The sequence below is a fragment of the Natrix helvetica genome, assembly GCF_964273705.1.
Source record: "Natrix helvetica genome assembly, chromosome: 7".
Taxonomy (NCBI): domain Eukaryota; kingdom Metazoa; phylum Chordata; class Lepidosauria; order Squamata; family Natricidae; genus Natrix; species Natrix helvetica.
The window spans coordinates 23470264-23614442 of record NC_138558.1 but is presented as its reverse complement, the minus strand read 5'-3'; the positions used below and the strand labels follow the sequence as shown (position 1 = coordinate 23614442).

Sequence of the window (144179 nt, the reverse complement as noted above, 5' to 3'; positions counted from 1 at the left end):
ACGACCATTGGAAGGGAGAGTGACTCAGAAACTGAGCATGTAGCATTCTTTCCTTATTTTATTTGTTTATGTTAGAAAATTTAGATGGCTGCCCATCTTACATATTGAACTCTGAGAGGCTAACACCAATCAAAGGCAACAACAATACATTAAAATCAAGCACCCACACAAATTAAAATAAGCATAATACAAATTAAAACACTGTAGATCAAGGCCAACTATACAAACCATGGGGCTAATCCAGAGGTGGGTTCCTACCTATTCGGTCTGGTTCGGCTGAATAAGTAGTAACTCTGGTAGACACTTGACCATACCGGTTCTATGATTGGTGGCACCATCTTGATTTTCTGTTCTGCATATGCACAGAACAATGTTCATTTAAAAATGTAATTTTTATTCATTTTTTGTTTGCATGCGCCGATCTTTTTAAATGAAAATGTGCATGTGAAAACAGAGTGTGTGCCTGGCTCGCATGCAAAACAATTTAACTACTGAATTGGTAGTAATGGTGGCTGGAACCCAGTGGTGGGTTTCAAAATTTTTTAGAACCTCTTCTGTAGGTGTGGCCTGCTTTGTGGGAGTGGCTTGCCAGCCATGTGACTGAGTAGGAGTGGCTTGCCAGCCATGTGATCGAGTGGGAGTGGCTTGGCAGTCATGTGACTGGGTGGGCGTGGCCAACTTGTAAAATGTGGTGAAACTCACTTAACAACGCTCTTGCTTAGCAATCAAAATGTTGGTTCAGAAACTCTGGCATTTAAAACATGCAAGTCTTAAAGCTGTCAAGTTACAAGACGCTTGCGCCCCTAACCCTTTAGAAAAAAACCCCCAGGGGTGTTCAAACTTGACAGCTTTAAGACTTGTGGACTTCAACTTCCAGAATTCCTCCTCTCACTCTTCATCTTGATGATGTGCAGACGGGCGGGAGGGAGATGGAACCGGTTCTAAACGGCACTGTAGATTTGTGGAACTTCTTCCATAGAAGAGGTTAGAACTGGCAGGAAGCCACCCCTGCTGGAACCCACCCCTGGACTAATCTAACATTTTGAGCCAGTACTTGGAGAAAAGCTAGATCTTCCCCCCCTTCTGGAGGCCTGAGAGGATCTAGAAAACCAGGACAATCTTTGTCAATTTTTATCTTAATCTACTCTGACTAAAATTACAGAAGCATATGGAAGAAAAAAGCATTTACAACATCAACTCCCAAATTGTTCAGTATAAGAATCCAAAAATAGAAAATGTCTATTCAGTTTCTGGTGTAAAACAATCAGCAAAAATGAAACCACTATTAGAAAGGTAATTTGTTCCAGTCTCGAATTGCTCTTATTCTTCAAGGTCATGCTTCCAAACATTCAACAGGAACCTGCCTTCCTGAAACTAAAACCCATTATTCCCTGCCCTGCACTTTTGGATGATATAAAACAGGTCTTGATCTTCTTTTGACAACCCTTCAAAATGTTTAAACCATTATCATATCCCCTCCCAGTCATAGTCGTTTCTTCAGCTAAGCATATACACCTTCTTCTTGAAGGACTTAATTCCCAGTCCTGTACTTATCTTTTTTTGCTCTTCCTTGGAGTTCTTCCAGTTTGTCTGAGAAGGAATTTAAATTTATCATTTATCTAAAATGTGCATTAAGGTTTACTTGATTTTCAATTACAATAATGGAGGGGACCATTATGCAACTTTTTTGATCTGAGGGCTGCATTTGGCACTTGAGTGACATGCCAATCTATGCTAAAAAGAACCAAACTAACTTTCATGTACCTTAACTCAATTCACTATTAAATCACTAAGCTTAAGAGATTGATATAGTAAATCACAAATTAAGACTTTACCTTTCTATCACAGTAAAAAATAGAAGGGCAGCTAGCATGAATGTGGGCAAGAAGAAGAATGCTAACTGGTTGAGTACCAGAAAAGCTAGAATTAAAAAAAATCAAATGGAGAAAAGACAAAAAAGATTCCCCGAAAATAAGACAGGGTCTTATTTTCTTTTGACCCCCGAAATAAGCACTTGGTCTTATTTTTGGGGAGGTCTTATTATTTTTGATGTGCATGAGGTGGCAAGTGTGGTGTTGTGTTGTAATATTTTCAGGGAGGGCTTATTTTCAGGAGAGGGCTTATTTTAGCGCATGCGCTCAAAAGCCAGATTGGGTTTATTATCCGGGGAGGTCTTATTTTCGGGGAAACAGGATATTTTACCAAGAACTGTCTGATAACAAGATTTAGAGAAGATGTAATGGTATGTTGATAACTTTGGGAGACCAGGAGAGAGGTGCTGCCTAGGAAATGGCCAAATAAGATGGTGCATAGGCCACAGCTACCTAGTGGGCAGAGCAAGAATCTCAGGAAGGGCTGTGCCTCATATAAGTCATTGTAAAAATGATGATGGGAGAATTGTATTTTCAGATTTGTAAAATTCTGTTAATGTAGTTTTACAGTAAAGTAGAACTATATTATCTGGTCATCTTTCCTGTCTCATTACCTAGTAAGGCTGGCAGAAGCTCAAGGGAATTTCTATTGGGAATCTCCTAGTTTCTTATTCTGATATTCAACAATTCTTTCAAATATACTAGGCACAAGGTATCAGTTTTCCTATGTTGGTGCTAGTGCTAACATAGCAAAAATGAATATAATTTATGGGCAGCACTGACGTGATCAGAATTGAAATCTGGTGAAATAGAAGGAAGCAGTGCGAGACAGATTTATCTGAAATTAAACACAAAAACAAGACTAAGGGAGGGCATATTAGAAGAGCACAAATATACTAACTTGAAAACAAATATTTTCTTCAGAGTGTTATGGCGATAGTACTATTTAAAAGTGTTATGCACTAGAATTTCTTTGTTCCTCTGGACAATTGACTGTTGTGGTAACAACTTTTGACTCTTTTGAATATACAAGATGACTTTATGTTGCTGGTTACGGAAAAGTGTATGCAGCAAAAAAAGTGAATATATGATTTAGCAGAAGTATGCACAGTTACAGCTTTATCTAATAAAGACATTGTCTGGATATAATTTGAATGATACAATTTGTGCATTTGTGATTTTAGCCTCCCGATATTCTGACCCACAAAGGCACATTTGAACCCAAACTTGGAGTGTCAGCCACCTTGACTTAGTATATTGTGCAAACACAACAATCTAATTATCATATGAGGATGATAATTATGTGCTGAGAGTCAGTTTGGTCTAGTGGTTAAGACACCCGGATAGAAACCAGGAAACGGTGAGTTCTAGCTCTGCCTTAGACATGAAAGCCAGCTGGGTAACTTTAGAAAGGTTGCAGTTTGGCGGTTTGAATCCCTAGTGCCGCATAATGGAGTGAGTTCCTGTTACTTGTCCCAGCTTCTGCCAACCTAGCAGTTTGAAAGCATGTAAAAATGCAAGTAGAAAAATAGGAACCACCTTTGGTGGGAAGGTAACAGGCATTTAGTCATGCTGGCCACATGACAACAGAGACGTCTTCGGACAGCTGGCTCTTTGGCTTTGAAATGAAAGTGAGCACCGCCCTCTAGAGTCGGGAACGATTAGCACACATGTGTGAGGGGAACCTTTACCTTAATAGAGGCAGGATAAAAAATTAATAAGTAATAATGATCATGATAATAGTTTGGGTTGTATAGATTCATACTGTATTGCCCTAGTGGTATTTGTCGAAAAATAGTGAACAAAACCCTGTTTCTATCAAGGCAAAGCGGGCACATTTCTGTGACAGGGGAATAGCAGTACTGAAGCATGAATAAAACAAAACAGATTCAGCTTTATTTTCTGGAGCTTGTCCTCATTGTAAATGTCAATGGCTTTTTGCCCAGTTTAACTTCTGAACTACTTCTCAGAGTTCTTCCTGAGACAGTTACTGACGTCAATAATATATTTAATTAGAAGTAGAAAAGAGGAAAGAATTAAAAATGACTGTTAATGCTTTTTCTGTCAATCAGTAGTAAAAGTCTGGCCTGAAACCCTATAGTTAAGCAAGTGAATGCATTATCATTAATAATTGACATTTATTTATTGCTGGTTATGTGCTTTAGTTGTGACCTAACAGTTAGTGTTATTTATAAACACATCTAGTCTTACCATTTTATTACTGATCAGTTCCAGTTGGATCTAAATCCCAGGTTAGTCAATTTGGTGCCTGAGGAAAGCAAAATGGACAAATCTAAATGTTTGGACCAACTGGAATTCCACACTCTAGCCAGCCCCTCCCCCCCACCCCACCCCCAAAAGCTTAGAGAGTTGTTAAGCAACAAAGCATGCATACCTGCCTAGCAAAAAAATAAAACAATCTGGGTTATAAACATTTTAGACGATTAAACAGGCATCAGGAAATAATTTCTTGAGGTTTTTCCTGAGTAAATGACTAGCTATATCCATCATGGCAGGAATGTAACAATATGATCTCAAAGTTATAAAAATGGTAACTGGTCCATAATAATATTGCTCACTATTGTGCATTTCCTGTATGATACTTTGATTAATACAAATGGTCAATCATGAATTAAATCTAGGGTTTTCATAGTTGGCCAAAGCTAAGTAGGCTTTAGTTCAGCGCCTTGGTAATGTCAGCAGGTGAAACTTAACATTTGACAACATTTGACAATCAACGTCAGCAGGAAATTAAAATTTGTGTGTGTGTCTGTGCTGTAGCTTCTATGATGTTCAGTTACTAAGGACTTGCAGCAATCTACTTATACATAGGATTAAAAACATCTTGTCCATTAGGGGACTGGAGACTAAAACATATGAAGAACGGTTGCAGGAACTGGGTATGTCTAGCTTAAGAGAAAGAAGGACTAGGGGAGACATGATAGCAGTGTTCCAATATCTCAGGGGTTGCCACAAAGAAGAGGGAGTCAAACTATTCTCCAAGGCACCTGAGGGTAGAACAAGAAGCAATGGGTGGAAACTAATCAAGGAGAGAAGCAACTTAGAACTGAGGAGAAACTTCCTGACAGTTAGAACAATTAAACAGTGGAACAGCTTGCCTCCAGAAGTTGTGAATGCCCCAACACTGGAAGTCTTTAAGAAGATGTTGGATAGCCATCTGTCTGAAACAGTATAGGGTTTCCTGCCTAGGCAGGGGGTTGGACTAGAAGACCTCCAAGGTCCCTTCCAACTCTACTATTGTATTGTATTATTGTATTAGAAACTGATTGTAATTAACATCCACTAAATGTACTACAAAATGGTGGTAGATCAATCTTTAGTGCCCCAATTTCTGTCTATCAGAACCATGATTGCATGGTTCTTTGTAAAATGATAGGAATGGAGTGGGCCATGATATATCTGTCATGATAAGATATTTTTTTTCTCACAAAAAATTACTTAACTGTGTCCTATGAGTATATAGCATAGTAATTCATTTCGGTTATCTAGTTAATAGAAGCCTACCAATTCTAGACATACTGGACTAGACTGGATTCCTATTGGATGTGGCTATTATATTCATGCATGAGCACATGGATGGACAATTTGTAAGAGAATGAAGAGTTACTACAGGACAGCCAGAACACAAGTGAACAGCCAACTAGTTTTTCTGAAGTCTTTTGTTTTAATGCACATTGAAACACATTAACACACATACATTTTGCTACAGATAACTTCCTTAATAAAGTCAAAATTGAAAGAAGATAATCTTTGCTGGATAGATTACCCACATCTGGTTTAATGTTTAAAGATAATAATTTCATAAGGGACTTTGAGGCTCTTGAAACAGCCCAAGAAGAATTAGTACTTGGATTTGCAGATACACACATCCTCATTTCCCCCACATAATCATAAGCTATATAGGACATCCATTAAAATAGCAACAGCAATAGCATTTAGAGTTATATATCTTCTCATAGAGCTTTATGGCATTCTCTGGGCAGCTTACAATGCACAGCATTACTTACATATTGCCCCTAATAATAATCTTGGTCCTCATTTTACTGACCTTGGAAAGTTGGAAAGTTGGCTGAGTCAACTTTGAGCTCCATCAAGATTAAACTCCAGGCTGTAGGTGACATTCACCATTGCCCTGTCAGGGCTCCTGAAAATAATTTTTATTTTCAGTCCTGTATCAGTTGTTGGCCGTCTGAATTTGGTTTCTTTCTGAAGCTACGGAAGTTCTTTCAAAGTTCTACAAGTTAGGGATGTTTCTTTAGTTTTATTTCAGTGTTTAGCTATCTGTCATCCAGAAGTGCAATGTTTACTTAAACACTACAAGTTCAGTGTAGCAAATTAGCAAGCCCTGTTGTAAATTAGAAGCTTTGGCCTTAACTGGTTGTGTTGAATGTTATAATTGAAAACAGCTCCACAAATGTTTTGCTCTTTGGGACCAGATTTGCAGAAATATATGTTTTAAAAACATCACTGTCCCCAAAGAAATAGTCAATGTGAACTACATGAAACCATAAGATGTATTTCCAAAAAGAATATTATTATTAGACAAAGGCAAGAAATGATGTAAAGCTTGGTATGCTTAAAACAAAATTCTGAGATTTGTTATTTTGAATTCTCCTTGGATTTTTAAGAAATAGGGCAACTTGATTGTGTGATTAAGCAATTATTGGAAATGCTAAGCATGTGCTATAGTATTGAACTGTACTGTACTGTTCAGTACTGTATAGTACCGTTCTAAGTAGCTGAATTCCATACTTGAACACATATTCTGGTCTAGGTAGTTGGCATCTGTAGAGTAGCATAGAATACACTTTACTAGATTGTTTAAATGGGAATCCTTGTGAAGTATCAGATTTCCTAAAAACATAAGTCAAAATTCTCCTATCTTCTGGTTCAAGAGAATTTCTCAACTAGTTACAGAAAGTTCTTATGACATTTTAAAAGAGAAACAGAGATGGCTTACATTTGTAGAGGTAAAGGTAAAGGTTTCCTTCACACATATATGCTAGCTGTTCCTGATTCTAGGGGACTCAGCTCAGTTTCAAAGCTGAAGAGCCAGCACTGTCCGAACACTTCCCAGTGGTCATGTGGCCAGCATGACTAAATGCCAAAGGCACATGGAACTCTGTTACCTTCCCACCAAAGATTGCTCTTATTTTTCTACTTGCATTTTTACATGCTTTCAAACTGCTAGATTGGCAGAAGCTGGGACAAGTAATAGAAACTCACTCTGTTACGTGGTGCTAGGGATTTGAACCTTTCTGATCGACAAGCTCAGTGTTTTAGCCACAGAGCCACCACGTTCCTTTTACATTTATACTTACCCCTAATCATTCTGAGGAAAAATGAAAGTTTACTATTCTTTGTCACTTCATCAGCTAACTATAATCAGTGGTGGGATTCAGCCAGTTCGGACCTGTTTTGGTGAACCGTTAGTGGCGACCACCCGCCCTGGCACTATACTGTCCTATTTAGCCACGTTTTCTAAGCCACATGCATGAGCAAAGTGCATGTGCTCACATTTTTGGTGCACGGCAACCCACCTCTGACCATAATCTTCAATTGCTAAATTTTTAGTGCTGCTTCTCATCCCTGGTGACGGAGTCCCAATCTTTTAGGACATTCCACAAAATAGTTTCTCTCTGTGTTGAATTACTGTTAATAAAATAACTATTCCCATGAAGTGCGTTTGTTTGTTTGATTGATTAAGTGATTCTGGGTACCTTACAATAAAATAGATAAAACCAATAGCAGCTATGCTTCATCAATAACCATTCACAAACTTGGAAGTCCAAGCCTGGACGCCATGTGATGAGACTGATGAGTATCTAGATGTTTTTTTTCTTTTGCTATCACATAATACATTTCTAATAAATAATTTAATTTGAAGTTGATGTTTTGAGATTCAGTTTCTGAAATTCTTTGGCATAAAGAGTCTTCTTTTCTCCCCTGATGGATGCATGGGTTCAACTTACACACACATACTCCAGAGAAATGAACAGAAAGTTTTTCTTCAAGTCATGAGGATCCTGCCCGATCTCTGTGTCTCCCATGTAGATTCCTTGGAGATCCATACAAGCTCCCTTTCTCAAGGCCAGAGTAGGAGAAATTGTTGGCAAAAGCCTCCTAAGCAGATGAAAAGAAACGAAGTACCAAGTGCTCTGCCTTCCAAAAAAAGTTGTGGCACAGTTACTGAAATGTTTACTTGTGATCAATGAACCACATCGATGAGGTCTGTTGAAAGCACTCCATAATAGCCCGATAGTCTTCTTTAAGACTGTCATTAGAATTCTTTATTGGCCAAGTGTGATTGGATACACAAGGAATTTGTCTTTGGTGCATATGCTCTCAGTGTACATAAGGAGAATAAAATACATTGATCAAGAAAAAACGATACAACATTTAGTGATAGTCAAGGTTACTAATAAGCTATCAAATCATACTAGGAAACAAATAAACTATATAAATTGAAAGATACAAGCAACATGGTTATAGTCATAAGTGGGGAGAGATAGATACTAGGAAGGAAGAGAAGAATAATAGTAATACAGTCTTAATAAATTATTGACAGTTTTGTGGGAATTAGTTGTTAAGCAGAGTGATGGCATTTGGGGGAAAAACTGTCCTTATGTCTAGTTGCTCTGGTGTGCAATGCCCTATTGCGTCATTTTGAGGGTAGAAGTTGAAACAATTTATGTCCAGGATGTGAAGGGTCTGTAGATATTTTCACATCCCTCTTTTTGACTCATCCTCAATGGAAGGCAGGTTGGTAGCAATTGTTTTTTCTGCAGTTCTAATTATCGTTGAAGTCTGTGTCTGTCTTGTTTGGTTGCAGAGCCAAACCAGACAGTTATGGAGGTGCAGATGACAGACTCAATAATTCCACTGTTGGGCAGTTTGAGCTTTTGGTCACCACGGAGTGGTACACAAGATGGCTCATGTTCATACACAATGAATATTAGCTTTGGTGGGTTATATAGCCATTCCATTGAAACATCTGTATTTGCAATGCAATGGCTTTGAGGGCTGCTCTAGGTTTGGAAGAGATCGCCCTATAGAGCTATATTTTCTCAAAATATAATGAAAATCTCTGCAGTTTGTGCACATGGTTGCCTTTTGATCGTGTCCATTCTTACCATGTACATAAAGTACTATTAGGGTTGGTTATCTGGTGAGCTGTGCGGAAACTGAAATCCTGCCTCTACGATCACTGCAAGTAAAGTAATTAAGAGAGCAAACTGGGAACTTATAGCAAACTGTAATGACTTTCAGTGACTACACTAGATTGGCACATGCTTGACTGTACGCAGGCCTTGTATCCATTTATGAGTTCTGCTTCTACATAATGATTAAGACAGCTTTCTTCAACTTGGATGCCCTCCAAATGAACTCTGAGAATTCTCCAGCCAGTATGATCCTTGTTGAGAGTTCTGGAAGTTGAGGTCCACACATCTGGAAGATGCCCAGGTTCGGGAAGACTGGATTAAAATTTCATAACTATTTAATTCAGGGGCAGTAAGCTTGGTGCCCTCCAGATGTTTTGGATTTCAACTAATCAACCCTATAGCAGCGTGGCCAATGGCAAGACTTTATTGATGTTGTAGTTTGAAACATCTGGAGGGCACTAGATTGCCTGCCCTTCATCCAATTAACATGATTAAATCATCAAATGTGGCTCACTGTAGGACAACGTGGAGTGATTTACAGTTGCTTCCACACATGGCAAATATCAGCTGTAGGCAGATCAGTATCACTACAAGCTAATATATAATGTCAGCTTTAAATATTGTGCATATTTCATTTAAAACTCCCTTCCACAGGGTGAGATCAGGCATTTGCCAGGATAGATCAAAGCCATGTTTTCAGTATTTTAGTCTAGTGTTTTAGGTGGCAGCTCTTACATTTAAATGAAAGAGGTATGACATAACTTTACCTTTAAGGCATAATTCTGACTAATATCTCAATTGGGAGGAAAGGAGGATTAGCAGTGACGTTTCGCCAACATTTACAGTACAACCAAGAATCAATTGCATATGATAGCCTTTTGCCAATGGTATTTTGTCTAACTAGTTGAAAAGTTGACCCTAAGGCACAAGAAGCAACTGGTATTAACGTAGAAGAATAGATATTGAAGAATAATGATATAAAATCACCTGTAAAATCTGATGAATGTCTTAAATACAAATTTACAGATTATGTGAACAATTGTGAACAAAGTGCATTTATGGAGCTTATATAAAATCATACAACTGTCCTTTATGATTGAGTATTTTTTAACTAAATTTCCCTGAGGGTATATCTGCTCATTCTATTTGATCAGAGAGATGAGCATGCTCTCACTTCCCTCTCACTTAAATGCTGCCATCTAGTGCAGTGTTTCTCAAACTTGGTGACTTTAAGTCCTGTGGACTTCAACTCCCAGAATCCCCCAGCCAGCATAGTTGGCTGGGGAATTCTGGGAGTTGAAGTCCATAGGACTTAAAGTCGCCAAGTTTGAGAAACACTGATCTAGTGGGATCAAGGCAGCATATTTCTTGGTAGTGATTCCTTTCCTTTGGAATATTACTTGCTCTGAGATTTGGCAGGGGGCCCTACATCCTAGCCCGGTGATGGCAAGCCGTTTGCGCCTCGGGTGCCAAAAGCACCCGCATCCCCATAATTTAATGCCCCCCCACACCATGTCCCCTGTGCGTGCATGCATGCGTGACCCCCCCGCTCTCCACACACGTGAGCACAGTTTTCTTGGAACCTGGGGAGGGTGAAAACGGCTCCCCTGCCTCCCCAGGTGCCCTCTGGGGGCTGGAAACGGCCCATTTTATGACTTCTGGTGGGCCCGGTAGGTCCACTTCCCCCCGTCCCCAGGCTCCAAAGGCTTTCCAGGAGCCTGGGGAGGGCAAAAATGGCATCCCCCCCCAAAGGCCCTCCAGAGACCAGAAATGGCCCATTTTCTGACTTACGGTGGGCCTGGTAGGTCTGTTTTTCATCCTCTCCAGGCTCCAGAGGCAGTTTGGCGGTTCGAATCCCCGGTGACACATAACGGAGTGAGCGCCCGTTACTTGTCCCAGCTTCTGCCAACCTAGCAGTTCGAAAGCATGTCAAGATGCAGATAGAAAAATAGGGAGCACCTTTGATGGAAAGGTTTAGTCACGCTGGCCACATGACCATGAAGACGTCTTCAGACAACGCTGGCTCTTCGGCTTTGAAATGGAGATGAGCATCACTCCCTAGAGTCGGGAACGACTAGCACATATGTGCGAGGGGAACCTTTACCTTTATTACCATATTAATGTGCCCATATTAATATTAGTTATGCTTGGTGGTGAGGGAAAACTTTATTGTACAATATGAACTTATTCCATGATATTTTTTTTAAAAATAATATCAATAAATCTATTAATATGTTGTTGCAAAGTTCAATAGTGTTTAATGATATGAAGGTAGTTTTAAATTATATACTAAAATTTGAAATGTATTTCTCTATATAAACAATTTTAGATTTCTCAAGTATGGGGGACAACAATAAAAAAAAATAATCCTTGTATGTTGGATAGATACTACAATCCCAATTTTACAGTTTGGATGATGATATATGTTCAATTTCTGTTTAAGAACTTTCTATTGTTCTAATGGAAGGATTGATTGATATTATTCTGCTTAATGAAATCTTTAAAATTAATGTGAATTATATTATTATATTTAATCTATTAACCTTGTATTGTTTCCTTTTCTGTATTGTTTCCTTCCTACTTTTTTCTATTTCTCCCTCTCTTTTGTACATTACAATAATGTACAATTAACTCTGACGTCCACCAGACAATGTTTTGCTCTGAGCTAGGGCCACTGTAAGTACCTCTGAATTCAAAAGTTAAACTTGGTTGAAAAAAATAGTGGACTAATTATTTTGCTTATGTTTCTTTTCTATCTTGGCATGAGCCTGCACAAAATATTTTATGTATATATTGATTAAATTTATATGCTACCTATCTCCCTGATAATGTAACTCTCGGCACTTCAAGTATTGATATTTAATATCAATAGCAAATGAAATATTAGCCATTGTTTAACAGTCAACATAACTACTTTATTTTTTTAGTTGTTTTTAATGTATTATTTTTATTTACTGTTCCCATGTTTTTTTTAAAATACATTTTCCAACACTCTATTCATTTGTTTTTTTTAGTTTGTTTCCTTCCTTTCTTCCTTCTTTCCTCCCTCCCTCTCTACTTACTTACTTACAGTACTTATTTCAGATCAGTGGTGGGATTCAATATTTTTTACTACCAGTTCTGTGACCTGGCTTGGTGAGCATGGGAGGGGAAGCATACTGCAAAATCCCCATTTCCTCCCAATCAGCTGGGACTCGGGAGGCAGGGAATAGATCGGGATGGGGCCAGTCAGAGGTGGTATTTACTGGTTCTCCGAACTACTCAAAATTTCCACTATCGGTTCTCCAGAACTGGTCAGAACCTGCTGAATACAACCTCTGTTTCAGATACTCATCATATCTTTGGTCAACTGGGGTTCGCATATAATTTTTTTAAATAAGATAAAGTCTAACTTTGGTAACACATACCACAATCTCTGCTAATAATGTTAGTCAGTTTAGGCACATTTTGGACAACATGCTCCAAGTGCAATGAAATTTTAGTTTTAGTCCAAACAGGAACATGGGGGAAGAGGAGTAAAAACGAGAACAGGCCAAAGACATCATCGATAATGGTTCAGGAAGGCAAGGAACGGAACAGAAGGCTTTGGGAAGATTATAGAGGCAGTTGATTTTATATGCCTTGCTGGAGATGCTGAGGAAGGAAAGAATGAAGAAGGGAAGGCTACTATACATTCCAGGATTATCCTATTTGTCTTATTAAAATCATTCCAGGATCCATCCAAATCCCAGAGTAATCAGTGTTCTGGGTTTTGTTTCTGTTGATCTGTAACTGATCTGAAAATGTTTAGCAAAATTTCTGGAATACAATGGGTTGATCTGGATTTGAAATAAAACATATTTTCTGTTTTGTGAACATCCCTAGTCAGTACTTTAGAATTACAATTGTAATTGTATTACAACATTGTATTACAACCGTAAGCCACACAGAAACGCGATATAGGTTTCTGTTGATTCCATTTTCCTTACCTCTGGGAACAGTTCCTGTCAAAGCACATTATTCTCCTTAATGGCTATAAGGGAATCTTCTGTTGTCCCAGTCTGGTGTTTGATACGCCTTATCGTTTTTTCTAAACTTTCCTATTGTCTGCCACTCAATGGTTTATGCATCAAAGAGAATGTTTCAAAATTTGCTATAGGTGAATTAATGCAGAGGAAAAAACATATAGATGCTCTGAATTTTTGAGAAGCACATTTATCCTACAAATTCTGTTGTATCATCGTTGTCAGTACATTCTAGAAAATGTTATCTAACAATCAGCTTTGCAGAATTTTTTCTCCTAAGTTATTTTGTTCTTACAAAATGTACCAATGTAATAATTTGTTCCATAAGGTCGATGCCAAATCTGCAGCTTTGAATATCTGACTTTATTTTCCCACAGTTTTGCTGCCAACAACTTCATCTTCTCATTTGAACTATTTTCCAAGATGGCACTTAAGTATAACTTTCTTGGGTGGTAACTATTGTTAGATGCTTCTGGATAGCGCATTAAGCTATTAGTGCTAACTTTTAAAGGAAATTTTTAATGTTGGCACATAAAGCTGGTCTGAAGTGCCATGTACTAGTTTTGGGGGTATCAAACATTTTCAAAATAGCAGAAAACTCTTTTTCAGAATCTTTTCCCACCATCTTTTGATCCTGATTTTCTATGGTTTTCTTTTCACTCAGTCTTATCTCAAGCTCTTTCAACTGAGAGATCTGATTTTCTCTCTTATGGAATTCCATAAGAGCCCGAATTTTCCAGGTCTTTGTTGTTCTACAGCGAATGTGATTAGTTCATTAGATTGGAAGAATAGAAGCTATTGCAGCAAAAACAATATACAGCAGTCTTGGGTTTGGGGCTTATAAACCACACACCCTCTCTCCTTCATAAACCTTTTGGATTTTATATTCATAACCCTTTTGGGTTTTATATCAAACTAGCTGTTACCCGGGGCATTGCCCAGGTATTTGTTTATCCCAGTCCTGTATTAGACATTCACAAATGTCTGGACCAAATGAAATTTCTAATATTGGATTTTCCCCCTTACTAGAGTGAGCTGCCTTGTGGACTACTGTGAAGCCGTTAACAAGGCAACTCCACTGCACTGTACAGTGGAAGCTATTTTAATGCAGTACAGTAGAAGCCATTTTAAGGCAGTACAGAAGAAGTCATTTTAAGGCACAACAGGCTGTATCTTAACAGAACATCCCCTCCCCCAAGAGGTGTTAGGGGTGTCTTACCCCTCACAGTATTTGTTTCCAGAGAGTAAGTCATCTGTGTACCAAGTTTGGTTGAAATTGTTTGAGGCATTCCAGAGTTATGCTGGAACATACACACACATAAACACACACACACACACACACACACAGACACAGCCATAGAAAATATGTTTTCACTTTCTTTTGGGAACATGGAAAATCCTTCGGCTTACCATTCAAGTCAATGGTATTGAAAGACTCGTTTGAGATTATGTATCTGATGGATAGGACTATGCACATAAGGATTCTTGCTTGGTCAGGGGTGTGGACTAGAAGACCTCCAAGGTCCCTTCCAGCCCTATGATTCTACAAGTCTGTGATGATTTTATGATGCCTAGACAGAAAAACTTTATTTTCCCCCAAAATGCTGCCTCAGAGGAGCATTTTCTTCTTTCACTGAAGATGGCTGCTTTGCACATTTACAGTGACCCTTAAGACTCAGTTGAATGGTACAATGAATGCTGCCTGATAAGGCGGAACTGAAAAAAGATATAAGCATATTAAAAGTCTAACTGTATACTATTAGCATCAAGTCCTCTCTCTCAGATAATTTGATTTCCTATTTTCCTTCAGGGAGGGGGGATTAAGGGAAGCTGCAAAAAACAGAAACTTTCCAAGTTGGCATTAATATGTCCAGGCTCTAGAGCAGAAATGGGGAACTATGGGCCCTTTATGACTTGTGGACTTCAACTCCCAGAATGGGTGGCTCAGGAATTCTGGGAGTTGAAGTCCACAAGTGATTAAAAAAATGTCATAGTTCCCCATCCCTGCTCTAGAAGATTCCAAATATGTGTGTGCGACGATCAAGTGGCATTCGTTTGTGTGGCAGTACTGGAAACTGAAGAGCTGATCTTCCTTTTTCCAGCATGAGCATGCGCGCTGGCCAGCTGATCGTCATGGGTGCATACATGACAGTATCCAGAAGACTAGCTGGGCAGCTCACATGCGTACGCCGGAAAACTGGAATTCATTTGCATGCCCCCTCTTCCGGGTTGCGGCCCAGACGCATGTGCTCACTTTTCAGCACTCGATGCTAAAAAGGTTCACTATCACTGGTCTACACCCATAGTCTCGCACTGGAGGTACCTCCTTCAGTTTACTTCGTAGTAAAACTAGTTCAGATGTAGTTCCTGAATGCAGATCATACAATTGCAATCTCGAAACAGTCACAGCTACACGGAGGCTATTTTATTCACAGACACAACTTTGTATCTTTGAAACTAAAGCACAGTAGAGGCCTAATAAGCTCTTTACTATTATTTATGCTATTCCTACTCTGAAGAAACTGTAGCAAGGCAGTGAATGACCCAGCTATAGAACTTCAAAAAATGTGCCAGACAACTTAACAAGGGCCAAGCAGATAAACTATTCATGTAAAAATGACCGCATCACTGATTTTGCTTGTGCAGTGGAGGGAGGGGGGAATCCTATTTTTTCCCTCATGTTTTCGGTCATTTTCACGAAAGAGGCTGGGTTTTCACATATTTCTTTTAAATTCGGTAAAATTGGCAGAGCATGGCATGATATCCTTCCACATTTAATGACAAGATGGTCAAATGGCATTTTTGTTCACAGTACATTTATGGAGAGCAGCTATACAAACCTGGGAAAAATGTAGCTGCTATAAAGAACCAAAGACCAATTAAATATCCTTTTGCCTTTGAATCCAAAGCACTGTTCAGGCCTACTAATCCTTTTGATATAACTCATCATGAAGACTCTCTCGCTAGAGAAAAACTGATTAAAGAAGACTGACAGAAAAATTAATTGTGTCTATTATAAAGCATGTCCCTTAAGCTTATCAATACCAGGCTGATTGGAGACACTCAACAAACGAGAAACATGCTTGCTATGTTGTGATGCAAATTAAAATGTCATCCTTTGTGACTTCAAAGATAACAATCTATTTCCACCCCACAAAAGGCTTCTTAGAAAGCAGAAGTGATATATTAGGCAGCCATTTTCTTGCTTCAGAGGCCAAAACCCTGGCATATAACATGGCTGCTATAAAAAAGGGGGCTTTTCTGCTTCTGATCTTTTGTTCACAAGTCAGTTTCAAACGACTTGTGATCCTTTTGCCATTCAGGGTGGGGATTCAAAAACCTGAATGAAATTTTCACCCTAATAGCCACACACAGATTTCTTGGGCGTCCCTTGGTGCTATGAATAAATTGGAAGTCTTCAATTAAACATAATTTTTGAATCAATAAACTATCAAAGCCGATTTTTGAAGCAGTTGAAGATATAAAAACCTAATTTGAAATGTTTGTTATATATCTGCTAACTATTAAAACTGTAAAAAGCTTGAAAGATTGATTCAGTTTAAAGGAGATTTGATTGAATCCCTCCTTTATTGAACTAAATCTTTGAATATAATCACCAGTGTGATCTTGATTCACATTAGTTGCTTTCAGTTTGCTTTAGATTAATATGGCATTTTATTTATGGAAGGAGGAGGGAGGATGAGAGAGTCCTGAGAAACGTTATGGGCTCTTTGATAACCAGTGTGATCATCATTTCCCAAATTCCACCTCCTGAAGGAGAGTTGCTCGGTCCTTGCTTTTTCATTCTTCTGCTAGAATTTGTTTAGGCAGATTATTTTGTAAACTGAGAGAGAAAGAACAACATTAAGATTGATTCTGATGCCCTTTTAAAATCCAGTTTGCCATTTCATTTATGAACTTATACTTTTGCAATCAACTCATACTTCTTCTATCTCTATTTCTATAATCTCTTGTGCAATTCTTAAGCTATCTCAACCTCTTTTTAATTTCTCTTTTTATCATCATTCCTTTAAAATTATTTATTTCTGTTACTTGTTTGTCTTGGATTTATTTTCCTTGATACTGCCTGTTTCTTTGTAAATATGCAAGGTGAGGTATAAATATAAATGAACAGTAAATATAACAATATGTACAATTTGTTATAGTCTGTTAAATGCAAAATAAGAATAACATATACAATTCATAGGTATTTCATATATAGGTCTATTGAATTCTTTAAACTGGAGACCACTATACTTCACTGAACACAAATTTGTTTATTAATAGGTATTCAAGACTAACATAACCCTCCAGAGAAGAGGGTAATGGTATCTTTTTATACATTGATATAAATGTATATATATGCATTTAATTTTTTAATTTATTCAGTGGAGAAGAGGATATGAATGTTAATGTTCAATAATAAAGTCAGGTAAATGGTCCAAATATAATGGCACCATTGACCTATAGAAACCACACCTGAGACTATTATAGTCCACCGGCCACTCTTGAAAAGTTTGGAGTTAGTGCTTTGTGTTATTCCCCAAATGCCCTATTGCTTTTTACATGCTTGCAAGTTCTTTGTACATGAGTGTTCCTTTATCTTACTGATTAGAGTGGATCTTACTTTTGTTTCTCCAGATGTATCTGTAGACTAGATGCTTTTTAGCCCTGTATTCCAAGGATGTTTATTGTATTCCAAGGCCATTTGTTTGGAGACTTTTTTAGAGCTAGGCTTCCACTGTATCTTGTTTATCTCTGAAGAACATGTAGATCGGGGTGTCAAACTCAAGGCCCAGGGACCAGATCCAGCCTGCGAGGTGCTTAAATCTGCCACACAGGTCTGGAAATATCAAAGGAGTCACCTGTGGTGCCTCTGTCAGCTGAAAACAGCCCATTTTTGGCCAGCAGAGTGCTACAGGAGGCCATGGAGGGTGAAAACGAAGTGCGTGGGAGCCCCATGCGCCCCCTGTATGCCATTTTGGCCATCAGGGTATTGCAGGAGCCATCTGTTCCATCTACCCCCCCAACCAGTGGTGGGTTATGACCGGTACACCCCGGTACGGGCGTACCGGTGTCCTGCCGGGAGCATCAGGTACCATTCCAGTACGGTGCTCCGGAGGGCACACCCACCCACACTCCTTACCAGTATTTGAAGTTTTCAGGACTTCCGCGCATGTGCATGGTGTGTACAGCGCCTGTGTGATGCTCCGATGAGCAGCTGGAGCATTGTGGAGGCATCATGGAGTATTGCGGGTGGTAAGTACACATGTGCACGCTGCGCTCATGTGTGCATGTGCTGCACGCGTTCATGTGGTGGACGCCCGGCCCCGTTGCACTGTACCGGTTGCAACGGGATCTGCCAGCCCACGGAGAACTAGAATGCTGATCCGGCCCTTGAAGAAATCCAGTTTGACACGCCTGAATGTAGATTATTTTAAATCTTTTGTGTCCAAATATCCAAATAAATATTTAAAACTAGCAAATGAATAATCAGTGTACAAAAAGAACAATGGATTTCTAGCAATTGCCAGAAATATATTTAAGAGTGCAAATGTGAACATGTGTCTGTCTACCAACCTACCTAGGAATAACTACTTGCCTCTGGAACTGAAATTAAAATTGAATAAATGGAGTATAGGATAACTGCTTTGAAAACAACTCTGGAAAAATTAGATCACAAAAATATCAGAGTTGAACAACACTAGCAGAAGCACAGAATAAAGAGAGAACTTGTGTTCTCTTTTCAGAACTTGAACATGTGTGGCGGAGTGCGGTTAGAGCTTTTAAGAAAAACAGAGAAGTGCTTCCAAGTAATCTTTCTTTCATGAAAGACAGTCACATGACATTGATTCTGAAGAAACCCAGACATGTTGGGGTCAAAATACATGTGATATTCAGCTGCATGTAGTTCCCAGCTTCAACTCATGTTAATGCACTTTCTCCCTCCCTCCCTCTCCCTTTTTCTCCAAAATGCATTTGCAAAGACTTCAATCTGAAAAAAGAAGTAAATGCACTGTCTGTCTGTCTGTCTGTCTGTCTGTCTGCCTGCCTGCCTGCCTGCCTGCCTGCCTGCCTGCCTGCCTGCCTGCCTGCCTGCCTGCCTGCCTGCCTGCCTGCCTATCTATCTATCTATCTATCTATCTATCTATCTATCTATCTATCTATCTATCTATCTATCTATCTATCTATCTATCTATCTATCCATCATCTATCGAGAGATTTGAATAACAGAATATATATAAAAACTTCTTGGAGGCAAGTCATTCCACTGATTAATTGTTGTTGTCGTTGTTTTGCTTTGATTTATTCTGACCATTTTTCTTGGATCTACTTTTTCTTAAAAATATATTTTTTCCCAAATAACACTTGAGCTATCAAATGGGTCAATTTCTTTTTTTTACCGAAAGCAATCAAACTCGTCATTCTGGAAAGCCATGAAACACTTCTTCTCTTTGAAGAATTATTGCTAGAAAACTGCCAGTACCATTGGATATGATTTGTTCAGAAGAATAAAGAAATGTTTCAGATTTCCCCAGAACATTTTATTTCCAGAATGAATTTTTGCACATACTTGTTTTCCCACCATTCCCATCTTTTTCTGAACTATTGACTATAGTGGAAAGAAATAAAAAGACACAAAACCATTGTCCACACTGGATATAGTGAGAAGTAGTAATGGGAGTCTGACAGCGGTGGGTTTCACATTTTGTTACCATCGGTTCGCCCATGTGTACCCGGCCTTCCGCGCATGCACCCGCCCTCAAAAACATGCCTAAATATAATGGCGTAGAGCCGGGGAGAGTGGCGGGCCTGGGCCCACCCAAACCAACTGAATACCAGCTCTCAGATCTGATGTGAAGAAGGTAAAATAACAGCAGGAGAGCTTTTATTTTCCTCTGTCAGGATGAAAAAATAAAATAAAATGTTTCCTCAATTTGTACTTCTGGACATCTTCCATGTAAGACAAAGCAGCGAAAAGTCAATTAGGAATATCTCATACCCTGAACAGATAACTTGATAAGGAAACTCTAATTCAACAATGCCAATAGTATCTAAATCAGATAGTGTTAGATATCTATGTCAATTTTCATAATTAATCGGGATTTCACATATTAAAAGACATATTTGTTTGTTGATTTATTCAATTTTTACAGCCGCCCACCTCAATCAATGACTCTGGGAAGCTTACAATTTTACTGGGACCTATATATCGTAAACTCAATGTTCACTATGTCGGGTAACTCATGATTTCAACATTAGCTTAGTGCTTCATAGCTTTTTTTTTTCTTTGCTATAATTCCTGTGATCCCAGGAAAACATCCAGTTTCTAATCCAATATTAGGGCCAAAAGAGGGAAGAGGAGACTTTTTAGATGGTGCCAGTGACACTTAATGCAAATCTTCAAACAGCCATAAATAAGAAGATTGCAAAAAGATGTTCTTAGAGATAGTGCCAGCATCAGACAGCCAACAGAGCAAATGAATGCAATAAGTTTGACACAAGAGCTACTCAGTCGTGATTCACCAATCAAGGAAAAGGAAGGCTAGGAAACTTCTGCAAGTTTTTGGAGAAGTTCAACGTAGAGTCTGGGAACCTCACACTACTGACACGTCCGTGACTCTTTGTTCACACATATGGTGATGCTGAGCCGTAAAGGAAGTCTGTGCATTACCATTAATCTGGCTTCTGGTAAATAAAGTAACAGTGATTCTTACAGTTTAATCCCTTTGCTGTGGTCCATGGAGGCAGGGTCAATCTAATCTATTGGTTCAGTAATAAATGTGTGGTTTCCCCCAATCATGCTGAGCTATAAACAAGGAAACCACATTGAGGCTTACCACTTCACTTTTAACATGGTGCTGGGGACTTCCACCTCTTCAATTCCTGACCTAAGGGGATTTAGTGAAATTGGCCCCCATATATTTAGAAATATATATTTCCAATTGGCCCCCAAATATCTTAGAATTGAGGCCTTTGAACTATGGTGCTGGAGAAGACTCCTGCGAGTCCCTTGGACTGCATGGCAATCAAAGCGGTCAGTCCTAGAGGAGATCTAAAGGACCTTCTAAAGGACAACCCTAATTGCTCTTTAGAAGGCCAGATCCTGAAGATGAAACTCAAATACTTTGGCCACCTAATGAGAAGGAAGGACTCACTGGAGAAGAGCCTAATGCTGGGAAAGATTGAGGGCAAAAGAAGAAGGGGATGACAGAGAATGAGGCGGCTGGATGGAGTCACTGAAGCAATAGACGTGAGTTTAAATGGACTCCAGGGGATGGTAGAGAACAGGAAGGCCTGGAGGAACGTTGTCCATGGGGTCGCGATGGGTCGGACATGACTTCGCAACTAACAACAACATATTTGGAAAGCAGTAGATTGGGGAAGAGCAGCAAAATGCAATGTCTTACCTTAATCTTCCTCTCTCACAAACCGGGAAATTTGATTCTTCAGACTAAAACTTTTTCCAAGAATTATGCCTACTTGGACAGCAGCATAAGAAGATAAATGGACTTATTTTTAAAATTATTTAAAAAAAAATTTAAATTATTTTTGGGGAAAGGGTTGGCTGAAATTGCCAGCTCTCTGGCTTGCTAGATCAGGAAAAAGATGTCATTGTGGCTATTGGAATTGTACTTTATTGCTGTGGAGAAATATGACAGAATATTGAACGAGTGTCCAATCTTCTCTTTCCCCTGTCTTGTCTGAGAGAGAGCAATACAATCTTGAGTTCAGTTGCTCTCCTTCCCTTTCAAAGGCTAAGCTGCAATTTACATGATGGCTATTGAATATCTTCTTCAAGGCCATCTGTGTACAGAACGAGCAGGGAACATTTCCAAAGGTGAAATAACAATGTTAATTTAGTTCAGTCATAAATTGCTTCAAAAATACAGCTTTATGGGGGGTTCTATTGCATAGTGCAATATTACTGCAATATCGGTTTACAGTTCAATTGCATAGAATGTGAAGGATGTGTGTTTGTGTTTTATTTTTATAATTATAATGTACAATGAAGATGGCATTTAATTTCATTGTACAAGCTGCAATTACAATAAAGTAAAGTAAACCAAACTTTTTCTTTAAATTCTACCTTTGAAAGTACTTTTTTTAAAACAATGGGAATATTCGATTCCTGGCTGATAATGCAGCATTTTTTTTCAAATGTGTGGTGAAAAGTGAACATAAGAAATGCCTTATAAGTGCCATGATTTGTGGATAATCGTGGATAATTATAATCGTAGGTTGTTGGAAAAGTTGGAGAAGTCAAGTTTGCCAGGTTTTCATATGATACTAAACTTCAATAAGGACTTACGAACTACAACGTAGTAACTACAACTACAAATTAGTAACAATACAGTGGCTTGGACTGAATTCTGTTGCCATTTAAACAAAAATCATTCCTTAAAACATCGTTACAAAACATTCCCTATCAGAGTATTGGACAGAAATGAATGAATAGAAGAGACATTATAAAACTTCATAAAACAATTGTGAACCATTGTTTTAAAAATGTTGCTAGACATTAATTGTTTCATTCTAGAAAAGCCTTCCTACATGTAATTTATCCCTAAGGCAGTTAAATCCTCTAGAAAGGACATAAAGTACAAGATAAAACTGTACTTCTGCAGACATGCAATCTCTTGAGATACCAAGATGATCAAACTGTTTCCACAGTGCATTCTTTATTTCTTTTAGTGGTTCCCTAAGGACCAAAATCCACCTAAAAAGATTGTTTCTTCTAACAAGTCCTTGCTTCTTGAAACCTACCGCATTCTGCTGTAAATTTGGCCAGAAAGACTTCAGAAGAAGCAACTTCAGATTTTTTTCCCCCTGGCTAGATCTCACATATTTTGCATTCAGTGGTTTTGTCTTCCTCTTATTCCCCTAATACTTCTATTAACCAGCATACCATCCAGTGTGGTATTCAGCCGATTCAGACCAGTTTGGGCAAATCGATAGTGGCGACCTTCGGGGGGGGGCATGGCCCACCCACCCCAGCTCTATGTCATCCTATTTAGCCACATTTTCTAGGCCATGCATATCCGTGCAAGCCACACGTGCGAGCAAAGGTGCATACGTGGAAGGCCGCATGCACAAGCAAAGACGCATGCACGGAAGGCCACACACATGTGTGCAAGTTACATGCACGAGCAAAGCACATGTGCAGAAAACGCACATGCTCAGAAAGCAAGCATGCATGCACATGTGCTCACAGTTTCAGTACATGGCAATCCGATGGTAAAATTATGTGAAACCCACTTCTGATACCATCGTATTCAAACTTCTTACTAATCTGAAACTGTGAACAATGTCTTATAAATTCAGTATCTGCAAGCTCATTTGCCTATACTTACTTTACTTTACTTTACTTTACTTTATTCACACTTATAGACCGCCCCCTCTCCCAAAAGGGACTCGGGGCGGTGTACAGTCAATACATAAAAAATACATAGAATACATAAATAGTTAAAGACTTAGATACTTAGTTGCTTAGATGGAGGAGGTTAAAAGAACTGTACATTAAAGTAAAGTATTTAAAATACAATCTTAAAAAATACCCCGAAAGTTAAATTTAAAATGGTTCCCCTAAAATACCAGTTAAAATATATCTGCCAGGAGATAAAAGTTATGAGTGTGCCAGGCCAGCTAATCAAAACAGGTGAGTCTTTAGTTTTTGTTGGAAGGAGCGGAAGTCGGTGGTGGTTCTAATGTCAGGGGGGAGGTCATTCCAGAGGGTTGGGCCCATCACAGAGAAGGCCCTACTCCTAGGTGTCGCCCGTTGGCATTGCCTGGTGGACGGCACCAGGAGAAGTCCCTCCCTGTGAGAGCGGATTGGTCGCAGGGATGTGTGCGGCAGGATGCGATCCCGCAGGTAGCTAGATCCTGTGCCATGGAGCGCTTTGAAGATGGTAATCAACACATTGAAATGCACCCGAAAAACCAAAGGCAGCCAGTGCAGCTCGCGCAGGAGAGGTGTTACGTGGGAGTACCTAGTACTCCCCATGATAGCCCGCGCGGCTGCGTTCTGGACTAGCTGTAGTCTTCGGGCGCGTCCCAAGGGAAGCCCCATGTAGAGAGCATTGCAGTAGTCCAGGCGAGACATCACCAGCGCATGAGTGACCGTGTGTAGGGCATCCCGGTCCAGTAGGGGGCGCAATTGGCGCACCAGGCAAACCTGGTGGAACGCCCCCCTTGCCACGGCTGCCACATGGTCGTCCATCGACAGCTGGGCATCTAGGAGGACGCCCAAATTGCACGCCTGTTCCACAGGAGGCAATTGTTCGCCCCCTATGGCCAGTGATGGAGTCAACTGGCTGAACCGAGGTGCCGGTAACCACAGCCACTCAGTCTTGGAGGGGTTGAGTTTGAGTCTGTTGTCCCCCATCCAAACACCGGGACATCACTTTGACAGCCTCGTTGGGGTGGTTTGGGGTTGAAATGTACAGCTGAGTATCATCAGCGTACAGATGATACTCAACCCCAAAACCACGGATGATCTCCCCCAGTGGCTTCACATATGCGTTGAACAGAAGGGGCGAGAGGACCGACCCCTGTGGCACCCCACAAGTGAGTGGCCTCAGGGTCGACCTCTGCCCCCCTGCCAGCACACATTGCGTCCGGCCGGAGAGGTAGGAGCCGAACCACTGCAAAACGGAGAAAGGAAAAAAGTTATACTAGACCAGTGATGGCGAACCTATGGCACGCACGCCACAGGTGGCACACGGAGCCATTTGTCAGGGCGAGCGAGGCACTGCCCTGTCAGCTGGCCAGTGTGCATGCAGCGCTGGCCAGCTGAGTTCACCCTTTTTTAAAGCCATTTTTCGCCCTCCCCAGGCTCCAGAGGCTTTATAGGAGCCTGTGAAGGGCGAAAAGAGCCCTCTCCAGGCCCTCCGGAGGTTTCATGAGCTTCCCTGAAACCTCCAGAGCGCAAAAAAATGGCCCTAAACGGACTTCCTGTTTGCTCAGAGGGTTGTTTTGACTGCTCCGGAGGCTTCAGGGAAGCCTCCTAAAGGTCCCTGAAGCCTCCGAAAGGCTTCCAGGGGGGCGGGGGAGGCTGTTTCGCCCTCCCCATGCTCCTATAAAGCCTCTGGAGCCTGGGGATGGTGGAAAAAGCATGCAAAAATGGGGAGGGGGTCGCACCTGTAGTGCATGCATGCGCACTGGGGGGGTCACACATTGCATTATGGGTGCGGCATGCCTGCACACGACCCCCCTGCGCTCCCCCCACTTATGGCATGCGAGCCAAAAAAGGTTCGCCATCGCTGTACTAGACATACCAAAATTTGTTTTTTTAAAAAAACAACTTTAAATTCCGAATCTGTAAAAGAAAAGATACTTTTTGTTAATGATAATAGTACTTTTACTAATGACTGATAGACTACTGCAAAATACTTTCGTCAGAGTAACTTCAGTTAGAATTGACCTATTCATTTAGTACATTATTAATCTTAGAACTGCATTTTCAAAAACTTCTAACATGAAATCCAGTTGGATACTCTTCAAGCCCCTGAATAGTCCAAATGTATTAAAAGATCTTTGTTATTTTTATACATTTATATAAATGCACATGTATCAATTTGGACTTCTAGTGGAATATCGAGCTCTCAAGAAAAAATGTTTCCAGATCCTATAATTTCAAGTCCTTTGATCAAATTAACTTCAGATCTTCAGGGTACAAATGCAGTCCTCTATAGTTGAAATATGGAACCTGATGATACCTGAGCCACTATCTAGATTTTTGGTATTCTACTGACAATTTGTGAGTCAAGATATACACCAGAGGCCAAGATCTTGACTGAACTCAGAAAGCTAAATAGAGTTAATGCTTGCTTGATTAGTACACATTAATCTGATTAGTTCTTAGGGGGGGGGGGAATTAGGGTGGTAGATTAGTCTGGGAATTTGAAAAACTTTCTGGAAGAAGGTGAGAACATATTACGAAACCCATCAGGAGCTGGCTGTATGTGAGTCAGAAGCTACCTTTGTGTACAACAAAGCAATAGATGTAAACAATAGATGAAATCTCAAATGTAGCTCTGAGCTCTTTGAGGAGCATTAAAAAGATATAGATTTAAACTTTGTTTACTAAAAAAATTCCTTTTAGGTACCTTTCTTATTGAGAAATTAGTTTACAGTAGCATGGGAAATTTGAGTCTAGGAAACTTGCATTTTCTGCTGGAAATGTGATGTTTGACATGTAAAAGAAATGCACATGGAAAGCAAATGTTCAAAGCCCAGACATATGCAATACTGATTATTATCATATTGGAATAGTCATCTACAGTTTGTTTGTTTTAGGGGGAAGGTACAGGGATTCAGTCACATGTTATTGTTGCATAGGGAAGCCAGAGCAGAATAAATTCAATGTGTCTAAAATTGAGTGAAAACCACATTAGCCAACAATAACAGCAGAAAAGAATTAAAAATGAGCTGGGGAAGCAGGCGAATGGAACAAATGGCTTTGCAAATATACCTTAATTGTGACTTCATAATTAAGGCACAGGGATTCTAAAGGGAAAATATTAATCCATATAAATACAGAGGTTGGAGTTTAGTGTATAAAGCTTCTACTTTAATATTAATAAAATTTGTATTCTGCCTGACTCCCAACAACTCTCAGCGGCTTGCAGTAACAAAAACAAGAAAAGTACAATAATAACCAAATAGTAATAATATTTCATTGCAGAGATGGCTTGCTACCTGTTGCCATCTTCTCAATTCTGACTTTATTTAGGTAGTCCGCCATTGATCATTTAACAATCATTCAAAGTTGTGATGGACTCACAACTTGTACAGCACTTCCAGCAATCATAAAGCTATCTGGCCTACAGTCACCTATTCACAATATGGATGTATCACAGCCTACTTGCACTTACAACCTGCGATTGAGTGATTGCCATTTGCAATCTTTATACAATACAATAGTAGAGTTGGAAGGGACCTTGGAGGTCTTTTAGTCCAACCCCCTGCCTAGGCAGGAAACCCTATACTGTTCCAGACAAATGGCTATCCAACATCTTCTTAAAGACTTCCAGTATTGGGGCATTCACAACTTCTGGAGGCAAGCTGTTCCACTGATTAATTGTTCTAACTGTCAGGAAGTTTTTCCTCAGTTCTAAGTTGCTTCTCTCCTTGATTAGTTTCCACCCATTGCTTCTTGTTCTGTCCTCAGGTGCCTTGGAGAATAGCTTGACTCCCTCTTCTTTGTGGCAACCCCTGAGATATTGGAACACTGCTATCATGTCTCCCCTAGTCCCTGCTTTCCCCTTTCCCTCCCCTTTCCTGCTGATTTCCCCAGAAAATCAATGGGAAAACCAACCGGAAAAGATGTAATTCGCAGCCTGCTTGCACTTACAACCTGTGATTGAGTGCCATTTGCAATCTTTCCAGAAAATCAATGGGGAAACCAACAGGAAAAGATGTAATTTGCAGCCTGCTTGCACTTACAACCTGCGATTGAGTGCCATTTGCAATCTTTCCAGAAAATCAATGGGGAAACCAACAGGAAAAGATGTAATTCGCAGCCTGCTTGCACTTACAACCTGCGATTGAGTGCCATTTGCAATCTTTCCAGAAAATCAATGGGGAAACCAACAGGAAAAGATGTAATTTGCTGCTGCCTGCTGAGACGACTCTCTCTCTCATCTCTGGGGCTTGCTGCCACTTCTGTGTGGAGGAGATATTCCTTTCTGGTGGATAAATTGTTTGAAAACAACAGGATTGTCTGCCAGGAGGGAATTTCAGGTCCATGTGGAGCTGAGTTCATTTCCCCAGAGGTGAAATTTCCAGCCTGATAAAGAATTTCCAGTCCCCTCCATCGACTGGGGAGGAAAAGACTTCATTGTGCTGAAAAAACAGAGTTAAATTACTGAAGATTTAGCTGCATTCCTGCAGTTGAATGAAGGATTTTCCCCAAGTGAGAGATTTCCTCTTTTCTCCAGCTGATCGTTCGTTAGGCGCACATGCGCACTAAAACCCCAGATGTTCAGCTTTTCCAGAGTGTGGCCTTGACGAGCGTGTGTGCGCCTGCGTGATGTTTCTGCCCAACCTTTTTTGCACCTGGTGCCCAAAAGGTTTGCCATCACTGTGATAGGCAGATAAAAATACCAAATGCAAACGAATCACCTGGACTACTGCGCAACGTGCCGTAATAATTTTGCAAAGATGGTGCAAAGAAGCAGAAGAGACAATAAAACATATTCAGCTCACGTAGAAAAATTGCACAATCTGATGATAAAAAACAACAATGTAACAATCAACAAAATGATTCACTGGAATATCCATAAAAATAATCATGTGTCAGTAATGAAAAATTGCTGGGAACATATGGCTGAAAAAGTAGTAAAAAATGAGCAGTAAAAATATTGTGGGATTTCCAAATTTTGGGGGTTCATTTCAAATCTTGGATCTTAAGCACTAGACATAACTGGTTGAAAAGAAGAAAGTGTAGATAACTGATGTTCCGTCCAGAAGCCGGGGGAGCCATTTTCGCCTTTGCCAGGATCCAGAAAGCCTCTGGAGCCTGGGGAGGGGAAAAAATGGGCCCAACAAATCTACTGGAAGTTTGGAAACGGCCTTCACCCACCCGCCAGAAGACCAAAAATCAGCTGGTCAGCACACACGTGTGTGCTGGAGTTGACAGCTCACGTGCCAGCAGATATGGCTCTGTGTGCCACCTGTGGCATGCATGCCATAGGTTCGCCATCACAGCACTAGGGGGGAAAATCATGAGTAGTTTGCTATTGCTGACAGCAACAGTTGCAGGAACTGGGTATGTCTAATTTAATGAAAAGAAGGACTAGGGGAGACATGATAGCAGTGTTCCAATATCTCAGGGGTTGCCACAAAGAAGAGGGAGTCAAGCTATTCTCCAGGGCACCTGAGGGTAGAACAAGAAGCAATGGGTGGAAACTAATCAAGGAGAGAAGCAACTTAGAAGTGAGGAGAAATTTCCTGACAGTTAGAACAATTAATCAGTGGAACAGCTTGCCTCCAGAAGTTGTGAATGCCCCAACACTGGAAGTCTTTAAGAAGATGTTGGATAGCCATTTGTCTGAAACGGTATAGGGTTTCCTGCCTAGGCAGGAGGTTGGACTAGAAGACCTCCAAGGTCCCTTCCAACTCTGCTATTGCATTTTATTGTATTAATACCAGGGAATATAAAAATAGACAGAAAATTGTAGAAGATCACAGAGAATCAAGATCAAAAAACTGAAATTGAAATATTATGGCATAAACCATAGCTGTTCCCAGTGGCTATTGGCACACTGTGCGCCACACCCAAAAATCTTGGATGGAACTTAGAAAATTTACGCATTGATAAAATTTCCGTCTGTCATTTTCTAAAGGCCACACTGCTTGGTCCACACAGATACTATGATGATGCATTATTATTTCCTGGGTTTTTGAGAAGAACTTGATGCATATGAAGTCCAACAATAGTTTAAAAAGTGGCAGCTGTGGTTTCACATTGTTGTGAGATAGCAATGAAAAAATAAAATATGGCGAATACAACAGACTTTATAAGGACAAAACGAAGGGTCTTCTGCTCTTCCTCACCCAAGTTCTAGGTGAAGACCCAGATCTTCAAAGGCCCTTCTTCACAACAGCAGGGTGGGGGTGTCAGATACCAGAAACATGGTAATGTTTTACACTAAGGTCTTCTGTTCTGGCAGGAACAGAGATTCAATCTGATTGGTTGAAGGGTCTGACAGCTCCCTATAAAAGGGCTGCTGTCAGACTGAACCTTCGCTGGATTGTATATAGTTGACTTGTGCTAATAAAAAGCTGTTTGTTACTCTGAAACCTGAGCGTGCCTTCATTCACTTGATTCAACACTGGCGATGAAGGTGGGATTGGAAGGCAACTAAGCAGACAAAAAGAGCATGACAATCCAGCAAGTTAATTCAGCCCAGAGCATGGTGCAGCATCGAACAGCCATCTTTGAGCGGCAAATTCAAACACGCTCAGGAACACAAGATGACATCGCACGCCCCATCAACTCCGTACAACCCAGCCATCGGGAGGGCTGTTAGATACCAGAAACATTGGTAATGGTTTACACCAAGATCCTCTGTTCCGGCGGGAACAGAGATTCAATCTGATTGGTTGAAGGGTCTGACAGCTCTATAAAAGGGCTGCTGTCAGACTGAACCTTTGCTGGATTGCACATAGTTGACTTGTGCTAATAAAGAGCTGTTTGTTACTCTGAAGCCTGAGTGTGCCTTCATTCACCCGATACAACAGGGACCATCCAGATCATGAAGCAAACCTCATTCCAAAGGTTATGCGCTGCTAAATAGCCTAGGTTGTGTTGCGGTTGCAAATTTCTAAAAAGATATCGTTTCCTAGAAAAAATGCAATATTTTTCTCTAATCCTCTGACTTTAGAAAAACACTACATGAATGGTCTGCCATCTTCTTATATTCCTGAAAAATATCCAAACATTTTGAATGTCAGGAAACAGCTGGATTAGCTTTACCTGGCATTTTTCCAAAATATTTTTTTCTAAAAATGAAATAAAAATGACTCAGAAAAAAAAATCCCTTGTGAAGAGGGCTGTGAGCAGTTAACATGCTGGGCTTGTTGACTGGAAGGTTGGCAGTTTGAGACCCAAGTACTGCATGATGAAGTGAGCTTCTGTTACTTGTCCCTGGGGCTCCTATACCAACCAAGCAGTTCGAAAGCATGTCAGTGGAAGTAGATAAATAGGTATCACCTTGGTGGGAAAGTAAGAATGTTTCGTGCACCTTTAGCGTATAGTCATGCTGGCCAGACGATTGCAGGAGTGTCTTCAGATAAAGTTGGCTCTTCAGCTGTGAATTGGAGATGAGCATTGCTGCCTAGACTCAGACAAAGCTAGCAGGAGAAACCTGTACCTTTTTTGCCTTTATTTCTTTGTTAGGACATTGAACTGCTTGAGCAATAGTTAGAGAAAGGGATTTGAGGAAGAAAACTACAGAATCTTCCCCATTACTATGGCTAAACTTTCTATAGCTCCTTATGGTTTGTTGACACTGTCTTTATGCTTTACATGGGAACTCAACTCTCCTGCTCCCCAAGATAAGGACAAGTTTATATTTATTCACAAGGTACTACTGATATTCATTTACTCTAATATAAACCTATGTCACAGAAATGTCACCAGTTTTCAATAATCTCCTAGGAAACTGATAGTTGCATAAGCGTCAACACCATAGAAACTTGTACTACTTAAGAAGTAGTATCAGAGGTGGGTTGCTCCCAGTTTGGCCCGGATTGGAAGAACCAGTAGTAGCGGCAGCGAGGGGCTCCACCCATCTGCCTGGATGTACAGTTGTGCACGTACAGGAGCGCACCCAAACCAGTAGTAGAAAAATTGGCAACCCACCTCTGTATACTGTATACTGTATGTATGCAGTAGCAATATTCTAAATAAGCATATAAATGCTATTGTTTGCTTGCTTGATTAATTGATTAGTACAATGGCAGTTATTTCCATTTCGTTATGTGTTTAATTCCTTTCTATGATGTGCACTTGTCAGGGTTAAATTTAGTTGGACTAAATTTGGCAAAGATAGCTAGTTTGGTGTAGTGGTTAATACACCAGGCTAAAAATTGGAAAACTATGAGTTCTAGTCCTGCCTTAGACACAAAGTCAGCTGTGTGACCTTGGGCTAATCCAGTGCTTCTCAATTATTTTCTGTCATGCCCCCCCTAGGAAGAAGAAAACATTTCGCACCCCCCCGCGCGACTGTAAATAGTATAATTTGTCTATAAAATTGTTATAAGTACACCTCTGCATAACATAGCACACCGGTCTTTCCTCGTCTCCCACCGTAGTCACATGCTTTCTTTCCTCTTTCCCTCTTACTTGTCTATCCTTCCTTCCACCCTCCCTTCCTCCTTCCCTTCCTTCCTGCCTCCCTTCCAGTTCCCTCCTTCCTCTTTCCCCCTGCCTGCCTGCCTTCTTTCCTCTTTCCCTATCCTCCTATCCTTCCTTTCTCCCTCCCTCCTTCCCTGCCTCCCTTCCAGTTCCATTCTTCCCTCCTTCCTTCTGCCTCCTTCCTGCCTGCTTGCCTTCTTTCCTCTTTCCCTCTTGATTGTCTATCCTTCCTTCCACCCTCCCTTCCTCCTTCCCTTCCTTCCTGCCTCCCTTCCAGTTCCCTCCTTCCTCTTTCCCCCTGCCTGCCTGCCTTCTTTCCTCTTTCCCTATCCTCCTATCCTTCCTTTCTCCCTCCCTCCTTCCCTGCCTCCCTTCCAGTTCCATTCTTCCCTCCTTCCTTCTGCCTCCTTCCTGCCTGCTTGCCTTCTTTCCTCTTTCCCTCTTGCTTGTCTATCCTTCCTTCCACCCTCCCTTCCTCCTTCCCTTCCTTCCTGCCTCCCTTCCAGTTCCCTCCTTCCTCTTTCCCCCTGCCTGCCTGCCTTCTTTCCTCTTTCCCTATCCTCCTATCCTTCCTTTCTCCCTCCCTCCTTCCCTGCCTCCCTTCCAGTTCCATTCTTCCCTCCTTCCTTCTGCCTCCTTCCTGCCTGCTTGCCTTCTTTCCTCTTTCCCTCTTGCTTGTCTATCCTTCCTTCCACCCTCCCTTCCTCCTTCCTTCCCTTTCTTCCTGCCTCCCTTCCAGTTCCCTCCTTCCTCTTTCCCCCTGCCTGCCTGCCTTCTTTCCTCTTTCCCTATCCTCCTATCCTTCCTTTCTCCCTCCCTCCTTCCCTGCCTCCCTTCCAGTTCCATTCTTCCCTCCTTCCTTCTGCCTCCTTCCTGCCTGCTTGCCTTCTTTCCTCTTTCCCTCTTGCTTGTCTATCCTTACTCCCTCCTCCCTTTCTTCCCTCCCTCCCTGCCAGCAGCTCCTTCAGCATCCCAGCTGGAAGCAGCAGCACAACAGTCGCCGTTACCAGGGGCGAAGGGGTGGCGGTGGCAAGATCGGGCGACCGCCGCCCCTTTGTCCCTTCCCCAACAGCGGCTGTTGCGCTTCCGCTTCCAGATGGAATGCTGGTGGTGGAGCTGCTGGCGGGGAGGCGACCTACCTGCATAAAGACGCCGCCGAGGGCATGGCAGAATATATCCCGGCTTGAAGTGGCAGCGCTGGGGACTGCTCAGAGACTCATCAGAGCCGCGGGCTGGAGCTGTGCAAAAAGTCTGCTTGGGCTGGGGGGGGGAAGGGAGGGAAGCCTGGGACAGCCATGCTTCCCTCCCTCCCACCCCCACCCGAGCAGGCTTCTTGCACAGCTCCAGCCCGTGGCTCCAATGAAAATCCACAGTCCGAAGTGCTGCCACTTCCAGGCGGGATATATTATGCCTCGCCCACACCGCCGCCGTTGCACCCAGATGGAAAGGGAGCCTTCGCGCCCCCCTTTACGGAGCCTCGCGCCCCCCTTTACGGAGCCTCGCGCCCCCCAAGGGGGGCGCGCCCCACTATTTGAGAACCGCTAGGCTAATCAGTCCAAGGAAGAAGGGAAAGGAAAACTACTTTCCAAATTTTGCCACAAATCTGTGAGACTTGTCCAGGCAGAACTGACTCAAAGGCACCCCCAAAATATACTGATAATACCTTTATGATTAATATCTCATAGCACAAAATTATTGGTATTGTATCAATGAAAGGATATGGCTTTTTTTGTAGAATGTTCTTGTAATCCTCTTAACAGCAAGAAAGCACTTAGTTTTCAGGATGATATAGAGATAAGCCAATTCTTCAGGCCAAATGAAAAAGTTTCCTAAATGTGGTAGGGCTAACTTGAAGTAAAGCTATTTGTATTGTTTAATAGGGATTAAAACAATTAATGCCAATTAAAAGGATTAATCAAAAGTTTAAAGCTATAAAGTAAAGTGAATCACTTCTTTTCCAAACCACAATTCCCCATCCCCTCTCCTCCCCTTTCATTGTGTTTCACACTGACCCAAACATCATCATTCATGACATCATTTCACAAAAAGCAAGCGAAGCTAAAATTCCAGTATATCAGCGTGGCAACATATATTATTATTATTGGGTTTATTATTGTGGTTTTATTATTTTTATTTTTGGGCAATCTTACCTTTCCTCCTTCCTGATCTTCTTCATGATACAACTTTAAAAATAATACAAACCCCCTAATGCATCAGAATGTCAAGGAGAACAAGCAGGTACAATTTATAATTTAAGCAACAAGAAAATTACAAATGCATAACAACCTAATAAGAACAGCAATACCGTGTAACAGAAAAACCAATTAAACATGTAATCCTATACACTATTATTTATTTGTTTATCAAATTTTAAAACCATTCATCTCCCTCAATAAAATTACGAATAAGAGATTTCAATTAAAAAAATAATCCACAAAAAAACACAATGTAATTGCTGCCAAGGTTACCGTCCTACAAATGAGAATTTGCAGTATTGACTAGTCTGTAGTCAATTTTTGGATTATACTGCAGATTGATTACATGCCATCAAGTCATTGTCAACTCATACTAACCACACAAATTATCTCCATGAGGATCTGTCCATAGCCTGGATCTTCTATGTCTTCTAACATTCATCATAATTGTAATGGAGTCCATCTACCTTGCTATAGATCAGGGATGTCAAACTCAATTTCATTTAGGGCCTCATCAGGATTGTGTTTGACCTCAGGGGGCTGAGTGTGAGCCTGGTCAGGGTGGGTGCATAGACGGGGGGGGGGGGCGTAACCAGCTTGATGTCACTCATTGAGGCTTCATTTTCAGCTGTGATGGTCTCTGTAGCCCTCTGCCAGCCAATAGGCTCCATTTTCGGCCACTATGGCCTCCTGCAGACATCTGCAATTGAAAACGGAGCCCAGGGGAGCCACATGCAGCCCACCATGGCTCTGTTTTTGGCTGAAACAGCCTCCTGCAGCCCTCTGCCAGCAAAAAAGAAGTTCAGGAGGCCACCCAAGTACTATTTTCACTGGCAGAGGGCTGTAGGAGGCCATCACAACCAAAAATGTCCTGTTTCCAGGATAGTCCTGTGGCTGTGGGCCAGATCTAAGCACCCCATGAGCCACATCCCGCCCAAGGGGTTGGACACCCCTGCTATAGATCCTCTTCTGTTTTCTTCCCCCTTTTCCAGCATTTTAACCTTCTCGAGGCAGCTAGGTCTTTGCATAAGGTGTCCAAAGCAGGATAAATTGACCCAAGTCATTTGTACCTCTAGTGAGAATTCTAGATTGAGTTTTCAGTGTTCCAATTATCTCTTTTCTTGGCTGTCCATGATATTTTCCGAACCCTCCTCCAAAATGTTAATACTCTTTCTGGCCTCTATTCTGCTTCCTGCTTTCTCCAACACCCCGGCTGAATTAAATCCTTCTTAAATAAATTTTAAAAGAGAGGTTAATCCATAGCCTAAGGATCATATGCTAAAAAAAGCTTTAAACACAAAAACTTTGAGGGAGAAGGTGCTACTAGAAGTGAACATGATGCTGCATGGGTCATCTGAAGGAGTATGCCAAAAACGAAGGGAGGAAAGATCGGGTAGAGATTGAACTCCAAGGCCCTACAAATTAAAATCAAGCATTTCTATTAAAATATAGGGAGCCAGTAAAGGATCCTGCATGAAGAGCCTCTTCTGGACTAGATTAAAGAGAAAATTATCATCAAATGAAGACGTGCCAGATGAAGAAACTTTCCAAGATGTTGAAAGAAAGGGAAGAAGTGCTGCCTTTTATTTTATCACTTTATTGTTCCATTTTAAATTTAATATTCTATTTATTATTCTTATTTCTAGTTCTTCTGGAGAATTGTGTTTATTAAATGCCTAAAACGCAAGCACATGTAAACCTTTATTAGTTTTACATTTACATTAAACTTTATTAGTGTATTACATTTATGTACCACCCTGTTTCCAAGAGCTGAAAGCACTTTATAAAAAAAAATTCCCATTTTATCCCCGGAGAAAAACCCTCTGAGATAGGTTGAGCTGAAAGGGAGCAATTGAACCAAAGATAATTTGCAGAGCTGAGATCGACCATGAATCTGGGCCTCTACAGTCTTAATTCAAGGTCTTACTACTGCACCACACTGACTCAGAAAATAGGCGCTAACTTTTCTTCACAATGGTTTTTGATGTGTTGATTTGTTTATTTCCATAGTTGTATACTGTTACAGAAATAGAATGAGCAAATCATAATATTAGACACCGATAAATCCTTCTAGCCTTATGAGCAGCTGAACTAGTGTTACAGGTTTATTACAGAATGTAAAGAGGCTGGATGATTTTCAATTACATGATTTCAAGTACTTTTAATTATTTATTAAAGAAAGATTCTAATACTTTCTGACTGGCATGTTCTATTTTCTGGTAAATGACTTCAAACTTTTTAAGCTTAACTTCAATCTATAAATGAATACATATATATATATATTATAGGTATATTATCCAACCCAAATATGTATATGTATATTATATGGATATTATCCAATCCAAATCAAGTATGGCCATCTAGTGGTCAATTGGTCATATATGTCTCCTTAAAATGATTTTCACATGGACCGTGAAGAGCCTGAGGTGTTCCTCTGAGCACAGTTATAATGTCGTAGTATGAAAATCATTTCTATTTTCTATTCTATAAGAGCTTTTTACCTTGGTAACCTCCAAGGTTATGGACTTCAGTTTCTATAATTCACATCTAATATAGCTAAGTGCTTTGGGCAACTATTTCCTAATTGGATTATCAACATTAAAAAGGAACTATCTATGCTGTAGTTGTCACTTATTTGAGCTTTAAACCTGAAGGCACATGAAATGGAGTATTAGGGAGCAGGCAGTCATAACTGTAAAGAGTTTCTAACTGCCAATCATAAACAGCATATTACATTATGATATTATCACCAAGAGAAAAAAGGAAGCAATAAAGATTCTTCAATATTGAGAAGTGATTGCACACCGGCGCAAGAATACTTCCAGACTACCACTGCTCCTAATTGTCTTTATTTCTTCCATCTTGAAATGCTTAAAAGAAATTGCGAGGAAACTCTAGCTGTCTGTGGTATTGCTGGAGCAAAAATCTCTTAAATCCTACACAACATAAAAGGAAAGAAAGAAAGAAAGGTTGGGATGGAAGGAACCAAGCATCTCCTTTCAGGTTTAAGAGAACCAGGACACATATCAAACTCTGAGAATGGAAATGCCAGCCTGGAAAAGCTCTGCAGACCCATTGAGAAGTCCAGGTAGGAGAAGCAATGCTGAAATTGACAACAACATTGCTTCTCCTACTGGGACTTCTCAACAGATTGCAACGCTGTGAAGGCTAGTATTTCCATTACTGGTCTTGAAGGTCAAAGCCTGAAGGAGTGAGATTCACTATAATATTGCCACTGTTGTCAGCAACAGCTTTTAGACTACTGCAGTCATGCTGTGAAGTGTCAGAGACTGATATTCATGTTCCATGTTGTGAAATATTGAACTGGAAGCTGCAGTGTTGTGTGAAAAACTTGCCTAGAGATTATCCAGGCCAATTCAAGGATATGAAATATAAAATGTTCCCATTGTAGTATTTGTGGACTTTCTTTTTGGTCTTGTCTTGTAATCCAGTTTTATGTTTTGGTTTATCTTCCATTGCTAATTTCTTTGTAGGCCTACCTTTATGGTTTCCGTTTGACTGGAACTGTGGCTTAGTACACCTGGAGAATATAGATTGGGGAAACTGTTTCTTCACACAACCTCACTGCACCCCAATCCTCATCTGTGTAATGTTGTATGAGAAAACCTTTGGGAAATTAGATGAAGAGATGCCACTTGGAGAATGGTCAAATAAAAGACAGCACAGCCATTGGATAATGAGCTTTACAAGAATCTCAGAAGGGACCCTTCCTAGTTTTCTGGCAGGGATGGGTTTTAAAACTTTTATCAAGGGGTTCTCTGCCTGTTGCTGGATGGGCATGGACATGGTTTAGTCAGCCTCCTGCACCACGGTTGGTATTTGCCCTCTTCAGGTTCCGGAGACTTTCCGCGAGCCTCTGGGAGGGTGAAAAGGGTCTCCCCAGGCTCCAGAGGCCCTCTGGAGGCCAGAAATGGGCCCGTTTTCGGCCTTCTCTAACTTCAGGTAGGCCCAATTTTTGCCCTCCTTGACCTCTGTGTGTGTGTCCTGTTTTGCATCCAAAACAGGTTGCATGGGGACTCCTGGGAGGGGAGGAGTGGGGTGGACGGGGCCAGCCAGGAGCGAGATCTGAGAGTTCTCCGAACTGCACAGAATCTCACCTAGAGGTTCTCCCAAACCCCTGCAAACCCCCAACAGCCCACTCCTGTTTCCTGGGCTGTAAAGGAGAGAGAGGGAGAAACGTAACTTTCAGACTTGCAGGATTCTGTCAATGTGATTTAAAATAAAGTAGATCATGTTCCCTATCTAGGCTGCCTAGTAAAGCTGACATCTAGGGCTTGAATATGATGGGCTTAGACTAAAAAAGAAGAAAAGTAAAAAGTATTTGAAGTCAAAAGATATTCTGAAATAAAGGGGAATAGTAAAATGAGACTTTTTGCTAAGTTTTTTTTTTCTCGGGGTCTCTTTCCCAGTAAATCCAACTGTAAAATATTCTTGTACAATTTCATAGTTTAAATGATTCCTCTGGGAATGTTTTGGTTTAAGATAGTATTTGTTTAAAACAACACCAGAAAGCCTCTGCTTCAACTGATTTTAGTATCTAATGAAAGATCTCTCTCTCTCTCTCTCTCTCTCTCTCTCTCTCTCTCTCTCTCTCTCTCTCTCTCTCTCTCTCTCTCTCTCCTGCTCTCTCTCTCTCTCTCTCTCTCCATCCCTCCCCCTCCCCCCCACTGGAATGAGTGCCATCATAAAAGAAGAATTATGTGGGGTGAGGACAGGGGAAGATGCTGAAGATTGCTCCATTAATATGAAATAGTTTGGCATACTAGATCCCTGAAGCATGGCTAATTTTGAAGCCCAAACCCACACATTCTTCCTTTTTAATTCTCAGCCTTCTGAAATTTTATTAGATGTAAACAAAGGAAAAGAACTGGTTAATTAAAGATTGGAAAGCACATTTAATGTTGAGGAAATCTGAAATAGGATTAAAACACAGGAGAAGCCAGGGCAAAATATGTCTTTCACTTGAGAGTAGGTGCTTATAATTGACTGAGAAAGATACTCCAAAAATCCATGTAGTACATAATATTTAACTCCTTGATTCTTGTTCTGTGGCGTATTTTTTTCCGCAACTCACTTGACACTCATAGGTGTTGCAGATCTTCTGATTTATGTGGGATTAATTGTTTATTTGGTGCCATGAAGTCTAACACTTTTGAGTGTGATGTAAACAAGGGCACTAAGGAATTTCTCGAAACAACATTTTTATTTATGGCCCCCATAAAAAAGGGGCTCATAGATAAACATTCCATCCCTTACTGTCACGGTGATATCTCTGACTGTCTAATCAATGATATATGTACATGTGAAGTTTCCATACATGAAATTGTACCCTTTCATTACGTAGTTTTCTTGTTTATGAATGTGTATCCACCCACCCTATTGAAACCAATAAAAGAGAGCCACGGAGTCAGATCTGGGCTCCTCATCCCGAGAAAGCAGCCTCTGCGTCTTTCATGATCCGGCCCCCCATGAGAAGCCCACCGGACATTCTCATCTGGTGACCCCGACGTGATAGTTCTGAGACTATACGTCCCGACGTGATGGCTTCGGCTGTACGTCTCTTGACTTTCTTTGCTTACTGCCTGGAAGAGGCTATGCATACATCCCGTCTGAAGCAAGACTACGGATCCCCTCGTGAGTATAAGAAAGAAGGTTAACCAAGAAGCAGGTGCGACCTGCAAAAACTTGGTAAACCAATCAAGGTTTAAATTATTATTTAAAAAAAAAGAATAATGGAAAAAATTTACAAAAACCAAGCAAATTTAATTTGGCCTTTTTATATTTGGAAATCCGGAAAAGGGCTCTGTAAAAATGTCTATGTGGAAAAGATTGGGAATTTATTTCCACAAGACACAAAGAACCCCTGCAAAAGTGTTACCTTAAAAATTCTTTCTCTAAAATCATCTTCAATTGGTCTCTCAATTCCTCATGGAGATGTTAATTTTTCTGCTTCTCCACGGTTAGAGGAACAATTAGCAACAGAGGAGGGGAATAAACATATGTTTTCTGCTTCTCCACCTAAATTGATTCCACAAGATCATGAAGTAATTAGTTTAAAGGATTGCTTTTTTCTATCCTTCCTTTACCTGCTTGTAAGAAAAGTTTAACTCTGTAAGTCTGCTTCTTACCTCCCCACACCTCCCCCTCTTCGGGATGTCTGCTGCCTTCCTCCCCCCCCACTTTCTTTTCTTTAGAAGGAGTTTGTCCTGTCCCCCACCCCCCCCTTTTCTTTTTTTTGGAAGAGCCTGTGTGGTTAGGGTTAGGATTGCAGGAAAACAACAGACAGATAATTTTGAGGCTCAAATGGAATTGTTGGTGAAATTAGCAAAGGGAAATTTTTTATTGGAAGGAGTGCAGAGAAGGGTAAATGTTACAATCTTTTTTTGCTCCAAATTTTTCTTTGTTTAAATGAACACGGAGTTATTTTGCTAATTAATTTATGGCAGCTATTGGGGAATCTTTATTTGGGTTCGTCCCTCTGTGTCTGCTGCTACTTAAAGTTTTTTATTTGATTTCTTTTTCATGCCCTTGCCACAGTTCAAAAGATTAATGAGATTTTGAGCATTCCATTCATGGTTTGCGTAACTTGTTAGCTAATTCTTTTGATGTTTTTTTTAAAGATAAAAAGGCTCCATTTTTAAAAATATTTTGCCATTATTAATTTTTTAGGCAGTTGTTGAATTAATCACCTTGGGTTTGTTGTAGAAATTGGACTGATTTAATTAACATTATTTTTTTTATTTCAAAATTTGATTTTTTATTTTATTTTCAAAATAACTTTTTTTTCAGTGTCTTTTAATTGACTATGTGGTCTGTATGACTTTCCTGCTTGCCTATTGTTTTCGATTCTCTGCTTTTATAAGACTGTTTTTTTTTATAAGGACTCTTATGAAAGTTTCCTACCTTGCAATACTGTTGTTTTTCTAACACTAAAAATTGTCTGTTGCTATTTTAACTTTTCACATTTTTTCAACAAGCTTTTAAACTATATTTCTGACTTTTATTATGTGTGTCAATTTATTTTTAATTTTCTAGGTATTTTTTTTTAACTATGTTTTTTTTTTTCTTCAGATTTATTTTTGATTATTTTTTTTTATCAAAATGCCTGGGGACTGGCACAATTTTGCCATATGCCACTCAACCAGGCCAAACAAATTGTTTTATTTTGTTCCCAGTGTTTTGGGGCATTCCCCTCTGGGGACAAAGAAGTTAATTTTTATGATTTGGCCTTTAATTATTATGGCAAATGGATACTTATGTTTTCCTTTTTTTGGCTCCTTAGAAGTAAATTTATTTATCTAGGCAGCGGGTTGGACTAGAAGACCTCCAAGGTCCCTTCCAACTCTATTATTGTATTATTATTGTATTATCTAATTTTTAATTTTTGGCCACATTTTCTCATTTTTTTTTCAGCCTTTATTGCCTTGGGCAAACTTTTCCTTTTAAAGACTGACAATGGCCTGGCCTATTTTTCATTGGCCTTTTTATAATTTTGTATTAATTGGAACATTGTTTTAAAATTTTGGTGTTTTTTTTTTTTAATTCCACAGGCTAAGCCATTGTGGAACGTGTTAATTGGTCCTTTAAGGACTGTTTTTCCAAACAAATAAAAAAAGAGGGATTTTGGGTACCTAACAATTTGGTGTACCCCAATTTGGCTAATTTGGCATAGGTAACATAATAGATTTAAAAAGTTTGTTTGCCTCCCCCGCAAGGGGGACGAGGATATGCTGTGCTTGCTTTTACAGATTTTTATGGATTCTAGTACGTGATGTTTGTCTCTTATTGTCTCTTATTTCTTCCTCCTATTTTGTTCTTAATAACAGTCATGCCTTTCCTAATGCTGATCTGGAGTGTTGGATGTGCCTTTCTTCCCAACCACCATTTTATGAGGCCATTGGCTCACCCTTCCCCTTTGTAAATGCTACTTCAGATACCACCTGTCGCTGGAGTAACTTTTCTATTACTATTTCTTCTATCATTGGTCAGGGTTGTTGCATAGGCTATGTTCCCTCTAATTATTTATAATATTGTATTAATACCTCTACAGATTTATATCATCAATGTACTATTTGCCTAAATCTCAGATGTCTTCTTCAATCCAGTCATCTGGTATTCATGGGGGTTGGGTGCCTTTGTTTTCTTCCAACCCCACTGCTGATTTTTCAAATTATTTTACAGGATACTTTTTTATTCCCATCAATGGCTCCATTTGGGCTTGCTCTACAGGAGCCACTGCCTGTGTCCAAGGAGACATTCTTCAACAACAACGCTCCTTTTGTATCCAGGTCCACTTGTTGCCTAAGATATCTGTTTTTTCTAACTCTCAATTGTGGCCCTCCAAGACTCTTTGACCTCTCTTTCTGTAGTTGTCTTGCAAAACAGACGTGGGTTAGATTTTTTGTTTTTGAAAAGCGGGGGATTATGTGTTGCCCTAAAAGAAGAGTGTTGCTTTTATACAGACAGCTCAGGTATCGTGCTTGACTCTATGGCAGAATTAAATACCCGATTGAAAGACAGAGAGAGAGAACGCTCCCAATCTCACACATGGTATCAAGGAATGTTTAATCTCTCCCCCTGGTTGACTACTCTCCTCTCGGCCCTAGCCGGTCCTTTGATTTTATTGCTCCTTGCATGTATAATTGGCCCATGCGTCATGGGGAGACTTTTGGCATTTTTGAAACAGCGACTAAACAGTATTGGAGATGATGTCCTCTTGCTGAAGCACACTGTTGAAAACAAATGTAAAAAACCTCTTTTAGAATTTGCCTCTGAGGCTGATGAGGACTCCGAATCTGAAAGCATTCCTTTGGAAAGGTGTATTGGCTCCCTAAGGGCTCTCCCGGAGGGGGGATCCACTGGGGATGTCATAGCTTTAGAGGAATTTTGACCATCTTAAAAAAAAAAAAACAGAGGTGATGTTGCAGATCTTCTGATTTATGTGGGATTAATTGTTTATTTGGTGCCATGAAGTCTAACACTTTTGAGTGTGATGTAAACAAGGGCACTAAGGAATTTCTCGAAACAACATTTTTATTTATGGCCCCCATAAAAAAGGGGCTCATAGATAAACATTCCATCCCTTACTGTCACGGTGATATCTCTGACTGTCTAATCAATGATATATGTACATGTGAAGTTTTCCATACATGAAATTGTACCCTTTCATTACGTAGTTTTCTTGTTTATGAATGTGTATCCACCCACCCTATTGAAACCAGTAAAAGAGAGCCACGGAGTCAGATCTGGGCTCCTCATCCCGAGAAAGCAGCCTCTGCATCTTTCATGATCCGGCCCCCCATGAGAAGCCCACCGGACATTCGCACATAGGTTCAAGGGAATATTACTAAAACAATTCATCTGAATATGACAATGTATTTTTGCTGAGTTGCTGCTCAAAAAATCTCCCTGTAGCTGAGAATCCTTTTTTCTTACTGCCAATCAAAAAGCTGCACAATTTGATTTTTTGTGTATGTGTGTGTGTTGGACATTTTCCACTTTACCTAACACATTTTACCTAACATACTCCAGTCCACTTTACCTAGCACACTCCAGCACACATGCTACTTATTTATTAGCAAACATTTAAAATACAAATTGGCAAATAAGAAAAAAAGGCAAACAAGGGAGAAAGAATGAAACATAAACAATAGATGAGGGTGTTCAATTTCTAAATTTTTCCCTATAAAATGACCTAATTTTCCAGAGCTATTGGAAATAATACTAAAGGTCTTTGAATATTAGTAGCTATTGAAAACAGCACTAAAGGTCTTTGAATATTAATAGCAAGGGTTGTTAGTTGTGTTGTTGGTTTGAACTCCAAGTTTGGCGATTTGGTTGTAGATGTTTCGTCCCTATTCGAGGAGATATTTTCAGTGTGCTTTGGGTTATGCTTTTTTAGGGAGCACTGGCCTTTAAACATTTTGCACATAGGTGATTGTGATACATCTGGTTGTTGTTGTTTTGTAGTAGTTGTTGTGTTGCTTTGCGTGTTTGTGTTGTTTGTATGTAGGTATCTCTGGATGAAGTTTCGTGGATATCTGTTAACGGAAGGGAATTCCTGGAAGCCTGGTTTTCCAACCGTAAATCAATAAACAAATACATTGACATAGGCCCAATGATCTACTAATCACTTAGAACAAAAGAACATCAACTACAATCCCAAAGGCAGCATTTAAAGACCAATGAGCAGCCATTCTGCAAACAAAGTTATACCTCAAAAGATAACAAGAAAACAGACCACATTACACGCAGCCGATCAAATCAACCCAAAACCAGACCATCAGAAGACATCCGAACAATACCACCAGCACCAATTTACATCACACAGATGGTACTTAAAACCAAGGACTATGACTCGGCAACTATAGCCAGCCAACCACATAACACAAAATCAGACCAGGACTCAGAAAGGTATTTAAAGGCCAGTGTTCCCCCAGTCAAACACAATCCAAAGTGCATTGAACATCTCTCCTTGAATGGGGACGAAGCATCTGCAACCAAATCCCCAAGCTCGGAGCTCAAACTAACAATACAATACTAAAGGTAATTAGCATTGACAATCCCAAAGGAAGCGGCCTTTGATGATTCCAACCTTATTTATATTATCTACATTTACATAACAGAACAGAGATGGAAGTGATGCTTTTTCTATTCTGCACCATAAAAAAAAACAATTTGTGTACCCAACATTTGATCCCTGAGCAGTTTGATCCATTGTGGTTTTTATAAGACAAAGGAAGAATGATTACATATCCTACACGTAATGGCAATTAAAGGTAAATATGATTTGGTCCTGGCTTTCACAGTTTTTGATGAATGGGTTCCATATGATTGGTCTGAAAACAACTGTGCCTCCTTTTGTCTAAGGTGAAAGCCTTGGGTACACCCTTCCTTTTCCTGCCATTTAAGAAGAAAATTAGTATCAAGTCCCTGATATTTGTCATATTTGTCACCTGACATTTGTCACCAATGTTTTTGAGAGAAGATAAGTGTGAATTATTTCCATGGTGATGTTTTAAAAATGAAAAATCTTTTGCAAACCTAGAGTTTTTAGATTTAAATCACCACAATGTTGGGTGACATCAGATAGTTGATATATCTCTACCATACAGCACTTTGGTATATATGCTTTGATGTGGGTGGAGGGCAGCAGTACAGACTTCTGTTGTATTTTGGGTGAAAAACTTAACATATCTCTTTATAGACTTAAAAATATTCAATGGATTTGACTGTGGCCCAAAAAACATATAAGATCTTGGTTCCCCCCACTTAAATATTCCTTGACCAGTGGTTCTATCAATAGCAATCCTTTTTTAAAAAAATCAAACAAATACCCAAATAATATGTTATTTGATGGATGCACATTTTGCCTATAAAGATGAATTAAATGAAGGTGAAAAAGTATTCTGATAGTTTTCCCCTTTTCTGTCTCTACTCAACAGATTATCTTACTAAATGGTTTTGCTTAAAGGCTGAAGAATCATGAAATTTGTTTAGAAGATTTCCAGAAGCATATCTATGTTAGTCTGTAGTAGCAAAAACTACTGTCTCCCTTTAAAAACTAACAAATTCCTTGAGGCATCTGGTTTTGTGGACTAAAACTCTGCTGGTCAGATGCTATATAATTCTTGGTTTAAAACATTTGATGGTAACCATTAAACATTTGTGTTTATGGTGTATCTTTCTTAAAGTTAGAAATAAATGCTTTACAAATATTGATGAGGGCTCTTTGAAAAACACACTTATGTTGTTTCAAGGAAATTGTTAGCTTCTTTTCAGAGTTTCTGAAATGTTTATCTAAGAAGCTAATGTATCAACAAAAACACACAGGGAGGGTGATACATATTTAAAGATAAAATCTGTCCTGATTAACTTTATTATAGATTTCTTCTTTTATTATAGATTTCTGCCCCCCCCCCCCCACTTGCTATGGTTCCTGTTTCATTCAGTTTTATTTAACTTCCAGCTTTTGGGAGAAAATGCTATAAAACTAGTGACATTTCAATTTGCTTCTAAACTCTAGATTAATGTAAATTGGTCTCTCTTTCTCTTTTCATTTCTCCAATTAAGCAATTGAGCCAGCCTTCCCTGGTGCTCCATTCATTTTTTACTTTGAGAAAACTAGGAATATTAGGAAGAAAGAAAACATTAAGAAGATATATTACAAAAGCCCCAGACAAATGAAGAAAAGGCAAGTCAGCTTTTAATGGAAAGGCAAGTGAGATATTCAATAATATTGATCTTCTTTGTTCCAAATTATTTCTACTTTTCATTCTTTATTTTATTGATGAAATGTTATTAGAACATCAACATGTTGGTTTTACATATGGTGGATGCTGAAGGAGATCATGGGACCATATTTCATCTACTATTTTCTCTTAACCTGAAGTATGAATTTGTTCCTCTCTGCATAAATTTTGCATAATTGTAACTTAATAGAACTTACCAGTATCTGTCTTGAAATTTTTCAAAGATCTTCTGAAAAAGAGGCTTCTGTTCTGGTATGTTATTCATCTCCTATATTTATCGGTGGTGTATAGTTAATCCCTAGCGCCGCGTAACAGAGTGAGCTCCCGTTACTTGTCCCAGCTTCTGCCAACCTAGCAGTTCGAAAGCACGTAAAAATGCAAGTAGAAAAATAGGAACCACCTTTGGTGGGAAGGTAAACAGCGTTCCGTGCGCCTTCGGTGTTTAGTCATGCTGGCCACGTGACCATGGAGACGTCTTTGGACAGCGCTGGCTCCTCATCTTAGAAATGGAGATGAGCACCGTCCCCTAGAGGCGGGAACGACTAGCACAAATGTGTGAGGGAAACCTTTACCTTTACCTTATAGTGAATGTCGGGGTGCATCTTTCCATCACTTCACCTGTCCTCTCTTCCTTTTAAAAAGGATGCCTCCCATTGGGATTTAATGGAAGTGTGGAAAAACCAGGGAGGCTGCAGAAACTGGAGAAAATGTTATGCAGTGAGACCTGGAACAAAATACATCCTTTGGCCATCTGTCAGATGCTAAGCAAAAGCCAGTATGTTGAATCAGCACCTGTTTGTTGTATTGAAACAAGAGAGTAAAGAATAACACCATATGACAGTGCATTGAACAGAATCTAAAACTGATTCTATACTGGAGGATGATTTAATCAAAATAGTTGAATAACAACTATAGGATAGATCACTCACTTCAATGAGACTAGCATATTCGTCTTGGATGAGTCACAAATACTTTCACATTAAAATTTAGAGGTTAGATATAATCATGATTAGCTGGCTTGTCAACAAAACTATACACATCTTAAACTCTTTAACAATGGCATTGTACTGAGTTGTCGTGCATTAGTCAGTAGATTACTCCTTTCAGCAGAACAACATTTTGAAGTCTGCTATTAAATCTTTGAATTGAGGTAGCCACTATATTATCTTCAGTGTATTTGATGCATGAAATTCATTCTTTCAATTGTATTCCTTTGCACACAAGCCAGAAATTCTTGGATTCTGTGCATGAATGCCTTATTTTTATATGTCTTTCATTCTGTCACTGTCTACAAAAGTTTGTGTAGAATTAGGAACACATTTTATTTTAAGTACAGATAATATTGAAGAGGGAGGATGTAGGGCATCTCAAAATGTCTTTTTGCAGCTTTTGAAGTATGAACAGTTGGCTTAAAACCTTTTTTGAGATGGAGAGGTCAACTAAAGAGTGAAGGCAATTAAAATGCAACTAATCGACACATGTGGAATAGTAGAATCCCGACAGTGTCTATTTGTGTATTCTACATCAGATCACATAGGAAATGTGTTTCTCATGGAAAAAGGGAAAACGAGTCCTTGAAAGCAGAAATCTAGCATATTAAAGTGAACAGCTGGCTAGGCAATATCATGCATAAATATGATTTGCACATTATGGCTGGTCATCGTTTGCATAGATTTGAGAAAAAATAATAAAAAACCTTATTGCATAATTAGAGGTCACAGTTGTTTGGCCACATGTAGTGTATACAGTGCTTACCAGCACATTTATGTGTTTTAAGTCTACGGTTTGATGAAAAATCACCTCTTAGTATTCACATCTGTTCCTCTATGTGAAGCCTACTATCATCTTCACCTTTACCTTCTAGTTTTGAAATCATTGGCTAATTGTCTTGAAATACAAGTAGCCTCACAGACTTTTCAGGAGCGAAACATGATAAAACAATTCAATTTGCGTCAGATTTCAAAAACGTTATCCAGATTGTACCTGTGGATTATTCTTGAAATTCTCACGCATATTTTGGTATGATTTAAGCTTCACAGATATCTAAAATTGTTGAATTTATTTATTATAAATCCTTTTTTCACATTTTCAACCTTGTGACTCGAAGATGAGGCTTTTGAATTGATTTGTCAATCTCTGAACAAAATAATTACAAAACATACTTTTAAAACGCGCTGCTCCGTTCTAAGATGGTTGTCTAATATAAACAACAGCAGAAGGGAGGCCAATGAATACCATATGTGAAATATTATTTTGGATAAGATGGAAATATATTATGTTCTTTCTGGCTTCTCTTATCCTGTTTCTCAACCATCTACTATTTATGTTTGAAGTTACATTTCTTCAATTTAAGGAAAGGGAAGATTTTATTGAGTGACTTGTGAGCATCCCAGATATGCATAATAATCATTTTATAACACAGGAGCCGCCCATGTAAGGTGGACAAGAAACGTGACTCATGATTCATTTAACTTATGAACTCCAACCATATTTTTAAAAAATATTAGAATCCTACATCTGTGTTAGCTAATACTTCGATTACTTCAACTCAAGTTCACCAAAAAATGTGCAAGCTTTTTACCCTACATCAGAGAAGATGGTAAATAATTAAAAGGGAAGAAAAGGAAAAACACTTACATAATTTTCAAGTTAGGGCTGATCCATAATTATCAAGTTAGGGATATAATCTTTTTTAAAATAAAGTTTTATTAATTTTCTACTATTACATTTATTTAGTGCTAAATAAACATTGTCTTGTCTGCGTTATTTTGTTTGCTTAACAATGCAAATTATATTCCTAATCTTTACCCCTTTTTTCCAGCCATTAATAAAATAAATTCCATGCTTGATAGTATTCTGTATCTTCTTTCTGTTTGAACTTCAGTGTAAGCCTATCCATTTCTGCACAGTCCAATATCTTCTTAATTATCTCTTCATTTGGTAGTATTTCTTCATTTTTCCAATGCTGAGCAAATACAATCCTCGCTGATGTTAATACATGCAATATTAAATATATATTTTGTTTATCATTTTTTTCTGATACTATACCTAATAAAAATAGTTCAGGTTTAAAATCTATAAATTTTTCTAACAACTTTTTTAATCACATGCATTTCCCCCCCCCCAAAAAAACCTTTTCACTTTAACAAAAGTCTACCACAGATGATAATATGTGCCAGATTTTTGATTACATTTCTAACATTTACTAGACATATTTTTGAACATTTGTTTGAACTATATAATCTTTAATGGTTAATAGACATGAACATTTGATTTTCTTCTGTAAAGAATGGTAGATTCTTGTGGAGAATCCTAAACTTGAAAAAACACTAGATGATATTCTTTGTTAATTGTGTGCGATCAGTACTTTTACGTATGAGATACAGTAAAAGATCAGTTCTTCACATCAATTGGTATGATTGAAAAGCTTTTTCCAGATGCCCTGAATTGCTGCTAAAATTAATATTCACAATAAGGGATGAAAAGAACTAGTGTTTTATCTCAATTTAAAGTTATTTTCCCAATGAATTACTATACCTAGCTTTCAAGTTAAAGTTATATTGCTAGATTCTAAGAGATGACTCCAACTCCTTTGAGTGGAGGAATGAAAATTGAAGGATGAAATATGAGGAATATATGAGAAACTAGGTATGTGTCAGTGGTGGGTTCTGGACCCCGTTGCAACTGGTACACTGCAACGGGGCCTGGCGTCTGCCACATGAACATGTGCAGTGCACACATGCGTACTGACTGGCCACGATGCTCCAGCTGTTCGGTGGAGCATCGTGCAGGTGCCGTACGCTCCATGCGCGTATGCGAAAGCCCGGATTGGCTCAAATAGAGGTAAGGAGAACGGGCGGGCGGGTGGGCCCTCCAGAGCACCATACCAGAACGATACCTGGCGCTCCCAGCAGGCACAGGTACACCCGTACCTGAGCACACCAGTGATATCCCACCATTGGTATGTGTAGTCTAATAAAAAAAAGGATTAGGGATGATATGATCGCTGTCTTTGAGGACAGTCACAAACAAAAGAGGGTTGACTTATTCTCCAAAGCACATGAGGACAGGACATGAAGCAATGGTTCACTAAAGACAGATCGAGTCAGGAACTAAGGAGAACAGTAACAACAATGAATCAATGGAATAACTTAACTCCCAGCGTTATGGGTGCACTACCGCAGGAGGTCTATCAGAAAAGATTGGACACTTATTGTCTGGGATGCAAAAAGATCTCCTGCCCTGGCAGGAGGTTGGACTAGAAGACTCCCAAAGTACCTTTCAGCCCTAGGATTCTATGAAACATTCCAAACATAACATTATGTCATGTATGTACCATCCAAGTGCATGTGACCAGACACAATTCTGGATTAATATTCTAGCCTCCTATTATGAAATCTATGCCTTAAAAGCTTGTAGTATGTTTGGCTACCATCATACCCATGACTTTGCTAGATAGAGAGGATAAAAGTTGTGGGCCCTTATATCTAAGTGTGAGAAAGAAAGAAAAAACATCTGTCTAGAGCAGGGGTGTCCAAACTTGGGAACTTTAAGACTTGTGGACTTCAACTCCCAGAATTCCCCAGCCTGGCTGCTCTAGAGGAACCAGTGCTTGCTGTGCTCATATTGATTAGCCCAGTACAAGATGGCAAGAACTTGTATTAATTAATTATTTACTTCATCTAAGATGTATGCATGTGCTACGCTACATACATATATATAAAGCTTTTCTTCATTTTCTCTTAAATTCCATAAATATAAAATTGTTTTAAAGACATGACTTATGACCAGCTTAGTTATCAATGAATGTGCAATAACAAATAAAAGTGTCAAATGTAAATTCAGGGTTTTTTTTTCCACTCTTCTTTTATTTTTTAAAAAAATACCCCAACCCCTTCAAAACACAGGGAAAAAATGGAGAACACAATGAAGGAAAAATATTTAATAACAGGCTTTCATTATTTGCTCAATGAAGTTAATTTAGCATCCTAACCTGGTTTATGAAATCCAAAGTAAAGGAACATTACAAGTACAAGCATACTGTCAAAAAGAACATCCAAAGGACAGGTGGTTTGAAAAGAAGTAGCATTACCTCTTTAGCAATATGATAACTTAACTTGAAAGCTAGGTATAGAAGTAGCATTAAGCTCCTGCGTCTTCTTGAGAACTAATAAAATCATTTAGAGGAGAATTGTGATCCTCTAATAGAAGATTTTAAAGGAAAGCATGTCCTCTGTTCAAGTATTTGTACATTTGACAGAATCCTTGGAAAGGACAGAGTTTAGATATATATAATTTCTTACTTTGTTTTCAATTATTCAGTTCCTGAATATTCAGGTTCCAGATACCAAAACCTAATGTGAACCAAATCAAATATCACTACAAATGTGTTAGGAACCCAGAAATCTATTCTGAGCTGCAAACTGAATTCAAGGAAGTCACAATTCTTTTCTTTAAAAAAAAAACTGCATCCAAAGATATTTCCAGCAATACAGTTCTTTTTTCTCCTCCTAGTTCTATTCTTGTTCAGTTTTGAGAGTTTACAGTTGATCTACTGCAAATCACCTTGTAGTCAGCCAGTACTTTTTCTGTCTCCTCCAGCTTCACAATATGTTCCAATAGAGAACAAGAGGTAGGTGGCAACTGAAACGTTGTCTAACTAATAGAACACTTGGCTAATAGCAAATAGGTCTTCTTAATCATAATGAGTAAGCAACTAAATTGCACTAGCTGCCTTATATAATTAGCTGTGATGGTAGCCAGCATATTTTATGGTCACCTCTGGATCCACTGCTGCAAATGATCTTCTCCCTTTGTCCTTTTTTATATATGTTTACAAGAGCCAGTTTGGTGGTTGAGGTGTCAGGTTAAAAACTGGGAAACAATTTCAGTCCATCTTAGGGATGAAGCCAGCTGAATGATCTTGGGCCAGATACTCTGTCTCAGTCTTGGGAAGGAATAGAATAGAATAGAATAACAGAGTTGGAAGGGACCTTGGAGGTCTTCTAGTCCAACCGCCTGCTCAGGCAGGAAACCCTACACTACTTCAGACAAATGGTTATCCAACATATTCTTAAAGACTTCCAGTGTTGGGGCATTCACAACTTCTAGAGGCAAGTTGTTCCCATGATTAATTGTTCTAACTGTCAGGAAATTTCTCCTTAGTTCTAAATTGCTTCTCTCCTTTCCACCCATTGCTTCTTGTCCTACCCTCAAGTGCTTTGAAGAATAGTTTGACTCCCTCTTCTTTGTGGCAGCCCCAGAGATATTGGAACACTGCTATCATGTCTCCCCTAGTCCTTCTTTTCATTAAACTAGACATACCCAGTTCCTGCAACCGTTCTGCATATGTTTTAGCCTCCAGTAACCTAATCATCATTGTTGCTCTTCTCTGCACTCTTTCTAGAGTCTCCACATCTTTTTTACATCGTGGCAACCAAAACTGAATGCAGAATTACAAGTGCGGCCTTACCAAGGCATTATAAATTGGTATTAACACTTCACATGATCTTGATTCTATCCCTCTGTTGATGCAGCCTAGAACTGTGCTGGCTTTTTTGGCAGCTGCTGCACACTGCTGGCTCATATTTAAATGGTTGTCCACTAGGACTCCAAGATCCCTTTCAAAGTTACTACTATGGGAGGCAGTGGCAAACTCCTTCTGAAAAACTTTGCCAAGAAAACTTCAGGGATTACTGGTATTCCAGGCACGACACCCAAATTTGATCAGATTAATATAGCACCCTGTTTGTTTGGTTGCAGACCATGGACAAACACTTAGGAATGGATTCCACCAGTCCCTTGACATTTTCCAAAATTAATTTAAATGGAAACAAATGCTTTTTATTAACTTCAATGGGATTTCATCTGATAGCCAATATTTGAAGTTCCAGTGAGACCTGAGCAATACATGTGTGTTTACATGTGTGAGTGACAGAGTGGGGAGAAACAGGCTGCTTCCTCCTATTTCTCTCCCTCCTCTTCTTGATCTATAGAGTCAAAACTTTCCAGACTTTTTGTTGGGCAGAGCCCTGGACCAGGTTGAGACAATGTGCTGGGATAACCAAGTCTAACCATCCTGGATTAATTAAACCAAGAGTGGGATCACAGTTATTCACCCTCCGTCGTCATCCTTCGGGGTTTACCAGAAGACCTTAACTTAACGGAAGGCACTCCTTGCGCAAAGGCGCAAGAAAACTTTTCCCAAGAAACCTTCAAGAGTTCGGAGAACGAGGAGGAGGAAGGAAGGAAGGAAGGTGCCGAGTGGGACGGGAGGATGGTGAGGAGTGGGCTCCAGGAATGAGTCAGCTCCCCTCCCTGTCACTCTGCGGCTCCGGGGGGCGGGGGAAACGAGAACTCCGCCGGTGAAGCTATAAAAGCGAAGGGGGCAGAAGGCGAGCAGAGGAGGCGGCTGCTGGGGACGGGCGGACGGACGAAAGCGGGACGGGAGCGCGGACTCAACGCCTGAACAAGCTGAGAACCCGATCTTACGTCCAAGCCTGGTGTCGGGATGCCCCGGACCAGCCAGGGGGAGGTGGAAGGCTGCCTGGATTCCTAGCCAGCGAGCTGTCAGCCGTCGCTCTCCAGGCCAGTCCTCGCTCAGAGCAGATCTGGGTTGAGTTTAATCCCACGGCAAAAGGCGGCGTGGACGCGGGAACGGATCCAGGGCTCTTTCCTGAGCCCTTAGACGTCCCAGCCGAGCTTCGCGGGTGGGAGGCTGCTCCCTCCTCGGGTTCAGCCACTGCCTCCCGCCCGGGACCAGGTCTCCGTCTCCTTCTCTTCCTCCGCGACTGGCTCTCCTGCTAAGAAGGAGGGGGGCGCCCCACCATGCCGCCCCGGAGACCTTGATCGGGAGCTCTCCCCACCACCCCCACCTTTGCTCGCGCTGCTCCGACGGCCGGGGTTGTTGTTGTTTTGCAGCAACTGCGCTCCCCCAGCCCAGCCCCGGGAAGGAAGACGTCTAGGAAGAGGGTAGAGACGATCATGCAGAGCTGGACTAAGTTCTCCTCCCGCCCTCTCCTCTTCTTAGCCGCGCTCTTGGTGGTGGAGGGTTCCCAGCTCGACGGCACCAAGGCCAACGCGATCAAGGCCACCCTGATGGGCGAGACACCGACCCAGGCGGCCAACAGGTCGGCCTCCTTCCACCCGGGACTCTCTCTGGGCAGCGGCAAGAAAGGCAAACTCTTCGGCCAGGGAGGAAAGGCACTCAAGCATTATCACCGGCAAGGCGAGGTAAGTTGCATCCGCGTCGCCCCTTTGGCTCCCCCCGCGCTCCTCTCGCTTCTTTCCAGACGGTCTTTCCCGCGAGGACCGGATCGCAGGGGCGCGGATCCAGGGCTCCACGCTTTGGGGACGGGCAGGAATCGCATCTGGATGGTTAACCGTGGAGAGGGGACAAGCAAGAAGGGAAGGTTAGACCGGGAAGATAGGGGTACCTCATCCAGGGTCCCCTCAAAGTAATGATGCCCTCCCTCCCTTCCTCTTCTTCTTGTAGCTGAACTATCAATAACCTCGGATGTGTATAAATTCCCCAAGAAAGTAACCCTACCCTGTTTGGTGATTTAAGATTTGTCTCTCACTACCATTTGGAGATAGGCTAAAGAGAGTTTAGTTCTGATATACTTCTTGGACACTAATAATAAAGGCAGCACGAATGGAAGAGTGAAGACTCAATTTCTCAAGTTTTTAGTACCCTGTGGGTGCATGGTTTCAGCAGTAATTGACAATGATGATTGTATTGCTGTGATGACCACCAAAAGGTTGTTTTTTTGTGTTTGTTTGTTTGTATTGTATTGTAAATGCACCAAGATTTAAAAGAAATTGCAATATTTTCAAATGAAACCACAACCTGGAAACAGCAGGTTAGCTCTGAGAAAATCACAGCCAGGACTTTTCAATATAGTTTTTAAAGGGGGGGGGGATGAGGTTGGTGTTAGAATTCCTGATGCTATTCCCATTATGGATGAGTGTGGAAGTAGTAAATTTAAAACTAGAGACCAGCAAACCTTGTTCCCCAAGGAGTAGGACATTCCTCCGTTCCCATGAGGAATTATTAAACGGAGTGAGATGGAACTTTTTCAATCTCTTCTAGTAATGCTAGTTCCTAACCAGAATTTAGCAATAGAACAGATGTAACTCCAGAGACCCTGTAGCCAGATCTCCCCACAAAAACTTAGAAGCAGCTGTAAAAATGAGAAAGAGGAAAAAAGCATTTTTCTATTCCCCCCCCCCCCCGTTGTTAGCCTGATTATAGAAATAAAAATACGACCAATGTCATTTTCATAGGATAGCCAAATTTATCTCCTCCAACAAAGAGACTTGTGGCACTTTAAAAGGCAAGACGTTTAAAATAGCATTAAAATATCAGCTGTGACTTTATGGAATAAGGAAGTTATTAATCCTCAGCATGTCTCAATGATTTCTGCTGTTTCTTTAATGCAGAAGATGTCCTGAACTTTGGTGATAAGTGCTAATAGGTCTTGCAGCCTGAAACATCTGGAAAGCCATAGAAGTTCGTTTCCTGATGGCCCAACACTGTGCTAAATAGCTTTAATGGATTTTTAAAGTGTTTTTTTTTCTAAGCAGGTTAAATTACATTACCTTCAAATTGGTGCAGTCTGAGTTCAAAATCCCTCATTCCCCTACATCTACTTTAAAAAATATATTTTCTGAGAAATCTTGCATTATTTTACATTGTTCTTTTCTTTACTTATAATTTAGTGCCTCTGAGATAAGAAAGCAGAAAATAGAAAATGGTAACTTGATAACTTATTAAATATGGTGGTCAGAAAACTGATAGGGGCAAAGACTGCTTTAAGAATAATTCCATATTTTATATAGGTGAATAACTGTAGAAGGTTGCTTCAAGGTCACAAAATAGGTATCACAAATTGTCATAGGGTCTTTCACCTTCTGCCTTCTTCCCCTCCTTCTTTTCTTCTTCATTTGGATTTCTCAGAAGTTGGTTAGAACCATTGTATCCTTAATTATCTTGAATTGAATGATTGAAGGATACTGATTTCATAGGTTGTAAAAAGTTCTCATGACTCTTTTTCTTTATTTTGAAACAGAGTGGAAAGCCTGCATGATTGACATGTTCACCAATAGCCTTACAGTATTCAGTCACAAGTTCTCAGAACAAACAACCAAAAACACAAAAAATGCAACAAAAAATAGCCTAGAATCAGTCAGTGCTCCAAAGGTATCAATTCTGTTCTTAACAGACATCTTTCAGAAGTTGATATGGGAGATGTGACTGATAAGATCCTCATTTTTTAAAAAAAAATACATCAAAAAGTCTAAATAATAGATTCTTAGATGTATTTTAAAGTCTGTTGTGAAGCAAACATTTCCCAGTGTATTTCTCTGGAAGAGGTATTGCATCCATCAACCGCTTCATTTTTGGACTGTTTCCCAGCCAGTTGATCTCAAATCCATTCACTAAATGAAAAGACATTCCTTGACTTCTTGCAAAGATAGAGTAACTGATGTCTGTTTTAATAGGAAGCTCTCCAATATATATACACATTCAAAATACGGTTCCCATTAACAAGGTAAACAGCACAGAATCCTCAAACAAGGAAATGCAGAATTCTTCATTTTGAATATTCAGTTTGACTATAGGTAACGTTAACCTGAAGATTTATAGTGGTGATAAAATATCAAGAGTCAGTGGGTTTTTTCTCATTGTGCGACTAAAGGATTACTAGAAATTAGAGTAGAATAATTTACAATTGAAAATAGCAATCAGTGGAATGACTGTCGGGTCTGAGATTTGCTGTCTTTTATTCGTTCCATAATCTTTAATTGATAGGCTGTAAAAAAAGATAACAGAAAATATTAATCTGGTTTCCTCGCAACTTGTTTTATTATGAAATACTATAACCCATTTATATTGTACAGGCGTTCTTTTTTAAAATGAAAACCTAGGTTTAATTTCTCTGCAATGAAAAAGGAACTTATTTGTTTGCTAGCTAAATGAGACTAGCTTTCCCAGAGGTACTTTTTCAAAAAGGCAACTGGAATTTCTTTGTTTTGCTTGAAGATGTTTCGTTTCTCACCCAAGACGTTTCTTCAGCTGAACGTAAGTTGAACTCAACTGGATTGAAGAAGCTTCTTGGATGGCAAGTAAAACACCTTCAAGCAAAACAAAGAAAGTCCAGTTCCCTTTTGAAAAAGCACCTTTGGGACAACCATGACTGAGAATCTCCATAGAGATGATGATGGCTTTATTTATTTTTTCTCTTTCTCCCATCACAAATCCATGCCTTATGCCAGGCTGCCCAATGAGGTTGAAGCAAGCACTGCTGTAGTCATCCAAATATGTTGACTTAGCTCATCTTAGACCATTGTCCATCTAGACTAATAGTAAGATCCGGTGCACAACCATGTTCTAAGTGGAAATTTTATTCATTAGTAAATCTGTCTCTTCTGTTTTGTTTCTAAGTATTGCTTATATCAAGCAACACTTAGAAGTTCTTAGAAAGTTAATGAGAACCCTGCATCTCCCTGCAATCTTCTCTAATAGGTCAGTCTTTGCTTCCTAATAAGCAGTGGACTTTTTCTAACTTCTGATGTCTATGTGGTAAAGATTATAAACCTTCTGGGCATGTTGTACAACATCTTTTGTACGGTATGTTCTGTACGCAATGTACTCCAAGCTAATTATCTTGTCATTATTAGAAAACTGTCCCCTGTTTCCACTCAGATACAGTGGACTTTCTCTGTGCACAAGGAGAAAAGGAATAATAATTGCTCTGTACTTTCTCCTGCCCAGAAAAAGGCAAATGATTATTCCCCTTTCTCTTCTTCCACGAAGCATATTTTTCCTGTACAGGAGAATGCTTCATCCTACTTCCTTCTGAAGGGAATAGAATGGTCCATGTGAGATGTGACAAGGAATTATTGCTCATTAATTCCTCTTATTTGGAGTGATTTCTGGTTGAGAGACTGTAGTATGGAGAGGAAAGACCTCTGCCAAAATGCTATGGGCCAGTTGGGGAGCACTCACAGAATGCATCTCAACCAAAACTTTCCAAATTCTGTTTTAGAGTTTGCAGTGCAGAGAGAAAGAAACATAGCAAATGAGTTCTTTTTATGCCTGTTTATTCCCACTGTCCATATTGCTGTGTATGTGCTTGTGTTTTTGTGTGTGTGCACACCCTTACTGTCAAAAGCTCCATGAAAAATATTCAGCATGAAGTTATGCTTTGCAAAACCTGACCAAATTCTGTAACGGTACTTGAAAACTTTGTCCTCCAGAAGAGATGACAAGAGTTCTTCATCTGAATAATAATATTTTTTTTAAAATGGCATTTTATGTTGGAGTGAAGACAAACAAATAGGCATTAAAAAGATGGGGAAATGAAACATTTGACCTACCATTATCAAGAGATATTTCAAGTATTTCTGCAGCTGGTTTTAACTCTTAGAAATTATATTTCTTTAGGTAGAGGTAAGACAGAACAAAACCCTCTATTCCATCAGGAGGGTTGTAGAGAAATGTGACTTTTGAGAGAATTTGATTGTTTAAATTATGTAGGTGAGTTATTGTTCATAAATAGTTATTAACAGTTTATGAATAGTTATCTATGAACAGTTATTGTTCATAAAAATATCTCATCTATAGGTAAATGGAATGCAACTAAACAAAGACATGATCCTAATTTTTCCATTACTTGCTGCTGCTGCTGCTTGCTTGCCATACCTAGCAATGGAAGGATGTGTACCAAAAAATAAGAATATAGGGAGTAGCACTCCTCTCCAAGTAGTAAAGTCAACTGAAAAATGCCAAGGGAAATTTGAGATAAATTTTCAAGTGTCCCGTGAATAAAGTAGAAAAACAGAAGCCTCAATAGAAGAGAACTTTTGAAGAATTGCAGAGCAGATTTTATCACCAGATAAAGCATGTGGGGAAACGAAAGAAATGTGCACTCATTTCTTTTGTGCTGTTATTGACTTCTGCATATTGTGATTGAAAGGTAGAGAGATTACCCTAAAGCAGGAAAAAAACTGGACTGGATCCCTTTCTCCTATAACTTTTTAGATTCAGTACTAAAAGGAAGACATTGCTTTTGGTTTTTTAGCCATGGCTCATATATTTCAGACTGCAGGGCCAGCAATATCAGTGATGGCTGTTACTGAATCTTTTTTTTTTAAGTGCTGCGGAAATGAAATTTCTAGTGTCAGAGCATGAAATCTGCTGCATTTAAAAACAATGGTTACATGAATTCCAGTTAATTAGTACATAACCATTTTGTTTAAAAGAAACCATTATTAGATTAGTAGTTCTTAAGTTGTTTAAACTATTTGAATTTGTTTTGAGGGATACAAGAAATTGTTTGAAAAATATCAAAGCTTTCTTTTCTCTCGCTTCCCTTCTATCCATTTTTTAAATCCTTGATCTTTATGGCAATGACATGAATGTTTGTGGGTGGCAGTGATTTATAGTGACTAAGACAATGATTCCCAAACCTGGGCAAAATTACGCAGTCTAATTACCCAAAATTAAATCAAAGTGCTCTTGTTAATTTTTGGATAACAACACATTTCCCAATCTTTACAGGGACATTCTGATAAGTGGTTTTACACAGTGAAGGAAAGTTTGGGACCATTGCTTTCAGCATTGGAAGTCAGAGAGTGAGTCTCAGAATATGTTGTATGAATTTGGGGTAATCGTGCTATCTTCAACCCAGCCCACCACACCAGATTGTAGTTTTATAGTTGAACTATATAAATAACTATGGGTATTCAATGTAATGTTTCTTACCGTCAAAGACCAAAATAAAAGATTTTATCTGTATAGATAAAATCTCTCTTTTTAAAATGAGAGAACAGAAGTTGAAAAAAAGTGTGGGCCATTAAATATTGTTCAGACACAAAAGAAACTATAAATAGTATTGTTTTAATTGGCATTACCAAGTTCCAGACTTGATTTCCTTTTATGTTAATAAAAATGCAGTTGGCATAATTCTGGTCTACATGTTAAAAATGAATATGTGCACAGAAGAAAAGTCAGCATTTACTGGGATGAATTTATTTGTCTACAAAACATTTCATACTTGGTTTAAAAATGCTATTATAAAGCCACAAGGAGTGGACTATATCTATAGAGCATTCTGTTATCTCTTATACTTTGTACCCATATTTTGCAGATGTGGATTCATTTTGCATTCCAGCTAGTGACATACAGATATTTTCTACCAAACATGTTTCTGCAGCTAATCTTGACATGCTAGTAACTGTCTTATTTTTAACTTTTAAGTAAACAGTTAAGTATTTTTTAAATACAGAGCTAAAAGGTACTCTTGTGGAATTTTTTAAAAAGCCTAGAATATGTGCAGCTTAGAATATGTGCAGATTTTTTTGCATCTCGATTTTGAAGCTAGAATTCTGCTCATCATCTTCATGAATAGGTCTTTTTTCATATTGGAAAGAATATGCAATGAACTTGCTTATTTTTTTCACAATTTGACCCCCATTTCTTTTAGCAGCTGTTAAACTTGGCTCTTCCCTAACTTTATGCATTCTTTTTTAATAGCAATTTTATCAAAAAATACCAGTACAACGATTTAAAAAATGCTAATACAAACTGGAAAAATGGAACAGAACAGAAAAATAGAAATAATAAAAGACAAAAAATATGAATATAACAAGAAAAAATAAATGAATGACTTCCACCTTCATCAAAAGTATACCAATTTTACTAAAATTCTGTTAAAATCCAAGATATGATCTGTTCTTGGATTTTCTATAGCCATCTCTTATCTATAAATAAATAGTTAAAAACCTCATTGTTTCATTATGAACAGGAATAGTTGATTAAGTTCATTATTCAAGATAACAACATATCTATGCATTTTAAAACTAATCAAATAAATCAACTTTATATTCCTTCCCTTTACTTTTAACAATCTTGGTCTTTATTCCCTTCAAATAATGTCCTAAAACTTGATTATATTATTCTCACAAAATTCTTCAAAGATTGAACAATCAACTTTTGAAAATCCATAGAGGGAGATCATCTAGGTATCTCTCTTGCTTCTTATTTAAATATCCTTTTTAATAATTAATATATTAGCCAATTTATATTGTATGTCCAGTATAACATTTTCCCCCATATTATTTTTGTGGCTTGTCAATTTTAATTCCACTTTCAGAACAGTCTCAGTCTTGTCCAGTAAAACGTATTCCGTTTCCATAGTATAACAGTTTATCAATAGGTACAAAGTTACAATTAACTTCTGGGTCCATTGTTCAAGAATATCCTTCCTTATGAAATGTTAAAATACTTTGCACCATTCTGTGTTAACTAGTCAAATAAGTATTCTTTTCATGTAATTGTAATCTTTAGTCTTTTCTAGTTCCTTCCTTCAGATTCCATCCTACATTTTTTTAAAGAATTCAAAATAACATATTTTCCAATGGGAAGGATTTTATAATTCATTTCAAATTCATATTTCATATTTATCTGGATCCTTAGCCCATTGGTAACTTTTAAAAATCAGAGTTATAATCACCATTTTTCTGCTTATTATTCTTCTCCCACCAAATTGTTTAAATGCTCTAACTTGTAATTAAAACTATTTCACGAAGGATTGAAGAAAACTTATTTGGCGCTGTCAAACTTGTCAATCCAAAGTTTTTAATAACTGGAAAGCAGTTAACAAGCAATTTCTAAAGGTGATTAGAAAAATAAGTATGCCTTTCAAAGATGCTAAGCACACTTTGAATAATAGGGTTATTCCATCTCCTAAAGCTATAAACCTGCTGGAGTCTGCTAATTTGTAATTTCCTCACCAATAGCAACTGCGTGGAGTATTTATAGGTAATCTCAAGTCCTCTCCTTGTCCAGAGTGATTTCAAAGAGCCAGTCTCACCAGCTCTTCAAGTTGCTCCGCTTTTTGTGGAATCCTCTTCAATTTTCCATTTCTTCCACAGAAACCAACTTTGTGCATTCTTTACATGCATGTGACATTAGATATTTTGAGATACATCTAAGTGCAAAGAGACATGCAAAGAACTATATAACGGTATTCCTAATGCTACCCATAACATGAAATAAAAATCATTAGACCTGGGAAAGGTCAAAAGAGAACATGTACCAAAATTAGTGAATTTTCTCTGACCATGTCTGAATCATGTTTAGAAAATTTGTGTTTAAATAGGATTATAACAACAGGACATGGTGGCTAAGATGCTGAGTTTGTTTGATCAGAAAGTTTGGCAGTTCAGCGGTTCGAATCCCTAGCATTGCATAATGGAGTGAGCACCCGTTACTTGTTCTAGCATCTGCCAACCTAGCATTTTGAAAGCACATAAAAATGCAAGTAGAAAAATAGGGAACACCTTTGGTGGGAAGGTAACAGCGTTCTGTGCACCTTCAGCATTTAGTCATGTGGGCCACATGACCATGGAGACATCTTTGGACAGTGCTGGCTCTTTGGCTTTGAAAGGGAGATGAGCACCAACCCCTGGAGTCAGGAACGACTAGCACATATGTGCGAGAGGAACCTTTACCTTTATGATTGTAATAAAAGACCTTTATACTCAGAGTAAGAGGGAATATCAAGTATTTTAGCTCAGACTGTTGTTCAATTCATTTAAGCCAATTCCTTTCACTCCCTTAAAATATTTGGAAGTGAAAACATAAATTAAAAAACTTAAATTGTACAGAATAAATTCTGATCATCAAAACAAGAAACTTTTTTTCTTTTATCATGTTTATTTAGAGGACTCTCACCAGTGTAAGCAGTGAGATTACCTATGCCTCAAATAACTTTTCCGAGTCTGACTAATTATACATCAACGCCCCCTAACCTTTTGGACATCAGGGACCAGGTTCAAGGAAGAGTGTGCTATTTGCATCCCATGGATGGGGCTTCACTTGTTTGCATGGCCCAATTTCTGGCATGCCGCAGACTAATACCGGTCCATGGACCAGGGGTTGGGGCACCCCTGTTATAGATGATTTGTCTATCTGAGCTTGAATTCATTCTCTCTGTTCTCTACTGCACTGTACAATGACATAGGAAACATACGAAATCCTCTGGCTTATGTAAACATTTATCATATTTAGTCATGTCCAACTCTCAGGGGCAGTGATTATCTCTGCTTCTTAGCCGAGAGAGCCAGCATTGTCTGAAGACATTTCTTTGTTCATGTGGCCAGCATGACTATATGACTACACAGAATGCTGTTACCTTCCCACCAAGGTGGTACCTATTTATCTACTCACATTTGCATACATTCGGACTGCTAGGTAGGCAAGAGCTGAGACAGGAATGAGAGCTCATCCCATCATACGGCGCATGGGTCTCGAACCTGGCCTGCCAGCTTTCCTGCTGAGTACTTTGGTATCTTTAACTGGCTCAGCCATCCCGCCACCCTAGTTTAGTGTTACATAAATGCAAAGCGATTCACTTAATGGAGAGCCTTCCATACATTCTTCTAAAGAATGTATTTAAATATGCAATTGGTGTCTTCCAGGAATGGATTTGAATTCAAGCAATGATATTTGGTATTTGTATTATTGGAATAATAACAACAAAAAGAATTTAATTAAAAACAGATGAGTACATATCAGTATATCATACATCAAGCTTCACAGCCTAAAGGCTGCCTAGTTCTCTTTTCTGACAATAACAGCCATGACAAACCATTTGCCTTTTGGATACTCCTGAATTACAGCTCCCAGCAGTGACAGCAATTGTGAGAATGGTGAAGGCTATATCTGTTGTAATGTGTGTGTGTGTGTGAAATGGAAACATCCTATATGTTTCTATTTCTCCTCTTTCTATAGACCTTCCTGAAGAAATGAATAGGAAGATGTGTTAACATTGGGCTTTAGATATCTTTGGCTACACATCTCTCCTCTGGTTTCTTTCTCCATCCTGCCAAGGAGTAGATGCTACTCTGTATTGTAGCAGCCGCCGCTGCCGCCGCCATAACAGTTTGAGGCCGGCAGCAAGGGATTTGGATAACAAACAGAATAGGCATGTAAAAGACCAGGCAGAAGTTTCCACAGCTGCAGACTTAATCTTTGTGCTAACAGTTCTCTGGATGCAAACTGGCAATCAAGTAAGAAAAAGAATACCTTCAGCATCCTCAGCCAGGAAATAAGAATTTAGCTTATCCCACCTTAGGGTTGCTAGTGGCAGATGTCTAAAGAAGGATCCATCCTACTAGCAAAATCTCTATTTTTCACTGATCTGCTTTTCACTATACCTTCCAAAATATATAAGTGAGCTGTTGCTAGTTACTTAGGATGCGTACCAGGATAATATTGTCTGTGTTCAGAAACTAGGCATAGCTAGTTAGTATTATGGATGGGATATTACCAGGCTATAGGTGAAAGTGAAGTTGAGATTCATTCAATTTCTATCAGTCTACGAAGAAAACTGAGTTTGACTCAGAAGAGACTTTTCTTTTAATGATGATCTAGATTGTACAGGTTGATTATCAATATTCATTTGTAAAGGTAAAGGCTCCCCTGCACATGCATGCTAGTCCCACTAACAAGGTAAACAGCACAGAGTCCTCAAACAAAGGAAATGCAGGCTCAAGGGGTGGCATTCATCTCCGTTTCAAGCCAAAAAACCAGCGCTGTCCGAAGATGTCTCCGTGGTCATGTGGCTGGCATGACTAAATGCCAAAGGTGCACAGAGCACCGTTACCTTCCCACCAAATGGGTCCATATTTTTCTACTTGCATTTTTACATGCTTTTGAACTGCTAGGATGGCAGAAGCTGGGACAAGTAACGGGAGATCACCCTATTATGCAGTGCTAGGGATTCGAACCGCTGAACTGCCGACCTTTCTGATCGACAAACTCAGTGTCTTAGCCACTGATCCACTACATCCTTATTTGTAGAGCTCCTTAAATTGTCGTTCCGTATGACTCTGGAAGACTTTTGCCAGGGAATGGTTAGTTATCCCCTGCTCCAAGTTGACATAAGTCAGGGGTGTCCAAACTTGAAGGTGGGTACAAGACAAACTTCATTCCAAATATATATAGGCTTCCCAAAATATTTTATTAAATGGAGGGAGATTTGTATTTGTGCCCAAATCTATAGTGAGGAATAATGGCTATTTTTTTTATTTAAAAAGCTTTTTTTTTAAAAAAACAAGTTATGTTTAAGGAAAAGGTTAAACAAGAATATCTACCTTCTGCTGCAACTTTTAATAAGTATTTGGAGCTATTACTGTGTGCTTTTAAACTAGATCATACCTGTATTTTTCCTCACAATTCACAGAAATAGAAATTAGTATTATAGGGTTATTATATTTTTTCATTTCTGTACTTTACCCTTTTTGACTCTTGTTATAATTTATTAATGTATTTGAGTGAGTTGTGAAATACTTAGTTAATTGGTCTAATGTTGCAATGATGCCAAGATAGACAATGATTTCCATTGCCTTCATTCATGAAACATTTCCATATTGCTGCTACTTCCAATGAGATTCAATTCATTTATTAATTATATATGTTTATTCCACATGATATTTCTTAAGTTATTACATAATGTAAGAATGAGATATAGAAATAAGTTTCTGTGGATATTCATAGATGGGATCCTCAGCTTGGGTAGGAAAAGATCTCTCAGAAGATTTTTGTATTGAATCCCTGCAAAAACAGTTTTATAAAGTCAGTACATTGTCCCATTAATTTCTGTGCAATTATTCATTTTCATAGCTATTCTTGAAAAACTGCAGTTGTCAATTTAAAAAAGGGGTGGGTTTCCAAATTTGAATTACACTTTTGATTATTTCTAAATGATAGATGACACCATGTGGTATAAATTCTCCTTTCTAGGCACTTTTGAGATATTAACATATATCATCTTTATTTAGTTGGACAGCTTTGGGTTAAAATATATATGACATTAGATATGTCTTAATAGATTTTAAAATTCTGATACATTTTGTTGAAAATTGCAGTTTTATGATAATGTACTGGCTAAAACTTTTCTTTAAAAAACTTTTTGGTGGATACTGGGATATTTATTTTAGATCAATTATAGAATGATAACAATAAATTTCATCATATTCATTTATCATAAAGGATAAAATATCAGTTGTTTTCTCATGCCCAATGGTTATAACTATAATTGCTAACATCTACTGATATCTTAATTTGGGCTATTGGCACTTTCAGCTTCAGAGATAAATTAATAAAATTAATCAGAGACTCCTATTATAATTAACAAAACCTATAAAATGAAAAATCATGCAATTGGTTTTTAAATTGGTTTGTTGCTAAATTAATTTGGCACAATAATATTTCAATTTATTGAATTCCATTGTGTTTGTTTTTTAAAAAAGGAATAAGTAAATCGTGTTCTAGGAGACACAGAGAGAAGAATGCTTCTCAAACACACATTTTTGCAACATCCCAAAATTGTGTTATATTCTGCTAAGAAGTTTTTCTACATATTAATTTAACTTGAACAAGAGCTTTAAAAATTGTTAGTGTCCCTATTCTTTTGAATTCCATATGTCCTATGAGGAAATTGATGGCTACAAAATGTTAATGGATTCATTTTGCCATACTTTTGCCAATAGATTTGCTTTTGGAAGATAGACTTATAACTCAAATTATTGAGTCCTGATGCTATTTGCAACTAATGAACTTCTTGCTTACAAGCATAACTTTTTATGGATGATTGTACTGAAATACAGTAATCCTTTAATAAAATTTGTATAAAACTGTCATGTACACATTTAGGAATGCTGTTTTAAATTTATAAAAATTTTTTTTTCATTTCTAGCTTTATAATTGAGTGGAACAGTGTTCTAATTATTGTAGTAATCAGGTTTTCCAAGTATAAATATATTTGTCTTGTGACAAAACAGCTGTCATGGCCCTGACCAATGTCCTAATAAAATCAGGAGCTTGAAGCCATTGTGCAAGAAACATCCAGTTGTTTATTAGGAGAGCCATGTCGGCACGACCTAGGTGAAGGCAGAAAAGCTAGAAATGAAAGACTTTTCATTTTCAGTTCGTGCTTTGCCTCTGACCCTGTTGCCTCCGTCCCCCACCCCAAGGTGTGTCACAGTGGTGGGTTTCTACTGGTTTGGCACGGTTCGGCCGAACCGGTAATGGTTTGGCGGCCTGGGTAACTGGAACTGGCAGTGACCCAGGCCTGTCACGCCCCCGAACTGGTTTCCTGGTCGTTGCTGTCGCCATCTTGTTTTTCAGTTCTGCACATGCTCAGAACAATTTCTATTGCACTGTGCATGCATGCGCAACATGCATGAAGCGTGTGCACTCACGCAAAGTATGCACACGAGCATACCGGCAGAAGTGCCAGCTAGAACCCACCCCTGTTGGGTCACCAGTCACATTCCCCAACAAAGCAATTTTGTGGGTTGTAGAAGTTACTCCCTTTGGCTGTTGCGGGTCTCCGTGGAGATGGCCTTGATTTTGGCCAGCTAGGATGGGTTTTGGGTTTTGTTTTGAGTGGGGTGTGAATTCTTCTGTGCAGCTGCGAGGCATGATTTCCCATCCACCTGGCTATGGCAACTTGGGGACAGGTGAGGAAAGCTTTGCGAGTTGACAACAGCATTGTGAAAAGGTTCTGCCTACTCTAAGGTGTATCAATCCATAAATCATATTGATATTTTAAAAAATCAACCATTTCTTTTTTGGTTTTTTTGGTGAGCACATATTTCGGTCTCTAGGAATTGCTGTGCACCAAACCTGTTGCTGTGGAATTATTTATTTTTTAATTATTATTTAACATTGCTATTTAAAATTATGATTTTTTTTCCCAAAAGGATTAATCAAAATACAAAATTGCTGAGAACGGAAAAGTCAATTCCAGAGGGGTAGATGACGTGAAAATACAGTATCGAATAATAGTATAAAAATCTTCTGCCAAATGATTCAGTTCTTTGTTTGTTATATAGCTTGAAGTTTTCCTAATTTATTCTCTTATTTTTTTAAAAAAAATCATTCAATTGGAAAGGTTCTAAAAAAGTTGCGAGGGAGAGAATGTAAATCCAATTAAAATGCTTTTGTTGTTAAAGGGTTTTTTGGACCATTTGCATATTAAGATTCCCCACATTAGAGGTTGCCATTAAAATTGAGATGGAAGCATTTTCAGAAAATAGCTAGATGATAGCTATTTTCTGAAAATAGCTTTCTAAGAAAACTCCTATGACTCAAGTTTGACAGCTAATGTCTTCATGGACATATTCATGTCACTTTCTTGACAACTGTTGGACAGTGCCAAGTTGGCCTTGTCTTCTAGTCTAGCATACAGACTTGGAATTTCCTGCTGCTGTTCAAACCTAATTAGTTTTTAAAAATCAACTAGGGATGGCTAACGGCTACCATCTAACTGGGGTAAAGTGCTTAATAACCAGTGAGCAATTAAAAGTACTGTAACACTGCTAATTGTTCTTAGAAGACAGACAGAACAAGTCTTCACAAATGCTCTAAAAGAAGAGGTTGCAAAATCATTGGTATCCCTTTTGTTTCCCTGTTCCCCCCTCTTCTCCATTAGTCCTGGTCATATAGAGTCCCCTTTGATTTTCTACATTTTAATATGCTAACATAAAAAGGGGGTAGAGAAATACCATACGTACCATATTTTATTATCTCCACCGTAATAAGGACCAGCTTCAAGACTGAGCCATGTACAAAATGCATTAGCTTAAGACGATCTTTGTTTGGATATTGTAGCATGGTAATTCAAACCAGAATTGCTGCAAAACAATCAAAAGTTTAGTATGATAATATTTTCCTTTTTGACTGGCACTGCATTTTTAGAAAAAAATGCCATAGTAAGAAAACATACCATGGTTCTGAGCTTGATTGCACAAAGTGGTTTTTCTGGAACATCGTTTAACCTCCAAGTAGGGGTGATATTTTAAATCTTTATTTAAATTAGTCTTGAATATAAACTTAGTGGTAAATCTATGCTTTTTGCAAAGGCAGTTCTAGGACTTTTTAAAAAAAATATAAAGGAATTTTTTAAATGTTCTCTTCAAAAAGCAAAGCAGAGGCTTCACAATTGAAAAGGGAGAATTGGTGTCATAAACCTGGTAGGAGGCTTTTGCCCAATTTATTTTAAGGTGTTAGTGAGATGGGCAGCATAAACATTTAATAAATGCATAAAATAAAAACATATAGAAAAGGTCCTTCCAATATATCGAAACTGCAGATATTTGCAATGATAACATAAAAGAACTGGGAAGCACCCCCCCCCCCAACTATTTAGTGCATTAGAAGTTTGCCAACCAGCAAGGAGATAGTTTCATTAACGCATATGAAATCCTAGGTTTTAAGCTATAAATACGTATTATAGAAATGTTTGTTATTCATTCGTATGCTGATTCTCCCTCCCTGTATGATATAAAAATGAATTCACAATTTTATCATGAAGAACCAAATCAGTCCAACTGCAGCAAATTTAATTTCTAGAGGATAAATTTACCGTACCTAAATATCCATAGGTAGTCAGATTGTGCAAAGCTTCAGAAAGCCATTTCATTTAAATGAAAGTTCACACAAAGAACCCCTTTGAATTTACAACCTGTGTCCTCCCCTCCTTCTAAATGCAAAGTGAAGTTGCCATATGACTTTGCTCTACAAATTATTTTTGATCCCTTTATCGGGTAGTTCCTAGGAGAACAACTGAAAAAGCTACCAAACACACAAACAACTACCTGGGAACAATTAAAAAGACTTCCATGAATGCAGACCAATAGGAAAAGAATTCCTGAAATTGCTGGATGCATCAAATAATGTGAGGCCCCACTGAGAAGACATGTCACATCTGCTTTAGATGTGTAGAAGTTCCACCATTTTCTTAAGCTGAAGCACAACTTGCCTTCACAGATCTAATAATTAGTAAGTATGTAGATACTGATCTACTAACCCCTGAAAGGATCAACAAAGGAACTAGCCAGATTTCTCCTATTTTAGGGTTCCCAGAGTGAAATCTAGTGATGCTTTTCATTGCATGTGCATCTTGTTAAGGATAACGTGTTCCCTGAAGTACAGCAGCTGTCTGTCAAGAACTGGGATAAAAATTCACTCTATATTAAACGTTTCATGGAATGGACTACTATTTGAGACAGTAAAAAGAGTTTTTGCAAATTGTTAGTTAGTACAGCATTTCCAAAATGCTTTTTAGTATTGCTTGTAAAATTCTAGAGTCATTTTTTCTCCTCCACTTTTGCTATATTCCACAACTTCCCATGTAAGGAAATGGCTTTTAAAGAGCAGAATCCTCTTAAAATTATTATTTTTTTCCAAGGGGTCCTTAACACAGCAGCTGCAATAAATTTAAACTGAACTTTAGCCTCAATTAGAGCTTTAGATATGGATTGCCAAGTAAATAACATTGTTGTTACCTCGTGGTAACTTCTTAGGCAACTGGACCTTAAGTTTTATGGACAAAACAGAACAAGTTGCATTATTTTGTAAAACTGTTCATTATCTCTCATATTTCAAAGAAAGTTATAAAACTATCCCAACACATTTAAATATGGATCATATTTGAACTTGTCCTTCTGTGAGAAATTAATGTTAGAATTTCTATTATTCTTACATTTTCCTTAAACGTTACAGTACCTTTTAGGATAAAAGATGTGCGAGAGAGCAGAGATGTAATAACTTGATATGTAGCATGTAGTCATGAAGATCAATTGTAATTTGTTCCATTCCTTCACTCTGAGGTTGATACATGTGGTCATAAAAAGCTACACATTAAGTAAACAAATGAACAATCAAACCTCTTGCAATTGTGTCCACTAGGTTACATCATGGTTAAACAAGGTAGATAGGTTTATGGGAAGAAAGAAGCCTGTTATAATCCATCTTGAATCCATCTCGATTATTTCATATCACAGTACACACAAACACAGTACACAGTAAACAGACATGTGCATTATGCTATGGTTGAGTGCTAAGGCAATATAGGATAGTGCAGTGATGGCGAACCTTTTTTGGCTCGCGTGCCACAAGTGGGAGGAGCGCAGGGGGGTCGAGTCACTTCCGTTTTGCTCGGAGGGTGGTTTTAAGCGTTCCGAAGGCTTCAGGGACAGTCCCTGAAGCCTCCCGGGGGGGCGGGGGAGGCTCTTTTCGCCTTCCCCAGGCTCCTATAAAGCCTCTGGAGCCTGGGGAAGGTGAAAAATAGCTTTTAAAAAGGTGAACTCAGCTGGCCAGCGCACGCATGCGCGCTGGCCAGCTGACAGGGCAGCGCCTCGCGTGCCCTGACAAATGGCTCCGCGTGCCACTTGTGGCACTCGTGCCATAGGTTCGCCATCACGGGGATAGTGTGTGGATTGTGTTGGTGCTGCTGAAGCAATGACTCCCCAAGACTCCCCCAAATTCAGTATCACTCCAAAGGACACTTGGGTTGTACAGAATTCTCCCAATGTCCCTGGATAAGTTGTATTGAATACACTTGCTTTGGAATTCAGCTCAGCCCAGCCTAGTCCAGTCGGACTCGGGAGATGTAGCACTAAAGCAGCCCCCGAATACAGCACATCAGGGGCTGCTTTAGACTGGTAGATGACATGACCATTTAAAATGGAAGCTGATCATTCCAATCATTTTCCTGAAACTATTCTGACTTTGTCTTCCAGTGATTTTGTTGAAGCTCTGGCTTCAAATCAGATCAGGTTTGTGGGAGCTTATGTAGGAGCAATTGGAAAGTTAGTAATTCAGTATAAGCAATTAGAATAGAATAGAATAGAATAGAATAGAATAGAATAGAATAAAATAGAATAGTTGGAAGGGACCTTGGAGATCTTCTAGCCCAAGCCCTTGCTCAGGCAGGAAAACCGACACCATTTCAGACAAGTGGTTGTCCAATCTCTTCTTAAAAACTTCCAGTGTTGGAGAATTCACAACTTCCTCATAGAATAAGATAACCAGATCTTGGAGTATATTGTTGGGCCAGAGCATACAGATGAAAACTTAGCAAACACTTGTCTTTATTACTTTGGATTTTGAGTAGAGTTAGTCCTCATTTACCAACTGCCTTGTTCAGTAACTGTTTGAAGTTGCAATGTACTCATTGTGCTATGCCTGGTCTGTTTGGATTTTTTATATTTTACTTTACCCTTTGCACAGTAGAGAAATTGGAAAGGAAGGCATTGCAAGATTTTGCCTACTCATTCTCTTGTAATCTCTTCTTCTCCAGTCAATGTAAATAAAAGCGTTAATTCTCTTCTTGCTAATTATTTGGTGAACATGCCAATGGGTGAGGGGAGTGAACGAAAGGAAAGCACAGTTGCAGTTCCCTCTTAGCCACCACTTTGCTTGGCAAAAGAGTGGCTGTTCTCAATTGTGGTCATTGAAGAGTGGATTATCTTTATGTAGATGACATTTTAGAAGAGTTAAGTTCTACCATTTGTTTGTGGCTCAAGTTTCCTGAAAAAGGCATGTCAAAGCAACAAGCGCTGGATGAAGATGAACATGCTGAAGTTAAAGTCAAGAAAAATGGAAATAGACAACCAAATGTTGATATTAATTTTAGACTCTTTTGGATAAGATTGTATTTTACCCTAAAGAAGAGATTCACTGTGTGAAATTCAGCCTGATTTTTATTTGTGTTTGAACTTTTAGCAATAGCAAATATCACATTTCTACAATTACATCAATTAGAACCGTTTTTAATTGCCTTAGATTCATCATGATTAAACTGTTACACAGCACCTATCTTTTGGAAGTTGATACAGAATGGCAGCAAGGAAGCCAAGGAAGCACGGCACCAAAATAAATTCCTGCTAGAAGAGCAGAAATATTTACAGTCATTCCCTAGTCCTTCTGTGAGGGACGCAGTGGCTCAGTGGCTAAGACATTGAGCTTGTCGATCAGAAAGGTCGTCAGTTTGGTAGTTCGAATCCCTAGGGCCGCGTAATGGACTGAGTTCCTGTTACTTGTCCCAGCTTCTGCCAACCTAGCAGTTCGAAAGCACATAAAAAATGCAAGTAGAAAAATAGGGACCACTTTGGTGGGAAGGTAACAGTGCTCCTTGCACCTTCAGCATTTAGTCATGCTGGACACATGATCACGGAGACGTCTTTGGACAGTGTTGGCTCTTTGGCTTTGAAATGGAGATGAGCACCACCCCCTAGAGTCAGGAACAACTAGCACATATGTGCAGGAGAACCTTTACCTTTAATCCTTCTGTAGAGGAGGAAAATATTTGTTTTAGAGAAGGGGTAAAGTGTACCCATTACTAGAGACTTCCCATGCTTGAAAGCATTCTGACAAGACTTTTGCCACCAGTAATCATAAATCTTCTAATGAAATTCTATAATTAAAACAAACAAGGAAAACTCATAAGTATAACTGTCTTCTTCATTTTGTTTTACAAATAAATTTACTTTTTTTTTCTATACTCAAGTCAATTTTCAGTAGCTACCCAATTTTACAGCAATCTTGGATTGATTAATCATATGCCATGAAGTCAGAATTGACTCTTAGCCACCACATAGATAGATTTGGTCCATGATGACTTATCCATAACCTATCCCTAAAACCTGGTGATGTCAGGCTTGGAAGCCATCGGGGGATGGGGCCTGGAGCCTGCCACATATTCAAACATAGGTACTATGGGAAACTGGGAGGGGGGATGGGATGGGACGGAGCTTGGGAGATGTGTAGCCATAATAACATTCCTTCTCAGAAAGTCAAGGTCGCCTTATCCCTGCACCTGGACAGATGTGGATGGGAGAAATCTTCATCCATGGCAGTAACTGATTGGACCATTTGATGGACTTGTGGGTGTTGGGGCAGGGTCTTGAACTTTCAACTGGGTGGGGAAAACCTGAAAGCTTTCAGATTTGGGTTTTCCCAGATGTGCCAACATGGCTCTTCTAATAAATTGGTGTTTTGAGGAACTTCTTGCCTCAAGCTATTATTTCATAGAGGATGCTATTTTGAATCCTGACAGGCCATTTGTATCTTGAGTGACAACTATGGATTGATTTGTTTGATGATCCATTTGTTTGTTTTCTTGGCTGCCCGTGATATTCTCAGCAATCTTCTCCAACAACAAAGTTCAAAAGTGTCAGCCAAAGGTGATATTCAGCTGGTTCAGACCGGTTCGCCCGAACTGGTAGCAGAAATCATGAGGGGGCCACCCACTCCAGCTCTATGCTGTCCTATTTAGGCCGGGCATATGCTCGGAAGGCGCACACGTGAGCAAAGCACATGCATGAAAGGCTGGACATATGCACGGAAGTGCATGTGCGCAAAGCAAGCACACAAAATGTGAAACCCACCACTGGTGTCAGTACTCTTCTGGCTAGCTGTATTCTGATATTTGTAGTTATAGCGAAATCACAGCGTCTGAATATGTTTTCCAAATGCTAGTATGTGATTTATTTATTGAACAGAACATGGGTAAGCTGAAGGATAATAGCTGCATAGGATGCATTTCATCAGCTTGAAGCATCCCTTCTATGCATAATCCTTATTCTCTACTGATCTAATGTTTGCTATATAAAACTGGACAGGGATGTAAGGATGTTAGAAGCCAAGTTGTGGCTTTCAGTTCTTTAATGAATCCCTTCCTGGCCTTGCTAATGTTAAGAAGACAAACTGGTGCCTCATGTGTTCTGCAGCTGGGAGACTGGTGCCAATTCAGGCAGGCAACTCTCTGGGTCTGTTTTGACTTTAGCTTTCCAGAAGCTCCGGCACCGTGTTGTTCTCCAGAGAAGCATCTAAGTGGTTTCCCATTGACCAGGGATATGATGCTGGTTAATGGAAGCAGCATGTGAGGTGGGACTCCCCTCATACAGAATAATTTAAATCTGTTGGCTGAAGGTTTATGCAGCCCATATTCCTGGTTTCCCTTTTTTGTATTTCATTGCATAGCATCTTTATGGCTCACCGAGCACTGGGTTAGCAAGAAAATGCAGAGTTCCCTGCATCACTTCCATAGAAAGCCACTGTTGTTAGCTTAATGGATCAACATTTTTGCCACAACTTTTATTGATGATTCATGGTTATAAGTATTTATCCTTTATTTAGCGGATATATACGGTTACCCAACTTGCAGATTACAAATCTAGGTGGTTAATATAGGATTAAAAACAAAACCAGCAATGGAAAAGAAAATATATTGTAACCTAATGCCATCCCACAACCATTCAGCATTCCAAACAGGCCCATTCAGTGATGTGGACCTGTGCCTGGGGAAACACAGGTCTTATTTGAATCTTGGAGTGGGAAAGTGGTATGCTATGCCAAAGGCTAGTGCATCAGAGAATACGTACTTCCTGGGTCCTGCCAGATGACACAAATTTAGAGAAAGGGTGGGAAGAAACAATTGGATATGGCCAGTCCTACAAATAACCCATGCTGTGTCATTCAGAAATTCATAAATGCTCATCACTATCTTGCAAGATGGGGGTTCTGAAATAAGCTTTATTGGGAATAAGGATGCAGAATTCTTGGCTGCTGTTTTATTCATTGTTGCCATGGCATTGCTGAGTTCTTCACCCTATCTCTTGGCATGAATATAAGTCCCTACCCTTTTCTTGGTGAACTTCAGAGCTCTCTTCCCTTTGAAGACTTTAAGCAACTCTATTGCTCGTCTCTCATATGGCACAAAACTGCACATTTCTCAAATCATGTCTCATGCAAATTTGATGTTTTGGTTCAGCCACCCATAGTGTCAATACAGTGTTATGGTTTTTACACATTCTTGGTCATTTTACAGTCTTTGCTTAGGCCAAGGCCCTTGGATATTGGATTGGCATGACTTCAAGAGTTCTGTTGCAAAAGGCCACACCAGAAGATAGCATGTATTGTAGAATATGGAGTGAGATTCATATCTGGAACCAGAAAGTTATTTTCACAGGTCTGCTCAGGGCTATCCTACATAATTACTGTTTGGGTTGGGTTTGCTCTCAATGGCATATAGTCTGGCTAATTTCCATAAGGAAATGGGATGATTCAATAATATTGATTGGCTTGTTGGAACCGCAAAGGGATGAAATTACACTTTCTGCTTGTTCAGAAAGTTTTAAAAGATACATAGCAGTAATATAATGAATGAACTGATCTAATCATCTGCTTTATGTACAGTACAGTAGACGCAGTGTAGAATGTTCATTTTTGAACTGAATGTTTTCGCAAAAAGGGGGCTGGACATAAATTTTCTACTTGCAAACCCTACCATTTCTGCATCTTTAGATGTCATCAGTTTATTTTTTTCTTCTAAACTAAGCAATTTCCCAGGTTCTGATTTCAGAATTTAGTTTGATTACGCAGAGAAATTCTTCGGACAGTTTTTCATGCATTGCATCTCACATTAGATTAGAGTTAGATATGCCAAGATGTAACAATGGCACTTTGAAAAGATTAGAGATAATGACTTTTAGGACACATTATACTAATCAATTCCCATTGTAGGACACATTATACTAATTAATACCAGCTGTTAAGGAGGTCCAGCCTCCTCCCCAAGGGAGGACCTAGCAGGAAAAAATGTACTTGTAAATTTCTTGGAGGTGTTTGGTTAGCAACTATGAGAAGTGGCTGTTGGATTAGATGGATCTTTAGCTTAGTTCAGCAATACTTTTTGATGCAAAACATTACAGTTTTTTCTTCTCATTTATTCTCTAGAGCAGTGTTTCTCAACCTTGGCAACTTTAAGATGTGTGGATTTCAATTCCCAGAATTCTCCAATCAGCATATTGAAGTCCACACAAAAGTTGCCAAGGTTGAGAAACACTGCTCTGGATGACCCACATTGAATGGATGATACCTGGAGGAAGTTGCATAGTAATTTTGCTATGAACCAATACTTTCACTGGATGGCGGGAATCCTCTTCCAAGATTATGATTGCATCTTATTGTTGTTTAATTGTTCTCATTACTGTTGTTATAAACAATGTTACTTAAAGCAAGCATGCTGGAAGTTTAAGACTGCTGATTATGTGTGTGTGTGTGTGTGTGTGTGTATGCGTGTATGTATTTATTTTCTATAATCAAACATCTCAATCAGTGTCCCTGGATGGCATATATCAGTAATGGCAAACCTTTTTAGCCTCGGGTGCCAAAAGCACATGGATGCATGCTATTGTACGCGCTGGCATGCCCACCCCCATAATTTAATGCCCCCCATGCCCACTGTGCATGCCCGCATGACCCCCCTCTGCCCTGCGCATGCCTGCATAGCTTTCTTGGAGCCAGGGAAGGGCGAAAACGGCCTCCCCTGTCCCCCAAAGGCCCTCCAGAGGCTGGAAATGGCCCGTTTTCTGACTTCCGGTAGGTTCATTTTTTCCCCTCCCCAGGCTCCTGAGGCTTTCTAGGAGCCCGGGGAGGATGAAAAATGGCCAAACACGCAAATAGGAAGTTCAGGAACGGACTTCCGGGTTGCCTATTGGACTGTTGTTCTTCCTCCGTGGGATGAAAAATGGCTGAAAATCAAGGCCAAAAATCAGCTGGCCAGTGTGCGCATGCACACTGGAGCTGACAGGGCAAGACCTCGTGTGTGCTCAGAAATGATAAAAATATAAAAACAATAAAACAATGCAAATAAATATATATGGTCGCCAAATAAAAAGTATTGCCATGGGTGTTGATATAATCCAGAAACAGGGCCCTTAAACATACTCAGGTTCCAATGCAACATAACCAGATCTTTATAGTCCTTAAAAAAGGTGAATAGGGTCCAGATAACCTAACCTCTGAAGGGAGAATTGTGGCTACAGCACAGCAGGCATATCTCCTGGTCCCTGAAAGCCAATGTGCTTTGGTTAATGGGACCCATAATATGCCCAATTTGCCAAATTGAATTGGATAGGTAGAAAGACGGTCCTCAGGTAACTTTGCCTCAAGCCACAAAGTGCTTTAAAGGTGATAACCAGCACCCAAAATCACACTAGCACTATTTACCCCCCACCCCCAATGCAGCCACATTCTGCATCACTAGAAGCTTCCAAATGCTCTTCAAGGGCGTCCCATTATAGAGCATGTTGCAGACATGCTGCAATAGCATGTCCACAAGGGTATGAGGAACTGTGAGCAGGGTTTCCCAATCTAAGAATGGGTGCAACTGGTGCACAATCTTAAAATGTGCAAAGGCCTTCATGCCACCTGCTCTTCTAACAGAAGCTATGAGTCCGAGAAGATACCCTAGATTGCGCAGTGGGTCCATATGGGACAGTGCCACTCCATCTAAAGAACAACATTGTCACCAGAAAACCCAAATATCCAAGCCACTCAGTCTTGCTGTGTTGAGTCAAATCCCATTGCACCCAGTGGTGGGTTTCACATTTTGTTACCACCGGTTCGCCCCACACGCGCCCGCTCACTTTGCCTCTTCCAAGCATTCACCCGGTCTTCTGCGCATGCACTTTGCTCATGTGCATTCCTTCCACACATGTGCCCGGCCTCAAAAACATGACTAAATAGGGCAAGTGGGCAGGCCCACCCATGATTTCCACTACCAGTTTGAACAAACCAGTCCAAACCAGCTGAATACCACCTCTGATTGAATCCCATCCACACTCTTACAACTTCCGGGCACTGTGACAGGACATTCACAGTATCACTCAGATAGCTCAGGTTGGAGATATAAGACTGGGTATCATTGGCATGTGGATGACATCTCACACCAAATCTTGGATCACTTCATCTAGCATCCTCATGTAGATGCTAATAAATAGAAGATGAGAGATGCCAAGCTCTAGGGTACCATCCAATGTTGGAGCCACAGGCTGGATCTCTTCACTCCCCCCCCCCCCAATCAACATGAACTGCAACAAACCCTGGATGAAGGAGGAGAACCAGTATAAGGAGGAGAACCAGTGTAAGTGCTCCCTGTTTCATAGGAACTTCCTTGCTTCAGCTCCTTGATTCTGGGCCAGAGTTCCCAGATTGATGCATGGGGAACCCAGTTGCACATGTCTCAGAGAGAGGAATCCCACCTCCCATCCCAGCCAGGTCTCAGCAATGCATGCCAGGTCAGCCGTTACTGCTCTGATCTAGGCTTCACAGAATTATGAAACAGACTCCTTGTCCCGCAAAAAAACCCTTTTTTATTTGGTTAATGTGAATTCCTACCATTCACATCCAGAAAAGTTCCTGCAATAAGTCTTTCAAGGTTTAATTACAACAACAGACCTTATCAGTCCTTGGTTAGTTGCCAGGCCAAGAGCATCTAGTTGCAACTCGGTACAATGAAATACTTGGCAAAGAGTCTCTGTAACGCACAAACTCAGATAAGCAAATCTTCACAATAATAAGCGAACTAATTGTCTCCTGAAAACACCACTCCTCTTTTGCTCCTATTTATTCCCTATGGGCAGGGCCATTCAGCGTCCACTTGTGTCCTTACTCCCGAGTCGACCCCTATTCCTTAATTGTTCGCTTCTCCTGACAACTCTGTGCATGCATGCATCGGGAACAGGCGCCAGCTGTTCTTCTGCCCCACTTATCTCCTACTCTGAAGGGTTAGGGTTAGGTGATAAATGTCAGACGGTCCTCGCCCCATCTCTGCTTCCGATGCAGAACACTCATCAGAGCCTTTCCCAGACTCCAGGACTGGCCCAAGTTCCTCCCCAACCTCCTCTCCCTCCTCATCCGCCACCAGTTCCGCTGGCAGCTGGCAGCCCTCAACAGTTGCTTCAGCAATGAAGTCATGGATAAGTGTGGTCCTTATTACAAACTGACCTGCCATTCACCATCAGCAGCTGACAAGCCATGGCCTGATGGATGGTTACTATGGATTTAAAGGGGAGCCTTGTCTACTTTGATGTCGAATCAGGAAGGTCTGGCTTCTTATGCCGATTGAAAGCAAATGCTTGCACATGGTCTGAAAAAAAATAAAACATTCTTTTCATTCCCTCCCACAGCTGCAGTTTCCTGTTACAAGCTGTGGTTTAATAAATATATTAAATAATAAAAAAATAATAATTTGCTTGTATGCCCTTCTCCTTCCAGCTGGGGCCATGATACATGCCTGTGCTAATGTGAATTCTTTTTTCTCCCTTTAAAAAAAAAGAAAATAGTAATTGCTGTTCCCTCTAGAATCCCTCTACACCCCCTCAACCTCCCAGCTGCAGACCTGAGCCCAGTGGCACATTTCTTTCCAGCTTTTATTTACCAGGAAACTTCATTGCAAAACCCCAAACGCTACAAGGATCGCTTCCCAAGCAGAGATTCCCCAGGTGTTCCTAGTAAGAGCTTCCCAAAAGGCCTGGATGTTGAGCAAGCAGTAAGAGGAACACTCCAGAACGAGTCCTTAAGGGACGCATTTTAAAGTGGGCAGGAGACTGAGAAATGGTCCCCTGGTGAAACAGACAATAATACTGTTGCAAGTAGTAACGAATGTGGCAAAACCCACATCTTCAACTGCCTTTGATTATGCTAATTTACGGTCTGAATTGCTCACATAAACACCTCCCTCCTGCATTGCTTTGAATAATTTGAACTTAAGGTCCCTCTCTTTCTTTTCAGCCAATCGTAACATTCAGTTCTTTAATTGAAGCCAGAAGTTCCAAAGGCCACTTTCTTTTGTCATGAGCCACTTGACATCTGCAGAAAGAGCTTGGGTAGACCACTCATCCTCCATTTGAAATTCTCTGTTTTAACTATGCAGCGATTAAAAATGGTAGTCTTACCACGGATATGACAATGTAATTCCTAAACAGTGAACAAAGGGAATTTTAAAACTCAGCCGAATAACAAGTTAGATCATGCAATTTTTATAAAATTTCTCCCTGGAGAACCTTTTTTTTCTGCTAAAAAGGCTGTTTCTGTAATAGTAGTAATTCTCTGGAAAGTTATTTCCCTTTGTTCTTTCTAGCAAGTGTCAATATTGGTGTCAGTGCAAAATCAATTTATTGAAAGAAATTTTTATATCTTGATTATTCTATATCTTCATATTGAATGCTTTCTGTTCGCAGTTCTAGAATGTTTTCAATAAAGCATGTGTAAGAAACCATTTTTTTTAACTCAGTGGTTGTACCTGATATAATGAGCATCCAGAAATTTTTAAAATGCCTAAAAATAAAATACAAAAAAATAGCCAAATCTCACAAAATCTTAGTGATTATACAAAGATTATGTGAGAATTAAATAAATAGCTTCCTGGATTCTATTGTACCAAATTATGCTCATATCAGAAATCTTTGTGAATAAGGTAGCTGATTTTGGGAGTGATTTTCTGCTTGCAAAGTAGAAAATTGGAAAAACAAACTGGTTCCTTCCCCCCAAAGTAAATATCAATTCCTAAGAATAGATACTCCTGTTCAAGGTGTTGGTACCATGTTTCCCTGAAAATAAGAAAGGGTCTTATTTTCTTTTGACACCCCCAAAATAAGCATTGGGAGGTTGTATTATTTTTGAAGTGCAGGAGGTGGTGAGTGTGGTCACCTCATGGCTGCTGCTGTGTTGCAATATTTTCGGGGACGGCTTATTTTAGCGCATGCACTCAAAAGCCCAATTGGGCATATTATCCGGGGGTCTTATTTTCAGGGAAACAGGGTAAATATCTGGATATCAGTAGGGGGTCAATAAATAATAAAGGTTTGATTGGAATCAATTAATCATTGATTAGTTGCCAATCACAACTCTAAAGTTAAGGTGCCTAATGGAAAGATTAGTTGGATGGCCAACTGCCAGAAGGAGTAGCCTTGAGTTATAATTGCTGCTGCCATAATATTATTAGTTAAATTAGTATTTATTAAATAATTTTCATGTAATAAAAATACATAATAAATGTTTAGAGGTGAACGAACAGTCTGAAACTTTTGGAGGGATTGATGAGCTGAAAAGTCTGGGAGCTCCTGTTATAAAGAAGCTCTATCAGCTTTCAATATTATCTGTAAATTCAGAGCCCTCTTTTGAAAAAAAATAAAAATAAAATAAGATTCTGGATCCAAATTACAGTTCCAACCGCTTATGCTTTAACTTATATCTTCCTATTTTGTGCCTCTAAGTCAAAGAAAAAAAGGATGAATTAGGATTTGTGATTTTACTGTGTTTTTTGAAAGTGACAGCTGCATTTTTAAAATAATAGGACATTTTTTCATGCAAAAAGCCCTTTCATCTTGTCTACTCCTAAATGAAGATACATTTAAAATGAGTTCGTGTCATGTTTTAAGATGAACTACCATATTTTTCAGAGTGTAAAATGCATCTTTTTCCCTCAAAAAAAGAGACTGATAATCTGGGTGCATCTTATACACTGAATACAGCATTTTTTGCCTCCCAAAACCCCGCCCCCTATGCCAAAATGGTGGTGCATAGCCTTTAGGAGGCTTTCAGAGTGCTCCCGGGGGCTGGGGAGGGCAGAAATGAGGGGAAAACTGCCTGTTTTTGCTCAATTTTGTCCCTTCACAGCCCCCAGGAGCACTCTATAAGCCTCCTAAAGGCTATGCATGCCCTTTTTTTGACAAAAATGGGCCCATTTTCATGAAAAACGGGCTGGTTTTTGCTTGTTTTTTGGTCCTACCCTACCCCCAGGAGCACTCTACACACCACCTAAAGGCTATTCATGCTCCTTTTTAGAAAAAAACGGGCCCGTTTTGATGAAAAACAGGCAATTTTTGGGAAGTCTGCAGAGTGCAAAAACAGTTTTTTTTTTTTAAAAAAAATTGTCTCTTCAAAATCTTGGTGCGTCTTATACGTCGGTGCGTCTTATACTCTGAAAGTATGGTAACTCAGCTGACACTTTTTAAACTAATACAGGAACTTGGAAGTTTCTTTTTTTCATAGCTTTTCAGTTTGTGATTCTAGATTTTAAACTTTGTTCAAAAGATATTAAAAAGCTATACATTGTGGGAAATAATTCACGAAGATATTTCTTTTAAAAAAACCCACCAATACTGGCATTAAAATTGTATAACGGATTATTCCAAGAAATAAATATTATTGACTTCAATTGTACTTTCTCCCTTATAACTCTGTACAGATCTGTACTCAATCTCTTATTAAAACCAATAAGATTTTAAAAGTAAGCATGCCTAGGTTTTTGGGTGCATCATTGTACTATAAACATAGGTAGTTTATGAACAACACTCGTACCAATGAGTTTCAAAATATTGTTCTATTTCCAAAGTATAATGTTGTTGTTAGTTGTGAAGTCATGTCCGACCTATTGCAACTCCATGAACAACGTACCTTCAGGCCTTCCTGTCCTCTACCATTCTCTGGAGTCCATTTAAGCTAATGCCTACTGCTTCAGTGACTCCATCTAGCCACCTCATTCTCTGTCATCCCCTTCTTCTTTTGCCCTTACTCTTTCCCAGCATTGGGCTCTTCTCCAGTGAGTCCTTCCTTTTCATTAGGTGGCCAAAATATTTGAGTTTCTTCTTCAGGATCTGGCCTTCTAAAGAGCAGTCAGGGTTGATCTCCTCTAGGACTGACCGGTTTGATCACCTTGCAGTCCAAGGGACTCACAGGAGTCTTCTCCAGCACCATAGTTCAAAGGCCTCAATCCTTTGATGCTCAGCCTTTCTTATGGTAAATAATAATAATAACAACAACAACAACAACAACAACAACAACAACAACAACAACAACAACATGAACCAAGCTGTTCATGGCTTGGATAGACTATAAGAAAGTGTTTGATTCAGTTCCCCACAGCTGGATCAAGAAATGCCTGAAAATCAGCAGCAACTTACAAAAATTCATGGAAACCTCAATGAACCTCTGGACAACGAAGCTTATGGCTAATGGAGAAGAACTGGGTGAAGTTGAAATTAAACGAGGCATTTTCCAGGGTGATCCCTTTCACCCCTACTTTTTATACTCTCAATGCTACCACTGACAATCATTTTGAAACAGGTGAACTGTGGATACGAACTTGCAAAGAAAGGACTGAAAATTTCACACTTGGTGTACATGGATGATTTGAAGCTGAACAAAAGCTGAACTGAATTTATTAATTGAAAGCACAAAAGAATTTAGTCAAGACATTGGTATGCAGTTTGGAATTGACAAATGTGCAACAATGGCAATCAAGGCAGGCAAGGTCCTAGAAGATGATGGAATACAACTTGAGAATGAAGAAATGATAAAGGCAGCAAAACCAGAAAAAGGCTACAAGTACTTGGGGATTTTAGAGGTCTCTGACTTAATGTATAATAAAGTCAAGAAATTAACCTCAGCCAAGTACATTCGACAAATTCGCAAGATATTAAAGTCCAAACTGAGTGGAGGAAACATCATAAAAGCCATAAATACCTGGGCTATACCTGTAATTCGATACTCTGCAGGAATAATTGACTGGACCCAGATGGAGTTGGACAATTTGGACAGAAAAACAAGGAAGCTTATGACAATGATTCATGCTTTGCACCCTAAAAGTGATGTTGACTGATTGTATCTACCAAAAGCAGAGAGGGTGGTCGAGGACTCCTACAAGTAAAGCAGACTGTGGAAGAAGAAAGACACAGCTTGAATGATTACATCTAGAAAAGTGAAGAACTAATGATTAAGGAAGTAAATAAAGGAGGCCTTTGGAAGACAACTAAGTTAAAAGCTGAATATAAGAAAGAAGTAATTGAGAAGCGAGTTGAAAATTGGAAAAGCAAAGCTATGCATGGCCAATACTTGAAAAGTATTGAAGGCAAAGCTGACCAAAAACTAACTTGGAACTGGTTAAGATCAGGAGTACTGAAAAAAGAAACAGAAGGCTTTATTTTGGCAGCTCAAGAACAAGCCTTATCCACAAATTGCATGAAGGCAAAAATTCCACATGTTACCACCAACAGCAAATGTCACCTCTGTAATGAGAAAGATGAGACAGTCAACCACTTGATCAGCAGGTGCAGCAAAATCTCACAAACTGACTACCTACAACGCCATGACCGCGTTGCTAAGATTGTTCACTGGAAATTGTGCCAAAAGTTTGGATTTGAGTACAGCAAAAACCACTGGGACCATCAGGTTGAGAAAGTTTTAGAGAATGAGAAAGGCAAAATCTTGTGGGACTTCAGAATCCAGACTGACAGGCACTTGGCCTACAACACAGCTGACATAACAATAATCGAAAAGAAAAAAGTATGGTTCATTGACATTGCAATACCTGGTGATGCACGAATTGAAGATAAACAGCAAGAAAAAAAAATCACAAAATACTGGGACTTGCAAATTGAGGTTGAGCGACTGTGGAAAAAGAAATCATGTGTTGTCCCAATTGTAATTGGAGCCCTTGGAGCAATACCTAAAGGGCTACCTTGCTATTTGAAAATTCTAAATTTACTTGACTTGAACATTCTGACTCTACAAAAAACCACCCTACTTGGAACAACTTATATCCTCCGACGTTACCTTAACAGTTCCTAGGTACTTGGTTAAGACTCGAGCTGTTAGGCTACCAACCAGCCCCAAAGGCTGTGAATCTCACCAAAGATTCACATAATAATAATAATAATAATAATAATAATAATAATAATAATAATAATAATAATAATAATAATAATAATAATAATAATAATAATAATAATGAAGTTTAATAAAACGAACAATGTCTTACTTAAGTTAAAACAAACACATGTTTAGACTTCATGGGGTGGCATGTGACATGGGGTGGGAACCATTCCATAGGGTGCCGGTCATCACCCAAAGTCCCCATCTTGGAGCACCCACTGACCTTATTTCACCTCTCATCACTCATTTTACCTCACCTCACATGGTCGGCATAAAAGTTCTGCTTGAACTGAGGGGATTAGGTGGATTTGTTCTGCTTCAGAAAGCAGCATCAATGGTCTTTAGGAGCCAAACCTTCAGGGCTTCAATACTTTTGGCATCACTTTTGTGAATTCTTGTAAATGCCCTGTTAAATGTCAACAAAATATTTTCCAAATTTTCCAAATTTTGAAAGATCTTCCATGACCCTTAGAAGTTCTCTTTGATGGACATGGAAAATTACTAGCCCCCCACCCTTTTTTTTAACGATAACTGCAGAACTTGTTGAATTCTACGGCAACCAATAATTCAGAATTCCTTTTTAGCTGTTGCAAATTTTCTTAGTGTCCGCTAGATGGTGTACATGTTGAGATTAATGTGAACTGCAGTAGAAGGAATGCAATCTGCAAAAAAACAGTAATCATGTTACTAAAGGGAATAAGGGTTTTGTTAAAAGAGGACAGAAAAATTCAACAGGTTTTTTTAAAAGTTTCTACTAGGTAGCAACGTTTCCTTTCTTGAAAGTCACTATAATTTCTACTTAATATTAATTTTTTTATGACATCAAAGAATTTGCAGGAATTATTACATACTATCAACAATACATTAATGACGAAGAAGGACAAGAATCCAGGAAGGGATATGCAAAGAAAACCTTATAGATTTAGATGCATTATATCTTTGCTTTCCATCTGAAGAAAACAATCAGTTTCAGCTAACAACAGAAAAAGATTAAAAAGAAAAACAAAAATGGCACAATAATTAAAATAATTAAATAAATTAAAATAAATTTAATCCAAAGAACATGCAAGCAATGCTCTGTGTCGTCTTTGATAAAGGCAGAGAGAATGGCAGTAAAGAGCTTTTCCTGAAGGAGCATATTTCATAGGTTGGGAGCCGATCAAAGTAATTCAAAATAAACCAGTTGGGATTGCTTCTAAGCTCACCATAATTTCTTATCAACCATTTCTTGAGAGTGTTTGCAGGACCCAAGCTTGACTGCCCAATGACATCAGTCCAGTAGGGCTTCAACTTGGAGAGCTTCAGATGATTACATTCATTGTCATCAAATGTCTGTTTTTCTGTAACCCCAAGGAATTTTTTCTGCTTTCAGAAGATTGAATTGTAAAGAAAAAAAAGTCACTTAGAAGGAATCACATTGGAAACAAATGCTATTAATCACAAGCTTCTAATTTAAAAGATATTACATTTGTAAAAGAAAACATAACTAAAAGATAAAAGTAAAATCAAACATAACATTCCCAGAAAAAATCAATTTGTACTGCTTCTTTCCTTGTATCTTCATCCAATTTTCTTTGTTTCCATCTATTCTTCAATTTCATTTAATAACAAGCAGAGCTTCCCCCAGAAATAAAAGAAACACCCTTTGGGCTGGTTGGTAGCTCAACAGCTTGAGTCCTAACCAAGGACCTAGGAACTGTTAAGGTAATGTTGGAGGATATAAGCTGTTCCAAGTAAGGTGATTTTTTGTAAAATCAGAATGTTCAAATTTAGAATGTCCAAATAATGAGGTAGCTCTTTAGGTATTGTGCCAAGGGATCCAATACCTATATTATACTACTGATCATATAAAGGCATGCTTGAAAATTTCAGAGCAATTTACAAAACAAGTCATTTTTTCCCCTCCACAAATTTAATTAAGTCTCAGTAGATATTTCCATTCAAATTGTTTCATTTCATTTCATTTCATTTTGGGGGGAGTCAACTTGTGTCTAATGTGGTTAGAGTGCTAACCCCCCACACACAGAGAGAGAGGGGGGGAGAGAGAGGGAGAGAGAGAGAGAGACAGACAGACAGACAAACAGACAGACACACATAAAATGTGTGGATTTTCATGCAATTTGTTTTTGGCCATATTTGTAAAATGATACGAAATGGGGCCAATCAGAATGTATAATTAAGATAGTCATCCTTTCCTCAGGCTAGATAGATCTATATTAGATAATTATTTTTTACAATGAGTTTTTCAACATCCATCTTTCCCTCTTTTCAATCTGCTAACTTGGCTAACCCTGATTTTGTAATGACTATGGAATTTTAAAGGCTGGATATTAGCCAGAACAAAGAAGGATGTCCTAGAGGACAGGGTGGATATTTCAATGATAATAAGTGCGGAACATAAATATGCAAAGGACATTATTTGCAGACATATCATTAGGTCAAAATCAGGCCTTGAGTTTTCTGTATACAGTAGCTTATATGAAGAGAAGCAAGTTGGAATAATGTAAATCAGAAAAAATGGTAAAAGGTTCAAACTGGAAAACATATTATCCTGTTTCCCTGAAAATAAAACCTCCCCGGATAATAAGCCGAATTGGGCTTTTGAGCGCATGCGCTAAAATAAACCCTTTCACGAAAATAAGCCCTCTCTGAAAATATTGCAACATAAGACTCTGTCTTATTTTCGGGGAAACACGGTATTTTTATGTGTTTTCTGGAAGCCTGCTTTGGATTCTGCAAAGAAATTGCATTGGAGCCTGAGGAAAGCTACTGTGAAATCTGTAAATGCTTGGAATTAGTCATCTCTTAGGAGAGATGGGCAGCACAAAAATTAAATAAATAAATGACCAGACCTAAAGCAAAGTTCCGGACATCTATCCTGCTTTTATTGATAGTAACATTTGCCAAGTGTTCCTTTTCTTAGGATAGTGAGTGTTTTCTTTGCAATATGGGACAACTCATTTAATACGGTATCTCTTCCTGATTTTATCGCTATCACAAGTGGATCAAGGAGAGAAGGATGTCTTCTAGTCTAGAGGTGTCAAACTCGATTTCATTGAGGGCCACATCAGGGTTGTGTTTGACCTTGGGGGAGGGGTGCTGGGGAGGCATGGCCATGGTGGGTGTGGCCAGCATGACATCACTTGTATCTGTTCTGCCAGTGAAAACGGGCTCCCAAGCTCTGTTTTTGGATGTGATGGCCTCCTGCAACCCTCTGACAGTGAAAATGGAGCTCAGGAGGGCTGCACAGGCCGATCCTTTGCTGTTTCCAAGGCGACCCCCTGGTCCAAATCTAAGCACCCTGCAGGCCGAATCCAGGCCCTGGGCCTTCAATTTGACACCCCTGTTCTTGTCCATGATATGACTCAGCCTTCCATTCTTCCGAGGTGAGCAAAATGGGGACCCAGATTGTTGGGTGCAATATGCTGACTCTGTAAACCACTTAGAGAGGGCTCTAAAGCACTGTGAAGTGATATATAAGTTTAAGCGCTATTGCTAATTAGCGCTTTCTGGGCAACAGCCAGGTACTGAGAATCACCTTTGTCAGTTGCAATCTTTGGCACTTCTCTAATGTTTTCTTTCATAAACTCCTGAATATTTGATTTATTACTATGTGTCCATTGGCAAAACAAATTTATAGCAGAGCACAGGTAGAAAATAACCATTTCACCCTATTTCTTAAACAATTAAATCAATTTGTAGCACTACTAGTGTGTTTTGCGGCTGCTGCTGATTATTTCTCTTCTTCCTCCTTAGAGGCCAATAGAAAGTAGGAGATGAAACCAGATGTCAGAATCTACTTTTCATGGCCAAAGTCTAGGGAAATTGCAAAAAGGAAGACTGCTGTGGAATATAATATGAAGATTTGATCTTCAGAAATCTGGGATACAATCAAATAAATAAATAATAATTGCAATGTCTAAAATAAAGAATTTTATAGCCTTTTGTAAAAATCTTAAATGCCGATGCCTTTTAAAAAAATGATATGACATATTGAACTAAGCCAACAGAATTGTTTATGAAAAATTTAGGCCAGCAATTATATTCATTCCAATGTCTATATGTGTATGTATATTCGCTATCCACTTTTAATGACGATAATTTGTAGATTGACACCCGGACTATAATTTAACCCAGTGTTTCTCAAACTTGGCGACTTTAAGTCCTGTGGACTTCAACTCCCAGAATTCCCCAGCCAGCTATGCTGGCTGGGGGATTCTGGGAGTTGAAGTCCACAGGACTTAAAGTCGCCAAGTTTGAGAAACACTGATTTAACCTAATCTTTTCTTTACTAGCCTTCAAATATTTGTTGAAATTGTGGGCTTGAAGTTTATAACACTTGACTTAGAAAAATATCCATTTGATATTGTACTATAAACTGAAAAACAAGGGACATAAACTATTTTGACTGTCTGGTATTTTGTTTCGCTCCACAAAACATAACCCACAGAAATTCCAATTAACATTGGATGGGCAAAAGGGTTTTCAGAGTTCGGTGCTTCAGAGAAAAGTTTAGCTTAGTGACAAAATGTCTGCCCTGAACATGAAATTTCTCCTGTTAAAATAAACAGTAAAGGGGAGCAACCTTTGTGAAAACTCTCCAGGACTGTTCAGTGCAGGGGAGACAAAATTTCTCCAGCCTGTGATTCAGATCACACCAGATCTTACGAGCTGTGCACGATGGAGAAAGTTATTTAATTAGGTAAGGCTGAAATAGATCACATGGATCTAGATTTGAAAATAGCATTTCGATGGTCTTCATTTAGCTTTCTATGTTAACATTAAATGATATGGGACAGAAAACTAGAATATGTATGCATCTTCAGCATATATTGCTCATAGAATTGTTCTGACTCATCACGGGGATTTTGGAACATCATGGGCACATAGCTTTAGCACAGTGATGGCAAACCTTTTGGGCACCAAGTGCCAAAAAGGAAGCGCATGCACGCGCTTGTCAGGGACACTCCCTGGAAGAGAAGCTGCATGCACATGTTGGGAAATAAACCTCTGGTTTCTGGTGCACACATGCTCACCGGCCAGCTTGTCTTCTGATTAGTGGTGCACATGCATGCATGATGATCAGCTGGCCTCTGTGCATGCGCACAAAAGAAACCAGAAGATCAATTTTTCCAGTTTCGGACACTGCCGCACATGCAAAAATCAGCTGATCATTGCACACACATGCACGCCAGAAACCCAGAAGAGGAACGTGCAACGCCATGCGTGCTAGCCGACATGGCTTCGTGTGCCACTTCGGGCACGCATGCCATAGGTTTGCCATCACGGCTCTAGCATAATAGCAATAGCAATATCCTTGTTATACTATGTGGTACCGTGCTAAACATTATATGGGAGTCCATGATATAGATCGAGAGGGAAATAAAACTGGGAATTGTCTATTAATATGGTTCTTAAATTAAAATCAACTTCACAAAATTAGCAAAAGTGCTAGGCTGCTGTATGTTTACATTGTTTCAAGTAGTTCACTTAATGTATGTTTTATTTGCCGAGGAAAGGAATTATTTTAGTTTAGTTTTTTTAACCCTATTTTGAAGACATTTGTTTTAAAATAGCCTATGTTTCTTGAGAAAAAAAAAACTCATATTACAACTGCTTTCTTCAGTGTAGAGTATTTCAAATAAATAATTCCAGATGTTGTAATAGTAATAGCACTTAGACTTATATACCACTTTGCAGCCCTCTCTAAGCAGTTTACAGGGTCAGCATATTGCCCCCAACAATCTGGGTCCTCACTTTACCCATCTTGGAAGAATGGAAAGCTGAGTCAACCTTGAGCCTGGTGAGATTTGAACTGCCAAAGTGCTGGCAGCCAGTGATCATCAGAAGTAGCCTGCAGTACTGCAGTCTAACCACTGCACCACCGTGGTTCTTCCAAAACATTGTGGCCAATTTTTAGAAAGATTGCACAAAAGGATCTTGAAATGATAGTGATAATACTATTGATGAAGAAACCTAAATGTTGATGAAGAAGCCTAAATGAGGAACTGATGTGCCATAAAATCTCAGAGGAATAAAAGGAGTAGAAATATTGCTAGCTTTTGTTACTGGATTTCTCTACTTGTAAGAAGAGGCAAATACGTAGAAAAATGTAAGAGGGAAGGACATCCGATTGGAATCTTGAGAGAGGAGAATGGAATGGCCACTTACAAACTCCAATCAAGAGAAAAAAAATATATGCTAATGATAATTGCAAAATTAGAAAGGGTTAGTGTAATTTCAATACAAAAGTAATACTTCAATATAGTGATGAAGCCTGTGGACTGGTACCTGTGTGTTAAACTTGTTGAAGAAAATAGTTATTTGTCAATATTTTCCTTTAGGTGTCTTTGCCTTGAAGTTGATTTGGATCGGACAATTCTTCAAATGAATAATATATTTAAATATAATTTAAACAGAAATGTTTAACCCTATACTGGGACAGATCATAATGTAAAGCATTTCTTGCTGAGAGACCAAGAAAACTAGGAGAAAGAAGGTTTGTTTGGTTGGATTATGCCCTAAATCCTTAACTTGTAACTAGATTGGGAATCAATAATTTTTCAGGTTCTGAATGTCATTTCCGAAGCTGCAGACACCAAAACTTTAAATGAAAAATAATTGAAGCTTTACAAAATCATAGTCTTAAACGGGGAATGCTAAACGCTCACCTGATTTTACATGAGAACATTGAGCTAAAATCAAAGTGATTGGGAGTTGGATGACAGAGATCAGGGGGTCAAATTGGTGGCTTGTGGGCCAGATGCGTTGCATGGAGGCCATGCCCACCTCAGCTCCACGAAGGGGGGAAAAATGTCACAAGACATCATGTGATGGTAATGTGACGCAGCACGTTTTACACCCATGACATAGCTTTAATCACAATCAACATCTTGTCCTTAATTTAAGATCAAACACTATTATAGTGTATATCATAGTTTTAGGGGATTCTCAGCAAAAAAAAAAAACTTTTGTAATAGGCTGGTTCCTGTATTAGTTGGTCTCTAGCCATTGACTTGCCTGCAGCTGTAGTAGCGGATGAATTCAAGCTATCGTCTTACCTTACATTTCCCACAGAACTTTAGATGCTTTGCCAAAGGCTTTGGAGAAAGTTTTTTTTTTTAAAAAAAAACAGTCAAATACTCAAATACCCGGCCACCCATTTATGGAGATTCCACAGCACATATTCACATGACTAGTCTTTTGCATGAAATAGTATCTTTTTTAAAGCTGTCGTCTTCTCATGGGCAACAGAGCACGTGTAGACATTTTATGCTAAAGGAAAAGGCTCCCCTCACACATATGTGCTAGTCATTCCCGACTCTAGGGGGTGGTGCTCATATCCATTTCAAAGCCGAAGAGCCAGCGCTGTCCGAAGACGTCTCCGTGGTCATGTGGCCAGCATGACTAAACTCCAAAGGTACACGGAACGTTGTTACCTTCCCACCAAAGGTGGTTCCTATTTTTCTACTTTCATTTTTATGTGCTTTCAAACTGCTAGGTTGCAGGAGCTGGGACAAGTAACACTCATGCGGCACTAGGGATTTGAACCACCGAACTGCCGACCTTTCTGATCAGCAAGCACAACATTTTAGCCACTGAGCCACCATGTCCCCGTTTTTAATGCTAGATTGATTAATGATAATATTTGAACTTCCCTATCCCCAAGCTCCTGTTCCAAAGCTCTTCTCTTGATAAATGTCAGATTCCCCATCTCCCTGAATAGTTAAAAACTGGCAGAATTGGTAGGTTAGCATTCTGCAAAATATCCGGCTTCTGTATTCAACTAATTATTTCACCTTCCAGGAATTTGGCCAAAAATAATGTTTCAAAAATCAATATTCCATCATTTGGAAGGTCGACCCAAGGTCTACCTTGAATGCAGATTATTGGGTGTAAATGTCTTTTATTTTAAACACACTAGTTTTCCTATTGGTAAAGAAACAGTTTGTGGGTCCTATCATTGTCCTTGTAATAGTAATTTGGGGATGGAGTTCTTAATCATTTTGTGAAAACAATCATGAAGCAAACTTGGAATTTCAAAGATATTAACGTCACTGGGAGAAGGTTAGGATTCGGAGAGATTTGATTTGTTTGCATATTTTTTTACTATTTCTTTTGAATCACATAGCTCAACTTTCTTAGAGGCCATCTATTTAATTTGCTTTCCTATAAGCAGTGGGGATTTTTCTGAGAATATGAAAGTTCAGCACTGAAAGAAGCTAAAATATGTGTTTGAGTAATTCCACTCCAAGAGGTTAGTAGCCTGATTCTTCTGCATACCTAAAAGCAAAGTTAATTTGGGGTATAGAAGGAAGCACTGACCTTTAACAGGATGGCTTTAAACTCCTTTTTACCAGTCAACTAGCTTTTTGCTCTTTCACCTGATTTTTTTTTTTATGAAGGGTTTTGTGTATGGAATGCGTTCTGGAACATACTTGGTCCTGAGCTCTTCTGACAGCTTTTAGAAATTGCTGGTGAGTCCCAAAAGATATGTAATTTTAGAAACAGCAGCCTGATGCTAAACATCTCCACCTGTTCTCCATTATCTCCCTTCAAACGAAAACAATGTTTGGCTAAAGTTACAAACTAATGGAACCCATTTTCACTAAATAGGTACATTTGGTCATATGTAATTTGGTAGCTTATAAAAGGCAATTTTTTTTTACAGAAAATGGCTTCGAACAGAGAGAAGGAAGTAAATTTCCCACCCCACCCCACAGCTGTGATTCTCACCCCACTTATATGCAAGAACAATACCCATTGAAGTCAATAGGAATCTCTTGCAAATACATATGTTTTCGATGATGATAAAATCAAGCCTAATCTCTATTTAATATAGAGAGAGCAAGAATGGAAAAAGGATTTATCCAGAGGTCATGTGTGGCTTTTAAAGCCGTAAATAATTGCATGTTCCCCAATTCTCTTTTACATGAGCTCTTTCTAATGCAAGAACCACCATGACCTCTTCTTTGCTTGAAAACTTGAAAAAAGTATGCTGCAATGAAGAATGGAAGGAATATTTCCTTGTTTCCTATGAACTTGTCCTAGGAAAGTTAAATCCTTATTGGGCAACAAGGCTACAGCCCTAAGTGTTACAAGCAAAATGAAAATAAATTAGATATTGCCATTTATTTAATGCTGCAGTAAATATAACCACTAAATACTCAATTTGTAGCAGTTGAAACGTTCAAGATCAGTTGCTAAAATTTAGTGGCTCCATCCATCCATTCCATTTTTAAAATTTGATGCAATCTCACTTTAATAAAAAAAAATTGGATAGCTAATATGTCAACAAAAGAATAACATAAAATCAAGAAAACCACCAGACCATGACATGATTTTACTCCAATTTGGAATGGGGAAAATTTGCTGTAAAAGGGCCAATTTACAGCTTGACTGGGGGCATTTTAACAATAAAATTAATTATTTAAAATCTTTTTATTGGATATGTCCAAGCAGAGGCATCTGTGCTTTAATGTAGATTCCTGTGTTCGGAATTTTGAGCTCACTGGTGCTTTCAAATCTACAGTATGATTCAAATTAAAAAGCAAATATATAGAAGAGATTAAAATCAGGAAGCTTCAAGGGTTTAAGTCAGGGGTGTCCAAACTTGGGAACTTTAAGACTTGTGGACTTCAACTTCCAGAATTCCCCAGCCAGCATGGCTGGCTGGGGAATTCTGGGAGTTGAAGTCCACAAGTCTTAAAGTTCCCAAGTTTGGACACCCCTGGTTTAAGTAAAGGTTGAATATTGGGATAGGCTTTATTATTAGACAGAATGCCATTGTCTCTAGGTGTAAATGCTCAAAAGGGGCAGAAAAGTTTTATGGACCACTGTACTTGCCCTGCAGTCCTTGATCTAGTTTACTGCCATAGGGAATGCTGTCCCATTGCCAATGTAAAGAAAGAGTCATTTGCCAGCTGCTAGATAGCCCTTGTATACAAAAGAGGAAGTAATAGCATCTTATTTTAGCTTCAGATGGGTTCCACCAAGTATCAGAGATAACACGAATAGTATTTGCAGAATGGTCGTAATAAAACAAGATGGCATTCTTTAACAAGTCAGGTGAGCAGCCAAATGGAGCCTCAAGTCTAATTACAAAGCTGTCTTGAATGAAAAGAGTTTAGTACTCTATCTTCTTCTAGTACCAAAGAAGAAGGAAAAGGATGAGAATTAGAAAAGAAAGAATAAGCGACCAATTTTTGTTTTGGCCAATGTTTGGTTTAGTTCTAGGCATCATTGATATATATGTGATAGGCATACCAGGGGTTGTAACACAAATACATACCTATTTCCCTGGCTCAACTGATAAGGAGGAGAGCCTGTGGCTTAGTGGCTAAGACTCCTGCCTAATATATAATACAGCCCAGGTTCAAATCCCACTAAGGGTATGGCTAGCTGATGAGAGCTAATTAGCTCGAAATAGATCTATACTAGTCTCCCTTTATTTATTTATCAGTACAAATACAACATTTATATATATATATATATATATATGTTGTATTTGTACTGTATTTGTATATATATTTGTTTTCGTAGATTTTCACGGGTGTAGGTATGCTGGTTTTGTTGTATTCGGGTCTTTTCCCGTGTAAGGTTGAGATTGTCTTTGCAACGTTTCGGCAGGATCTCACCTGCCATCTTCAAGCGTGGGCTTAATATATATATATTACTGTGATGCAATCTGACCTCCAAGCGCTTTCCACTTCTGCCCTCCATATTTGCAATCCAGTAGGAACTTGCAGATTTCTTTTATACAAACAGGATACTCAGTGTCATGGACTCCTCAAGATTGAACACTAAGCAGAAAAAAAAATGTTCATTGTTCCATAGGGACAATGTGTCCACAGGGGCCCATTTCAAAGTGTGCTTTTTATTCTTGACCAGTAGCTCAGAAAACTCTGACATATAAAACAACTTAAAAATAGATGTTGGATTGTAGTGTGAAGAAAGCTTCAAAGAAGATGCCTAATGTTAGCACTGTTGATGGTATTGTCTGATATAGTTTGTATTCCATTAAAACTTCCTTGTAAGCCTCACATGTGAATGGAATTACAGCACAACGAACCCTTTCCCCCCCAAAGTTTTAAAGAAAACAGCAAAGAAATGTGCTGCCAAATTCTGAAGGCATCTTTGAGGGTCGAACACACAATGAGCTGCATGGACAATAGGGCCACCCGCTTGACAAGAAGGAAAGGATGACCAGTGTGAAAAAAAAAACTTTAAGGAATATTTATTCTTCAAAGAAGCAGCTTTTAGTCTGATGTTATGCCAAAACCCAGAGGATTTAGTGTTTTAAAACAAAAGGAACAAAAAAGGGAAATTTTAACTATTGACTATTTTTTTAAGACATCCAAGTGGAAAGATGAGGTTCCTACATGAATTTTAAAAAAATAATCCAAGAAAGTCAGGATATTGAATCAGATCAAGGGACTATTTTAAATAAGACAAGGCAGATGCTAAAGTGTATTGTAAAGGCCATTGCAGTGGAGGTCATAATATCTCATCTATTATGAGCAAACATTTTTTGCTTTTAATTTTATTGAATGGATTTGAACTGTCTACCCTAAAACATCTTAAGAATTAGCAATAAAAAACCTAAAACAATAGTAATAAAATCTTCTTATTTGAATGAAATATTTACGTTACTGTAATAATTTCATAATAATTATCCCTTCTTTTAATTAATACAATTATATTTCATAATGGTGAGCAAGCTCATGATATCCCTGAGGCAAACATTTATGGAAAGCTATGGAAGATTGTACTTTAATTACAAACATCTTTACCCTGTTTCCCCCCAAAATAAGACCTCCCCTGAAGATAAGCCCTTCCCGAAAATAGCACAGCAGCAGCCATGAGGTGAGCACACTTGCTGCCTCCTACACCTCAGAAATAATAAGACCTCCCCAAAAATAAGGCCAAGTGCTTATTTTGGGGGTCAAAAGAAAATAAGACCCTGTCTTATTTTCCGGGAAACACGGTAGATGTTTGGACAGTAGAAGGCTACTGCTTGTAACGCTGGGGCACAATTAAATGGAACAAGAAATTGACATTATAAACAAGAAATTGTTAAGCCTAAAATCCAGGAATCTGAACTTAGATCTGTTTTGCAATATTCAGTCATTAGGATCAGTTAAATGCCATCAAATTTGGTTTTATTTCTGATAAATATATGAATTTAGGGGTACTGTAACTTGTTGGTCTTCTGGGGATTTTTAAATAGCCTTTTGATCCCCTCTATTCACCTTATTCCCTCCCTTTCCCTTTAATTTGCACTGGGATATTGTTCTTTCTCATATGCTAATATCATAGGTCCAAAGTATGTGATTTTTTTTCTTTCTAGGAATCAGTCAATCTGTTTGGTCCAGGTTGATCAAAAGATAGATGGGTCTAAATGTTCATATAATGATTATAGTTATATTTGAGTAATGGAACAAAATTTTCCACATTGTACATAACTCATGAGAAAGTAGATGAATTTATGTACCTTGGTGTGATATGATAAAAATTAGAAAGAATGTTGTACAAATGCTAGGTAGAAACAGTGTATGTAGAATATAGTTTGTTACAAAGAAAATTGCTGTGTGCAAGTTTGTGCTTCTACACACTATTATATAGAAAAGAGTTTGGTATGTTCAGAGCATTGTTTCTTGATCTTGGCAACTTTTAAGATATGTGGATTTCAACATGCTGGCTGAGGAATTCTTGGAATTGGAGTCCATGTATCTTAAAGTTGTCAAGATTGATAAACACTGCTCTGTAGAGACATAGAATTAGAATTGAATACAGTGGAAATGGAATATCTAAGAATTGGTAAACCAAGAAAAGAAAAAAAGGTTAAGTAAATGTAGAATGAATATAAACATGATTTTCCCCCTTTTAATGACCCTGCAATCCATTTTATCAGGGTAGTATTGGGGCAACTGAATGGAGCTGGGCATTTACTGGCTGGATGCCCTTCCTAATGCCTTTGTTGAGTTCACAGCAGATATTTTCTCTCTGTACTCTGGTAGAGAAACATTTGTCACTGCCTAAGATTGAACTCTCAACCTTCTGATTGGGAAGTGAGCATCTTTACTTCTAGGCCACTGTACCATTAGAATGCAAACATAAGTGACCAGTACAAAAAGAATTACGTTGCAGTGAATTGGTTATACAGAATGACTGAATGCAGAGTAAATTGCAAGAATGAGTGACTGGATGGCCAAGGGTAGTGGGAAGATTGAGAAAGTGATGCTTGAACAAATGCTTGGGTTAAACCAAAGCTAGATAGGAAAGAACATAGATTGCAACTAAGCTTTTATTGTAATGAAGGAGAGAAAGTCCTTACAATAATATAATAGGCTCAGAGTAAGTAAGAAAGATGGTGTCAAATTTGTATTCAATTTATTTTCAAATCACTGGGACTTTTTCCTCTGTACAGATAGATTGGGCTCCCTGTTTGCATGATCAGTCAACCCATTGACAGAAGTCAGTTGCATATTTACATTTTCTGCATTTCTGCAGTAATTTTTATGCTGTAGTTGGAACTCCAACAGTGTAGCAAGTAATATTGATGTAAACTGCAATATACAGTAGTTGGGCTTTCTTTTCTTTTATGTTACCTCTTGCTTCTAATTTTTGGCTTATTACTTCTTATCTTTTTCTGTATATTAGTTTAGATTCCAAATCTTTAATGTTAAAAGGTTTAAAAATGTGTTAAAGTGTTTGAAAATGCACACAGTTATTGTTTTCCTGCACAGGGAATAAGTACAAACATTGTGCAATCTTCCAAGTCAGATAAGATCAGCAACTTACAAGCAGGTGCAAAAATTCAGAGTTATAGCCTTAATTACATAGAGATAATGCAATTCTTTCCCCAATAGGGAAATAGGGATATTCTTTCCACTAAGAAATAATAGGAAGCAGTTAGATGGACCTTGGATGCCAAGTGTGCTATTACCATATAAAGAAAACACCATTGTTGTCTTCCACCAGACCTTATACCATGAAGCTATACATTTTCTGCACAAGCCCCTAATTGAAAACATCTTGTGCCCACAAGAAGTTCCCGTTTAATTGTGACTCATTCCCAGAATTAACCATAGATGGTCTGTGACTTCTATATGAAAAGAAACAAAGAAATATTGGTTGACCAATTAAGTTTTCTTCGGGGGCGGGGGTGGGGGGGCTAGAAGATCATTTAAGAAAAAAAGACTTCATGGCCTTTCAATATGATCTTTCCTTACTGCTGAATCAAAATGCTCTCCATTTGAATCATCAGAAATCTATATCAACATAAAGTTTGCTGCCCCCATGACTAACCCTATTCTGCTCTGTTTCAAGTCAGTGACTTCCTTTAAGATTTTCTATACCATGTAACTATCACTCCAGACCCAAGCACTGAGCAATGGGATGAACTCCTGTTACTTACTCCAGCTTCTGCCCACCTAGCAGTTTGAAAGCATGCAAATGTGAGTAGATAAATAGGCAACACTTCAGTGAAAAGATAACAGAATTATGTGTGTTATGGCGCATAATCATGCTGGCTCAGAACCAAAAAGGGCTTTACTCACTGTCTGTAGATATCTGTATACTGAAGGCAATATAACAAAGATATTTGAGAGAATAGTAATTCTCAAAAACATTGGCCAAGTGAAAAGATCTAGTTACATCTGGTTGCATTGAGCAATGATCAGGACCTTGGATAGATCCCAATGGGTTGTGCTAGCTTAAACAATACAAAATTGTCTCATTGAAGAACTAAAATCCTCTTAAGGGTTGAAAAAGGCCAACAGGGATTGACTTGCCACTGGCTCCACCCCTGTCTTAAAAACTATCTATGGCAAATTTATATTTTAGAAGAAAAGATGCTACAGGAAACACTACTAATCATAAGACAGCCATGCCTTCAGTCTATAAAAAAAGGTTCAATAGTTTTTGACAATCTGTAAATTATCTGAAGCTACAAGAGCTGGACAGGAGCTGAATACAAAGAATATGAGTTTTAGTTTGCTAATTTTTGATATCCTGTTGAATGTAGTAATCTCTCGTTTGCTTTTTCTTTTGTTTTTGTTTTGCTTGTCCTTTGGAGTTACATTTTGAAAACACATAAGGGCAAAATAATTTTCACATACTGCTAACAGAGTGAAGTGAACCATAATAGTTTCCATTCAGTACTGACTCACAAAAAATGTTATTTCCATATAATAAAAGCAGGAAATAACTGCAGATCATCAGGAGGAGCAATGAAATCTTATGACTGGAATAGATATCCACTAGGGGCAAAACTGAGATCATCAGGATCATTTTCAATGAATTAATATATTAACTTATGTCCCTAGCGGCCTTCACATTTTACAATGTACTAGTTCTTTGTGATTATTTTCTATCTTATAAAACGAATTAACTGTTCACTTGTATATAGCACAATAGTGTAAAGATTTGAATAAAGATATGCAGAAGGACTACTTTGAACTGGGATGAAGTATTATCTACTGAAGATAAATAGCAGAACCTCCCAAAACTCTTTCTCGTGGATTATAATAAAGATTTCTATGAGGCTTTAAAGCAGAATTTAGCAATTTGGAATCAATTACACCAACTGAACTAACACACATATTTGTTTACTCTTATGTCATTTTGCTTATATTCATTGTGGAGAAGAATTAAATACCATGAAAACCACTCTTCTATGAACTACAAATTCCTTCTACATATAACAGAGATACTTAAAAGTATCCTAATAGTATAGGATACTATCATTTTCACAATGCCATTATATGTTGCATTTTAATACTTGCCATTTTAAATGGGGAAAGTAAGTGTCCCTTTTTGCATTCTTACATTCTCTGCAGAGATATTTTACAAATATTTATCTAATTTAGTAGCACCTTAAAATAGCCTTATTTTCTACATATTATAATTGTAAGCAATATATACATATTTTTATTATTATATTATTTATTTAATACATATTTATTAACATGCATTTTGGTTTGTGAAATATATGTTATATACAAATATGTTGTAGGGTACTAATATGGACCCAATAAGTTGCAAAAATTATGCCAATTATGTGGAGAGAGTCTGAAGATAGTATTTTAAAAAGCCACAAATTTAATTAATAGCAGCATTCTTAGCGAGGATAACTGGTAAATTCATCAGAATAATATAATAATCAGTGTAGTACATTAATGCTGGAACTGGTACCATTTTAAGGCTTAACATCAAATATGGATTCACGTACCTACTTTACTTACTTCAGTATAACTTTTAAATCCTGTTCATGGTTATACAATTTTAGGCTCAGAGGAGGCACAGAAATATACATATCACTTTTATACCTCCATGCTTAATTTTTCTGGGAGATATGGGAGTAAGGTCCAAGTGTCTCTACAAGCTATTTCATTTCCTGATAGTCCCAGTGGAAATGTATATACATGTATTCTTACTTCATACTTAAGTGGTCAGTAGAGGAGGTGTGCATTAGTGCACTAATGTGCCTATATCCCTGTCATTGTATTTTTATTCTCTTATTCCTGTTCTCATTTTTGTTTGACCAATTCCAATAAATAAATAAATAATAAATCAATAATAAACAAACAAACAAACAAACAAACAAACAAACATGCTGAGAAAGTGCCAGGACAATCATATGAAACTAACAAAAGAGCATTGCTGCTTTCTTGTTTGAAAACAGTTGCTTCTTTTCTACTCATTTGTAAAGCATCTCTTTTGAATGTTTTGCACAGCTCTGTTAGAAGTTTGTGTTTCTGTCTTTTTACCTTGCAGTAGTAGAGGAGATATTAGTATGAGTTCACTGTTTAATAAATGTGACAGAGTTGTACCAAGGAAACAGAAATCTGGGATGCAAACAACAGCTTGTTTAGTTTATTACTTTGAAATGCTAGTAATAACAAAATGCAGTTCATTGAAAATGAGTTTTCTGTGGCTCAAAAGCTTATGTGTTCCCACCAACAGAACATGTTACAGAATTGTAACAAAATTCAAAATATTTTTACCATTACAACTCTGTCTTTCTATAATTATTTTCAAAATTGTACTGTGAAATAGAAGGTGTGGGGGGGGGGAGAAAAATCTAACAAGCACACCTCCTGTTTGATTATATAATACTGTTGCCATGTCAACCTACTTTTAACTTCCATATATTAAGCTTTTTTTTTTTAGAATTATGGAATCACGTAATATATATGCATGGTAAATTTCCTGTCAAAAAGTATATCAATAATAATAAAATCACCATTGGTCAATTGCAAAAGGCAGCTTTTGCAACTTATAATAGCTTACATATTGTGACGATATCTTTAGCACTATCAAATAACAATACCTGCCTATAACAGGTCTTTGGGAATGACTCAATAGGTGGATAAAAATACCAAATCTAGTCTAAACATCAGGCTGACTATGTGATCAACCATAATATATGATGATTGCCCACTCCAAAAGATTCTAATAATATAATAGATTCTGTATTCTTAGACTTAATAGATTTCTTTGATTCAACATGTCCAACAGTGATGTGCTTGAAAATTGCAATGTTGATTTTAATATGTCAAAAATAGACAGGGGAGGGAGAAGAAAACATCAGTGGGGCAAATATGAAATGGGGAAAAAAAAACTTACTAATACTGTCAATTTCAAAGCTAGTTTGACCTGAGAAATGGAATTGCTTTAAATGAAGTTATCCTTGTTCATTTGTTCATTTGTTTAATTCAACATTAGAATAGAATAGAATAGAATAGAATAGAATAGAATAGAATAACAGAGTTGGAAGGGACCTTGGAGATCTTCTAGTCCAATCCCCTGCTCAGGCAGGAAACCTTATACCATATAAGACAAATGGTTATCCAGTCTTTTCTTAAAACATCCAGTGTTGGATCATTCACAACTTCTGGAGGCAAGTTGTTCCACTGGTTAATAGTTCTAGCTGTTGAGAAATTTCTTCTTAGTTCTGGGTTGCTTTTCTCCTTGATTAGTTTTCATCCATTGCTTCTTGTCCTACCCTCAGGTGTTTTGGAGAATAGCTTGATTCCCTCTTCTTTGTGGCAAACCCTGAGATATTGGAAGACTGCTATCATGTTACCCCGGTTCTTCTTTTCATTAAACTAGATAATTCCAGCAACTATTCTTTATATGTTTTAGCCTCCAGTCCTCATATCACATATTTAGGATAGGTTCATTCATGGAGTTATGAATTATGAGCCTTTACTAGCTCTTAGGTTTGTATAAACACAATTCTTGAATCTTAAAATGCTTTTGTGAAAAATTATTCATGGAAGGCATAATTATTTCTCTATTTACCTTCCATGGTAGACTTTCTTGGATCCAGTCCTATGTCACTCCAGAAAGGCCCTTCAAGCCCAAGAAGGTATCTTATAAAGAATCAAGTTAAAATGTCCAGGATTTTGTTTTTTACAAACTAGATTTCTTTCCTTGTTTTTTGACATTAACCCTGGTTGATCAATGGGCTCTTAACATTTTAAAATGGAGTTTGCACTTTCCCATAGTGAAAAGGAGTTCCCACTATTCCCATATATTAGAATAGAATAGAATAGAATAGAATAATACAGTTGGAAGGGATCTGGAGGTCTTCTAGTCCAACCCCCTGCTTAGGCAGGAAACCCTATACCACATCACCCACTGCTTCTTGTCCTACCCTCAGGTGCTTTCAGTTCACTGTAAAGGATTTAGAGAGTTAACATGATACGTGACTTGACATTTCATGAAAAAGCAGTGGATTTACCACGAGAGTGGCACCATACTGAGTAAATGAAGTATAACAGAAAATATAACTCTTGTCGCCAGTAGGACATCCTCTCAACAATTTTCCTAAGAAAGGGGACATTGGAGACAGGTGCTTCCTTATCAAACAATTTATAGTCTATACTTAAAGATACAAAAAAGGTCTCAGAAATTAATTTATTCAAAGAAGTTTAAAACAGTCCCAAATAACAGCTGATTCAATTAAATTAAGCTTCAGTGGACAGATTTTTGGAACACAGACAAAATCCACCCCGTCTAAGATAAGACACATAAAATATTTAGAGTTAAAAGATAAGATTTTTCTTGACACTTTATTTTTGTCTCATAACAGATTTTCTAAAAAAAGAAACTAATCTACAGACAGATATGCCTATTTATCTGCAATATTTCTATCTTTTACACTCCCGAGTAATTTTTCTGTTGTCTTACATTAGTGGGATTCTAAAAGTACAATGGCTCTTGTGCCAAATTTTGATCAAAGATCAAAGAAAGTGCAATAAATTTCCTTGACTGTTTTAATGGTAGAGGCTTCCCCCCCCCCCAAATCATGGCTTCTTAGAGAAGGAAAGGTTTATGGGGGAGTATTGACATGCATTTTTCTCTTCAGATACCAAAGAAGATAAATCCTTTAGTTTAATTGATGATGAACACAGAGATTCACTTTTAACCAAAGGAACCGCTTGTGCTGTGGTGAAATTCAATATTTTTTTACTATCATTTCTGTGGGCTTGGTGGGCATGGCAGGGGAAGGATATTGCAAAATCTCCATTTCCACCCCACTCTGGTGCCAGCCAGAGGTGGTATTTTCCGGTTCTCCGAACTACTCAAAATTTCCACTACTGGTTTCCCAGAACCTGTCAGAACCTGCTGAATTTCACCGCTGCGCTCATGAATATAGTATCATGTCAATTTCTCCTATTTTGCTATGGGAAAACATGATTTTCATTTTATTTGTTTGATTGATTGTTTCAGTTGGAGAAACTATTATCAATATCTCAATATTATTCCTGTAAATTTCAATAATCTGCTCATCTAAATCTTAAAAGGAAAGATTCTCCTGATGCCTATTATTAGTATCATATAGAAAATGATCCATCTAAACTTACTTCTTGATCTTACCTGTGTGGTAGTCTTTAATACACAAGACAATCTAATTTATGTGCTATCAGTTATGGCAAATAATGTTTGGAAAACCATAAATTTGGGTGTTTTAGTATCACTGAATACTGAAAGTATAAAAAACATTTACGATAAATTGGTATCTGAAAAATATGTTTCCATTATGACTTGTTTTGTGTTGTTGACTCATTATGACTTTTTAAAATTTATACCTACCCACAGGCTTATCCTTGCACTAATGATAAAGAATGTGAAGTTGGGAAGTACTGCCATAGTCCCCATCAAACTACATCTGCCTGCATGGTTTGTAGAAGGAAGAAGAAACGTTGCCACAGAGATGGCATGTGCTGTCCTGGAAACCGTTGTAACAATGGTATTTGCATGATTCTTATTTTTTTAAAAAACATGAATAAAGTATTTTAGTGCTTGATTCTCATATTTATTCTTCAAGATTTGCCAAGTGGAGAGAGGATTCATTTGGTGGGGAGCATCAATGGTCATTCTAGAATGAGAAAAATGGATGGAGAAATAATAGAATTTTGAATTCATGGATTATCAAAATTGTCACAAAATGTTTTTCCTCATGAGTTACTCCACTGTTTCTAAGCAGCGAATTTTTTTCTTTTTCTGTTTTTTAATATACTACATTTTTCTTTCAAATGAGGAATAACCTTATCTGGAGGAATGAGGCTTCCTGGCAAAGTTCTGACTATCTCACAACTCACTCTTGTAGAGTGAAAAATAACAGAGAGGAGGAAGGGGTGAAATGTTACAGAATGGAGAAGAGTAAAGAGAGGGTGTTGTAACCACAAAACAGTAGACTGGAAGGGAAAGAAGCTGTGTTTTATGTTATCATAGTGTGGCTATATTGGGAGAAAAGTACAAGAAGTAACTTCAGAGCCTCTATTAAGTCTATGTTGCAGACTTCCATATTTTAAGAGCAGTTTAAGATGAGCATATTGAAGGCCATGAAATAACTCCCCTGTCACTTTACTTTGATTAGTAAGAACGATTATCTTCAAAAATGAAACCCAGCTTTCAGGAATTACATCAAGTTGTATCATCCTTCCAATTAAAGATATGGTTTAAATTTTATTAGGGGTTTCTTTATTTTTAGTAACCTTGAAAGGTTATTTCATTGGTTTGGTTGATACATATATCTTAAAATTTAATTATTAAAAGTAAGTGGTAAATCTTTTTCTTGTTCATTAAAATTATTAATTTTATTCACTGAGGTCATGCACCTTACCATGTTAAGGGGTCATGCTATTACAGAAGTTGAGTGCTATTGCACTACTTCAATGAAAGAGACTTCTGTCCTACTGTAACATTGTACATAGTGTTTTGCCTAATCTACAGACATCAGTGTTAATGTCAGTCTCTCCAGGAAATAAACCTACTCAAGCAGAGGCTTCCATAGGCCCCATAAATCGAATTCTCCATCCAATTTATGGGGAGTGAAATGAAAAGCACCATTCTCTCTCCCACTCATTCAGACATGCACACATTCTTTGGCTATCTCGCAATTAAATAAGTGCAATAAAACCTTAGTTTGATCATCTCCTTTGAAATAATTTCTAAAGCAATTTCTTTCATGGAATCAGTGCTACAAGGAAAAAAAAGAACATTGTTTTATCTGGGACTATCATATTATTTGGATGCTAGCATTATTGGATATCTGATAGAGAATCCTACATAAAAATAATTACTTCTACTTTGTAGATCCAGAATCAGCAATATTGAATTTCGGTAGAAAACTCTAAAATGTTATCATCACCACTAACATTCAGTAATTTAAAAGTGGCATGAGAATTCCACATTTGCAAATTTTGAGAGGAGATGCCTTAGGCATAAAAAAAATCAAGAACTGTTACACATGAACAGGTCACACCTGTAGACTAGCTAGAAAGAGAAAGGAGAAAGGGACGGGATCCAATTTGTAATAGCATATTACCTTCTCAAAAATATTTGTGAATTAGGCTTCATAGTTCGAAACATCCTGATATTAGTATATACACAGTATGTACAATAGACATGTACCTATATATACTATGTATATGTACACATATGCATACATATACATACATACATATTCACACACATACATGCATACAGATAAAACCAGGTGAGAAGAATAGCAAAGTATATATAATTAATATATTAACTATTGTCAGTCATTCATATTTAGCAATATTTAATTTGCTATGGAATGGTTTCTACTGAAATTTGGATTTAATATAATTACATAAATTGTGATAAGCCAGAATTGCTTTTAAAAGTAACACTGGCAGGCCTCAAACTGGTGTCTTGAGATATGGGCAGGACTTTCATTTTGTCCTTTTGCTTTCCAAACCAAAAATGGGCTCAATGTTACAATTATATCAGTTTGCTGATAATAAAATTAACCAAAGTTGTATGAGACAGCTATGGAAGACATCCAACATGCATAAATTTGAGTATTCACTTTCTATATGAACATTAATAGTTTCTTTGTTTGTGGCATTCCAGTTATGTTATCAACTGTGGTATTATATTACCAGTTCTGACTTGTTTTATTCCTTAATTTAGGTATTTGTATACCAGTGACTGAGAGCATTCTCACACCCCATATTCCAGCTCTAGAAGTGCCTCGCAATAAAAAAAATAATCACTATCCCACCAAGGATTTGGGCTGGCAAAATCTTGGGAAAGGACAGTCTAAGCTGACACATGCAAAAGGTAGGATAGCTTGATTTATAAATGGTCTGTAATGGTTTCCTGAGAAGGGAAGAACACCTTAACACCAATTTATGGGGAGTGCATGCTACCAAGGTACATAAATTGATTTAGAGTCGAGGTGGCGTAGTGGTTAGAGTGCAGTACTGCAGGCTACTTCAGCTGACTGCTAGCTGCAGTACAGCAGTTCAAATCTCAGCAGGCTCAAGGTTGACTCAGCCTTCCATCCGTCTGAGGTGGGTGAGGACCCAGATTGTTGGGGCCAATATGCTGACTCTGTAAATCACTTAGACAGGGCTGTAAAAAAACACTATGAAGTGGTTATATAAGTCTAAATGCTTTCACTATTGCTATTTTTGAAAAAGCAGTAAATTCATGTATTATTTTGATTCTTTTCAATGGCAGGCTTCTTTGGGGGTGACGAGCAGGAGACCCTTAGAACAATGCCATCTCTTTGAATACTGATGATGCCTCTTTCTATATCTAAGGTGATCCTGTGCCCCACTACATATAAGATCATCTTTGAAGGCATCCTTCCATCTTTAATATCTTTAACTATTGAGGAACTTAAGTACCATATTCCTCAGGAATAATTAATTTGAGCTTTGTGTGATAAAAGTTCTATACTGATGATTATTTCAGATTGGAGCGTCATAGTCTTAAACACACTTATTTAATAATTCTTATATGTTTATAATTGAGCTACATATGGAATGAATTATTTGCTGGTTCATTTATTTGATAGTTTGTACTCACCATAATGTAGATTTGTGGGCTATACAAGAGATTTCACATTTCTTCCTGTTACAGAATATACAGGAGTTCATTATGAACTAATTCCTGCTTATAAAAATGTGTTCTGGGAGTCCCCAATGCTCTGAAACAGATCTGAGGGGGTATACAAAGTATGAGAGATGTATTAAGAATGGCATCATTGGATACTTCTCTTAATATGTAACTAGTGGCTAATACTTACATCAATGAGCCCAAAGAAGTTAGTCAACATTGTCTTACTATTTCCCATCTAATAGCTGACTTGGATAAAACCCAAAAATGAAAAAAAAATGAAAGATTTTTCTACATGTTTAGTAGATTTTAGGTCTAGGTGGTAGTGAAATCTGTGATGACCTTCCTGCATAATTCATAGAGATAGTTTGTAAAGGCTGGAATCTTGTTAGTAATAGATCTCATTAACAGGAAATCTTTCTCATTGGCCACTCTGGTTTAGGCTTCTGAGTTTAGCAACATCTGGAAGGTCATATGTCCTCTGCTCTTACCTTACAGATTATTGTATGTTGGAAAAGGACATGATTAGTTTATAAAAGTCTTATGTGGTAATAGAATATATTCTGTTAAAGGAAAAGGATTGTTGCCATTCAATCCAACTTCTCTAACCATGAATAAAATGTTCCCCTTAAATCAGTGGTGGGATTCAGCCAGTTCGCACCACTTTGGGAGAACCAGTTGTTAACTTTCTGAACAGTTTAGCAAACTGGTTGTTGAAAGAAATCATTAGGGCAGAGAAACAGTTGTTAAATTACTTGAATCCCACCACTACCTTAAAGGGTCTGAAAGATCATGCAGATACATTTAAACAAAGATATATTTATCAGAATATATTTGGAAAATAGCCCAATTGCTTTAGTTGTTCTTCCTAGGATTACTAACCAATAAAGTTTCTTTTTTAGGTCATGAAGGAGACCCTTGCTTAAGGTCCTCTGATTGCACAGAAGGGTTTTGTTGTGCTCGTCATTTTTGGACCAAAATTTGCAAGCCTGTGCTACACCAAGGAGAGGTATGCACCAAACAGCGGAAGAAAGGTTCCCATGGCTTGGAGATTTTCCAGCGATGTGACTGTGCCAAAGGCTTATCATGTAAAATCTGGAAAGATGCTACTTATTCTTCAAAAGCAAGACTTCATATGTGCCAGAAGATCTGATGCAGGATTTGAAAAATTGTCACCAGCAGGCCTTGACAAGTGTCTACTGCATAGACTATGGTGGAAAAAATTAATTGTAAATAAGCAATGACTGGCCCAAGTATCCTTTGGGGCGAGGAAAAGTATCGTCTCCACATGTGTCATAATTCTGCTTGGAAGTGCAGCTGACAGCAGATGGATGTTCTTTTTAAGTGTGATACCATTCTACAGTGGAGCCAAAGATTTGCATCAAAGCTCTACTGATAGTCTTGTGACTTCTCCATATTAGTTGTAGGTAGTTTATCCCACCCTGATGATAAAATAGGATATATTTACAATACAGAGCAGGACTTTGCCAAAATATATTTCTATCAACACATACTTGTATACTGAATCATGACTATAAAAATTTCCCAGCAAACTAAAAGTGTTAGAAATAAAGGCGGAAGTTACTACATATGTAATTATGGACTTTATTGTGTACAATCCAAGGCTCTCACTTGCATAGGGATTTGTAATCTCTGTCAAGATATATGAATAGAGGCAGTTATGCTAGGGTAACAATCTAGATTCATATTTCTTAAGCTTAGCAATTTAGCTATACTGGCTGGGGAATTCTGGGTTTTGAAGTCCAGATATCTTAAATTGCCAACAGTAAAAAACACTGATCTAGATTCAAATAAATGACATAAACAGTTAGACTTCATAACTCAAACTGATACTTCTTCATTTATTGTAGCTAATGACTCCCATTAACTTGGCTTACTGGTTTATTGATAGCCACCTGACTTACAGTGAAAACAGACTATTCATTACTACGTCCAAAATGCAATGATACACTAAGATGCTGGTTGTAAATACTAGGAAAAGGAGGTTTGCATTATGAATCATTCTTCATTTTTGCCCTTAAAATGGGCATTCCGGATCATTAAATCTGTTTTGCTAAATAATATGTCATAAAGGTTTTCGATCAGAACGTAAACCATGATATGTCAGTGACAAAACAAAGAAAGATGATAACATTGAAAGTGCTGAGATTAATATGTGTCATAAGAATATGGTGGATATGTTGTGAATGCACCTTAGGAATGTGTTTGGAATTGGCACTACTGGATTGTTGTACATATATCAATGGATGCCAGTGGAGTTCATTCAGCAGTATTAATGGCCTAGTAAAATGGACACCAATTTCTGTTCTTTGCTTCCCGATTCAGCATCCTTATATGTTCTTTCACAATGCTGATATCCCCATGGTATGAACTGGGTTAAGTTTAGGAGACTGATTTCTCTTTGCTTAAAAGGAGGAAAGAATTTATGTGTGTGTGTGTCTGTGTGTCTGTGTGTGTGTGTCTGTGTCTGTGTCTGTGTGTGTTTCTAATTCTGTTCAATTTGTTTTATTTGGGGGGCTCCTTCATGTGAGTTTAATATGCTGAGGCAATATGCCATTTGTAATATCCTTTAAAAATGGAGCAATCAAAGGTAACCAGCAACAATAGCAACAATGTTTTTTGTAGCTAGCAAGCTTTTTTCCTGACTTTCTGAAGCCATGTTTTGCAAAAATTAAAGTTTATCTGTAATTAATTTATATTTCAAAACCCATGAATAAATATCAGCCAAATGCTACGTTTTTCATGTCTATTAAAAAATACTTGCAAACCATTTTCCATTTCAGTGCCAAACTGCAACTTCAGAAAGTACCTAAATTATCTAAACGCATATGGTAGTGGTAAACTAATTTGCAGCCTGTCCTTCATTGTTTATACACAAAAAAGGCAAGAAAGTGGATTTTGGCAGAGGTGTTTATAATTCTCTAACTTTTTGCTTTAGAATCAGAATTCCATAAACCTTTGATGGGAATTCAGAGTAAGCCATGACACTATGCTAGCAGTGCAGTTGGTAGACGCCTTACTCCAGTATTAATAGGCTATTATATGTTCTAATTCCCTCCCATACTATTCATATAGTTTATTTTAATGTACATGATCTAGGAGGAAAAATGGATATTACATGCAAATTTGTTTTATGAATTTTAGACAGTATTGCTTAAAATAAAAAAGTAGCTTTGACAGATAGTAGAGAGACAATGCCGATTTCGCTTTCTTTGGCTTAATGGTTCTGCTTAAAACATCCCAAGACATTGTCCCATCCATTTATGTTTCAGATATGTATTTCCTTTGGCAAACTTCTCACTGGAACTTCATTTAAGGAAAGCAGCTTGAGGAAGAAATTAGAAAAATGTTTTTAATGCCAATTTGTTCCTGCTACCAACAGCTTATTAGCGCTGAAGCACCAGATTGAATATGTATTTTTTTTTTGTCAGTAATAAGATACTTATATAGAAGCTTATTTAAAGTTTAGGAAGTTCAAATTATTTGGGAGTTTAATACAGGAAACTCTATTCAGTTTACTTCAATACAATGAAAAACATATGGAGATGGACAAAGTGTATCGTTTCCTTTGCTTAAATAATGGAAGCAAATAACTGACATCCTTTTGCATTAGCAAGATTATAGGAAAGAGTCAGTGGCGGGATTCAGCCAGTTCATACCTCTTCAGGAGAACCAATTGTTAACTTTCTGAGCAGTTTCGTGAACTGGTTGTTGGAAGAAATCATGAGGGCAGAGAACCGGTTGTGAAATTATTTGAATCCCACCACTGGAAAGCGTCCTTACCCTCTCGGCACAGCTAACAGTAACAAAGTTACATCCCTGACTTGTTGAAATGTTATCTGCATGCCCTTCCCCACTTTATCCCCCCCACCATATCTAGAATTTGAAATAATTTATTTACAGGAAATGTTTAATGAGATGTATTTTCTTATAGAAGAGATTTCCTACAGAAAGCTTTGTAGCAAAACTATACTTGCAATTTGTTGACTTTGTAATTTAGAAAGAAATGTATAATAAGATTAAATATATTAAAGTGGTTTTTTTTTTCACACTTTGCCATCGTATTCTTTCTCCATCTCCAAAAGGGGAGTGCAGAAAAGAAAGCTCTGTAAGAAAGGTAACACAACACATTCAGAATTCATTACAATTAGTAAGCAACATTCTATGGTTGGTCAAAGTCACCTGGGTTTCTCTTTCTGTTTCCATGGCACCATTTCACATATTGAGATAATTATCGTGCCTATCTCTGATTTATGTTCTTCAGACTAAATATACCTGACTGAGTGCTGTGGTGGCCTAGAGGTGGAGCTCTCGCCTCACAATCAGAAGCTCAATCTTAGGTAGAGGCAGATATTTCTCTTTCTAGGCACAATTAGAATATATCTTCTAAACAAAACTCCACACTGGCAACAGGAAGGGCAACTAGCCAGTAATCACTCTGCTAGCTCCATTCAGTTACCCAGGCTCTACCCTGTAAGGGATTATGGGGTTGTTAAAAGGAGATGGTGATACTAAATATACCTGACTCTCAATAAGTTATCATCTACATAGCATTAGAGAAAACATCAAGAAAAGAGATTAAGAGTTCCTTTCTCTTTTCTTTCAACAATTAACTGGTCTTAAAGTCTTCCTGGATCCCTCTTTGGGCATTTGGTATGCGGGCAAAAACCATTACATTTTCCTTAGTAATGCACTCCCTATCTCCGCATTTTATGATCTGAACCTCAGAAAGATGACTAATTCTTCAGGTTTTTTTTAAATTTAACAGGTTATGTTCTTTTTTACAGAATTTGTGGGAAGGGCCCACTTTCATAGATGCTGGAAAATAGTTCATATTTTTATAGGACTACCAGGTGATAATGTGGTGTTGCCCCCGGTATTTATTTATAGGGGGGAAATGTTTATTTACAGGGGGAAATTACCAAATGTAATTTCTAATAGTGGATTTTCCAACCTTAACAGAGGGAGTCCCCTTGTGGAGTACTGTGAAGCTGTTACCATGGCAACGCCACTGAGCTGTACAGTAGAAGCCATTTTACGGCAGTACAATAGAATTCATTTTAAGGCACAACAGGCTGTATCTTAACAGAATACACACCCAGAGGGATGTTAGGTGTGTCGTACCTCCACAGTATTTTTTTCCAGAGAGTAAGTTATCTGTGTACCAAGTTTGGTTGAAATTGCATTCCAGAATTATGCTGGAACATCTCTCTCTCTCTCTGTCTCTGTCTCTGTCTCTCTCTCTCTCTCTCTCTCTCTCACACACACACACTCACACACACACACACACACACATTCAGAAATAGAGAACTCAGTTATTGTGAGCTCTTTATTTATCCTTACAGATCATTGTCTGAATCTCTCTTCACTTCTCTCAAAATTCTGACCCTGCATTCTTTATATTTTTCATATAAAGAACCAGATTCCTTATCCATATTAAACCTTCAGCTCTCTGATTTCATATAATCTTATCTGATTGATGAGATCAGAAGCTTGTTCACATTCTTTATTCCTATGGCCTTGCTGTGCATTTCAGAATTTGCATACAGACCAATATAAGTTAAGTTGTTTCTCTTTTAAAACAAGCTCATGTTAAGATAAACATCTGAACTTCTAGCTTAATTGTAGAGAAAACTGAATGTTGCATTCCTATAATAATTTCACAATGATTTGAAAGTTTTAAGGATCGAGGGACTTTTTTGAATGCTTTGTGAAGAATGGCTACCTTATACACATTATAAAAGTCCTATGTGGAAATCCATTTCCGTGTAGGAAATTAAACAAATCCAGGTTACAGATTAAAATTTGGGAATTCATTTAAGTAAATCCACGAGGATTGTAGAAGGGAACCAAGTGAAATCAATTATACTTAAGCAAAACATGAGTAAAACTTCAATTCTTAAGGTAATTACTTAGTAATATGAACCGCTGAATACAATGGAAGAAATTTTAAGTAACAATCCATAGGATTCCACTGGAGATGTGCAATCTATCATAGAAATCAATTTTTGTGAAATGATTGGGTTTTCATATAAAAAAACAAGAAATGCGTAAAGTTTTTTTTTTAATTTCTGGATCCAATCTAAGTCAGTTACCAAGACCAAAGGTTTATTCTTCCAAGCTCTCAGGGTCATGCTGGAACCCACCATCAAGGAGCTTCTCTGTCTCCAGAATATGTGCATTGGACCAGTGGTGGATTCCTACTGGTTCGGGTAGTGGTTTGGTGGCCTGGGTCGCTGGGCTGCCACTGGAAGACCAGCCTACCACGCCCCCAAACTGGTTCTCCAGGAGGCGCCATAGGCCCTGCCTTCTTGTTTTTTGCTTCTTTGTATGTGCAGAAGCATTTTAGTGCACTGCACATGTGGGAACAGCATGCATCAAGCATGCACAGCATGCATCAAGTGCACAGAGCGTGCATCAAGTGCACATGAGCGAACCAGCAGTAGAGCCTGCCGAAACCCACCCCTGCACTGGACTGTTCTAAGCATTATATTTATATGGTTCCTAATTGTGTGTATAGATTTTAGTTGTTATTTGGGGTGTTGATGGCTGGCTATTAAATTGTTAATGGTAATTTTCAGTAGCACAAGAAAATTAAAATTAATGACTTCATAGTTAGCCATCACCACCCCAATTAACAAGTAAAAAGGAACCATATTTATACAATGTGTAGAACAACCCAGTGCACATAATCTAGAGAGAAGATACTTGAGGATGAGCATGAGCCTGAGAGCTTGGAAGAATATATCTTTGATCCCAGTGACTGACTTAAAGTTCCCTGAGATATTTATTTATTTTATTTATTATTTTATTTATTATTATTTTATTTATTTTATTTTATTTATTTTATTTATTTTATTTATTTTATTTATTTTATTTATTTTATTTATTTTATTTATTGTATTTATTGCATTTATTTTATTTATTTTATTTATTTTATTTATTTTATTTATTTTATTTATTTTATTTATTTTATTTATTTTATTTATTTTATTTATTTTATTTATTTTATTTATTATTTTATTTATTCTATTTTATTTATTCTATTTTATTTATTATTTATTTTATTTATTGTATTTTATTTTTTTATTTATTTTATTTATTTTATTTAGTCAAACATGTACGAGATAACAGGTATAAGTATAAGCACATGAAATGAGTACAAATAAATGGGGACAATAGGACAGGGACAGTAGGTATGCTGGTGCGCTTATGCACGCCCCTTTACGGACTTCTTAGGAATGGTTTGAGGTCCATGGTAAACAGTTAAAAATTAAAGATGTAGAGGAAGTAACGACGGAGTCAGGTAGAGCATTCCAGGCATTGACCACTCTATTGCTGAAGTCGTATTTTCTGCAATAGAGTTTGGAGCAGTTTATCTTGAGTTTGTATCTATTGTTTGCTCGAGTATTATTGCAGTTAAAGCTGAAGTAGTTGTTAACAGGTAGGACATTGTAGCAGACAATTTTGTGTACTATGCTTAGGTCAGTCCATAGGCGATGTAGTTCAAGGTTGTCCAAGCCCAAAATTTCAAGCCTGGTAGCATAAGGTAATCTATTGTGAGCAGAGGAGTGAAGTACTCTTCTTGTGAAATACTCCTGGACCCGCTCAATTGTATTAATGTCCAATATACGGTGTGGATTCCAGGCAGAAGAGCTGTATTATATTTACCTTAATTCATGAAAAATGTTTCTGTTTTAGTGGTAAGTTTTTAAGTCCATTTTCTCCCGATAAAGTACCATTCACATTCATTCTCATAACCCATACTGGTGCATAACTTACTTAACTTACCTACTCACCTACTTAAAAGAAGGATGAGATCATTTCAAATTACTTTGAAATAAGAAGTTTTCTTTCACATCCAAAAGAGAATTACTAATGCTTTATCTGAATGAAAGTACTTCTCATCTTCTGGGAAAAGTTTTCAATTAGCAATAATTGTGCCTCGGATAAACCTCATCGGCTATGATACTGCCACTGTGCAAAGCTTACCTGTCAGGAGAGACACCATGATCACTTCTCAACTTCTAAATTGGTGAATTTAATATTCTAGTCTAACTGGAAAATTGAATCTAGGAAATAACAATGAAGCCAGGTTATACAAATAGGATGTGCAAGCTTTTGTTTAAAGACAAGGCCCAATGTTAGAAAGAATTCTATGTACTCATCTAGATTTCATTTCTTCCTAAACTGCTTGAAGTTTGCTAGTGCAGGAGAAGCATTCTGAATTGTTTTGTTAATAAACAAATATATAAATGAATTTACTTTGACATCCGCATACATGCAAAAAAGCATAAACAAGGAGCATGGATTAAAGGAGCATGGATTAAAAAACAAAAAAAACCAAACATAAAAAGCAAAAGCATACATAGATAAACATCATAATCTCTTTGTAGTTTTCACTCATGGAAAGAACACAAGCCTTTTGACCAAACTCATATTCTGCTAAAATCTGGATTTGCTTCAGCAGGAACCAATTTTAGTTTCATTGACTCTTACCGCTTTCATCCCTCAAGTTCTCTTCCAATTTAATAACTACAGCTTCCATCAACATAGCCTATCATAATGCTGCTTCCCAGTTCTGTACTTACATCTTACATATACATAATTTCTTTCTCCTCTGTTTATTTGTATGATTTATACTCCACAAGGTTCTCAAAAAGACACACATATTACTCTGTCTTGCAATTTTTGCACAACAGTCCTATGTAGCAAGTTGGAGAGAAAGAGAGGACAACTTCTGTAAAATAGTGAGTTCCTGTGGTGGAAGGTAGACTCGTATGTAGGTCTCTCTGATGCCGAGTTCAACAGCTTCACCATACAGACTTTATCCAGGAAATATGAATGTAGTACATTACTCCCTCCCTCCTGATTTTTTCTAGAAAAGAAACTTTTTTTTTGCCAAGAGACATTATAGGGTCTAGCATTTGGTGGTGCAACACTTTATGCCACAAAGGCCACAGTTAACCTTTCAATGACTTCTTAAGGGATGTGCTTTTTAAAATATTAAACTTGAATAATATTAACAGAAATTAATGTGGCATTACATTTAGTTAGTTTCTCTTCTCTGAAAGGATCATTTGGCAGAAATCTTTGGAAGAGTTCTGGTGACTGCACTCTAATTTGATCAACTACATGGACTTTGAGCCTATGATCCAGCGCAATCATGTAATTTAGTCCCATGTTATGAAGTGCAAGTCAGATACAGTGTAAATTAGTCTGGGGACCTGAGTTAGAGAAACTGGGCAGGATTTTGTGGAAAGGGAGCGTTTTTTTTATTGGAAATGTATCACAGACCGAAACATTAGGAAAGTGTTCCTCCGAATGACTGCTCTGTACCACAGTAAATCCCTTCCCTCTGCTACACTAATAAGCTGAAGAATGGAATGTAGGAATGCTTGTGAAGGGTTTACTCACAAACTAGAAATGATTATCTTCCTCAAACTGAAAAGCAGAGACTGACACACAATTCTTTTTCTCTCCACCAGCTGAGGGAAATTAATTTGAACAATGCAGCAACTTGGGCATTTTCCTTCCTCACTGTTCAATTTTGCGTAAAGATATAATATTAATTCTGTAAGAAAGAGAAGCTGACGGTAATAGAATTTGGAATGCCATTGGGATCCAAAAGATTGGATTCAAACACAATGTTTTCTGAAATCTATTTACATGGATATATTGTTTGTTTGTTTGTTTTTCACACCACCTTGCATTCATTAGGGAAAAGGAATCGCTTCTCTTCCAAACAAGCTTGTTTTTCAGAGTACAGTAGAGGTGATGGTGTTTTCTATTCTATTTTCACACACCGAAAAATAATGATGACAGGCCTTTGTGTGCATAACATCCAGAGCCATGAATTATTTTTATCCACGGTTCTTTTATTTCACTGCACTTTGGAGTTTTTCATTCAAGCCAGAACTGTAGAACTGCCAGAAGAGCTCTGGGAAAGCTTGTCTCTTCATAGCATTTCCATTTGGACAGAAAGACCATTTTCAGTGTAAAGGTGAATCGTAGGAAAAATCACCAAGGGTTGGCTTCGATCTGGGATAGACAGAAGTATCAATCTTTGTCCAGTTTGTGTTTGTTCATAAATCTATTCCATTCAGATTTCACATTAATCAATGTTTTTTTTAAAAAAAATAGCATGAAAACTCTCATACAAAATGATCAATCAATTGGTATTTTTAAAAAGATGATTCTGCATATGGAAACTGAGCTGACTGAAAGATTTAGCTTGGGTCAGATTTGGATTTTTAGAAAATAAACGAACTTAACTTGGACCGAAACCAACTTGGGTCCTAACGTGAGAATCATACCTCTGGTTGACAAGTATGGGAAAATTACAGATACATGTCCTATTCTCTTTTTAATGTTTAACAGAATGGGATTAACTTTTCAGAGCCAGCAAGTTCCAGTGCCACAGAAATAAATACAGAGGCTTTGCAACTAACTTTCTTTAGATTATGTAGGCTGAAGGGATAATGGTAACTGTACGTCAACTTATAAAATGTTGGTCTTGAACCTCATTTCAACATTAATCTATCAGTTCCTATAATCACTCGGTCTCAGAAGATAGTAGCCTTGTCTGGTTAGTATTTGGAAGAATGACCACATGGAATATTTATTTATTTATTCACCTTCTCACGCATGGCAACTCAAGGGAGCTTACAGGACATAAAAATGCAATATAAAAGAAATAAAAATAATAAATAATAAAATAATAACCATACCACCCTGGCAACAATATACATTCATAACAGTCATTTAATGGGCTCTATCCTGCTCTGGGTTCCCCGAGCCTGCTAGCAGAACCACATCTTCAGGGCATTTCGAAAGAGTGTTAGAGTGGGGGCCAGTATAATTTCTGGAGGAGTGATGTTCCTGAAGGAAGAAACCACCATGGTGAATAGTTAATAGTTTAGGCCAGACTCTGAAGTATTTTTTAAGCCTCAGAAAAAGGAAATAGAATGAGTAATGGTATGTGGGAATGACCTTGGGAGACAGAAGGAATACCCACAGTTTAGACTAGGGGTGTCAGACTCGTGGCCTAGAGGCCAGATGCGTCACATGTTGGCTCAGCCTCCACCTGGTTTAGCAAAGGGGGGGAAAGTCCCAATACGTCATGTGAGCCCACCATGATGACGTGAGTTTGACACCCCTGATTTAGACAATGGCATGCTAAAGAAAATTTAAATCCAAAGAAGAAAGAGTGGAAAAAGCAACCCAGAAGGGATTTTCCCTAGTTTTTGAAATGTAAAAGTGAGGGATGGGAAAGATATTTCAGACTTACAAAATTTTATTGATGTAATGTTACAATAAAAATAGACTTAGTATTCATTGCCATGCTTTTTGTCTGGACTGTATCAAAGAGCTATCACTATCTCTTTACAAAGTGTTGCTATGTAGACATCTAGAATCAAAGTCAATTCAAAAGTGGCTTTGCTCTCACATAAAGCTATTGTTACATATAACATTTTCTGTCATTTTTCAAATGAATATGAGTCAAGAATTTGCATTGAGCTTAAGCCAGGAGAAACCCAGGGTGATAAGGAAAACTCACTGCAAAAGTTCTATACCCAGAAAATAAAACTGGAAATGATAGGATGTTCTCTGTTTTCTCTAAACTGCCTTTGAATCATCATAATCCGTTTCATCTTGCATCAAATTAAAGAGTGAATAATATGGTTTTATCTTCCTGTTTTCATTCACCCTCTGCTTTTAATTCTCCTTCATTTTTGTTCAAAGTGAGTTGAATTTGACAATTCAAATACCATTATCACAATTTTATTCAGAGAAACAACTCAAAAATGGGTTTTCCATATAATCGACTACATTTCCAAGTCCTAAATTGGATTAATTTCTAGTTATTTGCTTTGTAGGACATTCCCCTCAATGCAGGGGTGGGTTCCGTCTTCTTCTACTGCCAATTTGCTCAGGGAAGTGCTTCAGGAGTGTGTGTTTGATTAGTAAAAATAATTATTTAAAAATTGCTTCTGCACATGCGTAGAAGCAAAAAACAAAATGGCAGCGCCTACTGCACAGCCGAAGGAACTGGTTTTGGGGCATGGCCAGCCGAGTTACTACCTACTCAGCCGGACCGGTCCACCTCCGCCTCAATGGCAAGGAACAACATATTGCCTGATCAAAATCCTAATAGTGCTGTACCAAAACATTAAAGGGCCAGATGCTCTTTTAGCTTATTAACTATAGACTATTTGGCCTACATTTTTAATATTGTTTTTACATTGGCCACAATCTAGGGAGAAGAGATCCGTGTCTGAAAGCCAGCTTCTATGTAGAGAACCTCTCTTGGAATATTTGATTGCAATTCATTTTGGAAAAAAAAACCGAATCTTTTTATCTTGATTATATACATCGTTTTGAAAGTACCTTGGAGCATTTTAATGGCTCATCTGAACAAAATCATTTTTTTCTCCATATTTTTAAATATTTCATCATAAATATTGCACCACTAATCAACCTGCTTGAAAGTTTATTTCCACTGTACTTTTCCTTCATCTTTAGAATGATTTTCTTTTTGACAATTTTCTTTTTTCTCTCTTCAGGGGCAAAGCATAAGTGGATTGTGGTTTCAGAAGAAGGATGTTGATATTAATTTTCAACTCATCCTTTTGCTCCATAGTTACAGACTGATGAGGTATGAAAGAAAGAACAAAGATGGGAATAATTAATCTACCGGTTTTGCACTTTTCCATATGGTTGGTTTATTTATTTTCTTTATTTTCAATTCATGTTTCTATTCTTTTCAAGAAGGGACGCAGATAGTTATATAAAGTGAAAGTCTTGCCCATTCTTTGCCAAGAAAAATAGAAATACCTAAAACACCTTTCTCGGCCAGTGGACACATCTGGCCTTTGAATATATGCCATGGCTGTTTCCAAAAGATACCCATAAATGCCAACCACAAAAGACAAATTAGTTTAGCTGCTATTCCTGGCTATTTCACTAGCTGTCTTCCCATCCCATCCCATCCCATCTTATTCTACCACACCCTGATGTGCTTTCCGTCATTCTAATAATAATATAAAATGTTGGCAGGTGTCATTCTCTCCCTCCCACCTCCATCCATAGGACATAGTGGAAAACAGTACTAAAAATGTGCAAATATTATATATCCCATATCATATTTGATTGTATAGCCAGAACACGTAATCTCATGAGTTTTCTATTGCTTTCAGTGGTCTGGCAATCAGCCTACTGAGCCTTTGGCAAAAATCAAAATGTGTGGTTAGCTACCCAGTAGATCCCCAAAGTATCTTTTCTAATCATGTGCCATCAACTGGCTTCACTCACTGGAGAACTTTGAGAACAAAACTGATGCTGAATCCAGGAACAACTGCCACCATATGACATCACATGAATTTAATGTCGTTGGGATTCCAAAACCTTCCTAAAGTGCTGCCATGGTTTAAATTATATTTTGCTGATGTACATGATGAGGTTGAGATACTGTAGATGGAACTTTCAGCTCACATATTTTACGAGAAATTATGCATGACAGTTATGTGCTAACGCTGGTTTGGAATATCACTTTTAAAGCCAGGGCCTGGAAAATATAAGCAAGATGACTGAAAACTGAATGAAGACCAAGCAGTTGTGAATTAAATGACTGTCAGTTGTGAAAGGGTGAAGACAGGTGTAATCTTGAGTTGCTAGATGCAAAAGGAAGAAAAGATGTCCTTGCAAATCACATTATTATTGTCGTCCATTAACAAAATGAAAGTAATGGAGTGGTTTATGAAAAAAAGGTGGGTGGCTTTTACCTCAAACTGTTCTGGTTTGAAGCCAACCAAGGGAAATAGAGATATTTCTGAGGACGTGATGGCAAAAAAATATCTGCCCATACTACTTTCAGTAGTCTGGATTAGATTTCCAAGGGAAAATGTACAGTTTTTCATAAGAAAAACATGAGTCAGCATTGTTAAATCATTCTGCTGACCCATCTGAATTAAAATATTAGTCTAATTGAAAAGTTAAAAAGTCATTAGTTAATTAATGTAGCAAGATGCAAAGTATGTGCCATATTTAGTAACAACTTGCTGTAAATTTCACATATATTCCATAGATATTCCTTGTACTTATCCATGGATGGATTTTGGCTGCAATCCAATGCTTTATTTGTAAATGTGTCCATCAGGGGTGGGTTCCGGCAGTCACTACTGCCAGTTTGGTCATGACTGCATGCGGGCACTTGATGCACATTGTGCACGCATGTGCAATGCAATAAAAATTGCTCTGAGCATGCACAGAGGCAAAAAAAGAACCAGTTTGGGGGTGTGGCAGGCCTGGGTCATTGCCGGTTCCAACAACCCAGGCTGCCAAACCACTACCAGTTCAGCCGAACCGAGCCGAACCGGTAGGAACCCACCTCTGGTGTCCATATGACCAGAAGCCTTATCCACAAAGGCAAGCTGAGATGATCAAGCATCCTGGAGTATCTTGAAGGACTGAAGAGGATTGTGGGAAGCAACTTTATCAGTTTTCCTCTTATGATCGACCATAACCACCAAGACCACATTTGGAAAAGCATTTACCTGTCTAAAAGGAAAGTCAAAGATAAAATGGGATTACCAGCACTGGAGTCTCAGTGAGAGAGAATTGAAAGGGAGCTTTTCTTGCAAATGAATGCTGTGTCCCTGACAGCAGTTTCATGAGTGCACCCACAGTACCGCGAAAACAGAAATAGAGTGCTTACATCCTTCAGACAGATTTCACAGGAATTTTAACAGATAAAATAAATACATTCTAAAATATACAGCACTTGTGCTCCATCGGGAGATCATTTCAGAGATATTTCCTTATCTAAACAGAGAAACAGAATGACCGTGAATGGGCAAAAAGCAGCAGGAGCAGGACTCACTTCCTGCTGGCTTCCCCTTTGAGTTTCCTTGTGAACATTGGAAATCTTCCTTCCTTCCTTCCTTCCTTCCTTCCTTCCTTCCTTCCTTCCTTCCTTCCTTCCTTCCTTCCCTCCCTCCCTGCCTCCCTCCTCCCTCCCTTCGTCCTGCCCTCCTCCCTTCCTTCTTCAAAATTCAGCCATTACCACAATGTTTAATACTGTATATGAGGTGGAGTAGCAGCTATTGTAGATTACCAACTGTCAAGTATGGTTGTTTCCTTTTTAGCTTTTTATTTGTCTGTTTTTATGTGCATAAATGTGTTTTATCTTTATTTGTCTATGTCTATATAAATTATACATATCTATATCTCTCTCTATGTGTCTGTAATATGTTTGTAATATCTTAATGTGCCTAAATACCAGTTTCTCAGTTAAGGTACCAATCTAGAAAACCAGAAAACTATTGGTCTACCCTGCCTTTAGCATGAAAGGCAGCTGGGTGACTTTGAGCTAGTCAGTCTCTCTCAGTCTAACTCATTTTACAGGTTGTTGTTTTACACACACACACACACACACACACACACGCACACACACCAGATAAAAAGGATTAACACAAAGCAAAGAATCAGGAAGGCACACTTGGACTTTTAGTACATTTTTTTTGGTCCAGAACTTTATTGTACGGATGTGTAAAATACCAGAAATATCTTACAGAAATTGCATCTATACAGCCATTGGGTCATACATTCGGACTTCTTGGTTTATTTATTCTTGAACTGTATCTCCTCCTCCCAGAGGGATATATTTACTTTGTTAGTACCTACAACAGCTTCAGATCTGGTGGGTTTTCATTTTTCAAGCCAAACTTCAAATTGCAGTCCTTGCTTTTGGCCCTTTGCAGTCCTTGATCAGGAGTTCCCCTGTGGATTTGAATCTAGATGCCTGTTTAACTGAAATGTCCACAGCGTTTCAAAGTCATTAGTCAAGACCTGGATGGTGGCCATTAGAATATTAATTTTTCAAAACGTATGGTTCCTCCCATATTTTCCTCACCCTCCACATCTGGAAGATAGATAATATCTCCCCCAGAGCCTTGCTTCTGCTTATTCTATTTAAATTTCGTTTGGAAGGTTATGTTAATAGCTTCTTCTTGATTGGTGAGTTGAAGAAAGCTAAATGAGATTTAGTGACTCGCTGTGTGGCACATGCTTATATAATTATACTTTTATATACTTCTATGAATTTATATAAGCACAAACAAGGGGAATAAATTAAATCATACACATGAATCAAAAAGAACAGCCTGTGATTAAGTGACCACCAAATAACTTCTGGGTGGCATATTTTGTAACTGTTCAAATAATAGTATATTGCAAGCAAGGCATTAACCATTCCTTGAATTTCTTTTATGTTAAATAGCTTTGACCTTTTCCAATCAAATAAGTCAGACATGTGGCAGTTTGAATTACCTGTGAGATAATTGTTGGCTATTTTTTTGTCAGTGCATAACTCCATAACTAAAGCCTACAAAATCCCTAGGTTTTATAGTCTCCAGCTACGTTGCCATAAATAAGACTTGTGCACTCCTGAGGAGTAAAACTGTTAAACTCATCTATAGGTGAACTGTGCCTTCAAGTCATCATTACTGTATCAGCAAGAGTCCATCCTATCTTCATTTCACATCATCTCAATTTTTTTTTTCTCCCAAGAGACACATAACATTTCCATCTCTCACTCTCAGTAGAAGGAGGTTGTAAAAGTTATGAAGACAACTAGTGAAAATTTCTGACCAATCTGTGCCTTTTCCTTAGTAGCAGCTTTGAAATATTGGTATCTTGATCAAAATGTTTTTTAATGTTCTCATAGCAGCAAACTTTCCCAAAGGTTTGGACATCACATTTTCAGGCTATAAATTCTATAAAATTGACGTATAGTTTTATAGGCCTTACTCAAAGAAATTATCTTTTACTCAGTGAAATGTATCACTCTGTGACACAATTTACAGTGACTCTGATTTCATGCTCTAAATCATATTTTCTAATTTTTAACCAGAAAGTAAAAACTTATTGATCATTATTGTTCATTATTTTTTTAAAATACAGTGCTTAAACTTCAATCTTCAGTGTTGGAATATATAGCCAAGGGCATATCCCATCACATCATCATGGAGATATTAAGACAGATCTCACAATTATTTAATCTGAAGTATTTTAAAAATACTTGTAATAGTTAATACTTAATAGTTATATACTAAAGAGTGGCATTTTAATAAGTTGTGATATTATTTAAACATTAACAAAGTATTATGAGATTTTCAGATCATATTAATTATGCAGAGTATTTATTCAGAATCTATAAAGCATTCTCAGTCAGAATTTAATTATTGTAAGTAAAAGCAAGACAAGCGAAACAGAGGATACATCAGAAATGGCTTAAACATCTTTAAGTGGCCACTGTTGCTTAACTGATTCTATAAACTATAAGAAAATGTGATCTCAGCATGATGTAAAGACACTTGAAGCTTATGATAGGCTAACATAGCTATTGCTCTTCTCTTTCAATAAATACCCATCCTATGATACTGCAGTCTAAGTGTTTTCTAGAGCAAGGAAAAAGAAGGATCATTTGGGATACAAAGAATTGTGGATAAGCCACCATTCTTCTGGTATCTTCTGATTAAAAATGAACTGAGGAATGTCAAATGCTTCAAAATCTCTCACTACCCACACTGAAAAGTCCAAGGCATGAAGAGATGATATCTACCTGAGCTAAATATCTGATTCCACAGTTGTGGAAAAGATGAATTAATATCTTATTAATATATGAGGCTTGTAACATAGTATATGAGTGTAGCAGGGGCAGGAGGGAATAAAAGGAGGGTTTGGGAGGAAGAGGGGGAGGAGACAGGAGGAGTGCAAGAGAAGGAAGGGGGGGTTGGCTAAGGGGAAGAGGAGAGAAAAAAAGAGCAGGAAGAAGGGAGAGAGAAGGTGAGATCAAGGGGGGAAAGGGGTATAAGGGGATAGAATAGCAGAGCTTCTATGGGTCAAGCTTGAGGGAAATAAAGGGATAGGATAGGAAAGACTTATCTGGGCCAAGCCTGAGGGAGAGAAGGGAATAGTATTACAGAGGTTTCTGTGGGCCAAGCCTAAGGGAGATAAGGGGATAGGATAGCAGAGGCTTCTGTGAGGCAAACCTCAGGAAGAGAATAGTTTGAGTGAAAGGAGGCAAGCAGAGGAAACAATGAAGGAGCAGAGGCAGTGGAAGGAGAGCCCAGCAGGCAGTTCAAGAGAGAGTAAAGAGAGAGAAAAAGGAAGAAGCTCCAATCAGTCACCTGAATACCACCCCATCACATGACCTGCCTACTGAGAGGAGGCTGACCACCACCCTACCACGTGACCCTGGCAAGTAGAGGTGCATCAAAGAGAGACCAGGGTGGACTGGCAGCCATACGAAGAGGGCCAGGAGAACCCAGACTCCAGCGGCCCTTACGAAGCTAAGCGCTACATGATATATGAACTCCAAAATGCAAAGAGACCACATTCACCTAAGGTTCTCTCTCAAAAACAAGGGAAGCAGAAAGCAGCAGTTTTGTCAGGAAAAGTTTCTATCATACACTATGTTTTGAGCATAGTGGAAGTCTATACAGCCTATACAGTAGTAATCACAAAGATTTATTTCCCTATAGTGCTGAATTCTGACAAAGTGAACAGCACACCATACTGAAAATCTAGTCCTTTATCCTAAGATGGAAGAAACACGGACCAAGAGATTTGATTTTATTGTGGATAAATTGTATGTTTTGCCTGATTTTGCCAATGTAAAAGGAAAATAAATGAAAAACTAACAGATTTTCATGGACTATTGCAATGGATAATTAGTTATTAGAGTTACAACTAAAGCAAGCTTTGGAAAAAAACACTTTTTATTGATTTGGGATGGAAGCAAAGAGATAAAAAGATTAAACAATTGAAAGGAAAGCACCTAACAAATGACAAAGAAGAAGGCATGACATGTGGTGAAGAAATGCAAGAAAGATAAAATGCATTTGAACAATCAGCTTTTGTGAAATAGTATAACAAGTGAGCCATTTTTATTCTGTGTGAATCTAGAAATCTAACAGTGATGTATGTTTGATGAAATACTCATAAAAATCATATAGGTAATGTGCTAGGGGGCACCTATTTTGTTTCACGTATGTCATATCATTAATCTTTTAAAAAGTTTGACAAAGAACCATCATTCATAAAATTATTGCCTGTAGCTTCTTGTTATTTTTGAAAATGATTTAAAAGATAATTAATAAAGGGGTCATTCTGTCAGGTCCAAAGAATCAAGACCTTGTACTAAGATCTTGGTTAAGAAGATTTATTGCTCAGGTCTGTGCACAAGAATCTAGTCAACTAACATTCAGCACTAAATAGATGCTAAATAAGAGTCAACAGAATTCAAAAGGAGCTGAACTTGGATCACTTGTGAGAATGTAATGATGCCAGTTAATAGTGTTCAAGTAAAAAAAAAGTATAGTATCCCCAATGAACAGACTTAGTTATTCCTGAGTCATCATAAATCCAATATTTATTTGCCTTTTTTCCTGTTTATCTATTGAATACACACAAGCACACACATACATGTATTGGGCACAGAGATAATTCTTTTATTATCCAATAGAAATGATCTGGACAAATTTGATCTGCCTTCATAGACACAAATTAGCAGAGTTTTTTTAAAAAAATAATTAACATTGCACCCAACCTCTTATCAATGCAGAATGCAATTTTCATTTAAACTTAACATTCTATTTTCCTTCTCCACATAAATAGGATGTATTTCCTATCTGCTGAATACCATCCCTATTTGACTAGATTTTTCCTACTTACTCCCAAGAGCTATTACTAGTAGCGGTCCTCTAGTAACAAACTTAAAAGTTTATTGCTTGCATTTAAATTATATTTACTATAATTTTAAAACTCATGATTGTTTTTATTACTTGTAAATCCTTCCTGTTTTTATTCTGAAAGTCAGGAAATTAAATATAACTACCATAAATTGTTTATTTATTCACTAGATTTCCAGAAGCTATTGATAACTCCAACATTTTAGACTTCTTCAGATTTAAGAAACTGACTTCACTGTAATTTGATTATTTTAAAACATCCTATTTAAGTGACATAAATCATTTTGAATTGCTTTAATGTTCCATTTAAACTTTAGCAAGTATTTCATCTCCATGTTTAATTCAAAGATAAACATATGAAGAAAAATGTAAGTATGTTGGGTGTAGAATGATGTAATGCATGAATGAAATCCCATTGAATTGAAGGGACACTTCAGTGCAGAGTTAATAATTACCATTCTGTCTAGTAGGAAAACAAGCTAGTTCCAATGCAATGTTAAATGATGCAAAGTTAATTGGATGATTTAGTTTGGCACCATTTTTTTGGAGTTCCTGCTCTAATGAGCACATTCCTCATTCTTCCCAAATGGATGTAATCAACTACTAGAAATAAGTCAACCATCCAATGCCAGAAAACACAGATGTGCTGGGCTCAATGCTGTTGACACAGAATGCCAAGTCCATTGAAAACTCCAGTCAGGGACTGGTACCACACCCAAAAAAGCCACAAGAATTAGATCATGACTGTAGCTCTTCCTCAGCCTGCAAGCAACACTGTAATTCAGGGAACCTTCTGAACACTGGGATGGCATGCACAGCCAAGCCAACTAATTGGATGGAGAATCAATTGAAAATATGAACCCAATGAATACAAAAAAAAAAAATCAGGATATGTAGCTTCAGTGTTTTAGAAAAAGCAACTGTTCAAATGCCACATGCTCACTATTGATATTCCTCCGATGATTCCCCTTTAGTTGAATGGATGCTTTAAGGGGTGGAAAGTTGAAAGACTTCAAAAGACTGAAATGCATTAATCAAGCCGCTTTTAACTCTGCAGTCTTAGAGAATTTGTTTGTGAGACTATGCACATTGATATGAACTAATAGGATCTGGATGGGTGGATCAAACAATAGGCATGCTTGTGGATGTAAATAACGAAGGAAGTGTGCATCCTTGGCTTTTCTGTTTGGAAAAGGATGCTAGAACTACATACCTCCCATTCAGTGTCTGTATCTATATGACTTGGAACTGCTGAATTTTCTTTGCTGTCCAGTTAAACAATCAATCTGAAGTTCTGCAGCTTTATTATCTGGCAAAACATGCTGGGTTTTTTCTTAACAAAATCAGAGAACTGAATGGTCTGAAAGGAGCTACAATGACAGGCATTATCAGAAACTGTTTCTGTGTTTCCGAGGACAACTAGGACAACAGTTTGTGTGCTTCTATGGCAACAAAATGTATACCATAATGCAAAATACTGTTTACAAGTTTTTTGAAAAATGACAACACATGAGTCAGAATCATGATTGCCATCTATTGCATACAGTTCTTACAGTTAATATTTTAACATCTGACAAGGTGAACCCATTTTTGGTTCTACATAATCTGAATACAATGCCAAATTGCTCTGCCTAGTAATAATGCAACAAGTTCTTTTTATTTTTCATTTGGCTCTCTTGACATACACCCTAGCATGCATTTTCATCAGTCATGACAGTGCTTAACCCAAATATCTGTTGCTATCATTTGGAGAAAGATGATAAAATTATAGTTGATAAAATTATATCTGTGCTTCAGTGTTGGGATTCAAAAAAAAAATTACTAATGGTTATGTGGGCATGGCTTTGTGGGCATGGCATGGCTTTGTCGGTTTGGCCTTGTGGGTGTGGCCTTGTGGGTGTGGCTTTGTGGGCATGGCAGGGGAAGGATACTACAAAATCCCCATTCCCTCCCCACCCCACTAACCTGCTTTCCAGCTCCATTCTCCTGTTCAGGGCAACAAAAGAAGATCAGCTGGGGGGCAGTGGGAGTCTTTTTGCCAGTTCTCTGAATTACTCAAAATTTCCGCCACCGGTTCTCCAGAACCTGTCAGAACTGGCTGAATACCTCCTCTGCTGTGCTTGTACCACATTATTGACTCGGAGTTTTAAAGGTATAGTCTAAGAATAATGCAATGCCGACTGAAGTTTGTTTCTGAAAAGTAAAGTGAACTTCTCTGGAAATGTGATTAAGTTTGATTCCCTTACCTCTGTTAACACAACTGGAATATAATCCAAAATGGCACTTGTTCTTCAGCAAAAAGGTGTTTGTTATTCTTTATCATAAGACTCTGTCTTGATCATCTCAGGATTACAATGTTTAAATTTAATGTTCATTTGTGTTTACCGATTTCCACTGGCAAACCTCTGAAACTAACTTAAAGGAAAGTTCCTGTACATTTCTGTCTTGGAGGTAACCCGAATATCAAGATGAAAAAACTGGAGTTGATTTGGGTTGTGGTTATAACTTAACAAATGAATTAATGTTTCACTATGAAAATATACTTTATTTTATCCAAACATAATAGCTGGAATCACGTTCCATTTCTCTAAACTATCTTACCCAGATTACTTATATAAAAGCATTTAAGACATTTTACTAAAGACATTAGTTTCTCTAAAAAGATATTATTAATTAAACTCATTTCGCACAAACATATATCAATATGAATTTCTCATTTTTTAAACTTTGATTATGGTATAAAAATAATGAAAGATTCAATCACAGATCACATGGTTGCAAGTCAAAGGGAAGGTGCTACTGTTGAAAGCAACAGAGGTGGACAAGAGAGGGAGGGAGGGAGGGAGGGAGAGAGGGAAGGAGGAGGAAGAGAGGGAGGCAAGGGTGGATGGACAGATAGAGTCGCCATTTCATTTCTGTTCCTTTTAGGATGCAACTTATGTAATTCTTTTTTTGCTTCATGTATATCTTGCTGGGAGCTTTTCTAAAAATAATTCAGTATTTTACAGCAAATAACCATTTAGCAATGGTAAAACTCATGGAAAATATTAAGCTAAAAATATTTTTACATATTATGACAGCAACAATAAACATTTGTTGTTTACAAAATATATGAGTGACATCATAATTTATCCTTTCTAGGGAAGATAATCAACAGTTGGAGTGAAATTTATTTTTTATAACAGCCAGATGTGAATGGTAATTGCAGAATACCAGCACAGGAACTAATACCATCAATGATTGATGTTTATTAATACACAGTAATGTCTTAGTGCTTATTAAAATAGGGAAAAAAGATTGTAAGTAAATAACATTATTCAAACATTGTACTGCCATATTTTTACATATTTATATATTTTGTATTTTATTGGTGTCTTAAAGTTTAAACACTTTTGAGAGGCGGGGCTCACGTCGCTACAACACGTCATGCAATCTTGGGACTCCAGGATTGCTGTCGGTATCTCTGCTGCTGGACGGTCCTTTTGGACCTAAACTCTCCCAAAGAGACGGTGATAGAGAAGGGCACGTCCTGTTGATCTCAGGGGCATCGCAAAGCCCCTGATTGATCCAGGAGAAGCTCTTTCCTCCAGCTACAAGAGAAGCAGCCATTGAAGCTGCACAACATTGGGACAGATCCCTGAAATGGAAGCAGATCAGGAGAGAAAGTGTGTCGAAATTGGTGAGATAAATTTTACTACTTGGAGAAGAGAAAACCCAAAAAGACTTAGAGCAAAATTAAAATTGAAGACAGAAGAGAGTAAGCAGCGGATTAAGCCTGTATTTAAATTAGTGTGTTATCTTTCTTTCCTTAACCTTGTTTTCTTTTTTTGGATGGAATTCTTACAAATGCCTCTTACTTTTTAAATTGGACTGGCCTCTTTTTTCCTTCTTCTTCTATTTTTCCTCATTTTTTGTATTTGTGGAGCAAGAATCTCTTTCTTTTTGTAATGTTTGGGTAGATTTCACCTTTTAAAAAATTTTCCCCCAAAACTGGGAACAAAGAAAGGGCTAAAATGAAAAGAAAAAGAAGTAACACTGCCATCTAGAGGCTGGAGGCTTGAAAACACTAATTCCTATGAACACTTGACTTATATTTTATACCTCAAAGTCCTTGACTTGGTTTATTGAAAAGAACAGTGGGAAGAGCACGATTTGTTTATACAGGTGCTCTTTTGGAGTATTATCAGTAGCTGGATTGGAGTAAAGAGAAAGCCTGGACTTGAAAGATTATAGTGAATTTGTTTGTAATTTAGCAATAAGCCTTGGATGATTTAGTGGCAGTGTTTACAACCTGGAAAAATGGCGCAACATGAAGAAGAAAAGGTATTAACATTGCAAATAATTATGTTAGAAATTCAAAAAGTTCTAATAATCACAGAGAGAATTGACAAGAGATTTGAAATTATAGAACAAAACATAGAAAGAGTGGAGGGAAGAGTTGAGAATATTTACACAACGATGAAATTTGAGGATAGAGTTCAAAAAAATAAATTGCTAAAGAACTAAATTACATTTGGCCTGTTTGGCACAGCTGCATTAAACAAGAGGGATAGGGTCTTTAGAGAAATGTAAATTAGCCAAGTTCCTATTAGCTAGCTTTAAAAGTTTACTAACAATTTTGAAATATTCCTCCAGACTTCTTTAGAGCAAAGATGGCAAATATGAGGACAGGGCTACAGCTTTCAAATTGTTTAATGAATAGCCTCCTGAAACCTGATGGACCCAATGCACACTTTTAAAATCTGCTTTTAAAGATAATATTTCACCCTTCTATTTGCTTTTCTGGGGTTCCAGTTTTGGCATGATACTGAACTGGACATACTGACTTCCCCTTGCAGTATGGTGCAGCACTTGGCTGCTTCTGATCATCATATGTTTTTTCCTGATGCCAGGAAGGAAATCATAACATGTTGGCAAATGTGCCTTCCTTAGTAAGAATGCCATTACTATTGGCTAGATTCACTTGTATCAGGACTACTGCTTGGTCCCCATACTTGTATGCTACTTAACACAATTAGCATGTTAAAATGATAAAATATAGTGCTGCAGAGATAAATACAGGTAGACCTTAACTTACAACCATAACTGAGCCCAAAATTTATGTTGCTAAGTGAGACATTTGTTAAGTGAGTTTTGCTCCATTTTACGACCTTTCTTTCTACAGTTGTTAAGTGAATCATTGCAGTTGTTAAGTTAGTAAGTTAGTTGTTAAGTGAATCTGGCTTGCCCATTGACTTTGCTTGTCACAAGGTTGCTAAAGATGATTACATGACCCCGGGACACTGCGATGGTCATAAATATGATTTAGTTGGCAAGCATTTGTAAGTGTGAAAAACAGTCATAAGTCACTTTTTTTCAGGGCTGTTGTAACTTCAAACAGTCACTAAATGAATGGTTGCAAGTCAAGGACTACCTATATCTCACAGAAAAAGCGAGCCAGCAAAAACGGAGCTTGTGAGGGCCGTGGGGGGCCTTCCTGAGTTCCATTTTCACTGGCAGATGATTGCAGGAAGCCGTCGCAGCCAAAAACGGAGCTTGGCAGCCTGTTTTCATGGCAGAGTGCTCAGGTCACTACAAGCACTCCCGACATGAGTAACATCGAGCTGGCCATGCCCACCCTGGCCATACCCACCCTGGCCCCCCGAGTTCAAACACAACCCTGAGAGAGCCCTCAATGAAATTGAGTTTGACACCCCTGATATACATTGAACACTGAGAAAATGAATGAAGCCCAAAGTAATGAATGTTTATCTTGTCATCCCCAAAAGGGGAATGGGCAGTGAGTGTAACAGCAATAGGATTTAGGTTTAGTATATAATGCTTCATAGTTTTTTACAGCCCTCTCTAAGTGGTTTGTAGTGTCATTATATTGCCCCAACAATCTGGGTCTCATTTGTCTGACCTCAGAAGGTGTTCCATGGATGAACATGTCCTGAGAGCAGCAACTTCCACTGTTGCCAAGACTGCCTACCAACTAGAAATCAATGGCCAGAGACCTCATGGGTGCCCAAAAACAGAGATGGCAAGACACCGTCAACAAAGATATGGAAACCACGGGCCTGCGCCCTGGATATGCAGCTGACCATGCAAAGTGGTGCATAATAATAATAATAATAATAATAATAATAATAATAATAATAATAATAATAATAATAATAGGAGGAGGAGGAGGAGGAGGAGGAGGAGGAGGAGGAGGAGGAGGAGGAGGAGGAGAGGGGGGAGGAGGCAGAAGAAGAAAGAAGAAAGAAGGAGATGAAGAAGGGGAAGGGGAAAGGGAAGGGGAAGCAGAAGAGGGAGAAGGAGAAGGGGAAGGGGAAGAAGAGGAAGAAGGGGAAGGGGAAGGAGAAGGAGAAGGGGGAAGAGGAAGAGGAAGGAGGAGAAGGGGAAAGGAAGGGGAAGAAGAAAGAAGAAGATGGAGAGGGAGAAGGAGAAGGGGAAGAGGAAGAAGAAGGAGAAGGGGAAGAGGAAGGAGAAGGGGAAGGGAAGGGGAAGAAGAAGATGAAAAAGGGGAAGGGGAAGGGGAGGGGAGAGGGGGAGGAGGAGGAGGAGGAGGAGGAGGAGGAGGAGGAGAAGAAGAAGAAGAAGAAGAAGAAGAAGAAGAAGAAGAAGAAGAAGAAGAAGAAGAAGAAGAAGAAGAAGAAGAAGAAGAAGAAGAAGAAGAAGAAGAAGAAGACGTCTGAGTCAACCTTGAACAGTCAGGATCGAATTCCTTGTAGTGGGCAGAGTCAGTCTGCATTCTAACCACTGTGCAGTATTTACAAAAAAAGATATAAAATGCATTGAAACCATATGATTTAATTCACTGATTCCAAGTAGGTTCCACTTCAGTTTGCAAAAGAGAGATTCAGGCCTTCTAAATCTATATCCGCACTAAACACAGTCAAGCTACTTGGGCTTCTTGTTTTCTCCCGTGAACTAAGAGAATGTATTGAAATGTATCCAACACTCTTTTGTACCTATAAATCCCACCTTGTTGATCCTGCTTGACAGAAAAGTATAATATAGGGTTTAAATAAATATTTAGACAGAACTGCAGAAGAAGAGTCACAAAAGTCAGAGCACAGATCAAGCTTTCTTCTGATCTATCCACTCTTAGTGATTTCTCATGAAGGAATATCTGGCTAATTTTCAAGAAACTCTCAAGAACTTTAGGAACCCAATGTGGAAATCACAGCAGTAAAACATAATAAAATAATTCATGCATCGTGATTGAATAACGAGGATTGAGAATTGCTTCAAAATGATCCAAAACAAATATAACTCAGTTCAATATTGAATCATCATTTTGCTATGAGTATAACTGATGTAGTGTTGTACAGATTTTGCTTGCTTTATGCAACTTTACCTTATTGCAACTTTATTATTTTATATTCTTTTCTGCACTGGGAGGTCTTGTTCATGGTCACTTATCATTTGGATTACTGCAGTGCACTCTACATGGGGCTGTTGCTGAAGAATCAAGGGAAATTGCAACTGGTCAAGAATACAGCAGTGTGCAGTATTTGACCCGAGGTTTGCCCATATTATGTTCCTGTTGCACAAGCTGCATTGGCTCTTAATGTTGTGGCCTGCCAGTGGAGCTGGCAGCAGAGTCAGACAGTGAGGAGGTTGGGGAGGAGCATGGGCCAGTCCTGGAGGCTGGAGAAGGCTGGGACGAGGTCTCTGCATTAGACACAGAGATGAGGCTGAGGCCGTCTGGCAGGTGCTTACGGAGTTAGATAGCAGTGAGGCAGAGGAACAGCTAGAGCCTGTTCCCAGTGTGCACATGTGCAGAGCTGCCAGAAGAAAAGAAAAACTCAGAAATCAGGGTAGATTTAGGAGTAAAGTCACAGGTGGAAGGTGAGTGGTGCCTCCCATAGGACATTAAAGAGGAAAGGGGAGTGGGCTTTTGAAGAAAACAATTTCTTCATTCGGTCGTTAGATTCCTTTCAGGAGTGTGAAGATATGTCCATGAATCTCAGAGATTCTGTGCCCAGTCTTTCCTTGCACAGCACCTTATTTGGAAAATATTTACATGGCACCTTTCCAAGAGAGATAAGGTCTGTAGCCATAAATATTCCTTTGAAAGACAGGCCTTGCTGAATGTGAGGAATTCACATTCGTTTAATAAAAGGGGTTTTGTCAGGACCAGGACTCTGCCTCCTGCTTTTTGGGGAAGCCTAGGTCAGAACATTTAGTTTCTTTCCAGGTAAAACTCAAGGCACCATTTTTCATCTTTAAAGCCATACAGGACCAAAATATTGGTGGCATTTCCTGAAGATATCTGCCCATCCCACCAAAGCATATAGAGTAGACATGCTCCAGGTCTCTTCCCTTAAATATTGCCACCTTGTGTTTGTTTGTTTGTTTGTTTTATTGGATTTATATGCCGCCCTTCTCCCAAAGGACTTGTGGATCCTCGGAAGTTGTCTTTTCTGTTGCAGCCCTCGTTCCATGGAACATCAATATTTCTGGAGAGCTGATTGGCCTCACCTTTGAGAACACTCAATATCTGGCCCTTTTCATAGGTGTTGGGATATGGTAAGATCGGAGCAGGACAAGAGTATTATGGGCTCCACGAATGAAGTTTTGGCTTTGCTGTCTTCTTTGCTATTATTGTTTGTACTCTTGAGTTGTAAGCCTCCAAGTGTGAGGTTTTGAAATGGGTAGCTATGCAAATGTTTAAATAAATAAATAATTAATAAATGAATTTCAAACCTTTTTTTAATCTGCTTACCCACAATGAGAAGGAAAAATATGCCTCCAGCATTCAAAAACAAAATTGTGCTTATTACCTTGTGCCAAACCTAGTGAAGGATCCACACGTAGGACAGGCTTTTAACCTGGGTAAATCTACTGATTGTAACATAGCAAAGAATATTGATAAATTTGGTACTGCCATAATATATTTTACCACTGTAAAGAATAAAGAGAATGACAGAGAGAAGATCCCATGCCAAGACAATACATATGCAGAAGGCCAGATGAGGAAGGAAGGGTACAAAACTGTCTCAGATAGACAAGCCCTGAATTCAAATGAAGATAAAAGAGAATAGAGAAGCACATTAGGCTTATGAGATTCTCTTACTACAGTCAATCTGAAATAAAACTAGTTTTAGGCATAAGTGGCATCTGTTTTTGCTCTACTCTACCTTCTATAATTCACATCAAGCTTTCAAATGATTGTAACTAACCTTTACTTAATATTCTCTAAATGCTTGAATTAAACCTTTTCTTGTTGTTGAATTAATCTCTCATGGGAAATTCATTTCACATTCTTTAATATAAGTCTCCATTGGTGTGGGTGGGTGTGTCCCTTCAAGTCAGTACTGACTCCTGGTCCCTTCCTGGACAATTCCTTGCAATTCCTTGGTATTTTTGTTTCATCAATGTTTCACCACTGCTTCCTTCCTCTGGCGGAAAGAGAATCATTGGTCTAAAGTCAGTCAGATAACTTCATACCTAAAGTGAGACTAGAACTCATTGTCTCCCAGATTTTTGCCTTTAGTTTACCAGCATAAATTTATTCATTCAAAACCCAGAAGTATAGTATGTAAAAATAGCAGTATAAGTAGATAAAGTTTGGCTGTGTTAAATCAGCTGATTTCAATCAACTATAACTCATGAAATGAAAGAACAGCTAACAAAGGCAAAGACCTTTGTCTGAGACATAACTGAAAACCTACATATTTGCTTCAGCCATGATGTTCTTTTCCAAATGAGTTAACATTCTCTCATCATGCAATGTACATTGACTTGTTCTATTTTGTTCTTTCTTAAGTGTCTCTCTCCCTCCCAAAATGTTTCTTCTTATGAACATGTTAGGTTTCTGTTAAGCCTCCCTCTTAAGCTGCCCACACACTAATTAAATGTCCCCCGCTTTGTGCCCACCTGCGCATGCACACGCAACCCCCCTGCTGCCCCCAAGCGAGTGCACATGGCTTTCTTGGAGCCTGGGGAGGGCAAAAATGGCCTCCCCCGCCCCGCAGACCCTCCGGAGTCAGGAAACCGCATGTTTCCTGACTTCCCTTGGGCCCATTTTTCACCCTCCCCAGGCCTCAGAGGCTTTCTTAGAGCTTGGGGAGGGCAAAAATGCCCCCCTTCCCCCGGAGGCCCTCCAGAAGCTGGAAATGGCCCAGTTTCTGACTTTTGGTGGGCCCGGTAGGTCTGTTTTTCACCCTCGCCAGACTTCAAGAAAGCCCCCTGAAGTCTGTTGGGCCCATTTTTCTCCATCCACAGACTCCGGAGGCTTTCCTGAAGCCTGGGGAGGGCAAAAATGGCCTCCCCATGCCCTCCAGAAGGCCAAAAATGAGCTGGCTAGCACTCACATGTGCACTGGAGCTGACATAGGGCAACGCCTCGCATGCCCTCAGACATGGCTCTACATGCCCACCTGTGGCATGCATGCCATGGGTTCGCCATCATGGGTCTATAATGTCTCAAATATCATAGAAATAAATGAATGTTGATCTGTTAGTCATGGACATTGGGATCCTTCATCTATTCTTGGTTTGCAGCACACCTTGAGAATTTGCCCATTTCTGAAAGCTCATTTCAATGCCACGGCTGCTTTAAATAAATTTGTCCTATTGGATTGACTTCGTAATATTAGAATTCCAAGACAATTTCAAATTAAGGTAGATTTTTTGCCTTTCATAAATATAGCTCAGGCTAGCCCAAGTATCTATCCTCTTTGGCTTGCATCATTTTAACAAGCCTCAGGTGTATTTAATCAGATTATATAGCACATATTAAGGTTCATGTTTAATATCAAATTAAGTATTGGGATGATTTATGGAAAAGGTTTCATCTCCCGTTCCCCCACATGAGGCTTAAGACTAATTTTCAACAAGATCTTCGAACACTTTCTGAATTCAAATCTTCTTCACTCATAACTGTCAGTGTTGTTTTTAATTTCACATGAGATGGATACCCAGCCTAGCATCTGTTGTTATTCCCTTGATTTCTCTCTCTGAGAGAATATAAGATCCTAGCATATATCAGTGTGATTACAGGAGGTTGCTAAATTCTTAAAGTTTAAACAAAGAAGAAAAATGATTTTTCCCTGTCTCATAGCCGGATTTAATTACAGTATTACTGCTTACATTAATGTGCTATTTGGCTATACAGGGAATTGTTAAAGAATTATGCATTAAAATCTTAATACATTCCTTGCATATATGAAGACCCTTGATTAGCCTTGCCCCTTCCCCTGAAAAATAAGCAATAAAATCTCACTATCAGCAGCAAAAACTCCATAGGATTTGCTTTTGTTGACAGAAGTATAATTTGCACAAGCATGTTTAATTCTTAAGCAAAGTTATTTTACTGAAAGAAGTCTCGCTGTATTACACCCAGCCTATTACTCTGTGTGTGAGAGAGAGTGTGTGTGTGAGAGAGAGAGAGACAGCGAGAGACAGAGACAGAGAGAGACAGAGACAGAGACAGAGAAGGGGTGGGTTTCAACAGAGGGGCTGGAAGTGTGTGCGTGTCCACAGGCTGTGAGTTTTAAAAACGTCTGAGTGAATCCAGGAAGAGGGAAGTAGCAGAGGGGCTGGAAGTGTATGCATGTTCACAGGCTGTGAGCCTTAAAAACCTCTGAGTGAATCCAGGAAGAGGGAAAAGGGAGAGGGGCTGGAAGTGTGTGTGTCTGCACAGGCTGTGAGTTTTGAAGACCTCTGAGTGAATCCAGGAAGAGGGAAGAGGCAGAGGGGCTGAAAGTGTGTGCATGTGCACAGGCTGTGAGTTTTTAAAACTTTGAGTGAATCCAGGAAGAGGGAAGAGGCAGAGGAGCTGGAAGTGTGTGTGTAAGGTGGTCAGTAATGTTGAAGACCGGCAAGGACAGCCATATTCCTTCTGTAAGTAGCTGTTTTATTGTTTTGTGTATTTATTTATTCTTATTTAAGTAGTAAGTGCACAAAATAATTGTCCTTTTTTATATCTTCTTTTTATAGATCATTCTCTGATCATTCATTCAATGACATCGACTTGGCCACTCTCACCCAGTCACGTGACTGCTAAGCTACTCCCACCCGGTCACACAACTGCCAATCCACTCCCACTCAGTCACATGACTGCCAAGCTACTCCCACCCGGTCACATGATCATCAAGCTACTCCCACCTGGTCACATGACCACCAAGCCACTCCCACAAAACAGGCCAAACCTACAGAATAGGTTCTAAAAATATTTGAAACCGACCACTGAGACAGCAACACAGACACAGAGAGAGGGGGGGCGCAGAGAGGGACACAGAGAGAAAGAAACAGTGAAAGAAAGAAAGAAAGAGAGAGAGAGAGAGAAAGAAAGAATGAAACAAAGAAAGAAAGAAAGAAAGAAAGACAGACAGAAAGAAAGAAAGAAAGAAAGAAAGAAAGAAAGAAAGAAAGAAAGAGTGTTTGTGAGAGAGCGTGTTTGCTATTTATTTTTAAAAGACATTTTGGAAATTTTACTTTTTGAATATTCCACTTTTCAGCATTCTTGGTAATTTCTGATCATTTGCTACTTCTTTCAAATGTTGTTTTCTATTTTTTTTTGTATGTTATGCCATTTCCCTAATAAACAGAAACAAGTGTCAAATTTTCATTTCATCAATCCAGGGATTACTTTATGCAGGTTTAGGTTTTAGGTTTTATTAAATTTATAGACCGCCCCCTCTCCCCATAGGGACTCGGGGCGGTGTACAGACCGTTCGTGTATAAAACAACAAAACATAACATAAAACATCAGACAAAACAACGCACACATACCGTCTGTATATACAACCCAAACTAATTAAATAATTAAAACAATTCTAAAACCAGTTTAAAACCCCAAAATTTAAAATTTAGAAAGCCATCCAGGAAGGTCAGTAGTGGGTGTTCCCTGTAAGTACAATTACAATTACGCCAGGCCGGCTAGTCGAAACAGGTGGGTCTTGAGTTTCTTGCGGAAGGAGCAGAGATCCAAGGTGGTTCTAATATCGGGGAGGAGGTCGTTCCAGAGGGTTGGGCCCATCACAGAGAAGGCCCTATTCCTAGGCACCGCCCACCCGCACTGCTTAGCGGAAGGTACCCGGAGGAGTCCCTCTCTGTGAGAGCGGATTGGTCACAGGGATGTGTGGGGTAGAATGCGATCCCGCAAGTAACTAGGTCCCGAGCAATGGAGCGCTTTGAAGATGACAATCAACACCTTGAAACGCACCCGAAAAGCCACAGGCAGCCAGTGCAGCTCACGCAGGAAAGGTGTTACATGGGAGTACCTAGTACTCCCCATAATAATCCGCGCGGCTGCATTCTGAACCAGCTGGAGCTTTCGGGTGCATCTCAAGGGGAGCCCCATGTAGACAGCGTTGCAGTAATCAAGACGGGAAGTCACTAGGGCATGAGTGACTGTGCGAAGGGCATCCCGCTCTAGTAGGGGGCGCAATTGGCGCACCAGGTGAACCTGGTGGAACGCCCCCCTAGCCACGGCTGTCACATGATCATCTAGCGACAGCCGGAAATCTAGGAGGATGCCCAAATTGCATGCCCTATCCACCGGGGGCAGTTGTTCCCCCCCCCGATGGCCAGAGATGGAACACATTGGCTAAAGCGGGGCGCCGGTAGCCACAGCCACTCCGTCTTGGAAGGGTTGAGCTTGAGTCTGTTGTCACCCATCCAGACCCGCACGGCTTCCAGACACCGGGACATCACCTTGACGGCTTCGTTGGGGTGGTTCGGGGTAGAGATGTATAGCTGAGTGTCATCTGCATACAGATGGCACTCAACCCCAAATCCTCGGATGATCTCGCCCAGCGGTTTCATATATGTGTTGAACAGGAGAGGTGAGAGGACCGACCCCTGTGGCACTCCGCACGTGAGCGGCCTCAGGGTCGACCTCTGCTCCCCCGCCAACACACATTGCGTCCGACCGGAGAGGAAGGAGGAGAACCACCGCAAAACGGTGCCCCTCACCCCCATCCCCTCCAGCCGACGCAATAGGATACCATGGTCGATGGTATCGAAAGCCGCTGAGAGATCTAACAGGACTAGGATGGAGGAACAACCCCCATCCTTCTCCCTCCAGAGATCATCCACCAACGCGACCAAAGCCGTCTCAGTGCAGAACTTTTGGGGACTTGATTTTTTTTTTTAAACATACAACTTTATTAACTTTCAAAGAGAGATAAAATACAAAATAACAGAAAAGGAGAAATTGGGGATGCAGGGAATAAAAAAGGGGGGAAAAGTTAGAAAGTAACAAAAAGAAAAAAGTCAACTCGACTTTCTGCAGTATAGATACAAATATATGCATTCTCTTGCTCAAAGTTTAAAAAGACAAGAACACCATATAAAAATACAAATCAAACAATTAAACAATTAATATAACATTAGATTCATAAAAGAACAGAACCTCTTACTTAAGTTTATAAACAAAAAAGAATATATAGTATATTTTCTTTTAGCCAATTTGATTAGCTATTGAACAGCATGATGATAAAAGAATGTAGAAATGGTTTACACTTTTTCAAATCTGTCAGTCAGAGTTCAAGTGCAACTGTGATTGACAATCCTATTCATAGCCTTCAAAGATGTTATGCCATGCATCATCTTTGTCATCTTGGGACAATATTGGTGTTTCCCTATTTCTTAATATATCCGGGCAGAATAAAGAACAATCATAAGACTTTGCCCAGATAATATTATCTTCTATTTTTAACATACTGTGCAAAACAAATATTAACACCCCCTTCTTCCATTAGTTCTTACAATAATAAGAACACTGCTAATAGTACCATGTACAGTAATTTCATACCAAGTAGAAATAAAATTTATGCTTCTAGGAAAACAGGCAGAAACATTCATATTTCCTGAATATTAAGGTTTTTTTTCATGTCAAAAATGTCAGTCTACCAAAGTTTATTAGTTTCGAAAATTAAGCAGATAAGGAGGAAAATGTAAATCTAGAGGCCACCAGTAAACTATGCCCTTTATTCATTTGAATATTTCTATTAATATTGGATTTATAAATTGATTTTTTTTCTAATGTATAGTATAATAAATAGAATATTATTTAATATATCTTATTCTCTAGCTAAAGATAACAAATGTTGGTAAAACCTTTCAGCCATGGATCTAATTTTAGAAATTCCATGCATTTATTCACCATATGTGCTTTCTAGATTAAGGTTGATCTGTTCAATATTTTCATTGTATTAGTTTAAAAGGTGATGAAACATTACAGATCATCAACGCAAGATTTTTAAAAAAAAAATAGTTTCATTTGGCACTGATCCGGTGCAGACAAGAAGTCTGGAAGCTG

At 38.5% G+C, this 144179-nt stretch overlaps 1 protein-coding gene across 1 annotated transcript; it reads left to right on the top strand.

Annotated features, from left to right (window-relative positions):
* The first annotated feature begins 53848 nt into the window (after positions 1-53848).
* Positions 53849-113215, top strand: DKK2 (dickkopf WNT signaling pathway inhibitor 2). The gene is made up of 4 exons (XM_081960063.1): positions 53849-54623; positions 105865-106015; positions 108211-108360; positions 110046-113215. Exons 1-4 carry the CDS (start codon positions 54375-54377, stop codon positions 110294-110296), a joined length of 801 nt encoding a protein of 266 aa, XP_081816189.1. The 5' UTR covers positions 53849-54374; the 3' UTR covers positions 110297-113215.
* The last annotated feature ends 30964 nt before the right edge of the window (positions 113216-144179 follow it).

Bases quoted from the DNA above. Each gene is read 5' to 3' on its own strand.
- DKK2 (XM_081960063.1), top strand. From the start codon at position 54,375: ATGCAGAGCTGGACTAAGTTCTCCTCCCGCCCTCTCCTCTTCTTAGCC. The intron at 54,624-105,864 runs GTAAGTTGCATC...ACCTACCCACAG, and splicing joins ATTATCACCGGCAAGGCGAG to GCTTATCCTTGCACTAATGA. The intron at 106,016-108,210 runs GTATTTGCATGA...TCCTTAATTTAG, and splicing joins TGGAAACCGTTGTAACAATG to GTATTTGTATACCAGTGACT.